Here is a 139,250-nt window from a genome sequence, read left to right as displayed (position 1 = left end):
CCAAATAAGGTGGAAGGTAGTTAACGTATGACAAGATTGATATTTCTCCACCTATTTATTATATCTCATTTCACTTTAATATTTCCTCCCAAATTTTCACTTTCATACTTGACTATTGTGATTGACAATGTTACATTTTTTTTTTTTTTACAGAGCTTCTACTACATAAGACATGGAATGCTTCAAGTACAAAATTGGCTTAAAATTGTCTAGTTTATTCAACTAATTTGAAGATGATGAATACCTTGTTCAGTTGAAGTGAACATAAATTACTGAGAATACAGCATTGTATAATCAACAAAAAGAATCAAGAGTCTAACCTATGTGTGTATATATACAAAGATCCTCCTGAAACCTAGAGTTTGTTAAATTTTTTTTGTCAAAGATAGAAGCAGCATGTTAGTTAGCCTCACCAACCACACCTAAAGTTTCCAACACAAAGGCAATTGAGGTCATCCAATATTGATTTGCAACCGAAAACTTACAAATCTGTCGTTCTTATAACACTTTGTGTAGAGCTTCTTTGGTGGAGTATCGCGTATCAGAAATCTCCTTTTTTGCTGTTTCTCTAATGCGGGGGGGAATTACAGGTGGTCTCGTTGTCATCCTCAAGTACTCTAATCAGCTTCTCTATTCGCCGTCTATAAACTGGCATGAAGTGATCGCTGATCATGGTCTGGGACAGCCTTATTTTGCTATACAATGATCTTGGGGTGAGAAAGATTCCAACTTCTGAATCTTCTAGCCCGCTATGATCCATTTCGTCATCATCAGATGAATTACTCTCGCTTTCACTGCTGTCCTCCTCATCAGACAGAAGCGTGACTATGTGCATAATCCTTCCCGGGGGAAAGAATCTGTGTACCTCCTTTGTGTCTGGAACAGAGTCTTCGTTTGAGTTCTCGCCTACCTCAGCAATGGCTGCTGCTTCTTCTTCCCTTATCTCCTTCGCACTACCTGTTTCATCTCCGTCCCCATCATACAGCTCTTGCTCTAGCTTTTGCCACATCTGAACCTCTGTCATGTGGTCTTGCTGTTCTCGAGGAGACATGGCATCTTCATTTATCTCGAAATCACGATCCAAGCTATTGTGTCGATTACTTCCGGGTGTAGAAGAATGTTCACTTTCTGAATCCCATGGCATTCCCATGGATGATGATACAGGAAGCTCCATTCCCGTGCTAGTTGAGATCTCCTCAGGGGACACCAGAAAAGGTTCAGAAGCTCTTGGAGTTGAGGAAGATTCTGAGTCATCATCTCTTTTATCAGAGTTAAAAGTATTTGATCGTCGACGGGGCCCAACGCATGACCATGATAAACGTAGGGCAGGACGCGAGAATGCTGCCTGTGCCATGCTTTGGGCTCTCCTCATAACAACCTGAAATTAAAAAATATCATTCAACAGAATATAGATTGTGTTAATCAGGAGCTCATCGAAAAAACTAAAGAGTACTTTTTTGGTTAGACCACGAGGTGTCCTGAGCATGTCCTAACTGTAGGAGACACCTTTAAGCCCATACCATACTCAGACTAATCCCCGTTCGCACCGGGCCGGCCCAATTAAGGGGCAAAGTGCTAGCCAGATTGGTTTTTCCATACGAGAGGGGGTTTGAACTCCCGGCCTCTCTTAGGGGATGAAAGTGCACGGCCACTCACGCCAACCAAGCTGGTTAACTACAGAGTACTTTTTGTTCTTCTTTTTGATAAGGCGTGTGGGTTAATATCAAACTGATTAACATTATCACGAGTTCCTTCTCAAAAAAAGCCAAAACATTTTGAGCTTTTGATTATTTGCTATTATGCAGAATAGCGATGGGGAAAATCCTTATATGTTATACAAGATATTTCATAACCAATGGGTAGTAAAAAGGCGAGGAAGTTGCAAGGGAAATGAAGCCACTACAATATGTGTACCTGAGTACCGCTGGAGACTGGACGCAATATAGCACCAGCACCAGCAACCCTGGCTCTGGCACTGGCAATGGATGGAAGACGAGAACCAAGGGCGGATGCAGATCGATAAACAGTGCTAAGAATTCTAGTGCGCTCAATTTGGTTCCTTAGATCATTCAACCAAGCAGATGCTGTTACCTAAACGTTACAATTACGTGTTCCCTTTAGAAACATGCATAAATCAGTTATGAAAACCATCAGCAGAATTTTGAAACAGAACAGAACCTCAGCACGCAAATCGTCTACAGATGCAGCTGAAAAGGTAGGAACCAAATCGGCTCCATTTATAACTGAAGTAATGAATTCAGTTCCAGATTCCGCCAATTCCCATGTCATACAAGCAGCTGCAACAAATATCCACCCAAATGAACAACATCAATGTGCTGATAGTAAATTGATTTGATGCAAAAGGAAAACTAGTTACAAAGCCAATATGTAAGAACACCATATAATCAAGTCAGTTTTATACATAAATAAGAAATCAATAGGAAATAAATAAAGTTCCTGAAGCAATTATAAATCTACCTGGAGCAAATGTTACACAGGTTGCTGTAGATAGTTCCTTTTGTTCACGTAGTACGTAAGTTAGAAGAGCTGCAGTGCCACCACCCAAGGAATGCCCCACAATCTGAGCCAATGAAACAGATTCTATGAATCACTAAAGTAAATATGACATGACTTTTTGAATACATCAGAATTCACGAAGCACTGAAATATCTGACAGCTTAATAGAGGAGACAAATAGCATTATGTTGTAATCTACCAGGCAACCCGCCATAGGGAAAAAAAAATTGCAGAGAATGAAAAGAAAGGGAAAAATGAGTATGGTCTCAAGCAGAAAAGGTTAATCACACTATTGCATGCCCCAAAAAAAGCTGAATGTACCTTAAGTTTGTAATCTGGATAGTTGCCAAGTGCATTTATAAGACTAGGAGTAGAAAGCTTTGCAATCCAACGAGCAGCAGCAACCATTCCACAGTGTGCATAACCTAAAACCAAATTTCTTACCCCTCCCTCATGTACCACAGTATGATGAAATGGAACCACTGCCCCAGTAGCAGCAGTCAAAGTATCCTTCACGCTATGAGTTCCACGAATTAATAGGAGGATAGATTTTGAACTGTGGTCAACCAATATTGTAAAAGCTGGCTTCAGAATCTGCAGAATAGCTTTTTAGTTTAGATTCTAGAATCTAGAAGAGGGTAAATGTTAATCAATTCTTTCAGATTATTTTTCCTGACTGCAAATTTCTATTATGCCATATCAAAGGCATATTCTCTCTTCTTCAACACCCTCTTCCCCCCCTCCCTAACCAAGTCAAAGGTCTGGACCAATAAATAAAGGAAATTTGACAATATCTTTCTAAAATAAATCTTGTAATAACTAGTGATTGGTAACAATACAATACTAACGGAGAAAAGTTCTATGAGATCTTTATAAAGCAGAAACCTAAAAAGAAATAAACACAAAAGAAAAAGCATTTATAAATGATAACGTACCCCAGCTTTCGGTTCTTGCAGAAGAACACTTTCTTCAGAATAACCCGTCTCCTCCAAGAATAATGGAAATGGCTTCTTTGAAAAATGCCAACAAAGTGTCAACAAGGTTAAAAGACGTTTAAGTTCTGAAGCAATTTCAGGTCCTTTAAGCTGTGAACAACCTTCACTGCCAAATATACTGCTAACATGTATATTTCCCTGCAATTTTTATGCACCTGATCAGAAGCCAAGCTCTAAAAACAAGAACTAGACCAGGAATCATAATGGCCAACAAAAGATCATTTTAGTGGCAGCCATATGATTCAGTTTTGATTTCGTAGGAATTTGATTAGTACCACCTGAAGAGTAAAGTACATCTCTATCCTACATTTAACACATCTTTTTCAAGAACAATTTGAATTTATCATGTACAAAATTACCTGTCTCTTTAACAGAAAGCTGATGCCAAACGCCAAGTCCCCAATGGGCCACTTACCCAGCGTCTCAGAGTATGTAAATCTCAGAGTCTCTGACAAGGTTGAAATAGTCTCTAACCATGTAGCTGGGGCTTGTATTAGTCGATGTGAAATTCTGTCATTTCTGTCATCTACTAGTCTATCGCCCCTATGCCCATCATCCCCATTTTCATCATCGTCAACATCTTCAGTTGGTGAGTCAGATTGTAACTTCCTATTTAATGTATAATACAAAAGTGCAGCTGCACCAGCTGCAGTGGCCATTGTTGCTGTGGCCATCAGTTTCCGATCCCTGTATTCACACAGGAAACAGGGCCTCGATTAGAAAACATATAATAAAGATGAATTCTTTTCAACTTACAACCCTTGAAAGATATGTTTGGGTAGTGAATCAGTAAACCGATATCAAAATCCAAATTCCACGTCTTTTTTGGATGCAAGTAAAGGTATTATCATTCAGAAAAAGAAAACAAAATGAAAATTTAAGCAAAACAACATTCTATTGCTTAAGCAAAGAAACACCATTACATTGCACGAAACCCTTTATTGAAAGTCCAAATATGATTTTTGAAGTCATCATTAACGAACAATAAACGAAGACCTAAACATGACCACAAGGTCCACAACCAGGACAAGAAAAAAAAAAAAAAAAAAAAAAAACCCTAAAAAACCCAAACTTGGGAATTCATCCAGACACCGGAAAAGCGAGACAGTATTCCGAAGTGGGCAACAAATTCAAGTGACGAACCTGAAGAAATCGATGGTTGCGAATCGCGATTATTCGACAATTAGCTTCGGGTGTAAGGGAACGCAGAAACCGGAGTATCCAAGTAAAGAATTGGAATTCTCTGGTTAACACGAGGCGATCAACCTGAAAACCCGACGATCACGAAGCTGGCTTTAGGGTTCAGAGAGTTGGATTCGGATTCGCCTATTCGGGTCTCGTTTTTTCGGGATGGTTGGTTTTTCATTTTTGGAAGAAGAAGCTTAACGCGGTCCGCAGCTCCCCCCACCCCCCAAGTCGTCTACAGCAGACACTGAATCTTGTTCCTGCTCAGCATGCCACGTGTCGTATCGCCAGAATCCACGTGGAAATCACATATTTTACCCTCACCATTTTTCGTGGCCATTATTCCATTAACGCTTTACGCTTCGCTGGAATCGATGCTCTCTTTGGGCTAAAAGTGCATATATGTAGCAGTATTGGGCCTGCCTTAATGGGCCTCTCAGCGTCACACCTGTTTTAAAGACAAATTATACTGTGGATCCACAATGCATTATGGTCAAGACATTAAATATGTATTACAGTTTTATTTTAACACAATTATAATATTATTTGGATATAACTATAATTTTGCTAGACAATATATACTCAAATATGTGAAATTGTTATTTAGTTTATTTTTGTATACACTGCAATTTCATTTCAATACATACAGACATACAGTTTCATTTTAATTCAATTGCAGTTTTATTTGATAATATAATAAAATAATATGTGAGACAGTATCAATTTAAATACATTACAGTGTCTGTTGTTTTAGATGATGGTCAACAGTATAATTGTTGTGTTTTAAAACAGCCATACCTCGTACAATTTTACAGCTACTGACATGATCTCGTTTGAATATTTTTGTTTATTATTTTATACATTATATTTCCACTAAACTAATCCTAAACCCCTTTAATCCCTACCCAAGTGTTGCTGGATTCGCCAAACAATCTTCTAGTTAGTCCATGTCATTATTTTTTTATACAATGACAAGAGTCCCTGTTAATTTTTTATACAATAATATTGTTTGTGAACGGTTAACAGAACCAACTCCAACTAAATTAGTCAAATTATTAATTTAGTAATTACAAAAATTTAAGTTCGACTTTTGTTGGTTAGTATCACAATGTCTCTCTTTAATTGACATATACGGAATAGCATTTAGCGATTTGTAAATAGATGTTTATTATTAGATATTTTTAAGGACATGCATATATTTTATAAAAATAATTCAGAGAGGCGAAGGTGTCTTTTTCATCTCCTTCCAACGGCTTCTTCTTCATTTCCTTTCCAACGATTTCTTCCTCATCTCCTTTCCAACGGCTTCTTCTTCATCTCTTCTTCCACCATCTTTCTACCAAGATAATTTTCCTTTAAAAAAAAATATTGTTGAATATTTTTTTTCTCCACTTCGACCACCGGAGACGATTTTAAGATGTGGAGACAAAACCCCACAGCCGAAAACATGCTGGCTGTGTGGAAATCAATTTCTTTTATTTATTTTTATGAATTTATTTATCTGATTATGCTTTCTATAACTTTAATTTGTAAATGAGTATTATGGATTGTTTATAGGTGAGAATATGATGAGCATATTTGTTTTAATTTTACAATTTTACTAATTTTTTGAAAAATAATCAAACAATCTGTTATTCAAAAATAAATATTATACAATATTTTATTCGCGTAATGCTCGAAAAAACTTAATAAAAAGTAGTTAATAAATAAATATCAAACTTTGTAAAATCAGGTCACTGTACGTAAACTTGTTAATTAGCACAAGTTATGTTAAGGTGACGGATTTAACAATATTTCATAGATAGTCAACTTCGATTGTAGGCTATATATTTTATTATTTTATATACTTTTTTAATGTAGAATTATTAATTATATCTTTCGGATAATAATTATTAATTTATGTATTGTCTCTGGTAAAGACAGTGGTAAGTTGATTAGGTCAGTGAGTTTGACTAGTTGACAGTATTTATTAGCTGATTGTAGAAAGATGTTTAGTAAATTAGTTGTTAAATAACGGCTGATAGCTGATTACATGCAAAATGACTTTCGCAAAAAGTTGATAAAAATAACTTTTTAAATTTTAGCGTTTTGGAGTAATAAGTTGTTACAAAGAGTTAACCAATCACACAGATATTGGTTATTTAACCAAGTCAAACAGCTAATAATGATAAAATAAGTTAAAATTGACTGATAAACTAACTATGTTACCAAACAGGGTCAATATGTTTGTTGTGTATGTTTAGCATTGAATAAATAATGTTAACGAGCCAAACACCCCTTGTGTTTAGATGACACATCTGTGGCTTCCTTTGAGGGAGGGTCACATGATCGAACCCTGTGGTGGGATATTGACTCTTTAGACTGCAATAATTTAGAATTTAGAGAAAGTATTGAGCAAATACTATTTTTATTAAGAGTCAATAATATTTTAAAAATAATAATAATAATGTTAACGTAGAAAACACTACAAGGTGGCGAAATGAAAATTGTTTTATGATTCTTTCATTTCCGTAGTAGGACGACGTTGATGCCTTGATGGAAAGTGAAAACGATGCCTGTAGACTTTCGTTTATTAATGTAAAATCACGATGTTATCCGATAATGTGAGATGTGGAAATATTACCTGCTTTTCTTTTTTTAAATTAATTTTAGTAAACTCTGAATTGACTATTCTATACGGCAAAGTAATATAAAATGATAAATTTTGATGATTAAGTGGTTGTTAGGTGGTGTCGTGGTGAGGTGTCCGCTAGGAAAATTTGATGAACTTAATTGGTGAAAGTTTTTTTGTCACTCCACATATTGAAATTAATTTATTTAAATATAAGAGATCGACACACGTTATTTCATCTATATCTTTATTATGGGTAACTTGGTGAAAGTTTGTAAAAGAGAAATGGATTGATAGGAGATTTGGATAGTCTATACCTATCGACAATAAAATAGGCTAGTTTTTTTTTTTTTTTTTTTTCTTTTACGACTTTCTCCTTACAACATGTAAGGATGCAATCGCTTTAGGTGATCCATGTGACGCTCCAATATATTTTTGGCAAAATACCTAACTAGTGTTCCTAGCTTTAGGAAAGTTCGTGGTGCGAGTTGTATTTAGTTTATCTTCTTGGTGGTCCTTGATTGTTTTAAAAATAAATTAATAAAAATGGAATATTGACTTTTGTTTTGGTCTATATAGCATTATTTGTAGATAGATCTTCAATAAACATATTTTATTGGACACTTTGATTGGTTCATAATTTTATATTTAAGGAATTCTCTTAAACTATTTGTATGATATAAATTCAGTCACGTACTATGATTCAAATCATGAGACTCGTGTCATTTCATTCATACATCAGTGTTATAATCTGATAGAGAAAGCTGAGGGTGCCACTAGTTGTGCACCGGCCAGATTCATATGGTATTTCACGTGTTATGTGTGGTGTGGGTTGGACAATATTGATAATCAATACTTAAATTCCATAATCTGTCATTATAATTGTGATTATTATTGTCTCAACCTCTCATATGCGTCCATTGAGGGCAAATTTTACTGTGGACCACAATGCATATAACAGTGTGGTCCATGAAATAAGTATGATTTTAATTACACTTCAATTTTATTTGACAATATTATTATTCTTTTTCAGTTTCATTTTCTACACACACTAGTTTCATTATAGCAATACTAAATTATTATTTTAATTATACTCCAGTTTCATTTGACAATATACATTGTTGAATGAGCTCTGTTTTTTTGTTTCATTTTTTTACACACACTAATTTTATTATAGTAACATTAAAGTATCATTTTAGTTATATTACAATTTCATTTGACGATCATGGTTCACATAGCAATGTGGACTATGATCCATACAATAATGATTGTGCTATGATCCATACAATAATGATTGGTATCACAACTGTCCATTGAGAGCGAGGTCTAAAGGTCAGCAGAATTCATTGTCTGTAGGCCCAATTTGATTTCCCCCAATTATGTTGATTGACGCATACGGGCCGCTTTTTATTTTGTTTTATTTTATTTTATTTATTAATTATTCACTATATATCCCATTTTCCCTTGGCTATTACGATATTTTTTAAAATAATTGATAAACAATTATTGAGAATTTATTAAATTTAATTGTTGTCACCAAATCTATTGAAATATTGATCGATAGTCAAATTCGAGAATAAAACCATACTTTCGTAACATTGATGCATTAAACCTTTGTTATTTACTCTAAATAATTAAAAGTTTATAATTTAAATGTGATAATGTTCACTATTTTAGACTAACTAATAAATGTTTTAAGATTTTAATGTGATAAAAGACGTAGTACATAATCTAGGGTGTGTTTGGTTCGCACATGCATAAGAATCAGAATCAGAATGCCAATCAAATACTTGATAATGATAATGAGTTTTTGTTGAATTATTTTACATGGTTGGTAGTATGGTGGAATTAGAATGATTACCAATATTACAGGGTGTTTGGTTGGAGAGGGGGAAATTACGTGGGAAAGGAATTACATTCCATTGGAGATGAATTACTGGGAATAAAGTGAGAATTTAAATTCCAGTGTTTGGTTTACAGGAGTAGAATTACTGGGAAATTCAATTCCAATGTTTGGTATACATGGGAATTGAAAGGGAATAAGTAATATAAAGTCTAAAATGTCCATTGTTATTGTCGAGCATTAATTTTAGGTTAAAAAAGGGAAGGGGTAATTTTAATTCCATGAAAATGGGGGAATTGCAATTCCTTTCAACCAAACAAGGGAATTTTGTGGCATTTGGAATTAGGTGGGAATTAAGTGGGAAGGGAATTTAAATTCCCTTCAACCAAACATCCTGTTAATGTTTGGTTACATATGACCCTACAATAGGAATAAAAGTTTTAAAAATACAAAAACAAAAAATCAAATAATTTATTCTAATACAATGACATTAAAAGCACTGAAAACACCAACACAACAAAAAATTTAAAAGCGTTAATTCAAACTTAAAAATTATATTACCAATATAAGATGGAATGATACTCATTTACTCATTTTTAATTAGGGAATGGGGTTCTTAATTGAAGGGGTAATCAAATCCAATAATTGTGTTATAAAAAGTTGTCAACCAAACAATAACTATGATTTTGATTCACATTCTTAGTGTATAAACACGTGAACTGAACACACCCCTAACTATTCGGGAGGCTAAGTAAATTTGCAAACCCCATAAATATAGTCTAGCAGCTCGAAATACATATACAAAAATTGCGCAACTATTATTGAATGAGCACTATGAGTAAAATTTGTTTTGCGATTTTAGCCGACAAATGACTACAATGAGGTTAACTAACTATTCATTCACGGGCTCAAATCGACAAAATTATCAAGTAGCTCCAACAAGAAGGAATCAAATTTAAAATATTATAATTGCCAAGCTGATTACTCGATTTAAAGTAACTACTATTATATCTTTATACAAGGCAACTTACTCTCTCAATTATGCATGCACAATACTTCAAAAATATCATGTCATACTCTCTGATATCTAGTTCTACCCTCATAACTCCTCTTGTTCCCTCATTTGGCTTCATGAAGAAAGGCTCCATTAATGGCTTCCAAAACAAGTCCACACACACACACACACACACACACACACACACACACACATATATATATATATATATATATATATATATATATATATGTTTGTGTGTGTGTGTAATATTATTACAACACAAATAGTGAAACCTAGATTTTATGTGTCTCAATTTAACATCAAAAGGTTCATGCATTTTCCGTTGAAAGTTTACTACTTACAAATTTGATGTTCTTATTGTTATCTTACTTTGCATGATTCTGTCAAACTAAATATATTGAGTTGTTACTTATTGGTCAAGTATCTCAATGACTCATTGGGTTTGAACTTCCACCATGTCACTATAAACAAAAGTAAACATTGCAAGGACGATCACTTGACCTACACCAACAAGACACACACTTTTTAAATTTGTACATGATTTGTAAAGTTCAATAATTATATTTTATCAAATACTCTGTAAAAAGATATTATTAAAATCTATTACAAATTTTATTCAATATTTAATATTACGGAGTATTTACAAACGATTTCTTTTAAAAGTAAATATATTTCCCCTCAAATCATTGTTAAATCATGAGTTTTCTAACTAATTGCCATAATAATATATTAATACGTACATCTCCCCAATCAAAGCCTGCTGGGTGTCCTGCCAGTGTAAATGTGATTCAGTGGACAATGGCGATATATGGTCCAGAAATTTCATTATCTTTCGTTTTCCATTTTTCTGGGTTAGTTTGATCAAATTGAATGTGAAAACTGAAAGCCGCTTTAATATAATGTATGTGGTCTACATTTCTTTTTAATGGTTCATATAGTACGTTTATAAATAGTAATGTGACCCACACTCACCAAATATTGTACCCATCTAATTTTAGTAAGAAAAAGCGTAAAATAAACGCTTTTGAACATATCAGTTCGTCTATTTGGTACAATTAATTAATTAATTAAATTAACTAGTCAGTTATCTAAAGGTAACTGGTAAGAAAAACTAAGAATTATTGAAGTGGCAATATTTATTTTTAAAACAACAAACAATTTTAAAACCAAAACTAAAAACAAAACATACAGACATTCTTTTTTTTTTTTTAAACAATATTTTTATCGATTTTAACTGGCGATTTATAAGTTTTAACTCTATGTTTACTGCTAATTAATTTAATTATAATAATTTAACAAGTTATCGATTCAATCGCATCAAATCAACAAGTTGATAAGTTTAGTTACAAATTTTTAAAGTGTATAGTCCTAAATATTTTTATTTTTATTATATTTTTATACAAATTGAGGGTATATTTGACTATTTTTTAATTTTATTATAGGCATGGAGTAAGAGAAATGCAAAGTTTCTTCATAAATGACAACAACAACAAAACAAAAACAAACACAACAACAACAACAAAAAAAAAAAAAAAAAAAAAAACAAGCAAACAAAAACAAAAAAGAAAAAAAAAAATCAATGTTGTTATTAAAGTATAACTTTTTAAGGTGCTTATAAGGATTGTGTTATATGAATGGAGACATGAATAATTCTCATTATTCCATTTTAGCTCCATTTATGGCATCTATCTAAGATACTTACAAGGTGGTGTTTACTTTTATCAATCAAACTATTATTTCAAATATAAGTGTTCAATATTATTACTCAATATTAAAGATATTATCATATTAAACCCAATAGGGTAGCTCAAGTGGCAAATGAGCTCTCTTTGTGGGGAAGAATTTCAGGATAACCCGAGTTTGATTTCCACAAGTGATGATTCCCTTTGGGTCAGTTTCTGTGCCTCCACACCGTGATTCACAAAAAAAAAAAAAAAAGATATTAACATATTAAAACCATTTTAAAAACCTAATATCATATAATTAAAAATTTCATATAATTAAAAATTAAGAAAATTAGTAAACTCCATATTATATCAAACCAATGATCTTGTGATAACTAAGAAATACTATAGGCTGGAACAATGTAACAACAAAAGAAACAATATAATGAGACAAATAAAATAAAATAAAAAGCCATTGGTCATATGCTCTAAGTCCTCTGAGTATGAAGTAAACAAATAAAACAAAAATAAAAAAATACATTGTTATCGGAAGAGACTTGAGTGGCAGACATGAATTCACAAATCAAATTAAAGTCTCCTTAATCACGTCTAAGTAAGTCATTATACATCCGCCACGTCACCCACTGACCTCCTTTATTACTTTACAGCGGCTGGGAATATGCTTAACTTTAATCAACTTTCCTTGACTCCCTTAATTACGGTTTTGCTCCAAGAGTGAAACATGCTTAACTTGGCTTCCCAATTTCGACAATGTGGTACCAATTCCTGTGTCCACGTCAAGTCAAAACGCGATTAGTATATGCTAATTACGTATTATTTTCTGTGCAATTATTACTCTGTCTGCGCCCAGCGCACACAATAAATAAACAAACTCTCTCTTCACCTTCCCCCCCGCACTGCGTTACAAAACGCCAAACCGACTTTTGACGACGATACGCCGGTGAAGTGACATCTCATCTCTTCTGTATTCATACATTTTCGCCGGAGGAAATGGCGGAGGATTTCGCCAGGTCGGTTGACCGCGGCCTCAATCTCTCCAAGCGGATTTACTACGGGAAGGAACCGCCGAAGCTGCTGTCGATGGAGAGGAAGATGCCGGCGGCGGCGGAGAGTAACTTGCCGACGGCGCCTATGATGTACGCCGTGATCACGGAGCCGGTGATAGTGGACAATCCGGATATTCCGAGCTACCAGCCGTACGTGCACGGCCGGTGCGAGCCGCCGGCTTTGATTCCGCTTCAAATGCACGCGGTCGCGATGGAGGTCGACTGTTACCTGGAGACGGTGTTTGTTACGGTTAGTGGAACGTGGCGCGTGCACTGTGTCTCTGCTAGCAAAACCTGCGATTGTCGGGTTGCCATACCAATGGGAGAGCAGGTTGGGCCACTCCGCTACCGCCTTGTTATTTTCGATTTTAGTACATCTCTGATTTCTCCGGATTTATATTGCCATAGTTGCTATCAGAAAAAGCAAGACAAGTGAATATAATTGGACACGTTTTGTTTCTACATACTTTGATCCTTGACCTTATATCCATAAATAATAAATTCGATGTTTACCGCGAAGAAATACAATTTTTTAAAATTATTATTTTAACTAAATTAATGTAGCTCGAATTGGTCGGAACTGCTAAATTATGCTTTCCTATTTATGATTTGTTTTTTCTGTGGCGCTCTTTTTATTTATATACATGAATCTGCAAAACATTCTAGTGTAAATTGTTCTAAATATGTAAGGCATCTACAACTTCTGTAGTAAGTCTTCAAAACTGCGTTGGCCTGTTTGTGTTAGTAATTAATGAATAATAAGCAAAAGGGCAGCAGCTCAGCTAGGAAATAGAGCCAACATTATAAGAAAAATCTTCTTGCTGGATCTCAATGCTTAAAAATTAAAATGGATGTTTATCCAAAGAGCATTAGAACCTTTACGTTTGTCTAATGAAGCAATGGAATGAATGATTCATACTATGCATATTATTTGGACTTTTGGATTATTATTTTAAATTACGTTGTGTGAAGTAGTACAGCATATTGATTGTGATGCTTTAAATCTCAAAATAGAAATGATTTGGCTAACAGGGTTCAGTTCTAGGTGTATCAATTGAAACTCCATCAAGATCATATTGCACTGAATTGATTACTACGGATGAAACTGACGATCCAGTGAAATTAGCCAATGCTAAAGATGGGTTCTTACTGAAACGACAGATATACACATTAAAGGTTCCCAAGGTAAGTACCATCTGTATTGGTGTGTTAATTATCTATCTCTTTTTGCATGCCTCTTTCATTTTTTAAAATATCTTTTAAGTACGATGACATTGGTTTGTTCAAGGTTGTAGGAGGATCTGTTCTGTCTGTTAAAGTTCGTTGGTCCCAGAAAATGTTATACCAAGATGGCCAAGTTTGCCTGAGTATACCTTTCAGTTTTCCACTAAATGTCAACCCTGTTGTGAAGAAATTGAGTAAGAAAGAAAAGATCATTTTGAATGTGAACTCTGGTACCGGAACTGTGGTTTGTTGCCAAAGTGCTAGTCACCCGTTACAGGTATGTCCATTTTCTGATCTGAGATTGGTATTGTGCAAAGAAAACTGTATTTCCTTGTTGATAACCCTGACTTTTATTTCTTTTTCTCTTAGGAATCAAACCGCTCGGGTGGAAATATAGGTTTCATATATGAGAGTGAAGTTTTTATGTGGTCCACAAATGACTTCAGTTTTTCATATACTGTAGGACCTATCATCATTGATGCTTTATTTGAAATTCACTGTGCGATTTAGTCAAATTATTTCTATGGGTTTTGCATTCAAATTCTTTCAAGTTCTGTACATTTGATATACTAGTTTTTTGTAATGCCCTACTTCAGGTTTCTTCAGTTGAAAATTCTTGTGGCCTGCTCCTGAAGTCTCCATCTCGGCATGATTTTGATCAGAGGAATATGTTTTGCTTCTATCTTTACCCTCCACATGACATCCTTGGGAAGGTTAGTCTTGAATTAGTACCAACTCTCTCTGGCCTTAAATTTGTAAGGTTATATTTGTTTAAATCTTTTTTCTGTTCAACTGCATAGACTTTGTTACTTCTATGTTTGGTGTATATCCCAACATTGAAGTGCATGTTTATTTGCTGCATCCTTAATGATTGATTTAAAAACCATATTGGGTGTAAACCCTGAACTGAACAGTTTTACCTACCTCAACAATTTCAGGCATGCAAATGTGTAGACTGCTCAATCAGTTTGATTTCTCTGAGCATGATAGTTTTGAATTTAAGTATTGGCTTTGTCACTTGAAATATCATTATCTTTCATTCTTTTGTTTTTATCTTCTCACAAGTGTTATCCTTTCTTCAGGATGTTATCCTTTTTGTACCTTTGATTTATTATACATAAAACGCCTTTTATGTATAGCATTTGCCCTTGTGCTTGTATCTGTACTCATGAAGAATTACATGCCTTACATCTCATCTTTTGGTTGTAGCTTTTCAGAAAGGAAATGGTATTTGTTGTTGATACAAGCGCAAGCATGCAAGGAAGCCCACTTGAGCATGTTAAAACCTCATTACAGTCCGCTCTCTCTAAGCTTGATCCAGAAGATACCTTTAACATTATTGCTTTCAATGATATGAGCTTATCATTCTCACCAAAAATGGAGCCAGCAACAAAGGAAACAATTGATAATGCAATTCAATGGATAAACCTAAATATTGTAGCTAATGGAAGCACTAATTTTTCACTGCCTCTTGACCAGGTACTTGTGAAATCTCTGCATTAATAGAGTGACTGATAATATCCTCTTGAGCTTGTGGTGGACATAAAATGTAGGCAACAAATATTTACTTCGCGATGCTTAATACTCCATCTTACTTAATAACCTTCTTCGCCTATTCTTTTAACGAATGCTTGGATGATGGAAATTAAGTTTTTGGAACAGAAATCTCCCTTAGAGTTTCAAGAAACCATCATTTAGAAATTAGTAAATTTTCAATTAGATTCATGATTTGAGACATTCTTCTTGGCTAAATACTTTGCATGATAGCAATAAGGCGTCCTTGCTTTACTAATTTCTTGCATCATCAACATGCAAAGGCAGCTTTTGGAAACTGTCTGTTCCACTTAAGAACATTGATCTTCTACTATCAACTTGCTTATGCCAGGCAATGAAGATGATTTCTAAGTCCAAGCATTCAATTCCTCTTCTTTTTCTTATTACTGATGGGACTGTTGAAGATGAACGAGAAATCTGTGAAGTTATAAGATGCCAGCTCACAAAAGGAGGCCTGAATAGTCTTCGGATATGCACGTTTGGCATAGGCAAGTTCACTTGATTTAATCTTCGCAATTTTATAACATCTATATAACAATGCACAAACCCATGTCTCAACCATGCATGCAAGTACTATGCAGCCAAAAAAGCCATCATTTGCTTTGATAAATTTCACCCTATCAATAGCAAGGGCTGTTTTCTAACTTTTTATTTGGGCTAGTTACTGCTTTTTCTATACTGTGCTTATACTGTGTATGTCATTTCACATGTCCATATCTCATGCCATCTTGTATATTTTCTTATCAGTATCTGTTTAAAGGACTTCTCTCAATATCGTTATCTTGACTATTCTTCTCCCTCCAGGTTATTATTGTAACCACTACTTCCTACAGATGCTTGCAAGTATTGGAAGAGGTTATTATGATGCGGCGTTTGATACAGGTGTGACATGACTCTGTACTGTGTATTACCAGTCAGTTTTCCTTTAATGATGCTGATGATTCTTCAAAGCATGATAGGAACATAGCTATCTATGGTTTAGTTTCAATAATTTATTTCTGGAAATTGCCACTTCTTTGAGACTGCACTTCCTTACCAGACTCTCAGTAGGTGAAAATGTTGTTTTCTGAGAATAAACTTCTTAATTTTGTTTTTATTACAGGCTGGGGGTATAGAAGCTTAATTTTTTTTGACATTATTTCAATTATTGGTAATTTAGTCCAGTACTCCAGTACAGTAAACTTCATGTGGGAACTAGTTGACAGAATGACTATGAGATCTTTTTTTTTTTTTTCCTAATGGGTTTTCCAAAATATTGCTTTACTTTTTGAATCATGAACATTTTTATCCATAAGTTGACTTTTTTTTTTTTCTTGTTTTATTTCCAATATCTTACTTTGCCAGAATCAATCAGTTCTCGGCTGGAAAGACTATTTAGCAGTTCATCATCAATCATTCTGGCAGATATAAAAATTGATGCTCTGCAATATCTGGATTCACTTGAGGTGTGCTAAACCTATCCAAGTGTCCTCCAAAATTTCATTTGTCCTTTCTTTCGGTCATATTCCCTTTTTTATTTTTAAATTTGTGTTTTCATTGGAGTATGAGATGTAAGCAAGATCAAGAATCCAATGTGGTTGGGGGTTTATGGTCAAAAACTTGATATTGCTAATCTCCTGAGAGTTTCACTTAATCCTGCTGCATCTGAACACTATTAATCAATGTTCTTTGTTGCAGCTGTACCCAAATAGTCTTCCAGATCTGTTGTCTGGAAATCCATTGATTTTGTATGGCAGATATCACGGTAACTTCCCTGACAATGTTGAAGTTAAGGGCACCTTGGCCGATTTTAGCAATTTTGAGATTGGTGTGAAAGTACACAAAGTGATGGATATGCCTCTTGAAAGGGTAAAGTTCCAAACATTGCATATAGGTGTTGTCAGCTGAAAATTTTGTTTGGTTGATTAATGCTTTAAGATACAGTTAATGGAATAGATCTTTTATTTTTAATTTTATGCTTCATATATGTGGTTCATCAATAATGATTAACCAAATCATGCTTCTAAGATTTCCAGATAATGGCAGCTATATATTTATATATATATTGCTATTCTCCACAGCCTCGTATGTTCATTTGACAAGTAAGAAACTTCAGAATGAATAGGTGGTAAAAATCTCTAAAGTTCTTTCATTCGGCAGGTATTTTCCGGAAGACAAATGAGTATGCTAACAGCTCAGGCATGGTTGACTGGGAAGAAAGAACTTGAGAACAAGGTCTGTTAGTCTGTTACAGTAGACTTGGATTCTAAAAAACTAAATAACTAACTAGGAAATGAATCTATATATCCTGACACCCACATACATTTTGAAGTCGTGACATTTCCTTCTTACTCTAATGGATGGAACTACCATGGATCTTCAGGTCATCAGGCTAAGCTTGCAAACAGGCTTGGCTTCTGAATATACCAGAATGATTCTAGTTGAGTCTGAAAAAGGAAAGCAGATCTCCAAACGGGAGACACTAAAAGAGGTATAACTTCAAACTTCCAAAGTTTATGTTTTATCAACTTCTACTTTTTCTTTTCCAATTCTTCCCAAAGATCGCTGTTGAATTACATTTCCATAAACTGGGATGACAACAGCCACTAACACTATCAAATAGTTATACCATGCGTTACGTTATCAAATCATCACGATATATATGCAACGAAATGGATTTGCAGGTGATGATGACTGATTCGACTGTCAGGAAGATCTTATACCTCCGACAACTAGGCCTAGGCTTTGGCAACTTAAAGGCCACTGCTGATAATCTCCCCCCTGAAGCAGCCGAGCCCAAGCTGCACGAGACTTCAGATGCAATATTCACTGCTGCAGCAAACTGTTGCGGTAAGCTGGTAGACTGCTGTTGTTGCATGTGCTTCATTCAGTTCTGCTCCAAACTCAGCGACCGATGTGCTGTTACGTTCACACAGCTCTGCACAGCGCTTGCATGCTTCGAGTGCATCAATGTCTGCTGTGAAATCTGTGAATGCTGCGACTTTTGTCAGTAACTGTAAAATGTATATCATATCGTCTCTAATGCCGCATGTTACTGACTGGCCCTAATAATATGTTGTACCTACAATATGTGCCCCACTAATGTATGTAAAAATACCTCGGATATTAATTATATTGTATCTTGCCTTTTGCTTAAGAGGTGTATGTATGACAATTTTAAATTTTCTTTTTGAAGTCTCGTCATCCTGTGAATCAGGGACAATTCCAGATTGATCAATCTATTAATCTTTTTGGTTTAAACTGATCAGTTATAGAGGATGAATTTATCTGTTGCACACCCTTAAGTAGTGGTTGTGGGTTTCTACCATCATCGTAAAAGCATCAATGGAAGAGGTAAAGAACCCAAAACTTAGCTCCCCCCACATCGTGCATGTTCCTTTTAACAAATTGTCAGACTTTATAGCTTGGTCAAGCCCAAAAGGTTCTTAATGCATCATCATATATCATTTGGTTTTCCACATAAAGTATGTTTTTTTTACTCCATTTCTCTACAGTAAACCCATGACACTACCATTAATTAGCTCCCAACCTGGCCTACCACCACAAAGGATATTTCCACATACTTCCTTAATCATTACGGATTATTATGACGAAGCAGCATTTGGTTCTTCTCTCCCTGAAGTTTAATGCCTTTAAGCATATCGACAAATGGAGACATGCTATAACACCCTCTGTAGATCTGCAGACACATCAATAATTTATTAATTATTTGGGGTTTTTTTCCCTTTCCCTTTAGACACATCAACAATTATTCCTGGATTATTGTTGGTCATTCTCTGTACAAAAACCCTGCTTTCTCGTTCCTACTTCAACACTTATCTGTGAGCATCAGACTGTATATACACAAAGTGGACAACAGCTTTAATTTCCGTCGACATGCACATATGCATGCCACTTGTTGCAGCACAGAAATAAAGTAGTGAACAAATTAAATCTTGTGTCAAGAAGTTGGAGAGTATGTAGACCCACTAACCAGTAAATGAGTAACCCATCCTAAATTATCTAAACTAAGAAGGTCAATGCTGAAAGTGTAACTTGTAACAATGTAATATTGTAGTTATCAAGTCAAACAACCTACCCAACTTGACTTAGGGTTGTCCCTCAGCCAATCCAATCACGCTATTATTTGAGTGACTAAAGAAACTCACACTCACAATCCGAAAGTGTGCACTTGGTAAATCCTAACTGACAAAAAAAAGGTAAATTAAACCAGCTAATTAGGTTGCCTAAACCAAGAAGGTCAATAGATTGCTCTTGCTGAAAGCCTAAAAGTCTAACTTGTAACCTTGTGATTACCCAGCTAAAAGATTGACTAATTGTCGAATTTGGCTTGAGGTTGTCCCCCACAGGGCCGGATTTTAGGCTGTGCAAGCTGGGCTACCGCACAGGGCCCCCAACTTTAGAGGGGCCCCAAATTTTAAAGGTCCAATATTTAATTTTTACCTAGCTAGTTTATAAATAAAAATTAAAAGTTTTTAATTAAACTTAAAAGGTTCCATGAAGAGATGGTAAGAATGTGTATTTGTTGTATTTTAACTTGGAGGTCAATGGTTCGAAACTTACATGTATTAATTTTAAAAATTGTGATTTTGGTAGGGCCACATTTATTTACTAGAACAGGGCCACCAAAATTTAAAATACGGCCCTGGTCCCCCAACCAGTCATGTTATTGCATGTTATTATTATGATTATCAGTTTACTGCAACTCGTAGGTTGATGCACATGCACATATATTATATACGTCATGGAGTTGCAGACAGCATGTCTGAATCCATATACGCCTCTTCAATTCCAATCTTCATCCTGTTTCGATCTGAACCTAAAGTGCTATACGATTTGTCGTTTCCTTTTGACTTGAACGCAACTTTAATTTTCTTTAATTTAAACAAACATAAATGGAACATATATGCATTCTTGATCCTTCGATCTGTCTTGAGCCCCGTTAGTTTTCAGCTGATCAGACCTAATCCGTGCGCATAGTATATAGAGTAATGGGTTTCTTTTGTTTTTGTTTTTGTGTTTACACGTGTTTGAAGATTTTGCAAATAATATAATATTCCGCCAACTTGCTTCAAGATCTAACATATATGCATGCACTTATATTTTACATTGGCCAAGCACAATGGGCTGAGGATTTCTGTTTGATGACACTGTATTGGAATGCAAGTTGTGATTCAGAATAATAAGGCGGCTAACCTCTATCGAGCAAGTTTATCACTTACTAGATGAGGTGATAATAAAAAATTATTGCGGTGGGTTAAAAGCATTTTTACTGCCGAATATGGCAGCAAAAGCTGCTTTTTTAATATTTTATTGTTGTTATATGTATTTATTTATTGGAAAATATATAAATTTATAATTGTGATGTGGATTTGAGATTGTATTTTTTTTTTTTAAGTGAGAAAGTATTGAAGGATGTAAAGAAAATAGTAAAGTAATTTTAAATTTGATAATGTAGATATGTGACCTAATTTAATTTTAAAAGTGAGATACAGTGGCAGAGATAAGAATAATCTAAATAATCAAAACTGATCGAGCTCAAGAACCAAGGGCTTTTAATTTGACTGAACCGGTAGTATTTTCAATTCCTTGGACAACAAAATAAGTAAAAATAGTTTTGAGAAATGCCTTTTTAGGTCATTTGGACGGTTGGACCCCTTTCTTTCACGTACACATTATTGTAGGGCTAGCTGAATACGAACTTGATGAAGAGGGTATAAAAATCATGCTCCACTTTATCTTTCGAAACAGAATAATTCTTTCTTTATTTAATCCTATAGTCGGTAAATTCTCAAAGCAGGATAATTCTCTACCTCTTTGATTTGATCCTAGTTAGCTGACAAATTTTCAATGAAATTGATAATAGCTAACTAAGTTAAACCAAGAAAGTTAATAACAGAGCTCTCATAGAGAGTTGATCTGGAGATAGCTCTCTTTTTTATCACATAATTTATTCAAACCTGTTAGTTTCACATAATTTAACTGCATATGCTCAAAGAGTTTTTTGCACTTTTGGTCCAACGACTATAGTGGCACTAGCAGAATTGATCCACGACTTTTGAACCTTGCAATTTTAGTCCACGACTATTGATTTTTTTGCAAAAATAGTCCTTCCGGCCACTTTTCCGTCAAAATTACACCGGAATTTTTTTTTTATCCATTTTTAACAGGGCTAAAATTGATATTTTACTTATCTCAAATTGATATTTTACTTATCTCAAAATATAAAGGAAATACATAAAACGGAAAGGTAAAAGTGATTGCATTTGAGAATCTCCGCCGCTTCTCTCGCCGGAAATCTATACAACGAAGCTTTTCCGATGTCTTCGGATGATCCCGCAGGCGTGCTGGCTCCGCCTCCAATGCTGCTGCCGGATAACCCAACTAGCCCGGGGAACGCCACGGCCGCTCCGCCGCTTACTGACAGCCCTACCTGCTCCAGGAACTCCGCCGCCTGGGGCAGTAGTATGTAGCCCAGTAATATTGTATGTAGTCAAATGTCAATTTTTTTCTTTTATTTTTTGAGATAAGTAAAATGTCAATTTTAGCCCTATTAAAAATGGATAAAAAAAAAAAATTTCCGGTGAAATTTTGACAAAAAAGTGGCCGGAAGGACCATTTTTGCAAAAAAATCAATAGTCGTGGACTAAAATTGCAAGGTTCAAAATTCATAGATCAATTCTGCTAGTGCCACTATAGTCGTGGGACCAAAAGTGCAAAAAATTCTATGCTCAAACAACCTAACGTTCCCAAACTAGGCAGAACCAAAGGCATTGGGTAAAAATAGACAAGTTTTGAATTTCATTTCTCAAATTAAATCTACTATTTTGATCCAAACTAACGCATTTGAATTCTGTGTATTTTCGATCAGTCAAAATCTCCATCGGCGATCCAGATTATGGAGGATAGAGGTCCACGTAAGGCGGAGTTGGATTTAGGGTTTAAAAAAAGATGAGAACATTCCACATTCGGAAAGATTGGATTGCCAATGCCACAATGTAAGCTGGTTTTGCTACTCACTAGACATCTAGTAGTTGTACTCACATGCATCTCATCTCATCATTTTCTTTTTCTTCATCGGTGGCAGTGTTCTCTTTTTCTCTTCATATCTTTTGCCTCCATCATCCATCTCGAGGTCGCAAGGGAACAAGTTTCCTTAGCTTTAAGTCCCTCCATGACGACTCGGATGACGACTCCAATTCAACTTTTTAAACATATTCAATTCTGTAGCATTGTACTGGGACACTCTCATTCCTGACTCTATTTCTGCTTTATTATAATACGCACACTGTATTTCTTTAAAATAAAAAATAAAAAAAAATGTGTAGCATTGAGATCCTCTCTCGCACGCAAGGGTGCAGATCAAATCTCAAAATGAATTTTGAAAGCTACCATGCATGGGCAATGTTTTTGTATAGTAGTCAAATCATTGAATTTAAAAGATGTGCAAATAATACATATACAAGTAAAAATATGTGCAATTGATGATGAGATATTAAAAAACACATCATCCTCCTGCCCTAAAGACGGGTGGATGAGGTAAACCGTGGAATGTGTCTTAATTTGTCTACTAGCCATCGATTCTAATTGCTAACAAAGTAAAATTTATGATTTTATTTTAAATTGGTTGATTAATTATACTGTGTCACGAAAGCTATATATAAATTGTATCATTGATGTTGAATTGAATTATAAATTAATTCACTCGTTCTTAGTTAAACTGAACACATAAAATAAGATGAAAATAATATTATTTAAACTATATATATATAACACAACATTGAAGAAAAATTTACAAACAATAATTATAAATGGACAAAAAACACCTGAAGATATCATTATTAAATAAGAAGTTAAGCTGAAGGGTTAACATATGCTTACACGTTAATTGGCGGATAGCATAGCTAATGAGTGGTAGTTAGAACTTAGAAGAAGCCGTTGGTTTTGAAGACTGAGATTAAGTCACTAATTAATTGTTAGGCTTAGACCCATAATTTATGTTAATTACTTAATTAAACAAATAAATTTATTTGTTTTGATAAGTCAACCCGACCTTGATCATCGTGCGATCCGATGAACTCATGTCGCCGCGACACGTAGCATTTCCTACAATTTTTTTACTTTTTAAATTTTTTCCTATCTTTTTCATATATATTCATAATTCATCTGCGTATTAATCTGTTACTCCCCATCCCAATGTTTTGTAAACCATAAAACTTTTGTTAAGGTACTAAAAATATAGGTTAATTAACCTTAAAGAAATGACAAAAAGAAAGAAAAGGAAAACTCGAGGTCAGGCTTCATGATCATACTAGAAACTGCTAGCTCAGTCCAACAATTGAACTAGCTACATGATTAGTTGATTTATGAGCATATATATATATATATATATATATATATATATATATATATATATATATATATATATATATATATATTTTGGTAGAATTAAATGAGAACCAGTATTTATGTACAAATGGGTGAACTACACAATCAAGTATCAGAGGTTGCACAATCAAACATTACAAGTTGTACAATTATAATTTCAATTAACTTACAAAAATGTTATCGCATTTTTGTTAAATAACTTACAAGTGTGTTTCGATAGTAGTTTTTAAAGTGCACAATAAGTCATTACAAGTTGTACAATCAGGTAAAAACAGTTGTTCAATCATGCATTACGAGTTGCATAAAATAGTTCACACATTTGCGTGTGTGTATACACCAAAATTTTCAGCTTCGCCAAGCTTTATTATGGTCCAACAATATGGTAAATCGAGTTAATATAATTTTAAGACGCAACATCAAATGATATACTTATGCTCGTTTTGAGACTTAACACTAAATAATACACTTATGTGTATATAGAGCTCAACCCAAATCCTAACTCTCATGACAGGAATTGAATTTCATCTGCCATTAGCTAGGAATGTATTTCATTTTTTTTATTAAAAAACATATGAAGGGATAATATTAAATTTTATAGATGGTTGGTTTAAGAAATGCATAAAAGTGATTTGGACAGGGTGGTGTGTGTAGCATGCATATATCATCAAAGTATGAAGCATAGAAGCTTGCTAGGTGGATAGGTTCCAAGAAGAGGTGGACAAAAGGTTAGTTCCCGGCTGGAAGTTCCAATTTCGAAAGAATTAATGACTAAAATTAAAGATTCTTTAAAATCCTTCAAAGATATTAATGTCCAACCACTTTTAGACAAACAAATCTACCTCACTTTTGCCTATTTGCATTTTTTATACACTATACGTGTGTCAACATACTTTTACACGTTTCTCTTCCCTCTTTTCTCATTTCTTATTATTATTATTATTATTATTATTATTATTAGCTCATTTAACTTTTTTTTTTTTAGCATAAAGAATCTGAACCAATTCGAATCTTTGACTACCCATTTGAAATATAACTGAGTTATCATCACACTACATAGTAGTTGACATTAACGCATTTCACTTAAACCAATGCCTTTTGATCTTTCTCAATTACTGATTTCATACTTAATACTAGCTTATACTTAATTTAATAGGTTCATATCCATATCTTTCTCAATTACTGATTTCATACTTAATAATAGCTTATACTTAATTTAATAGGTTCATATCCACAAATAATTTGAATAGTACAAGAATACTTCTTAAATTAGTTTTTATAGTGCATATGTTCTTAAATGGTGAGTTAATAAATGACTTTATTAAGGTTTAATTTGGAGATTAGATGTAAATTAATTTTTATAGTGCTACTAACTCTATTACAATGTAATATCTGTTCATAAATTACTTTCTCAACCAACTGAAGCACAAAGAGTCGATGTTGCCTTTACTGAGCCTCGAATCCACTCCACTCTATATGGGAGTGCAACCCAGGTGCCGTTAGACCACAAGGTCTTGGCGAAAGAAGAGTACATTTAAATAAATTTTAGTCATTTGCAAGCGTTTACATCTCAATGTGCTTTCTTCGGAAAATAGGTCATTTTACAAGGGAAAAAAAAGGATCTTTTCAATCAAAACTACTAACATCACCAAATTTTAGATTTTCATCAATTCAACAAATAACAAACCCTATAAATTAGACTATCTAATAATTCAACATTTACCACTTACATTTTAAAATCTTATGGTACCAATAAGCAACATACTTTTATGTGAGATTGGAAACAATTAAAGCTAAATGTTGAATAAATAACAAATGAGAAAATAGTTGCATTACAATGTTGAGTACCCTTCCTTAAAATTATAGTCGTATATATCTGATGGGGATATGGGACCCTAGGGGTCCATTTTATTGGGAAAGTATTGACCCAAGTGGGGGTGGTGAAAGAAGGAGGTTGGACCAAGTCTTGTTGGGCTAGGAAGACAAGCACGCATGGTGGGCCAGGGTGAAGAACATGGACCGGAAGGCGGGAGGAAGTAGGTGCGGGAGGTAGGTACGACGTGAGGGGGGAGAGGTAGGTACGGCGTGAGGGGAGAGGTAGGTACGACATGAGGGGGGTAGGTACGGCGTGAGGGGGTAGGTAGGTACGGCTGAGGGGGGGAGGTAAGTGCGGCGTGCATGGTGGAGGATGCGGGAGTCGCGGGGATAGTGGCGACGTGACATGCATGGCGACAAACAAGCGGAGTGGGGGAGGAGCAACGTGGGACACGCGGACGCCAGAAGAGGAGGGGGGCTTGCTATAAATAGGGGCCCTGGATCTTTGGCTAAGGGGCAACTCAGACACGATAAGCACTACAGTCTAGTGGTTTTGGTCTTGTACTCTCAATCCAGTCACCTGGGTTCGATTCCTACCAGTAGCATAGTTCGCTATAGCCCCCATCTTGTGGGCCTTGTTCTTTGTAATTGGGCTGCCATTCTGGGCCTGTACCTCGGACTTTTGTACGCATTGTTCTGGGCCTAGCGCCCTACCCCCGTCCTATGTTCCTATACCCGGTTTATGGTGGACCCGGTCCCAATAAAACCATCATTGGCACCGTCTGTGGGGACCGCTACGATTAGCCCGTGTTTGTAGTCTCTACCATCCTAGCAAGGTTCCGAGGTACGCCCAAATGGTTGATTCGCAAGAGGAGCTACCCTATAAGGTAACACACTTAGCATATCGAGACGCTACTCTGGTGAGTACACTTGAACACTTAGTTAGGTAAAGATTGTGTTTATTTTCCTCAACTATATGCTCATATGTGCTCTGCATGCTTGGCTCGCGGCCACCTCAACTATATGCTCATATGTGTCTGCATGCTTGGCCCGCGGCCACCTCAACTATGTGCTCTGCATGCTTGGCCCACGGCCACTTCAACCATGTGCTCCTATGTGCTCTGCATGCTTGGCCTACGCCCACCTCAACTATGTGCTCCAATGTGCTCTTACGTGCTATGCATGCTGGCTCTACGGCCATGGCGGATGGGGCATGTGGGTTATCGCAACCCACATGCGCGGACTTGCCCCCGGCAAGCCGCATGGTTTTGGCGGATGGGGCATGTGGGTTATCGCAACCCACATGCGCGGACTTGCCCCCGGCAAGCCGCATGGTTTTGGCGGATGGGGCATGTGGGTTATCGCAACCCACATACGCGGACTTGCCCCCGGTAAGCCGCATGGTTTTTGGTGGATGGGGCGTGTGGGTTATCGCAACCCACATGCGCGGACTTGCCCCCGGCAAGCCGCATGGTTTTGGCGGATGGGGCATGTGGGTTATCGCAACCCACATGTGCGTACTTGCCCCCGGTAAGCCGCATGGTTTTTGGCGGACGGGGCGTGTGGGTTATCGCAACCCACATGCGCGGACTTGCCCCCGGCAAGCCGCATGGTTTTGGCGGATGGGGCATGTGGGTTATCGCAACCCACATGCGCGGACTTGCCCCCGGCAAGCCGCATGGTTTTGGCGGATGGGGCGTGTGGGTTATCGCAACCCACATGCGCGGACTTGCCCCCGGTAAGCCGCATGGTTTTTGGCGGATGGGGCGTGTGGGTTATCGCAACCCACATGCACGGACTTGCCCCCGGCAAGCCGCATGGTTTTGGCGGATAGGGCATGTGGGTTATCGCAACCCACATGCGCGGACTTGCCCTCGGCAAGCCGCATGGTTTTTGGCGAATGGGGCGTGTGGGTTATCGCAACCCACATGCGCGGACTTGCCCCCGGCAAGCCGCATGGCGTTGGCGGATGGGGCGTGTGGGTTATCGCAACCCACATGCGCGGACTTGCCCCCAGCAAGCCGCATGGCGTTGGCGGAGGGGGCGTGTGGGTTATCGCAACCCACACTACCCCATCCTGCAATCTTCAGTTACCTTCATCCTTAAAAAAAAAAAAAAAAAAAAAAGGTTGCATGCAGGTGTAGCATGGAGAAGGAGCAAAGACACCCATTGAATATTTAAAAGAAGCATGCAGGTGCATCATGGAGAAATTGACAAAGCATACTAAATAAATGCAACAAAAGAGATGTACAGTGCAAGAAGCATCCAAGAAGTGACAATAGAGGAGTCACCTTGACCTCTCGACACTAGGTGATGAAGCGAAGGCCAGGGCAACATGCGGTGTGTGTGGCAGAGGTACAGAGTAATGGCGTGACGCACAACAATGGTGATAATGGAAGGTGGCGGCAAGAGGTTGAGAAAGGGAACGAAAGGAGGTGGTGATACCGAATTCTACTTCTTTTAGGCATCAAGATACCTAAAAGAAGTGGGGGACTTGTGATCGGGATATCATGAAAGCTTGGGAACTAGAGGTTGAGTTTGGAAAGAAAGGAGGTAGTTGTACCGAATTCTACTTCCTTTAGGCATCAAGATGCCTAAAAGAAGTGGGGGACTTGTGATGGGGATATGGGACCCTAGGGGTCCATTTTATTGGGAAAGTATTGACCCAAGTGGGGGTGGTGAAAGAAGGAGGTTGGACCAAGTCTTGTTGGGCTAGGAAGACAAGCACGCATGGTGGGCCAGGGTGAAGAACATGGACCGGAAGGCGGGAGGAAGTAGGTGCGGGAGGTAGGTACGACGTGAGGGGGGGAGGTAGGTACGGCGTGAGGGGGGAGGTAGGTACGACATGAGGGGGGTAGGTACGGCGTGAGGGGGTAGGTAGGTACGGCTGAGGGGGGGAGGTAAGTGCGGCGTGCATGGTGGAGGATGCGGGAGTCGCGGGGATAGTGGCGACGTGACATGCATGGCGACAAACAAGCGGAGTGGGGGAGGAGCAACGTGGGACACGCGGACGCCAGAAGAGGAGGGGGGCTTGCTATAAATAGGGGCCCTGGATCTTTGGCTAAGGGGCAACTCAGACACGATAAGCACTACAGTCTAGTGGTTTTGGTCTTGTACTCCCAATCCAGTCACCTGGGTTCGATTCCTACCAGTAGCATAGTTCGCTATAGCCCCCATCTTGTGGGCCTTGTTCTTTGTAATTGGGCTGCCATTCTGGGCCTGTACCTCGGACTTTTGTACGCATTGTTCTGGGCCTAGCGCCCTACCCCCGTCCTATGTTCCTATACCCGGTTTATGGTGGACCCGGTCCCAATAAAACCATCAATATCCATCACAATGAATTTGTATTTCTTGTATTAATTTCCAAAAAAAAACAAAAAAACTTATGAGGATATTTATGAAACTTCTTGCAACAACAACAACAACAACAAAACCAACTTTATAAATGCATTTTATCGATTTCAAAAATGATTTACTAATTGAATTTAAATATTGGGCAGAAATCTTTGCGAAAAACGCGTATAAAATACAAATTATGGAAATAGAAATGAAAATTTTATACACGTACGCGCGCATCCAAACATATATATATATATATGGTTATGTTTCAATAAGAATAGATTTCCAAGTAAAATTCGTGGATTAATCTCGGGTTATGTTTCAATAAGAATAGATTTCCAAGTAAAATTCGTGGATTAATCTCGACCATTTATCTTGGTGAATCAACATTTGAAGGTTGCTTGACAATAAAATGAAAAAAAATAGAGGGGTTAGTTTTATAACTATTGCAACGTTGAAATTTTGTAATATTTATAAAATTGAACCACATTTTTTTCTCTAACTGTCAATCGTTGATAAACACATATGGGCAAGTAAGATTTGTCAACAATTTTTACAGAAGAGTCATGTTCTCATAACCTCGTCCCTATATATACACACAAAATTCTATAATGCTTCTTTTTATTTTTTTTTATTTTTTTAAAGAGCATAGGATGTTTGGTCATATCAATTGTTGGAGGGAAGAAGCAAAAAAGTCCAAGAGCATATGACAAAAATGTCATTCATATTTCTCTTTTTGGCAAACAAAAAAGTGTTAAGCTGATTTTTTTTTAATGAAATTATTAAGTGTGATAGATAATACTGAATACAACTAAATATGTTATATATGATTGTATTAGGTACTATTGACACTACTGATATTAATTGTAATTATTACAATTAGATATTATATACGTTACACTTATGCTGATCAATAATTCAATACAAAGTAAAATTCTTAAACTTTATATTTAAAATAATAAAAGAATTTTTTTTTTTTTACATGTGTATATATATATTGCTACTATAATACTAGTTTAAAAATAAAAATTTGGGAAGAATGACCGGGAATCCAGTTTCAGGATTTTGTCAAGTCGAAATGTGGGGCTCTTGGGGCTAAAGATTTCATCTTTTGTAGACAAAGATGAGGAAGGAGTATGAAATTTAGGGAGTTGAACCAATGAAAAGGTAGCTAGCTGGTTATGAGGTTGGCCATGGTTTTCTAACAAATCCCAACTTTATATATTTATCACACTCCCATAAAGCTCAACTCTCTTTGGCTTCTAGTTAGCTACCATCTATCTCCTTTCCATTTCCTCCACCTAGCTAGCTTGCTTTTATCATCCACCATAGCCACCTAGCTTCCTGCTAAGCTACCTGCTTCATTCTGCTATTACTCTACCTTTGCTTCCATCTTTCAGAATAGAATGAAGGTGAGTGAGTGACAAATGAAAGCTTTACATGCATGTTTGTGTGTATATATGTATGTATATGCTGTATGTAATGTAATAGTGGTGCTTCTGTTTTGGTGCAGTTCTTTAACTGGATGCAAAACAGGTTCAATGGGGGACAAGCAGGAAGCAGAAAGGGATATCCAGTTCCTCCTCCCACCACCAGTAACTCTCTCTTTTCTTTTCTTTTTCTTTAAATCTTTGATGCAAAAATGATAGTAATTCTTGGGTGGGTTTTTTGTTTTTTGTTTTTTGTTTTTTTTTTTTTTTTTTGGGAATTGAAGATCGATCAGTACTCTCTGTCAAAATTTGACAAGAAATGTACTTAGTTGTCGAGTGTGTTCTTCATGTTCTTGTACTGTCTGTAAGTGTAAGGAATGGAGGGCACATATTGAGTTCCAGAAACGTTGGGTTTCTTCTTTTTGCGTTTTCCTTTCATCTCCTTTTTAGGAAAAATCGTGGGAATTCGCGAACTTGGCCATGAGGTTTTCTTAATTTAATCAGATGATCATATCGCATGAATCTGCGTGTTAATTAACAGTTTCTTTTTTTTTTTTTTTAATTAATTTGCCGTGTTATTCTGAATCTTGAAACTTCTGCTAAAAAGTTAAAAACTGTTTCTTGTAGATCACGGAAAACAAGAGCCCAGAAACGAAGAATTCAGCGACTGGCCTGGCAGTTTCCTGGCAATTGGAACACTGGGCAATAATGATCCACCAGAAAGCGCAAGAAAACCAGAGAAAAATGAGATAATTGTTGAAGAAGGAGAAGAAGAAGAGCAATGTTCATCTCCAGATTTAGCAGAGTTCACCCCTGAAGAAGTTGGGAAGCTGCAGAAAGCTCTGACTAAGCTCCTTTCAAGAAAACCGGCCTCGAAAGGCGAAGCACAAACCAATGCTGATCTCCCACTGGATAGGTTCCTCAACTGCCCTTCTAGCCTGGAAGTTGATCGGAGGCTTTCAAACACGTCGGCCGCGAATTCGCTATATGATTGTGATGAGGATGAGATTGACAGGACCATCAGAGCCATCATTGGCAGATGCAAAGATGTGTGTGAAAAGAACAAGCAGCACAAGTCAATTGGGAAGAAATCTGTTTCTTTTCTTGTCAAGAAAATGTTTGTCTGCAGGAGCGGTTTTGCCCCCAGTCCCAGCTTAAGAGACACATTTCAAGAATCAAGAATGGAAAAGGTAACAGTACAGTCTCACTATCAGCTTAGACTTTTAATTTTAATTAAGACAGAACCCATCTTTAATTTCTTCTGTACCTTAAACATGTGCAGCTTCTAAGGACTATCCTCTCCAAAAAAATTTATCCACAAAATCCCTCCCGGGCGGCGTCACTAAAGAGATTCCTGGAAAATAAACGGACATCAGCAGCAACAGCAACAGCAATAGCAGAAGAAGAAGAGGAGAAGAAACGAGAGAGGACTAGTGATTCAGGGAGATGGGACAAGACTGATTCAGAATGTAAGTTTAATCTATTTATAGTATCTGTTCAACAATTATGTCTAACACGCACTTATTGGGATAGGACTCGAACATGAACCCTTTTTTTGTTATGTGGTTTTTGCAGATATTGTTCTAGAGATTTAGATAGCTGTGTCTGTATGGTTCTTGTGCATTCCCAATTTCTGAAGAGTAAGGAAATAAGAAGAGAAGATTGAAGGAATTAAAGGGGATATATATTTCTCCATTTTTTCATGGCTGCATCTTCTGATGGATGGATGCAACTCATGTTATGCAGAGAGTGATATTTGCAGGGGGGGTGGAATTACGTGATTTATATTGTGTTGGGTTTTGGAATCCTTCTTCTTCTTCTTTTATAATTACTAAATTAGAACTCAACAAGAAAATAGAATTCTACAAGTTGTATAAAGCTGCATGTTGTGGAATATTGAAATACCATATTTTTTAAATTAGAATTTTGGTACAATAGTTTTGCATTATTAAGAGTTAATATTGTTGAGCTATTAACTTTCATCCAATATAATGAATGAAATGGATTTTATTGTTACGTCAAAAATGAATTTTAGGTAAGAAAAATAGTATTATTCTAATATTGTTAATGGGGCAACAGATCTTAGAACATGAAGAGGAGAAAAATTCGTGAGCTTAGGGCAATGAAACTTAATCAGGAATGTGATGGCTTGTCAAACGGGAGAATAGATTGATGCATAAGAAAACAAAAGAGAGTTTCAGGTTTTCTTGTTAGTATTTCGGTTTAACATATGAGGGACTTGTATGTGATTTCCAACTTCCTTGCAATTGTTGGAAGGACTTTAGAATATGATAATGATAGACTAAGTATTCTTAGGGTAATAATTTATTATTTTTTTTGAACAAATAAAAGACCTCACGATGAGAGGCGACTGCGTTATAATCCTTTCACGTCAAATTGCATAAAGCATTTAATCAGAGAATATTCATCATATTTTCTTGTGGATGTTTCAACACCCACATGTCATAGTTACCTATTTGCCCTAGGTTACATAAAAGACCTTAGTATGTAAGGAATTCAATTGTTTCCAAATCCAGTTCCACTTCCCCATTGTATCACGCTAAGATGGTTGCTAATTCATGGAATTAGTTTGTTTCTATTTGGATCTCCCTGTCCTAATTATCCAAAAAAAAAAAAAAAACTGTGTGAAAATAGTGTGACATTTATGGTCTATCAAAAAAAAAAAAAAAAAAAAAAAATCAGCTAACAAAACGTCAAAACATAAACCGGCCAGCAAGCAAAACATATATCATTAATAATTTTTTAAACAAAAAAAAAAAAAAATTGATGATTCGTTGAGTCATCTGTCATGTTTTTTAAAAAAAAAAAAAAAAATTTAAACCACAATGTGATCTGAGTCTTTCTCTGTCCATTTAACGGTCCAGATCCACCCGATTAGTTCCGAGAGGCATAGAAGCTGGCCCAGTTAACATATGATTGACTTCATTGGTCCGTTGGTTCATAGTTTTGGGCTGTGAGATTCCACATTGGCCTGGGCTTAGTTCAGCCCGCTTTCAGTGACTAATATGTTCTTATTTGCATGGTCCAAGTGCTTAAAAGTTAAAAAGCTCATCTTATACAGTTATACTAGGTAACTTTTTATTCAAGTCAATATTTGTATGGGATACAATTCCAGTCAATATTTCTACCTGGGTTGCTTTCTCCAGTGAGAAGGCAGCCCCTCGCCCTCTCACCAGAAAAGGTGACGGAAAACTTTTTATTTTTATTTAAAAAAAAAATTTGGGTTGTCTTCTCCGGTGAGAAGGCAGCCCAGTGTGTCACCTTCTCAGGGGGTTCATCTTTTTTTTTTTAAGGGAAAATGGCATTTTTTATCCCTGAATTATATACTTATAGCACTTTTTCCCCCTCAATTATTTAGGTAAGCACATTAGCCCCCTCAATTATTCTAAAAGTGGTGTTTTTTCCCCCCTGATATATTAAATTGACATTTATACCCTTAAAGTAAACATTTTATTTATTTTACTACTCCAACAAATTATTGCGTATACGTAGGGATGACCACGGTTCGATTTGAATTGAACCGGATACTAAAGCAATCGAATTAATAGTTTACGGTTATAATTCAGATCTAGAACCCAATATTTAAATGTCAATTTATTAAAATTATCTATCAAAAAAATTGAATCTTGAACCGTGAAACGGCGGTTCCGGATCTGATTCGCGATTTTGAACCGTCTTTATTTTAAAATTTTATTTTTTTATTTTAAAATAGTCTAAATTCAACAATAAATGTATTTTATTTTTTCAGTTCGGAACATTAACCGTCCGTTCCGGTTCACGATTTTAATAAACTCTAAATATCGAATTTCGATTATAAATTGTAATTGGAATATTTCTGTTTGGTTGCTATAGTGTTTGTTTAGTTTGAACCAAATTATGATCATAATTTGTTGGAGAAAAAAAAAATAAATATTTAGTTTAAGGGTAAATATATCCATTTAACATTTAAGGGGGAAAAACAGCCACTTCAATAATTTAGGGGGAAAAAATGCTATAGGTATATAATTCAGGGGGAAAAAGTGTCATTTTCCCTTTTTTTAATTAATATTTTGATGATTAAAAAATGAATAATAAATATTAATATTTGACCACATTTAATGATGGTGAATTTTTCTATTTGCACTACCTATCAAGTTATTATACTTAATAATAGGTGGTGTAAATAGCAAATTGGGTGGTGCAAATAGAATTACCCTCTTTTTTTTTTTTTTTTTTTTTTTGTAGAGAAGGAAAATTGAAAATCTGTAATTATTGAACGGAGCCTTGAATTTCCGCAAATGGTGGAGCAGGAACGATAGTGCGAGAGTGGTGCCATTTGATGGCGGAGGGAACATCGCTATCATCATTTTTTAATCTTCCATTTCCCTTCCAAGATCACAACTTTTTCTGAAATAAAAGGGAATTCATTAATTACACAACTTCCCCAGAATCTTCCCACTTTTTGTAGTTTTGCAGCCTTGACAAAAAGCTAAGCATACCAAACAAAAAGTCCCAAGAAGGCAAGAACTGATCAACCCTGAAAAGCAGCCTTAGCTTTCTACCAAACACCTGGGAACAATGCAATCTAATCACCACCTTTCTTTTCATTCAATTTTGTTTCACCTGCAACCACATTGTCCCTGTATCCTTAAACAACAACACTACCAAACAAATTAAAACTCACTTCACCCATGCATGAAATCATCTCACATTTTTGCAGAGAGCATCAAAATCTATACTCCATCCTCCTTTACACTATAGATATGCAGGAAAATCACGGGATGTAACTCAACAACCTGTCCCCAAAGTACGTGCTCATATGTTGGTGCCCGTAACAAGACAAATCCACTCTTTCTTCTTGAGTATATAACCATTAATGTACAATACAACTATCAGCTTAGGCTTTTAGTTGAGATGAGCACATACTTCAATTTGGCATCAGAGCTATGCCAAAGGTGGTCATGGGTCACGTGAGGGGACGTGTTGAGCATATAACCATTAATGTGCAATCTAACTATCAGTTTAGACTTTTAGTTGAGATGGAGCACATACACCTTAGTGAGGGCAGACAGACATATGGTTTTAACAAGCTGTAGATGGAGTCAAAAATGCTGTAGTTAGCAAGTCTGTATAATGCCAACCTGTAAGGCAGTTAATGTGGTCTAACCTCATTCTGTAGCAGTCAACCAGCCAATAGCTAAGGAAAACTGGAGCGTGCTCCATCTCAACTAAAAGTCTAAACTGATAGTTGGTCCGCACATTTATGGTTATATATTGACGGACTCCAAGAAACACGTGTTCCATCTCAACTAAAAGGTTAAGCTGATGATTGGAATGCACATTTATGTGTATATATTATATGCTTGACAAGGAAGGCAGACAGTCAATGGTACAACTCAAACTTTACTCGACACAAGACTTCTGACCATTAATAGCTCCTAGGTCTAACAGGTGGAAATGTGAAAATGGAGAATGAGAGATGTTGAATTCACTGATAGAAACACAGACCATAAAGGAGACAACAAATGGGATGAATTTAGGGTCATTGCATAATGAATGAGACAGTTGTTTCTTCTGTACTCTTTTAACTTTTTTACCATATAGAGCATCTGGAAATTTAGAAACTGGCAAATTGTCAAGTCCACAATAATGTCAACACCACACTGCATTAATCAACCAAACCTATCTAGATTCCGAGATGTAATGTGAAATGAGAATCGTGTTAAAAATTTTCCAAAACGTGAACCATTACAACAATTCACATATGAACAAAAAGGAAACAAAATCTAAAAATGTGGAAGAAGTACAATCAAACACAGTGCTTACAGGGAATGAGCATTCAGGCAGGCAGGGGGAGGAGCAATTGCCTATTCTGGAAACTTGATCATTTCTGTGGTTTGCAGCAAACAAACAATGACAATGGCAATGCCCTCAACAATTGGCAAACTTGAGGAGGCCAGAACGATGACCAGACGCCTCATCTCTCGAGTACTACACAAAAGAAAAGAAAAAAGATTCAAAGAATTGTCCTAAGATTCTAACTGGTAGACAGTATATCAACCCTCTTAAGTCTTAACTTCATTGGGATCTTCTTCTCAGGTGTTGAGAAGCCTGGTACCCTTCAAAGAAATCGAGGACATCTGTCTCCAGGTCCTCGACTGAGTACTTAATGTAGTTCTCGGGGTGTTTGCCACTCTCAATATGAGTCCTAAACCGCCCAAGAAACGATCTGTAAGCTGGGATCAGCTTCTCTGATATGGAAATTCTGAGCTCCTCGCGAAGCTGAGTATCAGGGATGAGCCATGTGGATTGAGTCCTGTGAACCTCTTCAAAAATGGCATTGAAGCTCTTAAATCTCTCTCTAAGAGCACTCTTGGACACTCCAGATGAAAAGCTGCCACTAACATGTAACCCTTCATCTCTGAGACAATGCAGAACTCTTACCCAGGTTGATCTCTGGTAATTTGTGGCTGAATGTCTGAACTTCCCAGTTAACTTCCTCAGATAATCATCCCCAATCATCTCTCTCAATTCGGGTGAGCCTTTAATCTTCTGAGCAATATAATGAACATTGTTCATCATGAACAAATGTGCCAAGGAGGTGTCTTTATAGTGCTTAGACTTGCCTTCTAAATTGAACTGCAAAATCACAATGATCCAGATCAAATGGTGGTCCAATGGAGTCTGCCCTTCCAGCTCTGTGAAATCCATATCTGGCGTGTTGGGATCGGTTGAATATCTTGATCCGGCTGAGGGCTTTGAAACAATCAATTCTTCCAAACTCTGCTTGTAATCTGAGATCAAACTTGCGTAATTCATTACGTATCTGGTCAAGGGATGAATGGTCCCTCCGGGGACCGGAATCTTTGACGGCTCCCGGAGAACTGCGTTTTCGAATTCAGACAATATCCCTCTGGCCGCCTCCGTCAACCTAGATAATATCTCAGCCGCCTGAACCCTGATTGACTCTGAGGATTTGGACTCGAAGACTACTTCAATATCCGGGAGTAAATCCGATAAAGCTTCGTGAAGATCCAGTATCTTGAACAACTTCTCCGGCGACCGCCGGCTGATACTGATAGCCTCGGCGAAATTAAAAAGCTGGATAGCCGGACCTTTGATTGTCTCCATAAAGCAAGCATCGTCGGTAGCAGTGCCTAAACCCTCGAAAACTTGCTCGCATAGCTTCTTCTCGCTGGCGAAGAGTACCCTAACGCACAATTTTGCGGCCCGAATCCACCGTCGGATCTTCATTTCCAGAGTCTCCCACTCCAGCCTCTGGATATCTCCGATGCTCAGCTTCTCTATCCCCAGCTTCCGGAAGCTCGCGTCCACGGAGGACTTCCGTACGCTTCCGTACACCTGAATACACTCCCGCAGATATCCGGCGGAAATCATCCGCTCCGCGATGCTCCGGAGGTCGAACACTGCTTCCGGCGGCATGAGGTCGATTTCTTTGATGCTGTATGTAGATCGGTAGGTGCTGCTACTACCGCTATCCTGATGCTCCAGCTGTTTCTTCACGGAACCTCCATCTTTACCGTCCAACTCTTCGTCTCCCAAGTTCATTTCGCCGCTGGTGGTCCTGGAGGCGGCGGAGTAGTTGATCGAGGAAGAAGATGAGTTCAAGTCGGACAGTAACTCGACTTCGATCGGGTTGGTGTGAGCGATGAGGATATTCCGAAACTCGTCCTCCAGCCGAGCCATGGCGATCTGGATCGCGCTGTTGGCTTTGCTCTGGTCGTCGAACACTGTGGTGGACTCCATGGACCGTTGGATTTCATCGACGGCTTGCAAGTACTGATCGATTTCCTCCCGGTCCCCTTCGAAGATCATCTTCTCCCTGGCCTCCTCCGACGTGGTCGAGTCCCACCGGAGCACTATCTTCTCCGCTGACTCGAATGCTACGGCGTCGTTCCCCGGCGGCTCCATGATGGAAAAATCCGGAATCTGGAATCAAAGATGTGAACTTTCGGTGAGATTGATTGCAGAGAAGAGAAATAGCCGAGCTACCAATAATGACGATGATGATGGTGAAGAATAAAAAATCGGAGGCTTTTGCGATTCTTTTCTTATAAATGTTTATATATTACAGAATAATTCTTCTTCCCTGTTCCTTCGTTTTCCTTTTAATGTTTTGTTTATTTCTACATTTACTCACAGTAGAAGATGAGTGGTAAATTATTGCGGCGTGAAAGTTAGGCATGTTCTGTTGTCTCAAACTGAGAAATCAGTGGACTAAGACTTGATTCCGCCGCCGGCGGCAGAACCATTGGAATATTCCGACGGATATATATATTTTTTAACCCTCTGATTTTGTGGCGAACTCGCCATTTTACCCCACGGCCACCAGTCCACCACGTCGCGCTCAAATATTTAAAATATATGTTTGGGAAGAATAGAGTAAATACTCAAAATGGTCCCTCGACTATAGCTAAATTCACAAATTGGTCCTCAACTTTCAATTTCAACCAATTAAGTCTTTAACTTTGTAATTTTAACACAGTTTGGTCCTCTGTCTATTTAACCGTTTGTTGACTGTGATTTTTGAAGATATATATGTAATTTCATGGTCCATCATCGATTTTTTAAGGTTCTGATTACATTTCCAGACCACACTGTTACATTTGAATCCACTGCCGAAAGCAATCTATCAAATCCGGTCGCCTTTCTTCATCCTCCCTTTGGATTCAATGTAGTTGAGTTCGTACCAGAGCGAAGAAGACGACGTGTTTCCGAACCAGTGCAACGTCATCCTGGAGGCCTCCACGTGCTCCGACGAGAGCTGAAGGTTCTTCTGGAGATCGTCGATCACGGTCAACAAACGGTCAAATAGATGGAGGACCAAATCGTGTCAAAATTACAAAGTTAAGGACTTAATTGGTTGAAATTGAAAGTCGAGGACCAATTTGTGAATTTAGCTATAGTTGAGGGACCATTTTGGGTATTTACTCGGAAGAATATTTAGGGTGTGTTTGGTTGGTGGGTTTTGCCCATAAAAATGGGTATGAAAGTGATTGTTGTTGTTTGGTTGATAGATTTTTAGAACACTACTATGGGTATCGAATACCCCATCAATTGAAAAACTCATACTCAAATACAATAAGAGTTTCATTCCCTTATAAATTATGAAAACAACATTATAGGGGAGAGCACTTATCCATGTAAAAAATGTGAACACATTCACACCTTCCATATTGAGAAATTAAATTATGATCTTAGTATTACTAAACTTTCTAAGTTTGTAATAATTATAAAATGAACTCCACTTTTAAAAGTTATCAATAATTATAAAATTGATCTCCTATTTTGTTACTAAAATCATTAACCGTTGATGAATGGCTAAGATCAGTATTTACTGAAATACTTTATTCTCATTTGATCATATGTGTGTGTGTGAAAGATACTTTAGTTTCTTATTATTGCTTTAAGAGAGTTTTGATAGAATATAAAGTGATTTAAAATTATATAATTTTCATCATACTCTTTCTCTACTATTTATAAACTTTCTGATATCTATCACTAAAGTATGAATTTCATATTATCCTCCATCATTCGAGATTAATAAATTCATCTTAGTCAAATGTGACAATATGCAACTAACCACAAGCGTGCAATGAAAGTGATGACGTTTATATAACTATGACAAAATTATTTTTGAGATTAGAATCAATCTCAAAATGTTTGGCCGATATTTTTACTAAATTAATAAGATGAGAATTATAATTATTTTGCAAAATACTTTATATGATATTTTAATATATTGAAAATTTTGTATAACATTACGTTGTTTCAAAAAATAAACTTAACAATGAAGCTATCAAATGGATCAAGGAGACGGACGAGCTCGAGGTCCCTTGGAGAATGTTATAGGATAATGCAAGGGATGACTCGACAGAGAATGCGACATGAAATTCAAGTATGTTTTTAGAGAACAAAATCATGTAATGATGGTCTTGCGAGACGTAGTAGCAATATAATCTAACAGAACTGTGAGTGGGCGGTCAGGACTTCAATATGGCTCCTTAAGTCATCAGTCAAGTACTTATGGATGACAAATTGAGAACTTTCAATCGGATCAGAACATTTTTTTTAATATAATGAACTAAATGAAGCTTTACAAGTTTTAAAAATAACTGATTCATTATCTGACTTAAAGATCGGGAGGCAATAATATAAGGTTCAAATCTAAAATATGTATGAGAAAAATGGCTTAAAAATATCGAAATATCTGAATTAGATCTTTGTATTCAGAGTCTTCTAAACTTAAAATTAATCTTAAAATTCTAAAATCACCTAAGTTAAAAAAAAAAAAAATGAAATATAAATTGATGGCAAATTTAATGAAGTCAACTCTGATCTGCAACAGGATTCCGTATTAAAAAAGCCGACATTCACGTGCATGTATGCTTGCACGTAGTCACAAAACAATTATATATACAACAAATATAAGTTGGATTAATAATTTCACGATATGTCCTGTGAACCCGAGTCTACATACTCCGTGCGTGGATAATTTGAGAGATGCAAAAGTGTGTGGCCTATGTGAATTATGGATTAATGACTATATGTGAATTATGGCTTAATGTGTATTCCAAAACGGGTCTGTTCTTGGTTGAAGTCTTGTTGCTTTAGTAATTTAATTATTGAAATTGATTGCCCTTCGTTTTGTTTTAGTTTTAATTCGTTTTCTTTGAACCTTTCGTATGCGGGTTTAATTGTTAAACAATGTCGTGACATTGAGAATGTGTTTGTTCACCATGTCAAGCGGTCGGTCAGTGAATCATGTGACTAATATTTTGACACGCACAATTAGTTTTTCGTCTGTCCTAGAGTTGTGATGTCTGATCTGTACTACCGGTCTGTATTTCTCTTTTGGTTAATTATTAATGATATTCAGTTTCTACCCTTCAAAATATAATAATTTCATATGATTCTTATTTTATTATAAAATAATTAATAATACACCTCACTGACAAGAGTACGTGTGTGTATACTGTATAGCTACTACATATATCACCTTTTATAATTATTAACACTAATTAGAAAGAGATTTACTAAACAAAAACATCCCTAAGTAAGCTTATATATACAGGTGGTGAAATGGTGAGAGGTAAGTCAACATCAATTTACAAAAATTTATATTATTGTGATATAATATCTTAGTAACAATTTATAACTCAATGTGAATTGACTCAGTCCATGTGAATAAGCTACGGAGTATGCTTCTTCATTGAAATTCATAAAAATTAGAGCGTCCTCAATAGTTTGGTTTTCCCACAAATTTTTGGAGCTAAATAAAAAAGATGAAGGAGGAAAAAAAAAATGAGAAAAAGTAATAAACGAAGGTGGTAGCCCGTGGTCGCGTGTGCACTGGGTGTTGCTGGTGCGTGTTCATTTTTTTAAAAAATCTTTTTAATTATTTAGTGGGGCTACATTAAGAAACAAAAATCTATCCCTCTTGCAATAACTCGATCTTCTCGGCAAATTATGCCCAGGACCCGTGTCCACAGTGAATTGTGGACACGGGCCCAAAACGACGTCGTTTTTCAAAAAAAAAAACGCGTCATTTAGTTTTAAAAAAAAAAAATTGCGCGCGTTTTGTTGTTAACGGCGTTATTTTTTTATTTTTTTTGGATTATGAATGTACAGTTATGCCGTTATGAATGTACAGTTATGCAATTATGAAATTATGAACACAGAGCTCTAACATTATGAACTTACAATTATGAACATATATAGTGATAAAATTATGACCATGGAGCTTTAAAATTGTGAATATAGAGCTTCGAAGATTATGAATGTACAGTTATGGAGTTATGAATCTACAGTTATGGAGTTATGAATCTACAGTTATGAGATTATGAATCTACAGTTATGAAATTATGAATGTACAGTTATTAATCGAATTATGAACATAGAGCTCTAAAATTGTGAACATAGAGCTTCGAAAATTATGAATGTACAATTATAGAGTTATGAATGTACAGTTATGGAGTTATGAATGTACAGTTACAGTTATTAATAATATAGTAATAAAATTATGAACATATACTCCTATGAAGCGGTCTGAAATTAAAAAAAAAAAAAAAAAAAAAAAAAAAAGAAGAAGAAGAAGAAGAAGATAACAGTGCCTAACGGCACTGTTACCCGTGTCCAGCAAGCATGCTGGACACGAGTCCAACGCATAACGATTGATCTTCTCTCTCTCCTCCTCTCACTTCCACATAGGACTCTAAGACTCAAAAACCATCCCAAAACTGGGCTGGCAAAGTGGCAAACAGTCTATGGTGCAATCTTGCAGAGTTGCAGGGGGAAATAATTATATATACGTATATAAGTATACGTGCAAATCAGTGGTTGCACGAGTGTTAACGTAGTAATTGAGGTAATTATCTTTAAAACACGAATTTTTTTACATTGTTTAATGATTATGCGTAATTTATAATAAGACAGTACGTGTTGAGATAGGGGTGATAAAGAAACTTAAGCACTATCATTCTGTTGTCAACGAGGCTGTCAGTGAAATCTTGCGACATTAACGTTGCACATTGCCAGGTTATATATATTATTCTTGATGCCTGAACCTTCTGCATTATAGTTTGTTTAATTATTCAAAACCACATATACAAATACAATGTCATTTGTAAAATGGGCCTCACCCAAAATTAGTGGGCTGAAATAATAGCCCAGTAACGTTACTGGCCCAACGAGCATTGTTAACGGGCGTTGGATCTTTGTACGGCGGCGTGGACGGGAAATGAATTCAATCGTTATGCGTTGGACCCGTGTCCAGCATGCTTGCTGGACACGGGTAACAGTGCCGTTAGGCACTGTTATCTTTTTTTTTTTTTTTTTTTTTTTTTTAAATTTCAGAATACTTTGTTATAGGAGTATATGTTCATAATTTTATTACTATATGTTAATAATTGTACATTCATAACTCCATAACTGTACATTCATAACTCTATAATTGTACATTCATAACTCCATAACTGTACATTCATAATTTTCGAAGTTTTATGTTCACAATTTTAGAGCTCTATGTTCATAATTTTATCACTATATGTTCATAATTGTAAGTTCATAATGTTAGAACTCTTTGTTCATAATTCGATCAATAACTGTACATTCATAATTCCATACTGTAGATTCATAATCTCATAACTGTAGATTCATAACTCCATAACTGTAGATTCATAACTCTATAACTGTACATTCATAACTCCATAACTGTACATTCATAATCTTCGAAGCTCTATATTCACAATTTTAAAGCTCCATGATCATAATTTTATCACTATATATGTTCATAATTGTAAGTTTATAATGTTAGAGCTCTGTGTTCATAATTTCATAATTGCATAACTGTACATTCATAATCCAAAAAAAATTAACGCCGTTAATGGCAAAACACGCGCGATTTTTTTTTTTAAACTAAATGACGCGTTTTTTTTTTGAAAAACGAAGTCGTTTTGTGGACACGGGTCCAGGGCATAATTTGCCAAATGAATTGGCGTGAGCGTAGCAGATGCGGCGCAATAGTTATGCTGTGCAACCGAATGTACCATGCGCATGGTGCATACGGTTCAAAACGACGTCGTTTTGACAAAAACGCGCGTCCCACTTTAAAAAAAAAAAAATCTGGTTCGATTCTCAACAATAGCATTATTGTGGATATATAGTTATGAATTTCTGGATATATAGTTATAAATTTCTGGATATATAGTGATACTGCTAATTCTACGTAAGCAATATAAACAACACAAGACCAATTAAAGCAGGTAAAGTCTTTATTGATCAAGGTAAAGTTCCTAAGCACAATCTACTTGGTTGCTCTGAGTACCGACTGAGTGCGGTCGGGATTCTCTAATAACAACCTATCGATCGTCCAAAAAGTCCTCTACACTGTAGCTACTGTGGGCATTTATAGCCGCTGTGCCGGAGACAAGATCCCAGCTGCTCGGCATGTCTTCCACGTAGCTACCACGTGCCATCCTCCTGGGTGCCCTGCCTGTCGATGTAAGGAGCCGCCACGTGTCTTTAATCAGCTCTCTCGCCGAAGGACTACCGCTCGGGGTTGACACCCTCGCTCGGGTGACTCCCGGTCGGTTCCCGATCGGGTTCTTCTTAAGGAGCCCGACCTGTTACCTGCAAAGACAAGGAGAAAGAGACAAAGACTCCTCGGTCGTGGTGAAGCTATGTCGGTCGGGATATTCCCTACCAAGAGCCCCCCAGCCCGGGCCTTTTTGACCAGTCGGGAAAAAACGGGACGGGATGAAGAAGCCCAACCGTCAGGCATTAGACCGACCGACCAGCTGTCATTCCCCCCTACGCCACGTGTCGGCCTCTGCCGGCCTCGGCGATCCCATCCGTCGCCTCGGATTCAGCGCGGGTCGTGTCAGGCAAGTTGGCCCATTTCCCGCCTAAATGTCCTCCTATAAATAGGCCCTTGAGGCCCTCATTTGAACTTTCCTCACTCTTTCGCATCAGTCGGTAATCCCAGAGAGTCCCGAGCAGAGCAGCTTAGCAAGGCAGTCGAGCAACCAAACTTCAACTTTCAAGCTTCAAACTTCGATCTTCCTTCAATCGGTAAGCTCTCAACCCTCCTCTTTACTTTAGGCTCTCATTTATAGGTAGAACTGCTAGGTCGACTAACTGTCCCGGACGTCTCAAGTCCCTACTAACTCCGACCGACCTTTAGGTAGATCAGTATGACGGACTCAGACAGTCAAAACGCCTCGATTGCTGATTACGACGAGGAGGTCGAGCACATCAGCGACGAGGAGGTGGACATTATGTCCTACACCCCGGACGCCAGTCCCCGAGCGACGCCAGCCCCCGAGCAAGCCGCCGAGCGAGACAATGCATCACGCTCCTCTGGATCGTCAAACTCGAGTTCGAGCGGATCGGGGAGCTCCAGCGAAGAAGAAGAAGAGAGGACCACGTCAAGCGGGCGAGGTTCTCCCACCGAGGGCGTTAGGGAAACGCCTACCCGGGTGGTTGGGAACCACCCGGAGGCTGCTCCTCGAGGGAGTGATCGAGAAAACACCCCCGAGCAGACCGAAGAAGACGCGGCCGGGCCGGCCACACCAGCCGTCGAGCTCGAGTTCTTGAACAGCGAGAGCGTCGAGCAAGAAATGAGCCTGCTGTCCAAAGGCGAGGCGGCTCGGATTGCTGAAATACTCCGGGGTCGGGCAGAATTCGACACGAGCCGGCAGCTGGGAAACGTAATTGACAAGCATCGGGGCAGGTGGATCGGGATGCACTACGACTCCCTGACGGCCCCGATCGCCGTTCCCTTTACCCCCCTCCTGAACGCCTTCTTGGCCTATTACCGAGTCGTCCCGGCCCAGATCTGCCCGAACGCACATCGGATCCTGGCCTGCTTCCCACAGATATGCGCTCGGCACGAGGCCGAGTGCACGATGGAGTTGTTTAACTTCATCTACCAAATCAAGGTTCTCCCGAGCCGCTACGGGGGTGGTTTCCTGATGCTGCAGTCCCGAGCGGATATGTGCTCGATTAGAGGCTTGCCCGGGAACAACAAGGGGTGGAAAAACAGGATTTTCTCCCTTAAGTACGAGCCCTGGGTCTTCCCGGTTGATCGCGTCTGGAGCACACATTTCAGAAAGCAAGTGGTGCCGGCCGAGACGCAAGCGCTGAGGGACGCGGTCAGCCGGATTTCGAGCGAGGTGCACGAATACACAATCTACCGGACGGCTGAAAGTCTCGCAGCTGCCATGCTCCCGCCCCCCACGTACAAGCTGCCGGAGAAGTATCTGCCCGTTCCGATGGGCGTGACGGTCGCCAAGCCGTCAAAACGAAAGAAGAAAGGTTTGTCACGAGCTACTTCTCTCGACCGGGTTTATTACCTCGATCTAACTAACTTTCTTGCGTTGCAGGTATGGCTGAGTTCGGTGATGAAGACACCGCCCTTCCCCCACCCGCCAAGATCTCGCTCGGCGGGAAGAAGAAGGCCAAAACCAAGGCGGCCGGGGAGAAGGAGATCCCATCGGCCCGACCTCTGAGCGCCTCGACCGTGACGACGGGCGAGGGCTTCATCGTGGAGCAGCCGGACGTTTTAGTCACTCGGGTGGAGGTCGCCCGGGGCAAGGAGAAGGTCGCCGATCAGGGCGCGACCGAGGTGGGCGGCCTGAAGCGCCGCCGTGAACAGCACAGCCCGACCCCTTCGGTCGGGCGGGAGAGGGAACCTGCATCCGTGCTGGCACGGATCGGCAATGCCGCGCCAGCCCGAGCGGACCTGGGGAAGATGACCCCGACCCAGGTCGCTGAGCGGATCGGCTACGATCTTGCTGAGGTAAGTCCCCACTTTTAATCTCTCTTTGCCCAAGTATCGTTGATCGGGCTAATCTTGAATATCCTTTTTCGCCTTGCAGATCTCCCGAGCGACCCAACTCCTTCAGGGTCAAGCTATGCTGGCCGAGGAGGCCGATCACCACAAGAAGACGGCCGCTCGCCGTCTGAAGGAGATCAAGGAACTCCAGGCCGAGCTGGAGAAAACGCAGAAGGCCCTGAAGAAGGGTGACGAGGAGCGGGCGCTGGCCGAGAAGGTCGCCAGCCGGGCGATTGGGGAGGCCAGGGAGCTGAAGGCGCAGCTCGAGAACCCGAGCGAGCTGGTGCGGGCAGCCTTCAAGAACAAGGAGCTGGGCACGGCCTTCCTAACAGCAGCCCGAGGAGACGAGGTCGGGAAATGGGCCTTCACGGCCGGGAAGCAGAAAATGCTCGAACGCACCCGCAAGCGGTTGGAGGAGGCCCTCGACGCCGATGATCTCCAACTGGTCTTGTCGGCCTTGCCCCCGGACGTGGCAGATCCCGGTCCCTCACCCTTTACCCCGACCCCGAAAGCCAAGGCAACCGAGCCTGGGGCTTCTTCGGCGGCCGCCTCGAGCGGAAAGGAGGCGCCCACCAGCGCTCAGGAGGCGAAGAAGTAGACTAGGCTGTCTCCCCCTTTTGTAATGATGATCGATCGGGAGCCCGGTCCCGAATTGTACCGGGCACCTTTTGCTAGTTAATAAAGTTTTATTTTTGCTCTATCTCGTGCGGCTCGTCTTTTATTTCCTTGCTTTTCAATTTGCACACACTGATCTTAATCACTCGACCACTTGGCCTTTAGGCCCGGTCTCGCGATACTCGATCCACTCATCGCCCGACCTTACGACCTTATGGCCTGGTCGTGCGCTCGATGTTTCGACTTCAAAACTGGCCAACCGATCGAGTTTATCTGATCTCCAGGCCTTTGCCGAAAAAATTTTCAAGCCTCTACGGTCGGAATGTAACCGAGCGACGGGCCTTGTATACTTCCTTATCCCAGCCCCCACACTATTGTGCGCACGAGGCACGAGTGGGTGCGATAGTGGACAGAAGTTGGACGGATCGGGGAATAATGCTGAGAGCTCCTGGCTTCCCCGATCGGTGGCGTGACTTGAGTGTCCGCCTATGTGGAGCGCGCTTTGACCGGTCGAAAGACTTCGCCCGATCGATTGAATGTTGAACTGGTCTGCTCATAACGGGCCCCACGGTGCCATAACGAGGGTGAAAGAAAATAACCGATCGTGCCGCCGTATACAAACGGTCGAGCAACCATCGATCGTATATACATTAAATTTTCCCGCTCGCAGGCGGTTGAACTAATTTTACAACCATAAAATTTACATAAAAATGACGACCGGGACTAACTCGCAGGTCCAGCCCCCACTTCGCCTAAGAATACAAAAAATAGGCTAATGCCAAAAAAGAACGAGGTGCTCGGCATTCCAAGTCCCCTCTATTAGCCGACCCGTCGTTGTCTCTAGTCGGTATGTTTCCGGCCGGATGACAGCGTTGATGATGTACGGCCCTTCCCAGTTCTGAGCTAGCTTTCCCCCTTCTAAAGGTTGACTGGCCTCCCTTCGTCGTAAGACATAATCTCCGACCTGAAAATAACGAGGGTTGACCCGAACGTCCTTCGAGCTCTTGACGCGCTTCTGGTACTCGGCCATACACCGAGCGGCTAGCTCTCTTTTTTCTTCGACCGCATCGAGATCCACAGCCATGGCGTGTTCATTATCCTCCGCGTTGTAGGTTCTCTCTCGATCGGTCGGGATCCAAGCCTCGATCGGAAGTCGGGCTTCAGCACCGTAAACCAGGGCGAAAGGGGTCTCCAAAGTAGCCTCCCTCGGGGTCGTCCGATAAGTCCATAAGACATATGGCAACTCATCGGCCCAACTACGACCGGCCGAGTGTAACTTCTTTTTTAGACCTTCCAATATCGTCCGGTTAGCATTTTCCACTTGTCCATTTCCCTGCGGGTAAGCGACAGACGACCGGACATGAGTCGTCCCGATCGTGGCCAAGAAATTCTGAAAATATCGGCTCACAAATTGGCGGCCGTTATCGCTGATGAGATGTACGGGTACGCCAAAACGGGAAACGACATTGCGCCACAGGAACCGAGCACACTGCTGAGATGTGATCGTGGCTAAGGGCTCGGCTTCTATCCACTTAGAGAAGTAATCAACGGCGACGATCACGAACCTTCTTCGACCGGACAGCTGAGGAAAGGGGCCCAAAATATCTACCCCCCACCTAGCGAAAGGAACTGCGGTCGTGACAGGCTGGTAGAACGTTGCCGGTCGTCCAGGCATCCGGGCGTACAGTTGGCACGTCTCACATTCCCGAGCTAACTTCTCACAGTCTAGCTGGAGGGACGGCCAATAGTACCCGATCAGCATGATACGACGGGCCAGGGATCGACCTCCCTGGTGTGAGGAGCAGATTCCCGAGTGAAGCTCCTTCATTACTAATTCCGCCTCAAACGCGGTCAGGCATCGCATGAGAGGGCCTCCATACGATCGTCGATACAGACGATCGTTTACGACTTGGAACCTCGGGGCTCTCAGCTTAGCTTTCCGAGCACGTTGCGGGTCGTCTGGGAGTCGACCGTGCTCGAGATATTCCTTCAGATCGGTGATCCAGCTATCTTCCCCCGGTTGGATTGGATTAACCGGCAAGCGATGGATACTGTGTCTGGGGATCACCAAGATCCGAGCTATCTTCGACATGTGTTCCGGGGCATCTTGAGCCAATTTGGACAAGATATCCGCATCGGCGTTATCCAATCGGGGGATATGTCGGACGGTGTACCCCCGGAACTGTGCAAGCTTCTCCATGGCGAGGTCTCGGTATAGCTGTAGACGTTCTCCGTTAACCTCATAATCTCCGAGAACTTGCCCGACCACGAGCGCAGAATCTGTTTGGGCTCGGATGTATTCAGCCCCCAAGTCCCGAGCGCATTGCAAGCCATTTACGAACGCCTCATACTCGGCTTCGTTGTTGGTCGGGTTGAACTGGTACATGAGAGCAAAATAAACTTTGAATCCTTCTGGGCTCGTGACCACTACTCCTCCTCCTGCTCCTTTTTTGCTACTTGACCCATCAGTAGCCAGCGACCACCACTCGGCCTCGGGATCTGCAACCTCGGGGGGTCGAGTATCCCGGGCGGTGCATTCGACCAAGAAGTCAGCAAGGGCTTGACCTTTGATAGCAGGTCTTGGTCGGTATTCGATCGCGTATTGGGTCAGCATTAACGCCCACTTAACTAGGCGGCCTGATGATGAAGCGGTTCGGAAGACTGGTCCGATCGGCTGATCGGTCAAAACGCGGATCGCTCGACCTTGGAAATAGGGAGCTAACTTCTTCGCGGCTATATACAAGGCATGGACGGCCTTCTCCAACCGGGAGTACCGGAACTCGGGACCATGTAGCGCGTGGCTTACATAGTACACCGGTCGCTGGACCCCTTCCGGATCGGTTCGGCACAATACTGCGCTTACTGCACGATCGGAGACGGCGAGGTACACGTCTAGCTCTTCTCCGAGCTCGGGCTTTGAGAGCACAATAGGTGACATGAGGTACTCCTTCAACTCGTCAAAAGCTGCTCGGCACTCTTCGTCCCAGACGAACCCATTAACTTTCCGCAATACCTTGAAGAAAGGTAAAGCGCGCTCGGCTAGCTTGGAGAAGAACCGGCTAAGGGCTGCCAACCGACCGGTCAATTGCTGGACTTCCTGAACGGTAGAAGGTGGCTGCATGTCCAGAATCGCTTTAACTTTGGCCGGGTTGGGCTCAATTCCTCTCTTGGTCATCATGTAGCCGAGGAACTTGCCGGTCTGAACCGCGAATGTACACTTGGTCGGGTTCAGCCGCAACTGGTACTTCCTCATGATCTGGAAGCACTCCCGGAGGTCCCGAGTATGGTCAGACCGGTCCCGACTCTTGACCAGCATATCATCAATATAAGCCTCCATCGTCCGGCCCAATAGATCGGCGAAGAGCATATTGACCATCCTCTGGTAGGTCGCTCCTGCATTCCGGAGGCCGAACGACATCACTCGATAGCAATACAGCCCGTCCGGGGTTACGAAGGCTGTCTTGCTCTCGTCTTCATGGTGCATCATTATTTGGTGATATCCCTTGAAGGCATCCATGAAGCTCATCAACTCGGCCCCGGCCGTCTCGTCGACCATTTGATGAATGCTCGGTAATGGATACGGGTCGAGCGGACAAGCCTTGTTGAGGTCCGTGAAGTCTATGCACATCCTCCAAGCTGGGGGCTTTGGAACTAGAACAATGTTTGCCACCCACTCGGGGTAAATAACCGGGCGGATGTGCTCGATCGCCGCCATTTTCTTGACCTCCTCTCTGACAAACTCGCGGCGATCGGAAGATAGGTGTCGTGTCTTCTGCACGACCGGCTTCGCTGCGGGATCGACGGCTAGCTTATGGCAAATGACCGATCGATCGATCCCGGGCATGTCCTCAGGTCCCCACGCAAAAATATCAGCGTACTCCCTGAGTATGCTCAGAACCGCTGCTCGGAGCTCGGGGGTGAGGGTCCGGCCAATTTTAATCTTCCTATCCGGGCGGTCCTCGGACAGGGGAACTTCTTCTATCTCCTCGGAAGGTTCGGGTTGCTCCTTCCGTACTTTAGCCTCTTCCTTGGCTATAGTATTCACCCGGGAAGACGGACCGGAGTCGCGTCTGTTGACCGCTCAAGTGTAGCACTTCCGGGCGGACTGGACATCGCCACGGACCACACCGACCCCATTGGGGGTGGGAAATTTCATGCAGAGATGGGGCATGGAAATTATCCCCCCGATCTTCATGATGGCGGGTCGGCCCAAGATTATGTTGTGGACACAATGGAGGTTGACCACAACAAACTCCAGCTCCGTCTTGATCGACTTTGGAGGTGTGCCAATCTCTACGGGGAGCATTATCTTTCCCTCGGGGTAGATCAAGGCCCCGGTAAATCCCGACAGTGGTACACCGACCGGAGTCAGCTCCTTCCTGTCGAGGCCCAGCTTCTCGAAGACGTCCAAGTAAAGGACGTTCACACTGCTGCCCGTGTCCACCATAACCCTTTGGACATCCGTCCCCTTGACATCGATCGTGACCACCAGCGCCTCCATGCCGTGGTCGCTACTGCTAGGTTGGTCCTCAAGGGTGAAGGTTATGGGCTCCATTTTTTGTCTTTTCCCGGTCTCTCGGGAATCCACGATCGCAACCGGGCAATTCGTCCTCGATCGAGATGCATCTTCTAGCCCACCAAATATGACATGGATGGTGGGCTTGCCGACTGGGCGACTGCTGGTCGGGGGATCGGGGTCCCGTCGGTCTTCATGACGATCGTCTCTTCGGTCCTGACCCGACCGATCGGAGCGGTGATGAGATCGCCTGTGATCCCTCCGTTCGGTATTCCTCTTGCTTTCCTCCCTCTTCCCCACGCACTTGTCCAATTTTCCCAATTTAAGCAAATCTTCCAGCAACTGGCGCAAGTGGGTACACTCCTCGGTGTCATGCCCGGCGCATCGATGGTAAGCACAATGCTTACTCTTATCAGGGCCGTCTCGATCGGGATGGGGGAGTTTGATGAGGTTGCAAGACTGGGCATATTGCATGGCCTCCGCTGCGGATCGGTTCAGGGCCGTAAACTCGCCATGCCTGGTGCGGGGTCGGGGATTGTCATCCCCCGACCGATGTTCCGCCCGGCCGGCCGGTTTACGGGACGAAGACCCGACCTCTTGTGAACGCTTCACGGCATTCGCCTCACCAGCATTGGCGTAGTCCGTGACCCTTCGGAGGGCCTCCTCGTATGTGGTCGGGGGGTGAAGGATGAAATCCTGATATAGATACCCCGCCCGGAGGGAGATGTGAAACATGTGAATGGCGGTCGCATCATCCATGGGCTCGACCTCCCCGACCGCTGCCTTCCACTTGATGAGGAAGTCGGTCAAGCTTTCCCCTTCGAGCTGCTTGGCCTTTTCGAGGTACATATAAGACTTCCTCACCACTTTGGACGTACAAACTTGATCGCCAGGGTCTCAAATTTGTCGATTGACCCCGGCTGTAGGGTTCGGAACCACTCTGCTGCCCGGCCGGTGAGGGTTGAGTAGAAGGCCCTGCACATCACGGCGTCTGAAACGCCCTTCAACATCATGTTGCTGAAAAAATCATTCACGTGAGCCTCAGGATCTGTCCGACCGTCGTAACTCTTCTCTCTCGAGACCTTTAAGTCGAGCGGGTAAGGCTGAGCCATTACCGCTGCTGTAAAAGGCGTCTGGTGGAGGGTCGATCGGTCGGCCGGGGGTGCTGTAGGATACGCACTCCTGAGCTGCGCAACTTCAGCCTGGAGGTTGTAGAGCAATCCTCGGGTTTCGTTGAGCTCGGCGTTCTGGGCGGCTTGGGCTGTATCCCGAGCGCGTCGACGTCGATGTGATCTCGACCCGCTGTACCCGGACGAAGCCTCGTGGCTAGCTTCCTGCATTTGTACGTCCTCTTGCCTGGGATTCGGGTCCTGGGGTCCCAGACGCTGGCGCATCTCTGGTCGGAGGCGATCGAAGGCTACCGCACGGGCAACCTCCTCGGGATCCTCCGCTTGAACGGCCTGAGTTGGTGCCTCCATCGCATCGGCACCCCCCGACGCCAACCGCGAATGAGCCGAGCGTCGAGCCCGGGAAGTGGACGGACGCTGCGGCTCTACCTGTGCGATCGGTGGTACTGGAGGGGCGGCGGCTGGAGCTGTATAGGCAGGCGTATATGGTGGATAACCGACTGGGGAAGGGTAGCACATCGGTTGGCCTGGCCAGTACCCGTATGGTGGAGGTGGGACCGGGTACGGGTACTGGGCGGGATACATCATCGGCTGCTGCTGGTATGGCAGACCGGGTGGTGGGTATCCCGGTTGGATGTAGTTGACCGGCTGTTGGGCGGCCGGGTAAGCATTTGAAAGGTGCGGTGGTGAAAGGTTGAGGTTGAGGTCCATCGTCTGACCCTGCTGTTGGGTAGCGTAGTGGTCGGAGGAGCTCGCTGCATCCGCCTGGTCGTCGGTGAAGTTGTTGTGTGCCCACGGATACATGATTGGTGAGAAGACCGGGTGCTCGTCGAAACGTTGGTTTCTTGCACGGGTCCCCACAGACGGCGCCAAAATGATACTGCTAATTCTACGTAAGCAATATAAACAACACAAGACCAATTAAAGCAGGTAAAGTCTTTATTGATCAAGGTAAAGTTCCTAAGCACAATCTACTTGGTTGCTCTGAGTACCGACTGAGTGCGGTCGGGATTCTCTAATAACAACCTATCGATCGTCCAAAAAGTCCTCTACACTGTAGCTACTGTGGGCATTTATAGCCGCTGTGCCGGAGACAAGATCCCAGCTGCTCGGCATGTCTTCCACGTAGCTACCACGTGCCATCCTCCTGGGTGCCCTGCCTGTCGATGTAAGGAGCCGCCACGTGTCTTTAATCAGCTCTCTCGCCGAAGGACTACCGCTCGGGGTTGACACCCTCGCTCGGGTGACTCCCGGTCGGTTCCCGATCGGGTTCTTCTTAAGGAGCCCGACCTGTTACCTGCAAAGACAAGGAGAAAGAGACAAAGACTCCTCGGTCGTGGTGAAGCTATGTCGGTCGGGATATTCCCTACCATATAGTTATGAATTTATGGATATTTAGTTCATTCATTTTGGATATTTAGTTCATTCATTGTAGATATATTTACTTCATTCATTCATTGTGGATATATAGTTATGAATTTATGGATATATAGTTATGAATTTCTGGATATATAGTTATAAATTTATGGATATTTAGTTCATTCATTGTGGATATTTAGTTCAATCATATATTGTGGATATTTAGTTCATTCATTGTTGATTTTTACTTCATTCATTCATTAATGTGGATTTTTACTTCATTCATTCATTCATTGTGGATTTTTACTTCATTCATTCACTGTGGATATATAGTTATGAAATTGTGGATATATAGTTATGAATTTCTGGATATATAGTTATGAATTTCTGGATATATAAAAATGCTATTGCCATGAATCGAACCTGATTTCTTCTTTAAGTGGGACGCGCGTTTTTTTAACCAAAATGGCGCCGTTTTGCAACCGAATGCACCTTGCAAGATGCATTCGGTTGCACAGCATAATTTGCGGATGCGGCGGGTGAAGTTTCCAGGTTGAGACCTAACATGCTGGCATTGTAGCAGGATCAGCGAAGAAACGTGCTTCTGGAATGGGCCCCACAGGCCCAACTTGGTACCCGTCGGCACGTTTCTACAATATTATAACCAGTAGTTATAAAATGTTTTTTTTTTTTTTTTTTTGGAAACAAGTAGTTATAAAATGTTAAATAATGCCCTGGGCACGAGCTTGTTGATGGCGTGTGTAAGGAGTTTAAGTATTTTTTTTGGTTTTGTGGTGTTACCAATTTTAGATAACGCGAATGTAAACTTTATTGTAAATCAAAATATTATTTCTGGTAAGTTGTTATCTTCTTATCCTCTAAAAAAAAGTCAAAAGTTAAACTTTTTTTTTTCTTGATTATCGGTTAGGTGTCAACAAAAACTATATATTAGAAATTAAATCATCTTCACTGAGTCTTAAATATATACTAAAAGTCTTATTTATCAATTATTGAGCAGCTACCGGGTTGTAAATAGATCCTCAACACTTGTTGACAAGCATTCTTTGTTACTAAGAGCATCTACATCAGAGGAGAAATGAGAGAGAATTCACTACTTTTGATTAGACCTGACAATTCGTGTATAAGGGTTCGTTAACGGGTCGACATGATAACGACACGAACACGATAAGGCTAAACACGGACACGACACGTTAAGGTTAACGGGTTCAAATTTGTAGCACGAACACGAACACGATTTGTCAACGGGTTAAACGGGTTTACACGATAGACACATTTTGTTAACAGGTTTCAGGTCGTGTCGACACGATATGACACGAAACTCGTTTAAACCCGCTAAAATTATTAATATATTTTTAAAAAAACTAAAATTTAAATTTAAGTTATATAAAAAAGAAATAAAACCTACAATTCAATCTATCAAACAAACTAAACAAAATATTCAATTTATAACACTCATAAAATGATAAAATAACATACAAAAATAATAATTAAAGAAGTCCAGGCTAGTTTTTAGAATAAAATTGAACACAATAAAAATTCAAATTTCATATTGTTGAACATCAATAATTGGTATATGATCTTGGCCTAATGTAGTAAATTCATCATTAGTTATGTTCATGATATCTTTTGTAATCTCATTCATGAAAATGGTTCTTAGCGAGTTATAAACAGGTTTGTGTAAACGGGTTGACACGATAATATTAACGGGTTAAACGGGTTCTTAATAGGTTTAACGGGTTGACCCGTTAAGACACGAAACATAACGGGTCAACCTGTTAACGACCCAGGACACATTAAGGCTAAACACTAACCCGTTATTTTCATGTCCAGTTTCGTGTCGTGTTAACGGGTCGTGTCCATAATTGCCAGGTCTACTTTTGATGTCAAAATGCCATGATGGCAGAGAGAGAATCAAGAGAGAGAAGAGGCGGGAAGCATCTGCAAATGTTGGGATATTACTCTGCCAAAAAAAAAAAAAAGAATTAATGATGGAGGAGAGAGAACCAATAGAGAAATGACATGTTTATTTATTTATTTTTTTTTTTGTAAAATCAGTTTTGATTTTTTTTCCCCTCCCCTCCCACATTATTCTCTTTTCTACTTACTCTTCAATTCTCCCCCTAATATCCCCAAGTGATTAGGATGCTCTAAGGCCTCTCAAAGCTTAAACATAGCTCTGGGATCACCAATAGTCCCTAGTCAACATGTGATCCTAAAAAATTATATTAGGAACCGGACTCCTTAAATATGGAGTCATTTTGATTCCTTATTGAAAGAGTTCGGGTCCTTAATTACTGTTCATCAACGAATGAGCATGCTAATTTCATGGAGCCTTACGGCTTCTTTTATAGAAGCCTCAAGGCTCCAATCCCCACTCTTTCCACCGATGTGGGACAAGTGTAGAAACAAAGGGGAGCCACAACGGCTCCTCTTTGTTACTTTTTTAAAAATGTTATTTTTATTATTAAATATATGTGTATACCCTTTAAGTTATTTTACATGTTAATCGCTAATCTAAACAGTTAAGTTTACCAAATATTTTTCACAAATTATTGGTTAAACCTGCAAACACAATCTGCAATCCACTAACCGCTAACACAATTTAATAGCTGATTACGAAACAAAGCCAAAATGTAATGCCTAACCTCTATTAGGAAGTTTTCAAAAAAAAAAAAAAAAAAAAACCTCTATTAGAAAGTATGGCCTAAAAGTACAAATAATAAACTAATAATTAAATAAGAAGTATTTTATACTTAAAATAACTTTGCAGCACTAGGCAAAATTTAATATCTAACCTCTATAAAAAAAAATATATGGCCTAAAATTAAAAATAATAAACTACTCCGGTAATAATTAAATAAAAAAGTATTTTATACTAAATATAACCCTGCAACACTGGCAAAATTTATTGCCTAACCTCTAAAATAAATATATATATATTTTTCATAATTGCGTCCTGCGCTCGTATTTAAAGACGTGGACTAGAATTTAAAGCACGTGTTCTTAATGCGAAGATTCGGTTTCCAGCCGACAAGACGTGAGAGTGAGCTGCCAGGAATACCATTCCACCAAGGTACTTATCCCTCGCGCGATAATTAAAACGTGCGCAAAATGGTTAACATTAAAATTTTCAAAATAAAAAGCACAAATTTTTGTGCGCAATTCAACCTGTGCAGCCTTTGAATCCAGTCTACCCATATATTCCGGACTCTTCCTCCCTCTGTATCAGATACTCTGAATAGCTTCCGGTGCACTACAGCAACAAGCTCGCCGCTTTTTTCTTAATCTTCGTTCTTCGCCGGAAAATCAAGAAAATCTTGACCATGCAGCTGCCGTTGGACGGTGGAAGGGCCGGCAGGGCGCCGGAGAAGTCGAATTTCTCGCAGACTTGCAGCCTCCTGGGTCAGTTCCTCAAAGGGAAAGGCAGCCGCAGAGATCTGGGTCTTGAAATTCGTGGCAAATTGGAGGCTGCAGGTAAATCACTACCTCCCCTTTGTTTATTTTACTGTTAAAATTATGATTTAGGGCTTTGGGTCGATGAGTTCTATTGATTTCTTGAATGCTTTTAGCAATATTGTGCTTAAATGTTTGATTAGTTTCGAGGGGAATTTTTGAATGCCCAGTTTTTGTTCTTGAAATGTAACTAAATAGATTTGGGGGTTAATGACTTAATGGAATTCATTTGTGGTTCAGGGAAATCTGATATGTCTAATGCTGCAACCACCATAGATTTCCTAGCCAACATGGAGAAATCAAGTCAGATTCCAGAACTGGACTTGAATTCCACAGATCCCCTCACTGAGCAGGATGATGCTATGGGGTCTGTTAGAACAATTGAGGAAAACGCAAATGAAGCTAGTACTAGGTTTGTCCCATGTTTTACACCTTCATTGTTTCATACAAATAATGCTCTCAGTTCATACATTTCTTGCTTGCCTTGTTCTGAGATCATGTTTTATGTTACTCTATTTACAGCAAAGAAGCACCAAGAGAGCCCAAGGCTGCTCCACTGACTATTTTCTACTCCGGCAAGATTATGGTGTTTGATGATTTCCCGGCCGACAAAGCCAGGGCAGTAATGTTGTTGGCAAGCAAAGTAAGCCCTCAGGGCGTTTTCCAGACTGCTGGTGCAGAAATCCAGCCTGTAGCGGCTAACTCAGCCAACCCCCCGCCTAGGAGGACTGCAAGTCCTGCACCATCTTCACCCCAAGTTTCTTCGCCTTCAGGATCTAATGTTTCTGGTAATTTCCCCGCTAATCGTTGAAATACTTCATAGAATGTTATGGTTAGGTAGTCAGTAATAATACTATGTTGCTTTTTTATGTCAAGAACATCAATGGATTTTGTGAAAACTTAAAATGCGTTGTTATGGTGTTGTTTGTTTCAGATCTTCCAATTGCAAGAAGATCATCCCTTCACCGATTCCTTGAGAAGAGGAAGGATAGGTAAGCGTTTTGTGCTAACACGATCTTAACCATTAACACTATTAAACATATTACCATTAATGTGCAATCCAACTATGAGCTTAGGCTTTTAGTTGAGATAGAGTACATGCTTCAATTTGGTATCAGACCCAAACCAAAGTTCCACCGCACACGTGATGGGGCGTGTTGAACATATAACCATTAATGTGCAATCCAACTATGAGCTTAGACTTTTAGTTGAGATGGAGTACATGCTTCAATTCGAGGGCATATAGATTAGTAGTGCCCCATCTATATTTGTGTGTTGTGCTAACTACTTTTTGTTGTTCAGGGCCACGGCTAGAGCGCCATACCAACTACATAATCCAGTCGCTCCATCAGCAAAGAACGAAGGGTCGTCTTCCAAGAACGAGGCTTCTTCTTCCAAGGCCGAGGATGAACTAGACCTCAACTTCAAGCTGTAATCCGTCAATTTCATAGGCCTGACTTTCGGCGTTTAAGCCCTATCGTCTTCCAAGAACGAGGCTTCACTTCATAGCCTCATCTTCCAAGGGCGACAAATCGTCTCCCAAGAACAAGGATGAATTGGATCTCAACTTGAAGTTATAGTCCATATCAGCAGCAGCTGCTTATAGATCTGACCATTTTTGTTTAATCCTTCCTCTCCTATTGCATTCAATAGTCTTCCCTGTCCCTCCCTGCAGGGCACCTAACTAGCCTCCTTTCTCTGACTTTTTTTTAGTGGATTACCCACCAACTTGTCTCAGCTGCGTTTTACACATGATAGATAGATGTAGTTGTCATCACTTATTGCTCTCACTTTGGCTCACCAAACTTGGTCAAGTCAACGAATATTCTTTATATATGTGATGCATATTTGTTTAAAATGTAATGAACACTATGAGGTGTATATTCAATTTAAGACTTTGGCCATGTTTGGTAAAATATTAGCCTATCAGTTAATTTTGGTTTATTTGATCACTATTCATTGTTTGACTTGGTTAAAAAATTAAATTAACTTTAAAATGCTAAAATTCAAAAAGCTTCTCAAAGCAGCTTTTCAATTAGTTTTTTGATAAAAGAAATTATACCAAACATCTTTTGTTATACCTTCTAATTAATTCAATCGGCTAACAACTATCAACTAATAAACATTTACCAAACAGGACCTTTATATATATAATTTATAATTTGTGATAAATAGTCATAAATGTTGCAATGAATAGTCATTTTTGGAATTTTGGGGCTTGGTTAATTTGTATTTCTTAACACTTATAAATTAAGGATAACAAATGTTAGGTATGAATATAATCTAATATAAACTTAATGTAAGTACGAGTAACCTAATCTCATAGTACATGTTCATAATTGTTTGGGTTGGCGTGGAAGGTTAATTTTGTCACATTTGTTATAAAGTGACATATTACTATATTACAAGTACAAGGCTCTTTATGATCTCTATACAATATTTCAAGTGCACATAACCTTATCTATTTTATTTGATTTTATTTATGGAAGTTTTACTTGTAGCATAAGTGTGATAGTTATATAAAAACTTTCCTCCAATTGTTGTCTCTTTATGAAGTGTTTGACTGAGATTTGACTAAATTATTTTTGTACCAGCCTCCAGGAGTTAGGAGAGGTAAATATCAGTAAAAATATGCATGAGAAAAAGAGAGGGAATTGTACATGGTCCACTCGTCAGTAGAGTTGACCGCAATTCGGTTTCACTTCCAAGCTAATTTATAGTTTGATATTTGTTGGAACCATAACCTTATGGGAAATGTTTAGTTCCAATTCCGTGAGTGATGATACGTGTTCAAACTATAGTTTGCAATTCAATTCGAAAATAGTTATTGCGTGAACGGTGTGGATCACGATTAAAAAATAACATTATTTTACGTAAAAGAATTTTCATACAATGCACTGCAATGTATATTTTTATAAATTATAATATATATTATTTTAATATATAAAGTACGTTATTATAACTCATAATGTACATTGTTCTAAGAGTTCTTTTACATGTACTCTCAAATTCTACTCCTTCACTTGTACTCGTTGATATTGCAAACAACAATATGATCTTTTCATTATGTTGGTCTCAGGAAAAATGTCTATATTAAGGATTTTGTGAGAGGGAGTATAAATTGGGAATCCATGTAATATTTTCCTTATTTTAATTCATAAAATTCAATGACGTCGTTTTGGACCGTGGTACAAACAATAATTTGTCTCAATTCGAAGCGAAATGTTGTTGGGCCGAAGGAATCCCATTTCAGTGCGGTGTATTAAATTTGTACAGGCAAAAACAGTTGTGCGGATCACGATCCAAAACGACGTCGTTTTGATGGTAAAAAAAAAATTCCTTGATTCGCTCACGTGTTAGAATACTGAACATTATGGGGTAAGATAATGTATTTTATGAGCTAGAATAATGTATTTTATGAGTTAGAATAATGTACTTTATGTGTTAGAATAATTTACTTTATGTTAGAATAATGAAATTCCCGGGATAAAATAATATATTTTATGAGTTAGAATAATGTACTTTGTGTTAGAATACTGTATTTTATGAGTTATAATAATGTATAATGTGCTTTATATGTTAGAATAATGAAATTTTTAGGGTAAGATAATTTATTTTATGAGTTAGAATAATATATTTTATGTGCTTTTAGAAAGTGGTCCACTCAATAATAATTGCTGTACAGCCCTTTTTCCCTATATATTGGGCCGGAAGGTGAATTTAATTACGTTGTTGTGTCATATTTGGGCCCAGTATGGCTTAAGTAGGCCTAATTGTTTGGGTCACGACAAGCCCATCAACGTTACCGCAATCCGGGCGTATTTGTCGTGTTTTACGTAGTAGGCTGCTATAAATATCCATTGCGACAATAATAATATCTCTCATCGTGTGCTTCTTTTTTATTTTTTATTTTTTATTTTTATTTTTGTTTCCATCTCCTTCTAGACCGTCGGTACTTACCTATATAGGAAAGTCTATCACCGGACGAATTCTCCTCCGATCAATTGATTCATCCAATCGGCGCCGGAGAAAATGCAGCACCAAAGGCTGAAGCAACAGCAACAGCAAGCCTTGATGCAACAAGCTCTTCTTCAACAACAGTCTCTTTATCATCCTGGCTTATTGGCTGCTCCTCCGGTTAGATTTTATGCCTTTTTTGTTGTTTCAATTTTATTAGCTTGATAAATATGGTGTATAATTTCTATTCGAGATTCTAGCGCTTGGATTGTAAGCTGCACAGTCGTTTACCTAATATTGTGTGTATTGAGGTTTGAAGATGCGCGCTTGAGATTGTAGAGATGATGTCTAAGCTGCTATGTTTTTGTTTTGTTTTGTGCTTATGAGGTTTGAGAATTGATTGTTTAAAATAGAATAAATTAGCTTTTGCTCCTGAAAACTTTTCCAAAAATTTTATGCTCTAATTGTGGGGGGTTCATTTTGGTTGTTTTTCTATCTTCATTAAGATAGCTCAAAAAGCATATGCTAGGCGCAGGCTTTCCTTTTTTGGCGGTGTTTCTCACAGTTATGAACCACCTCCATTATGAAAATATGAATAGGTTTTGAATGACTCAAGCTATAGGGATTGACTCCTTGAAAACACATTGAAGTTAGAGTGCTTTTTTTCTCTTTTTCCATTTGATTCGTATTCTGTACTAAGTGTTTAAAAAATAGAAAGAAAGTCTACTGATAGTTTTTATAGAATAACATTCTTCTCAATGCTTCATTTTTAAGGGAGAGTAAGAGTTGGAAGGTCACTGTATGCAATTAAACTTCTTGTCTGATGCATTTCTGCCCCTGAACCTTCAGTTTTAACAAAATTTTCTACTCTCAAGTGAACACATAAAAGAGTAATTTGACTAAAATTACACCATCCTACTTAAAGCTATGTTGCTCTTATCTTTGTCACTACCTTTTCATTTGTGTTAGCATCTTTACTTTCTTTGTGTTAGTTCTTCAACAGCTCACTATCTCTTTCCAGTTCTTTAAACCTATTTCTAAAAAGTATATTTGCATGGATTAAGTTTTCTATTTTTTTTTAAAAAAATTAATTTAATAAATGACAAGATATTTTATCTTGCAGATTGAGCCAATGCCAAGTGGAAATATGCCTCCCGGGTTTGATCCAAGCACGTGCCGCAGTGTGTGAGTGTTGGACATATTTTAGTTTTTCAATTTCTTTCTTTTCTTGTTGCATTTTTCTTTGGCTGTTGTGCATGCAACACATGAGACAGAAGTCTATAGTGATCACCTCTTTGTTCTACTGTTATCTAATTCATGTAACTCATGAATTTATAGCTTTCTATAGTGAATTCATCTGTTTAAGCAAACCAGTTAGATTCATTTTACTTTTCCTTCTGCTAGAAGAAAGGGTTTTACTTATTCCTTTATCTGATCTACCTAATTCATTCTTACTACTACTGTGACTTGAAGAGGCTCTTATGTATCTGTTTATTTTTTTTTTTTGTTTTCTTTTTTCTTTTAAAATTTCTAGTTTTGTTTATTTTCGAGAAAATGCAGGTATGTTGGCAATATTCACCAGCAGGTGACTGAACCACTTCTGCAGGAAGTTTTCTCGAGTACTGGTCCTGTTGAAGGCTGCAAACTTATACGAAAGGAAGATGTACTTTTTATATCTCAAACTTGCTTGTGTATTTGAATTCTTTTCTGCAGATGAATGGATTTCTTTTTGGCAAACTCCAAATATCTCTTTTTTTTGAACAAATTTTATCTCCATGCAGTCATCCTATGGTTTTGTTCATTACTATGACCGTGCATCTGCTACCCTTGCTATATTGTCACTTAATGGAAGGCATCTGTAAGTATAGATTAGATATATCTCTTACATGCTGGCTCTCTTTTTGTTTCTGATTTTGTTTTTGTTTGTTTGTTTGTTTGTTTGTTTTTTTTTTTTTTTTGGTGATGCTTTTTATTCTGTTAATTTCAGATTTGGACAGCCTATAAAAGTTAATTGGGCATATGCCAGTAGCCAGAGGGAGGATACCTCAAGTTTGTATTTAAGTTCTGTAATTATTAAGTATTAGACAATAATCTTTATGGAATTCTGGCTAACTGGGTGATGTTATAATTTGTAGGTCATTACAATATATTTGTGGGTGACCTTAGCCCTGAAGTTACTGATGCTATGTTATTTGCCTGCTTCTCAACTTACCCTAGCTGTTCGTAAGTGCCTACTCATTTCATTCTGCAGTAGTGCAGTTACGATTTCCTTCCATTTCAGCCAAAAGCCCCAAAGCGTGGCTGCAATCAAAATGAGCTGGCTCTCAAGTAGTGAGCTTGGGTTGTCATGTTTTACCCACCTAGGCTTATAGATTGTCACTTATATTTATTTGCTGTAGTGTACATCATTTGTTTTTTGTCTGATCTTGTTGGTTAGATATATAAATGCAACAGGTGCATACATACCAGTGAAATGAATTGCTTTTATTGCATACATACAGCGAGATGAGTTGAGTTTTGACATGTTTTGCTTTAGTGATGCAAGGGTCATGTGGGATCAGAACACTGGGCGTTCCAGAGGTTATGGATTTGTTTCTTTCAGAAATGAGCAGGTAACCTTGTTTGCAAGTTTTTCCCATGCTATGGAGTGCTGTAATTTACTGCTCTGCTTTCTCTTCAGGATGCTCAATGCGCCATTAATGATCAAACAGGTGAGGAAGATGCAAAATGTTTGTTTAGTATGATAGTGTTGTATTTTTAGTACTTGAAATGTTAGAACAGAAATTGAGTGCATATTCATACAGGATGAACTATATGGATCTATGAAATAACCTTATTGTAGAAGCTCATGTCAAATTGCACAAGTTTCTGCCCTGCATTTATGTTTGCCTTTGTTTCAGGAAAATGGCTTGGCAGCAGACAAATTCGTTGTAACTGGGCTACAAAAGGTGCTAATAACAATGATACCAAACAAAGTTCTGAAGCAAAAAGTGTTGTGGAGCTGACAAATGTCTCATCAGGTGTGCAATTATCTATGTGCTGCAAAGAGTTTTTGAGCTTAAAGGCAAATTGATTCTTTGAAAAGCGTTTCTTTCAAACATGCAATTTAAATTCCAGTGATTAGGATCTGAAATTGCCATTGTATATTAATGCCTTTTGTTATCAGTTGACTTGAGTAATCAACATGGATGTTTCTTAAACTGAAGATGCTATGTTTATTGGTTACTCTCTTGCTTTTTCAGAAGATGGTAAAGAGGCAACAAACAATGAAGCTCCTGAAAATAACCCGCAATACACCACTGTGTATGTGGGCAATCTTGCTCCTGAGGCAAGAAATTCATCTCCTTTTTCTAGCATGTGTTCTCTCTGATCTTTTCACCTTTTGTCATTTTTTTCACCCCCTCTTGTCCTTATCACTGTTCTCAAGAATATGGCATTTTATGTTCTGGAACTCTCTGGTTTCTGTTCAAGAATCCTGAAATCCGCTAAATTGTTAGCCATTGAAAAAGATGGAGCAAATTGTGTTTTTTGGTCCAAAAGTTTTAATTAAGTTTCTTTTTGGTTCTTAATGTTTCAGTAATTTCAATATCATCTTGCATTCACGCAATACCAAAATTCTTATTATCTGTTTTTCAAAATATTAATTGGAAATGCCATTGGGATCTAATTGGAACTTTTTTGTTTTTTGTTTTTTTTTGTTTTTTTTTTTGTTTTTTTTGTTTTTTCAAGAAATTGGTATAAGTGACATTTGGATCTAATTGAAACCAATGCCATACATTTAGGAATTAGGATCATATTGAAACTTAATTAAAGTTGTTGGACCAAAAGTGAAATTTATTTGAAGATGGAAATTTTGCCTGATCAAACCCTGCATGTTGTGCTGTAGCTTTCTGCCTTGTGAAAACCATTCTTTGCATAGATGTTGAAGCCAATTTTTTTAAACCACAGGTAACACAGCTTGACCTTCATCGCCATTTCCATGCCCTTGGCGCTGGGGTAATTGAGGAAGTTCGTGTCCAGCGTGATAAAAATTTTGGTTTTGTAAGATATAACACACATGCTGAGGCTGCTCTTGCTATTCAGATGGGAAATGCTCAGTCAATTCTTCGTGGAAGACAGATTAAGGTTTCTCTTCCTGATTAACAGAAAATATTTTGTTTATCAATTGTTTTTGGACAATCTTTTGTTTTATAGAATTAGCTATTTTAACTAGTCTATGCATTTCCCTTGGGAGAAAAGTGTTTCTGGAGAATACTATTTCCAGTCCCCTGTTTTTAGGATGAAAGTGGACATCTATACTGATTTTGTGGTGGAAATAATCCCCAACAACTGCCGCTTTGGAACCTAAATTGCTATTCACACTGACAAAAACTGCTTTTTTCTTTCTTGACACTGACCAAAACTGCTTTCCTTTATGTTCTTTCTTTTTACTCCATACTTTTATTTGCCCACATAGGATCTTTGTGCATTTATACTCGTTCCCGGCATGAACTGACCTACTCCCCCCGCATATACACATTGCAACTAGGGGTTTAATCACTTTCAACAAAAAGAGGACAATCTGGAAACAGATAATCAACAGGAATGAATCTGAAGGGCTCAAGGCATCTACGGCCTTGTATATTACAGTATATACAACATTATGTGCTTTATCTTTTAGGTGCCCTGTCTTAGTGTTAAAAGCTTGACTTTTGTTCCCTTCTCTTTAATAATGCATTTCAGTGCTCATGGGGTAACAAGCCAACACCACCTGGAACTGCTTCAAACCCTCTTCCTCCACCAGCTCCGGCACCCTTGCAGGGTCTGTCTGCCATTGATCTTTTGGCTTATGAGCGCCAGGTAGCATTGGCCAAGATGGGAGGCGTGCATGCCTTTGTGCAACCTCAGGGTCAACTTCCACCGAAGCAAGCATCCATGGGTATGGGCGTGGCAGGAGCAAGCCAGGCCATATATGACGCTGGTTTTCAGAACATGGCTGCTGCACAACAGCTTATGTACTATCAGTGATATTACGGTTTACAAGGAATTGGCATTCCTGTAAGCCTTCTTGAGGTTTTTTTTTTTTTTTTTTTTTTTTTTTTTTTTTTTTTAAACGTTTTAATGTTTGGAGAGTGTGGTGTCTACGATTGATATGCTTGTCATGTGTATCTATACATATTTATGTTCGAGGTCTGTTGTGTCATGTGTGGGAATATATTATTGACAGAAGCGGGTTATGCTATTACTTATCTTACGTTCACGTTATTTATGATATATTTTACAGCGGTGAAATTTGCCATGTTATGTAGTTGCATAAAATGTACAGTTCATACTTCATATAATGATGTTTCTTTCAGTGTCCAACTCTTCTAGAGGCAGCTTTGCACGGACCTGAGAATCTATAACGGGGTTCATGTATGATAAGTTTAATACACGAATACATTCCATTAGAATTTTGACAGGCCAATTCGATAGTGATATGAGATACACACCAACATAATACATGATGTATTTTTTGATATAATGGAGAACATAAATGAAACTACAAAAATCTAGACTAACAAATGTTTGCACCATTAGCGATAAGCAAGAGCCAAGAGGCGCCCTTTTAAATGTTCATCAATTACACGCAACTCCCAAGTGAGGCAATTGTAGGAAGATGCCTTTTAATCTTCACATCTATGGAGTGCTTGCTTAGTAAATCTCTATAGCCTCTAGCAAATGGGAAAACGGCGCTTAGCCACTATCCCCGCTATGTAGCTTTTGAGTTTTGAGTAGCTACCATAAAGCATTTTAGTTAAAGCTTTTCTCTCAACAAATTGCAAGACCATAATAGATTCTCCAAAGTTCTACCATAACATTCATGTATACTTCCACCTCATGATGGAGTGAATTCATATTGCCATATCGCGTAATGACACAATAATGATATGAGATACCTGTCATGCCAGGGTAGTTTCAATGGTTTTCAACGACAGAGTGAAAATTTAAACCCAACTTGAGAGTTGAGACTTAAGTCATTGGGGGACTTTGACCAATCAGTGGTAGTGAAAATTTTTTGTGCATAAAAGCGTATAGGTGGGCAACTCAAGATTGGAGTATAATTTGGTAAAATCGAAAAACTTTAGTTATAAAAGAAAATGATATGAGATCAAAGCAAACATAATATTTAAATGAGGTTAAAAATTATTATGTCTCCGTTGGACAAAGTCAACGAATAGATTTTGGGGCGAAAGCAGCTCATCATAGCGTGGCAATCGTTATGCTGATGCCAAAACGACGTCGTTTTATTAAAAAACGCGCGTCTCCCAGTTAAAAAAAATTCAGGTTCGATTCCCAGCAACATTATATTGTTCATTCATTCTGGAATTTTAGTTCATAGATTATGGAATTATAGTTCATTGATTATGGAATTATAGTTCATCGATTATGGAATTGTAGTTCATCGATTCTGAAATTTTAGTTTATAGATTATGGAATTTTAGTTCATTCATTCTGGAATTTTTAGTTCATAGATTAGATTATGGAATTATAGTTCATCGATTATGGAATTATAGTTCATCGATTATGAAATTTTAGTTCATATGTTGTTGCTAGGAATCGAACCTGATTTTTTTTTTTTAAGGGGAGACGCGCGTTTTATTAAAACGACGTCGTTTTTGCATCCGTATGCACCATGCATGGTGCATACGGATGCACCATGCATGGTGCATACGGATGCACAGCATAATTTGCCATAGCGTGGAGTGTGGGCTTAGCCATATAGATCATCACGTTACAAGTGGGCTACAAACCCAGAAAAGGCCCACTTTCCAAAAGAAAAAAAAAAACTCGTAAATAGAAGCGGACCGGCCGACGTTCGATAACTTTTTCAGTTACACTCTTTCAACATCCATAATCGAACAAATAAAAAGGAAGCTCTGAGCTCGTCTTCCATGCTGAATATCTGGGTCTTACACTGCTAGTTAATGCGGTTACTGCATTAAACCTCTTTAGGGTTCTTCCGTGCATCGAATTTCCGGATTATCTACAACACCACCGGATTTAATCCTATTTAGATCATAATCAGAAGTAGAGGAATAAAGGCAGCGGACAATGGGAATTTCGTTTAAGGTCTCCAAGACCGGTACAAGGTTTCGACCGAGAATACAAATCCACCCCGACACAGACGCCGCTGGTGACGAGGACGACGTCGTCTCCGCCATCCAAAATCAGAAGCAGAGGAATTCAGCTCTACCTCAACATGATTCGAATTCCGCATCTGCTGCTCGGATGGGCACGGTAATTGTGTTATCTATTCTCACAATTTTGCGTATTCCAGCTCATTAATTGTAAATTATTTTCTCTTTGGTGCAATTTCAGCTTATTTGATTTCATTTTGAGTAATTCGAACACTTAAATTGAATCTCTGTGCCGGGAATGAGTTCCGTATGGCTTAATTTTATGAAGTTCTTTTGATGTTAAATATAACCTAAATTTTTTCTTTCAGCTTATTTGGTTTCGTTTTCAGTAATTCGAACACTTAGATTGAATCTCTTTGCCAGGGGAATGAGTTTCGTACGGCTTAATTTCCTTATGTTCTTTTGATGTTAAATATAACCTAAAGTTTTTCTTTCTAAATGTCATTTCTTTCGAGTCTTATTCAGTCAATGATGATGTTATGATGACTCTTTTTTTGCTATCAAGAAATTAAAGGCATCACGAACGAATGTTTGATCTTTTTAGTTTTTGGTCTCAGTACCATGTCTCATCCATGGGATATCCAACGAGAGCATTAGTGTTGTTATTAATAGTGTACAAAGAGGTTTCAGATTTTATCTCACACTAATCAGCAGTGGGCAAAAAGTGTAATTATAACCAAAAGTTTGCTGCCCTATGATGTTTATTTTGTTTGTCACTTGGTCATAGAACCCAGAGAATGGGTGAAAATGTGAAATATTATTTTTGGTATATTTTGTTGACAAATTTTTATGTCATTCATGGCTTACATTATTGTATGAACCACTTTCTTCTTATCTTATTGGTTAATAGATAATGGAATGGACATAGTTTTAACTTTTAATGACATGACAAAGCTGATCTTGCAATGCGACCAGTGGATCACAGTGGAAGCATTGTATTTTGTTGATCATAGTTAAATTAATTAGATCCTTCACAGTAGTCCTTCATTGGGTGAATTGTGAGTTATGTGCTGGAAAATCTGAATCTTTTAATGCTAATAAGTGGTTAGTTTTCAAATTCTCATTGGAGAGCATGCTCCTTTGTTTTGCCTTCAACTAATGTACTACTGCTTTTCTGTATAGACTGAGGCGGCTGATCTTGACAACAACATTGCTGGAGTCTCTGGTGGGTTCACTATTCTAAAGGATTTTCAATTTGCAAATACAAACAACACTCATTCAATTTGCTATGATTACTTTTTCTTTCTTTTATTTGTCCCCTTGATGCATTGATTTTTATTCAATCCTGTGCTTCCTGTTTTTTTACTTTTGCCAGAAAATGAAGTTTCGTTCTCACTGAACCTCTATCTAGATGGATATTCTATTGGGAAACCAGCAGAGGTTTGTAATTTCTTTGTCCTGTTTGTACTGCAAAAATAAAGGAAAAAAAAAATAATCTGGTCAGGTGTTGCATACTGATAGCCAATCCATGTTTAAATTTCAGAGTGATTCTTCTGGAGATGTTCCAAAATTTTTACACCCATATGATAGAGCATCTGAAACTCTCTTCTCAGTAAGTCTACTGCCAACCCTTCTCTTTTGACTGCAAGTGATATAGGAATCTATTTTTATCTTTTCCCATCCATTACCATATATCTTACCAACCTATTTCCCTCTTCTTTTTGTGCTTCTTGAGGCAATTGAGTCCGGCCGGTTACCTGGTGATATTCTGGATGACATACCATGCAAGTACATTGATGGTGCACTTGTTTGTGAGGTGAGACTTCTAGGTCCTTACCGTCAACATTTGTTACGACTGATATACCATTAGGCAATGTAGGATCATCTACATTAAAGTAATTACATTTCCTTGTGAAGCAGGAAAGAAAGAAAGAAATGAATTTTTAACAGGCGGAATATTTGCTTTCTGTATGTAAAGAAATATGAAGCATTATATAGTGGCAGATCCTGCTTATTTAGTGCAATTGGGAATGGGATCCCTTAACTCTAGGCCAAATTGGGGATGTACAGAAAAATGATAGCCACATCACATCTTATTTATAGTTTTTATAAGACATCAGGAAACTATAGATATTTTGTCATTCATGTACAGGATGTGGATTTGGGTTACACAAAACTTCGGCTTATCCTTTTACTTTAAAAAAGAGATTATACTATTATAGGATGAAGTGCAAAATGCCAGCTATTTGGTTTCAGCTTCACCTCTTTTCCTTACTGAACTAAATATAATATAATTATGCCTTCATGTTAGTTTGATTGCTACCTCACTTTAACTAGCTGATAGCTCACTCTGCCTGCTTCCGCACTGATCATTTGACTTATAAAGTTTTTTTAAAAAAAGAGAAAGAGAAGAAGGAATCAAGTCAAAACACTAAAGCGAAAAATTTGATAATGAGATCTTAAAAGGTGGTTTGTTTTTCAGATTTGTCAATTCTGTATACAATTTGTTTCTGCAATTGCTGATATTGGGTGCTACCTATATCACAGGTCCGAGATTACAGGAAATGTTTGTCTGAAGCGGGACAAGGTTCACATCCTGTTAATCTTTCTCCTCTTATCACAAAAGTACGCCTTAAAATGTCATTGGAGAATGTAGTAAAGGATATACCTTTGATTTCGAATAGTGCTTGGACATATGGTGATCTGATGGTAAGCATAATAATCAAACAGTCTTTTCATAGAACTGAATTAGTGCACCATTGTTTGATGTTTTTCATTTTTGGCCAGGAAGTAGAATCTCGGATATTAAAAGCTCTCCAACCTGAGCTTTGCCTGGATCCAAGCCCTAAATTAGACAAGTTTTCCAACAACCCAGTTTCCTCAAAGGTAATGCTTTTGCAAAACTGTTGTTTGTCTTTGTATGGGCTTGAGGAAAGTCTTGGTTTTGGTATTTGACTAATTGACTTGGTGAATTCTCTTGCAGCTAAATTTGGCTATAAGCACAATGCGCAGGAAGAGGCTAAGGCAGACCTCAAGGTCGGGAGATGGTGGAGCCATAATACAGCAGCCTGCTCATGAAAAAGTACATCCTCAAAGTAATGGTCCCAACAATATGTCAGCAGCAAGAACTAATAGTTTTGGGTCTGATGTCTCTATTCCAGTGTCACCTTTGGTAACTAACCAGTCAAAATATCAAATAGGGGTTGGAAGTCCAAGAATTATGCAGGATCAAAGGTCAGCTGTTTTAAATGCATCAACTGCTTCTCCTGCTATGCCAGACGTGATGCTTCCATACCAGGACACGGTCAGCTCTGCTTCCTTACTTGGTAAAAGAGAGAATCAAGAAGGGCAATCTTATCCTCTTGCTAATTTAAGCAAGAGACCAAGATTTACAAATATTGGGCCTGACAGTAATCAACTGCAAAACATAGGACCACAAATAGATAGTTTTAATGGAACTGATTCACACTGGAAGAATACACTATTACAACAACAATCGATTCAGAGGGGAATTCCATATGCTAACACAGGCCTACAAAAGTTTTCACAACAAACATTTGAGGGGGGGCTGAACCAGGAAGCTGGAATGCCATTCACTGTTGGGCAACAGGTAGCAAGATATGGTTTAAAGGAAGAACCAAACGAGTTAGACAAACTGGACAAACCAGTGGTGCCCAGTAGAAGCGAAATGCAGACAGTAGACACAGAGATGAGTCACATGGATTCCCAGCAGTCAAAACTACACCAAAGATCACCACAGCAGTTCTTGAGGTCGGGTTTCCCTCAGGCACACTGGAACAATGCTAGTCAGCCACTTGAGAACAGTGCTAGAAAGGAAGATCCATTCCAGAAGAGGAAACAAGTTCAAAGTCCTCATGTTTCTGGTGGAGGGTTTCCTCAATCTCCTCTATCATCTAAATCTGGAGACTTTTCTAGTGGTTCAGTAGGACACCAATATGGCCCAGCAGTGACAAGTGGACTTGCTGTGTCCCTGAAAGAGAAGTCTGCTGTTACATCTGTTCCTCTAGCGGCAAGTGCATCATCTCTGACTTCCAGTGTGAATGACTCCATGCAGAGACAACATCAGGCTCAGATTGCAGCAGCAAAACGTAGAACCAATTCTCTTCCTAAAACTCCCGTGATAAGTGGAGTTGGTTCTCCTGCTAGTGTAAGTAATATGAGTGTCCCAATAAATGCAAACAGCCCTCCTGTTGGAAATCCACCTTCGGCTGAACAAATCATTCTTGAAAGGTTCTCCAAAATTGAGATGATAACAACAAGGTATAATTTCTATGGAACTCACCATATAAGCTCATATTCATGTTGGCAAACCAACATGACACTTGCATGCCCAACCATCTATAGTTAGGTTGTGTTATCTATGTGATGATATATATGCCAACTGCACCAACGTTTACCAGTCAATCTGCTCAATTGAATAGCCTTTTTCAAAAACCATTGAGCTTAGAGCAGTATTCACTGTGTCCCTTAGTTATTGTGCTTCAATGTTGATTCAATTAAAACAACCTAGTTAGCTCTTATGTTAGATGTTTGGAGGGCTGGATGGCTCTTGATCTAACCTTTATCCTTATGGTGATATTTACAGTCCACTAGGAGGGATTGAGGATGTGCATTCATCTGAATCATATAAAAAGATTTATCAACCAACTTTACTTTCTTTGGTTATTAGGGGGAGCATAACTTATTTGGGAAAGATAAGAATAATAAGAGCCTCTCAATCTAGCATTCTTACATTTTGTTTATCTCAAATAACTCTCTGAGTTTCAGGTATCAACTTAATTCCAAGAAGAATAAGGTGGATGAGTGCCCTGTGCGAAAACCGAATGCATATCCTACTCAACAGCTGCTTGTTCATCTTTCCGGTGACTCAAATAATGAGACCATCATTGACGAAAAGTTTAAATTGTCTAAGTCCCTTATTCAGGGTAGTGTGAATATATGCAAAAGAAGAGTCTTGACTTTTGCACAGGCCGAGCGTGTACTTCAAGGTTTGTTAATTTTGAACTGTTAGAGCTAGATTGATGCTTTTATTTTTCTAATCGTTTTGGTTGGTTTCCTTTATCTACCAGGCAATACTTTCTCAGTTGTTCAGAAATCACAAATTAAAATGATAATGTCAGAGAAGCCTAGTGATGGCACTGTAGCTATGCATATTGGGGATATAGAAGATAATGAATACATTGCTGCAGAGGATTACCTACCTACACTGCCCAATTCTGTGAGTACCAAATGCATTGCAGTCATAACTATGACATTTTCCATTGAAACTTGACTTTGCAAGTAGGGTATTGATTACCCCACTCTAGAAAACTTTTACCTTGCCCTATGCACTCCTTCACTGCCACTGCATTGCCATCCCTATTCTCAAGTGTCCAGTAGAAGTTAACCATTAATTGAGGTTGGAAGAAATTATGGAAATGATACAGCAATAGATATAAAACCTATATCCATCTTTCAGAAACTTCCTTCATTGTGGGTTAGGGTAGATACACTTAAATATTGTTTACTCTTACTTTTGATGTTGCCTTATTCATTTACTTGGATGCCTCATTTTGACTTTGAAGTGGTTTTTAGGTACAATCTCTTCATTTTCAGCATGAAAGGATGTGTAGTTTCAATCTTGGTGAGATGCCCAGTGGGCATCACAATCATAGTATATTACTATCTAGTTAGAATGTTTGATAGTAAAATGAGTTTTTGTTCTTGAAATTGCGGAATAGGAGGGTGATTATGGCTTTTGGGAGAGAGCCTTTCACTATATATTCTTTTAAACATTTAGAAGTAAGAGTTACAAATGCATGTGTGTTTTAACCTTGTTCTGACGCTTTCCACCTGATTTTCTCGTGACAGCATTTTGCAGACTTACTTGCTGCACAGTATTGTAGACTGGTATGTTCTCTGTCAAATTAAAGAGATTTTTTATCAAGTATGCCCATGTACATCCGTATGCAGTAACCTAATTTGCATATACAGATGAACCATGAAGGACTTTTTGTGGAAGATCATGTCCACCCAAAACCAGTACGTGTTAATAATCCCTCAAGCAATCAACCTAATATGCCGGGACTCTCACCAACTACTGCAGGAACCGATATACAACAATTCCCCGAAGGAGTTTCAGGTCTACCTGGTGAAAGTACTAAGGCACCTAACAGTGTTAATGCATCTTTCAACTCAACCCAGAATCTTCAAGGCACGAGATTGCTACCTCCTGGGAATACACAGGCATTACAGCAGCTTTCTCAAGGTGTATTGCCTGGGGTTTCGATGCCTTCTAGGCCACAGCAACCTGATATGCTACCACCTCAGCAACAGCAACTACAACAAAATCAACACTCTTTGATTCAACAACAACATTCACAGTTCCAAAGATCATCCCTGATGATGGCTGCAAACCAAATGTCTCATTTGAATGGTGGAAGTGGCAACCACTTGGCTAATAAAAGTTCCCCTCTCCAACTTCAGATACTACAGCAGCAACAACAACAGCAGCAACAACAACAGCAACAACAACAACAGATGCAGCCACAAATGCAAAGGAAAATGATGATGGGTCTTGGAACTGTAGGTATGGGAAACATCAGCAATAGCATGGTAGGACTTGGAGGGCTGGGCAATGCGATGGGCATGGGCATAAGGGGAGTTGGTGGCTCTGGAATTTCTGCACCAATGGGTTCTATTCCAGCAATGGGCAATTTGGCTCAGAACGCAATGAATGTGAGCCAGGCATCGAATATTAGCAATACAATCAGCCAGCATCTTCGTTCTGGTCAGATTATGGCCTCAAAGTTGAGAATGGTACAGAACAGAATGAACATGCTGGGGGGTCCACAATCAAGTATTGGTATGAGTGGAGGTAGACAAATGCATCCCAGCTCTGCTGGCCTTTCAATGTTAGGACCTGCCCTTAATCGAGCTAATATCAACCCAATGCAAAGAACGGCATTGGGTCCAATGGGTCCCCCCAAGGTGATGGCAGGGATGAACCTTTACATGAACCAACAACAGTTGCAGTTGCAACAACAGATGCAACTTCAACAGCAACAACAGATGCAGCGACAGCTGCAGCAGCCACAACAGCAACAGCCGCAGCAGCCACAACAGCAACAGCTTCAGCAGCAGCCACAACAGCAACAAGAGACAACTTCTCCTTTACAGCCTGTACTTTCACCTCCACAAGTGGGTTCACCATCAAGCATGGGAATTCCACAACAAATGAATCAACCAACCCAGCAACAACAGTCTAGCCCACAGCAAATGAGCCAAAGAACTCCCATGAGCCCACAGCTGAGTTCAGGAGCTATACATCCCATGAGTGCTGGTAATCCAGAAGCTTGCCCAGCAAGCCCTCAGCTTAGTTCTCAAACCATGGGATCTGTTGGTAGTATAACCAATTCTCCAATGGAGCTACAAGGTGTGAATAAGAGTAACTCCACAAGTAATGCATAGTTAGTTACTATACAAGTTCTTGTTGGGAGATTGGTGTTCATATGATGGTGGTGCTTTGGCAAACGTTCTAAGGCTAATAGCTTGGATGAACTAGTTCTGGTTGATAGGTTTTAGAATACCAATAAGAAAGGGACAAAATTGGAGATTTGGCATGCACTTTGGAGCCTCTGGACCTCAAGAATAACAATCATGCACATAACTGGCTTCCTCAGATGTTCAGAGTATATAGGAATTTTTTCAACCAAGGCTAGTGCTCATATTGTTCATGGTAGGCTTTAGCTAGAGATGCTCAATCCAGATTTCTGTGCTCATCTGTGGTGGTTGTATCATTATCATTTATCATAGTCATATGTTTATTAAAGTAGTCAAAACTCTAGTAGACTATGATGCTATTATAATTGAAAAGAACCTTTCTTAGGGCGTGTTTGGTTTCATGTGTTTACACACTAAGAATGAGAATCAAAATTATAGTTAGTGTTTGGTCGACAACTTTTTTAAACACAACTATGATATTTGATTACCTCTTTTAATTAAAAATCATATTCTTTAATTAAAAAAATATTATTTCAACTTATAATATGATTTTTAAGTTTGAATTAATGCTTTTAGATTTTTGTTTTGATGGTGGTGCTTTTGGATGTCATATTAGGATCGTTTTGATTTTTTTTTATTTTAATTTTATACTTTTAAAACCTTTATTCTTATTATACTTATAGGGTTATGCATAACCAAACATTAATATTGGTATCCACCTTACTACCAAACATGCAAAATACTTTCACAAAAACCTATTATCATACTTTCACAAAAACCTATTACCAAATATTTGATTCGCATTTCGTTTCTGATTCTCATGTGTGAACCAAACACATCCTTAGTTTCTTCTCCGAATCCTTTCTTATACTTGTATTTATCAGTAATATCACCGACCCTACTCGCCTCTTGTACTATATTTCGTTGTTGTAGATTGTAGGTTATGGGTGACTAATGAATATTGTTAATGGATGTGTGGTGAATGGATGTGTACAGTAATTTTTTTGGTGAATGGATGTGTACAGTAAATTTTTTCATTCAATCAGTTCAAAAAAAAATGCATTGAGGCAATACTTCTTCTCCTACAAGAAGGTTAAGGTTGGTGTCACTGCACTAGTGCAACCACTTGCAATTGTGCCCATAATAACATCTACCTTGAGCATAATATCGACATGGCTGCTTCACAATAGAAACTTCAATCATGGGATTGCTCCAGCTATTGGGCAGGGAGTTTGGTCTTGTTTGATCACTAGGATGATTTCTGTTTCCTGCATACATTGTTGGATGCACCGGAATATTCGAATTTATGTTTTCACCAGGGAATGCTCCTCCTCCTCCTCCTCCTCGTCTTGGGGCATTGTAACTTGCATATTGTGTATTGTAGGGGGCTGAAGTATTCACATTAGCATCACTCAAAGGTTGCCGCCTCTGATTCATCACATTTGCATCACTCAAAGGTTGCCTCTGATGAATCCTGTCATGAGATGATGGTGGTGGCTCATTATGATTAATAATCTTTCCCTCTATTTCAGTTAACTTGGTATCATTCCTGCACTTCTGATGTTCGTTCCCTGATTTCTCCAAGTCCATCGATGCCATATGCCTTCTAACTGGTGCTTGCTTCTGCCATTCTGCTCTCTTCACCCTGTCATAATAGAAATAATAGAATATGAGCATCAAACAAAGTTGATACTCTTCCATGCAGTTTTTGTTTCATGTAAACTCTCATTTCTAATTACCTATTCAACTTTGGCTTCATTCGCATTTCCTTTTCTGCAATTCGTGCTTCCCTATTTGTTCGGGCAACAGAACCTCTTGCATGTTTTTCTGACAACATTTTCTGCCGTTGCCCTTCGTCTTCCCATCTCTAGTCAAAGAAAAAAAGTAACATCAGCCAAGTGCGATAAAATATGCAGAGATGTAGAAAAGAGGGCTTAACTATTTGCTCAACCAACCTGTCTCATTGTTTTTAACCGATAAAGGTTTCTTCCCTTGATGAGGAGGGGATGCAGTGCAGGAAGTGGTTTCTCCCCTTTGCTCCATAGTACTTCAATCTGAATTAATCAAGAATCAAGAAATTTATTTTAATTTCACAATAAATTGAAGCCACACATTTAATTGAATAGAAGTCCCAATCCAACTTCATACAGATTTCATCTATCATATGTTACATAAAGTTGACATATAAATTAGATTGATTCCGAAGCTCACAGTAAATGTATGTTGTTGTTTTGCCATGCCATAGCTCTCTTTTACAATTCTTCCTGCAACAACCCTTGTACCGCATGAAGGAGCACTAGCGCTCCTGGAAGCAATATTGAACCTGGTAGACCATAAATACCACTGCATTAAGGATTTCTAGTACAGCACAAAACATATGCAACAAACTATATGATACCCAATATGTCAACAAGGTATTTAATTTAAACCTTTAGGCAAATAGGTAACACTTGAAACAAGTTTATCATGCAGTAAAATGCTTACATTTCATATACATTTTGTTCAAACAAAACAACATCTCCAGTGCATGCATCACCTGCATTACATAAATTCAGGAAGTTAAGCTCAGAATAGCAAATTAGAATTAAGTCTCAAACCAACATTGAAATAGCTTTTATCAAGTGATGATAGAATCAGAAGTCATCACCTGCATAAATTCAGGAAGTTAAGCTCAGAATAGCAAAAACTAGAATTAGCTCTCAAACCAACATTGAATTAGGTTTTATCAAGTGATGATAGAATCAAAAGTCTCTTTTAACTTCTTTTTCTTTTTTTTTTTTTGTCAGACCATGAGGTGTCCTGAGTAGGCCCTAACTGTAGGAGACACCTTTAAGGATCAGACTAATCCTCATTCGCACCGGGCTGGCCCAAGGGGCAAAGTGCTGGCCAGATTGGTTTTTCCATACGAAAAGGGGGTTCGAACACATGATGCTATATGAAATGAGAATACCTTTGCAGTTCAATATAAAACTAGATACAGGATACTTCTTCTCTCCACCACCATTGACAACACTGAAGCATAAAGAAAATGTTTTATGTAGTAATTTCCAAGTCCACATTAGCAAACACAGAAAATGGGAGGAAATGAAAGGGAAGTTACTCAATATGCTCCTTGATACGCTCAATAAGCGTAGCTTTGTTGCCCGTCAATCTCAATCCATGCTTTCTTAAATAGACCTTGCACTGATCAATTTTTAGCTTTTCAATCTCACCATCTGTCACCAAATGCAGAAACCGCAATGAGCTGGTAAGATTGAATTTAACACAAAAACACTTGATGGCATAGCTTACAAGGAGTTCCAACTCCTATCTATTTTGAAATGAAGAAATAATCACAACAGGAAAAAGGCCACGTTTGGCAAACCTAGAATCATGTTTTGAACACTCTCATAACTCTTCTGATCACTCCCGTCAACATCAATGGCGTCTGGTTCTTCCCCATCACTCTCATCAATAACATCGGAAACACCACGCCTATAAAAACAACAAACATTCATAATACATTAATATTTAAATATCTCGCAGAAGACGACCGAAGAACCTACAAATTTATCTCTGGAATTTCTTCAAACAGGGAAAGAAATGATACTATGACTACCTGGATTCAGTTTTCTTACTACTGATGGAGAGGCTTGAAATTTTCGATTTTGTCTCTTCAAGAATGCCGAAGGTAGGATCTTCTTGCGAGTCGTCGGAATCATAAGTGTCAGAATACGATTCAACGCAGTGAATCTTCTCAATAAATGCCATTTTTCTTTCTCTTCTTCTTCTTTCTCTCTATTCTGCGAGGGAGAAGTCGACAAAGATTGAGCTTTTAAATGGAATAATAGTATTTGACCGTTGCAAAATGTTGCCAAAATATTTAAGAAATTTCAAATACGGAGTAATAATTTCAGCCCATTTTCCGAAATTTTGGTGTAAAAGGCAATAATTAAGCTACTAACTCCACGTCACAGTATTGTTTCCTTTTTTATTTTCTTTTATTTTGATCACGGAATTGAATTAGTAATTAATTTGAATTCGAGATACAATATTATTCTCATTGTCCCGACCGATAGAGCATATGGAAAGAGGCAAATCAAAGTAACTGATTGACTTAGCATGAGCATAATCCTTACACTATTGTTGCCGAATTTCGAATATTGATCTCTTCTCCCAAATATTGTTTACTAAATTACTGAGTTAAACCCGTACAAACAACTATTCTCATTACTAGTTACGGAGTATATTACTCCAATAACAAAATATTCAGAAGTTGGTTGAACAAACTTGATAATTATAAAATTCTAAATTCGACTCTATGTGAAAATGGTCTATTGACATTTTTAATTTGAGCCGGTTAATTATATAAAAATGATAGACTACAAATTGGGGAGAAGCAGAAGTGCATCGTCGGTATATCTGTTAATTGCACCACTTGTACACATCTTTTAATACTCTGCTAAGTGCTAACCATTAGCGTCCATCTCGTTGCAGTTAGTAATGACTTATATGGCTGCATTTACTTCAATTCTCTAATTTTCTATAATCTAATCTCTGTTTCTAAATTGGAGAAATGTACAAATAAACACTGCTTTCATTTTGCCAAAAATGAAAAATTCCTCCGGTTGCAGAGATTAGTAGAGGGGACCTAAGAAAATAAAGAAATGACAAATGAAGACACATAGGTATATATACTCACTCTTGCAAGACAGGGAGAGAGATGAAGGGGAAGTTGGAAATAAAATGACAATCTAAATCACAGCATTTGTCGAATGAAAAAGACAGGTATAAACGGGAAAATGGAAAATCAAATAGCTAAAATGTGAGATGATTTCTGAAAATGTGAGATGGCTGCTACTCTGTTTACATGTCATATTATGGTATACCTTTGAGTCTTCTTTCCACAGTAAGAGGACAAATCTCTTTGTAATGATATTGTAGAGATGCAAGACTTTCTCAGCATCATATTGTAGTGATGTGCATGGCGTGAATCACAAATGAGCCTGGCTCATGACAATTGGGTATATAATCCAAGTCATGAAGGTTTAGCAAGCGAGATATTCTTAGCAATCTGTTAGACAGACTTGAGGTCGAAGGCAACACCATTTCACCAAAGCTTCTTTCTCACCCAGAAAAGGAGGAAAACAACACCAAGGACTACCGCCACAGGGGCCCATTTTCGAATTAAAGCCTGAAGCGTAAGAGAAAAAAATCAGCAAATATATGGGAGCATCATTAAATTAGAAAATGAATACTAAATTAACACTAAAGTTTAATGTTCCACAATACTCTAGAATGAAAATGAAATTGGACCATACAATTCTAATAGATCACTTGGTAATTCTTGGCTTTCGATTTTTCTTAAATCTTTCAGACTAAAACAAAATTGAAAAATGCATACACAGAGCTATATTAATATATTATGTCACATAATTTCTAGCTACTACAATTCTGGACAGCTTCTGTAATGAATAATAGTTACTAAACTACTATAAAGTGCTTGTTTATCCAAGTTTGTTTGGAGCTTATCTAAATCAAAATGTAGAAGCTGGGACAACTATTTATCAGCATATTGACAAACAACAAATAAAAATAAAGCTTCCAATAAGGAAATAGATACATCATATAGACAAATTGAATAAACTAACCTGACGATTCAAATCCCTTGCTTTATCAGCATAGACGCGAGACTCTGATGTCAAGCGGCTGGACATATGACTGACCTCTGCAAAATTTGATATAGGAACAATCTAATTATTTTTGTGGAGATAATTCCTTTCAAAGGAGAAAGAGCTCAAGGAATGGATAACTTACGGTCCAACTTTTCACCAACCCCAAGAACTTCTTGTACATTGCGTGTCATTATCTGATGAACTTCATAAAGCTCATCATTCAACTTAGAAATATTGCGTTGAGTTCTTGTGTCTTGGTACAGTTTCTTTGTCTTTTGTATGAAAGTATCTTTAAACATATCAAATAATCATACATTTAAAAAAATATAGAAACATCAGTACTTATAGAAAAGATATCAATCCTTAAAATCTCAAGGGGAATTAAGATCTCACCAAACTTAATAAAAGCGTAAGGTCTAGCAGCAGTTTCAATTTGACTACCATTCACACGCTCAAATTCGTTCTTAAGGTCTTCCAGGTATTGAAAGGCAAGTTTCTTGGGATACGAACGGTCACACATTGTTAGATAACAAACACGCCCTTCAATTACATAACTAAGAGACAAGTTAAGAAAGCACTAAATCCACATAACAAGTGTTTCACAGCATAAAGGGAAAGATCTAAACCAGCAGAAACAGTATCATGAAAATAGACAGTAGCATACACATTTAAACCACCTATGTTGGGCTTGAAGTAGTGAATCTGTATGCAACCCATATATAAGTAAACATTTATATATTACAAAATGAAATAGGTCTACATCATTGTGGTCAGTGATCCTCTCATCTGAAGGAAAAAAAATCCTATTCACCTCAACTAGAAATCAGGAATGTTTAACAAAGTAGATATCCTAACTGGAAGGAGCTATTATATGAAGACTTGTGTACTTAAAACATGACAGTAATCAGCCATTTCAACTGAAAAGAGGAAAGTGTCCTTTGAGTTCCCTCAACAGATGGCACCTGATCAAAACACAATACTTCAGAGTAATAATTTTTATGAAACTCTATAGAAAGGATACTGAAACATGTAAGGGCCAGTCTCAATAGACATTCTTGAAGGTTCATTATGGCCCGTTGCTAGGTTCTTGAATAAGCTCTTGACCTGCTGCTTGTAGAAATCTGCATCTGGTATATCACGACCGTCATCCAATCCTTCAGCTAAAGGAAGGCCATCAACAATACGGGCAATCATAGTCAACTTCACCATCTTTCTTTCAAGAGGGAAAAACTGCATAAAAGAAACGATAAAGGAGCTATGAATAGGAATTCTTCACAATCCAACACACAGTATAGATATTTCTACTTTCATAAACAATTCCTAAACATACACCAAGGAGTTATTAACAGAGCATACAAACTCAATTTTCAATCCCTGTGCAGGAAACATCACTCCCATATCTTCCAGAAAAAAATTAGCCTAATTATGTCTAGTTAGACCATGGTGGCAATGCAAAGAAGTTGAGTCCACCTTCCCACAATATTTTCTGGCTCGCCGGCCTAACCAGTGCCAACACCATTCCCCTTCTGTGAGCACCAAAAAGGACACTTAAACTACGTTTAGCTATTGAACAACAGGACATGAGTAAACAGCATTCACATGTTCCTCAATTACGCAAGTACTTACTATTCAACCAAAATAAAATGATAGCAAAATCTAACACCAAAAAACTAGCAAATGTCATGCATTTCAGCTCAGCAAAAAGGAAAACAAGGAAAGTGATCATGCAAATGAGATTTGAATCGACGGCGAATGGATAATCGCGTTTAATCATATACCTTTGTTATTTATACGAGCCTGTAAATCCGTAGATGTGTCCTACTTCTCGATCTCCTCTACGGATGGACAATTCTAGGAGTTGTAACAGCCGCTTCTGATCCTCGTCTTCCTCTGAGCTATATTTCCGACAACGATTGATATTTACGGGATCGGAATCTGTGGAATGCCGGAGGGGGTTTTGCAGGGATCGATATGATAACGGAAAATGCGTTGTAAACTTGTAATTCCAGCTATCAGTGCTTAGACAGTTGGATTCCGGATTAAGGGTAAATTAGAGATTTTCCACTTTTAAATGTTAATTCTCCTTTTTTCACCGTTAAGTCAAATCTCCTGGGATAAGTTATACTCCCTCTAAACATAGTTCAACTCACAGATAAGTAATTCAAAATAAGTCTATAAATTTTACTGATTGTTGAGCATATAACCATTAATGTGCAATTTAACTATCAGCTTAGACTTTTAGTTGTGATAGAGCACATGCTTCAATTTGGTATCAGAGCCAGGGTTCGAATCTCTACGTCATGTAACAAACTCTAACGGACCATATGGCATATTAATGATCCCTTGAAAAGAAAATCACGTCTTAAATTCGAGTTGACTGCACAGACTAACTATTCAGTCGACGACAACCACGGACCCCTCGTCCTAACCACTTTAACTACGCAAAGCGTATTATATGTTCATTTATTTGTATCAAAATAGGAACATTGTTGCCAATCCTTAGGCGGATTGTTGGATTTTGTTTCGGTTTGGTGGGTGGCCAGTCTGTTGGAGTTTGTTTTTTATAGACACTCTTTTTTGGCAGCCTAATTCAACAATTCAACTGTTCCTACCCATTTCAGGTATTGCTTAAAAACCAAAACACCATTGCTTTTGAGTACAAAGATCATCTACCACACCATTTCTGCTCAACAGAAAGTCATAATAACTCCAAGATTTGCACCATATAAGTAGTGTTGTCTCTCATCATCATTATATCAGAAGAAGCATAGTGTCTAATCTGCAGAAAAAATGTGGTTGATTGGATAGCTGGTTAAGCTGGAGAAGCAGGGCACATGCTGAAGCACCTGGATCGATTTCGACATGGGATTTTAGCATGTGCTCTCCTTCTCCACCTTAAAGGCTCATCCTTTTTGTCAGAAACCTGAGAATCCCATGCAACAATGCAGGCAAGTCTTCTTTCTGTTTTCTGCAGCTAATTAGTAATTAATAACAATTGAAGCATGTGCTCCATCTCAACTAAAAGTCTAAGCTGATAGTTAGATTGCACATTAATGGTTATATGCTCAACAATAACAAACATTACTGGCCAAGGCTAGATTTACATCCTTGTGGTTAGGAAAACGCCAAGGCTTCGGTTTCTGCCCGAATCAGACTGGCATAAACACCATCAAGCTGGGAAGCCATGAGTCTATCATGGCTTCCATATTCTGCCACTACACCTTCCTTCACAACAGCAATCATGCTGGCTTCCCGGATTGTGGAGAGGCGATGAGCCACCACGACTACTGTGGTGGCCCGATTGGAAACCTTCTTGATCGAGTCTTGTACGTGTTTCTCTGATTCCAAGTCGAGAGCACTGCTGGCTTCATCCAGTAACAGAACCATTGATTTCTTCAGTATAGCTCTTGCAATTGCGATTCGCTGTTTCTGTCCCCCGGATAACTGTACCCCATTTTCGCCAACCTCGGTTTCATAGCCTTGAGGAAGGCCAGAAATGAATTTGTGAATGTAAGCTTCCTTTGCAGCCTCTTGGGTCTCGGTCCAGGAAGCGTTAGGACACCCGAACGCTATGTTCTCTCGAATGGTTCCTGAGAATAAGACAGGCTCTTGGCTAACTAAAGCTGTTTGCTTTCTCAACCACTTGAGATTAAGCTCCCTCAAATCAACCCCTCCCAGTAGTATACTCCCTTGAATTGGATCATAAAACCTCTGAATCATCCATATCACAGTTGACTTCCCAGAACCACTTGTGCCTACTAAAGCCACCATATTTCCACCCTTGATCTTGAGGGAGAAGTTGCTTAAAACACTCACATCTGGCCTCGATGGATATGCGAATTTCACCATCTTGAACTCGACATCAACTGGCTTTACCATTTGGGCAATTCCCAGTTTTCTGCCTTTCTGTGACTCCCTGCCAATCAAAGGAGCGCGGTTTATGATTGCCAACACAGCAGGAATAGCAGTCGAGGCCATTGAAGTATCTGGCGCGAGGCCAGCTAGTTGTCCCACAGAAAACGAGCTTAGCACGAGGATCAGAAAGATCTTATACACATCTCCAAAGTTGGTGTACCCTTGTTTCACCAAGTAGGCACCGAACCAGAGAGTTAGAGTATAAGCACCATACATTGCACCTTGAGAAATCCCAAGTGCTAAGCCAAGAACCTGTGATCTCTTGACAGATTTTTCTTTTGGCTCAGATAACGCCTTCTCAAACGACTCAACTATGTGCTCCTGAGTTGAGAACGTCGCCACTGTTCTTATATTCGACACTGCACCTGCAGCAATGTTGCTAGCTCGAGCATAAGAGCTGTTATCGAGTTTAGGCCCCACGTTCATTATCAGACTGAAATAGCTAGCTCCTAGCGTGAACGGGGTGAGGGCAGCAGCCAACAAAGTTAACCTCCACTCAAGCGAAAACGAAATGCCAAGTCCCACTGCTGCTGAACTCAAGCCCATTAACAGAACTGAAAACCGGTCACCAAGGACTGATCTGAAGCTAACTGAATCGATAGAGAGCCTAGACACAAGAACACCAGTGGAATTCTCATCAAAGTCGAACCAGCCAGGTTCTTGTTTCAGTATGGATTTAAACAAGAAGTTTCTGATTCTCGACGTGAGCTTTGTACCAGCTAAACCACAGAGCCCTTGCTGGCCTATCATGGTTACTATACATCCAAAGCCAAGGCCAACCAAAATCAAGCTAAGGTACCCAACTTTTGTTTTCAATTCTGAAGTGTCCTTATCGAAATACACTTTAAGAGCTTGGCCTAGAACTAAGGGATAGATAGAGAGAATTGCACCTGCATGCATACCCATTATCATCCCCACTAACAATATGGTAAATTCTGGCCTTTGCAGGCTCCATATTTCAGAAAGCCGATAATTCTTCAACTTTGATTCCTCTTCCTTTTTGTTCCCTTCTTGAACAGATTCAAGAGATTCCTCTCTTGATGTTTCATGCACATTTTTCACTTTTGAAATATAATCCACAGATTTGTCATATGCAGAGAACTCCGAATCTTTTCTCACATCGTTTTCATTTGACAAAGGTTTTGACACTGCAACTGAAGCAAGCTTCACAAGGTCCAAATAGGCTCCAGCCTTTTCCATGAGTTGATTATGGTTACCCGATTCAACAACCGAACCATGATCCAGCACATGAATAGTGTGAGCGTTCTTAACCGTGGCTAACCTATGAGCAATGACGATGGTGGTTCTGCCCATACAAATCTTGTCGATAGCCTGCTGAAGTATGGCCTCAGATGCAGGATCTAAGGCGCTTGTTGGCTCATCTAACAGCAGGATTTTGGGGTCTTTGATCATTGCTCGAGCAAGAGCAATACGCTGCTTTTGACCTCCAGAGAGTTGAGCTCCTTTATTCCCAACCTGCAAGAAATATGACTACTTTATATGCTTCTTGTTATGGAATATATATTTGATATATAGATTAGGCAGTCTTAGGGATTTAGGTAGGTAGACATATGGAAACTTGTTTCCTATTCGTAGTCTTCTAACACCTATTTATAGGGCTTTGTATTCTCTTTTCTATATGACAGTTTGAGATAATATACGACAGCACATTCAGAAACTCTCTGTTTACTTTCGTAACATGGTATCAGAGCACAAGTAGTGAGAGATTCAGAACACAAAAATTTTCACCTGTGTATCATATCCATCTGGAAGGTTTGAGATGAAGCTGTGAGCATTTGCTGCAATGCAAGCAGCAATTGCTTCTTTCTTTTTCGCGTTTTCCTTTCCCATCATCACATTTTCTAGAATCGTCGTACCAAACAGCACAGGTTCTTGCCCAACCATACCTATCTGACTTCTTAGCCACTTGACTTGCAGTGTCCTTATATCATGGCCATCCAAACTGATAACACCTGCAAATTTTCATCTTTTTTAACCCTCAAACTTAATCAAAATGATTTCTTTTTCCAACCATACTATATAGGCTTACCCTGGGCAGGGTCATAGAACCTTTCAACTAGTGCAAATATGGTTGATTTCCCACTTCCACTAGAGCCAACTAGTGCTGAAGTTTTTGAAGCTGGAAAGACTAACTCGAGAGACTGAAGAATCTGGACCATTGGACGCGAGGGGTAGGCAAAGGAAACATATTTGAATTCGATTTTCCCTCTTATACTCGATAAGCTCAGCCCTTCTGTACTGTAGGGATCAATCTCTGGAACTCTATCTATGACTTCAAAAACTCTGCTAGCTGCTACAGTTCCCTGTGCAAACTGAGCAAAATATGACAGTGACAGTGCCAGACCCCTGGAAATTGAAAACCAACATGTTTATTACACTTAATATTATTTCAAAGTTTTTCCAAGAAAGTAAGTTTTACTACTACTTTAGACCATTATAAATTATCCATGATGATATTTGCCTATTTTTGGCTTATGCTGCAATATTTAAACAAGAAGAGTGTTTTACCTGCTTCCAACATTGACACCAAAGAAACAAGCAATGGCTGCACCTCCTGAAATCTCCTTCTTAGCCACTAGAATCGAGCCATACCAAAATGCCAGCGCCCACGTTGCATAAGTGATAAAATAAATGATTCCCAGTCCTGCACCTTTCGCGAAGCCTAACCTTGCTCCAAAATGTACTGATTTTTCAAGTGAATCGGAATACTTTGCAGCTAAATAATCCTCCGCTACAAATGAAGAAACTGTTCTAATTGAACTTATGGCTTGCTCCGCTATAGTCCCAGCCTTTCGATAAGATTCCTTTATAAAAAAAGAAATAAACAAGATTCAGAAGATGATCATGCTGCAACTAACCCAGAAATGTTGGTTTTAGATATAATGGAGACTTAACTTCACCTCTTCTTTCGCGGTTAGGCCAACATATACGGCCTTATAGACAATGCCACATAACATATTTAATGGGATCACTGCAAGCACTACCAGAGATATCTTCCATGATCTCAAAAACCCAACTGTGTAGCCACAGATGAAGGTGAATATGTGATGAACAAAATGTGCCATCTGCCAAAAACACAAGCATTAATTGCAAAGAAGGGTTCAGAATACTAACAAAACTGTCGAGGAAAAGGTCATATGGATATGTTTTACCTTTTCCCCCATTACTTCTTGGATTTGAGCAACATCACTTGAGATTCCATGCATAATATCTCCAGTGTTCATTTCTGTGTCAAAATAACCAATATCCTGTCTCAAGACTGCTCTTAGATACTTGATCCTTATCCTGTAAACTGATCTTTCCCCCACAATTCTCCAACAAGTAATCTCTGGCATGAGATAAATTATAGTTAGTGTCACTGAAAATTTTGAATTTTCTTCCAAATCAAAGTTGAAAATTTCAAGAAAAGAGTATAAATGAAGGAGAAGAAATGTCATGTTGTTACCCAAGTATGCTCCAACCACAACCACTGCTGCCAGTCCAGTCATAAACAGACATGCCTGTGCAGTATATTAAACATCAGAAATTTCTTGAACACAAAAAATTATCAATTAATTATGACTATTTTATACTAGATTGGCCAGAGAGCAAGACATCTTAGGAGTGACTTTGCTTTTTACCTTTCCTATGTCCTTCATCATTTGTTCTTTTTCTGTATCCTGGGCAATCTTATTGACAAAATCTCCAAAAAGATAAGAATACCATGGAAGAGATCCTCCATTTATTAGAGCTCCCAGACAACCTAGCATAATAAGAATCAAATCCGACCTGGTTGAGTACTTGAATAGGCTAAGCAGCCCAACTGGCTTTGGTGGATCTGCCTCTTCTTCATCAGCTTCTTCGTCGGACGATAAGCCTCCATCAACTTCAGTGTACATATCTTCCAGCCCATAGTGATGAATATTTGATTGCCTAGAATGATGATTGAAATGGCCATGATCAACACATTTCACCTCATAATCATCATCTCCACCCTTGATTCCATGCTTCCAATCATCAAAATTTCTGTGATGATGATTGTTACTTGGAATATGATCATTGGAAATTCCTGTATGGTGATGAAATGGATTGATTTCTCTGTGATAATGATCTATACTGAGTTCATCTTTGCCTTTGTCAGCTAAAGATCCAGTAGGCCATTCCTTAATAGTGTCAAGCCTCAAAACTTGTTGTGGCTTAGTATTATGTTGGCCTGCAGAAAAAGAATTCCCATTCTCACCATTACCAAAACTCTGAAGCTCAAGCCTACCGGAAGAAACAGGACCATAGCCTGAGAGAGAGTGTTCATAGTAGGGGTTTAAAAAGCTCTGGAAAACACGGGAAGTGGGAGAAAGATGAACATCATTAGCTGATTTTCTGGCGCCTTCAGTTGGGGTGGCGACTCGAGAGGCTATCCAGGGGCTCAATGCTGTGCCAAGACTGCGACTTTCGTCCCACCCTTTGCTCTGGCACTGCCAAGAAATCTCTCCTTGCCATGACCTGTCATCGTCGGCGGCGAAAGGGCTGGCCGGAGTGGGGTGGCGGGGGCTGGAAAAGTGGTGAGGGCTGGAGACGGAGAATGAGGGGGAGTGGGGTTGGGAATTCGCCGGCGTCGTATGGCGCCGTCGCCGGCGAGGAGAATGCGGCCTGCTGTAGGAGGGAGAAGAGTAGTCTATGCCGAATGGAGAATTCGCCATGGTTACCGTGCTGAGGAGGGAAGAGAAGAATATGAAAATGGAAGTTAAGCTCTGCTCTAATTGCAACTATTTTAGTCATATATTTATCGTTAATCAGCCGTACTTACACAACCTTAATAACGTTATTCTGTAGAATAATATGACATCTCAATCATGACCCAGTACCAAATCAGTTACGAAATCAATTACAAGACACATCATTTACAAACATTTTTTAATATGACACATCATTTACAAAAACATTTACAAGAGTTGAACTTTCAGGCTCATGAAATATTAAAATATTGAATGTACAATTAACAATAGTTTCAACATTTTTAGTGAGAATCCTTTAGAAATGTTTTGTGGACAATTATTTGAATTATTCTAAACAGCTCCTAAGCGTGACATTTGGTAAGCCAGCCTTCATTGTTGGGCAATTGTAAGACCTATTGATTGGAGCTATATTTTTCGGATGACTTAACATTGTGAGCCGGCGAGAGAGTGGAAATATACAACTTTTAATCAAGCCCTTGCTGCCAACAATTGGGTTTAAGATGTTCAAGTCTTCTAATAGAGACATGAGAGAAGTTTCCAATCAACCATCTTGTTTTGATTGGGACAAAAGTGTGTTGGAAAGAAGTGGTCAATGGGGAACTTTTATTAGGATTAAGCCAAGCAGAAGAGAGTGAAGAGAGATTTCAGCTTTGGGTGCAAATTTGGACAATTGGACCTCATGAGTTGAGAGATTTGGCATACAAACCTGACCCAAGAGGTCATACTCGGTATCAACAAAGTGATAAATATAGCTCGCACGGACTTAGCTCAATGGTTCAGTAGGCAGTATTTGAGAGAAAAGACCAAAGTTTAAACATCAACGGCAACAGTATGAGAATTATATCCAAAGTGGACAAATCTTTGACGACATTTGACCCTATCTGCTGAGCCATTGAATCACCGTTCGAGCCGGGGTGTAGGGCCCTTGTAAAACCAACATGATGTTGACATATCCTTCATCCAAGGATTCAATTTTGGATAGCCTAATACATACATACATACATACATACATACATGACAGGATTGACAGCATAAGAAATATGCCTTTTACTACCAAAATTGAATTAATATTCCACCAATCACAAGTGTTTTTACAACACTATACAGCACAATGTTCCAAATCAACTACTAGAAATATAACAAAAGAACAAACATGACTTCACAAAATCAAAGCGATATACAACAGGTATAGATAATATATAGACGATAGTATACTCCCTACCTCTCAACCAATTGCTATCATATCTATTACCTTTATGTGCTATTATTAAGGCAATCCCAAGAATCTGCCCGGGTTTGGAGAAAGAAATTCATCTAATCTTGGAGTCACTTCCCTTGCTACGAAAGGTTGACAATGAAAAAAATGATCTCGGAGCTGTAAAACCAATATAAATGTTAGCATGTCAATATTTAATCGATACAGAATTCCATTAAAATAAGCAGGAATATCATAAAACGACACCTTTTAGTGAGCTCCCGGATAAATGATCCTCTGTCAGCTTGAAGTTAGCTGGAGGTGCTGGAATAGAACTCTGCAAGGATTGAACTGCGAGAAGAAAATATATAAACAAATTAAAACCAATAATAAGAAATAAAAGATATTCTACTTGACCTGAAGAACTCATTTTCACAATTTAGCCTAAGAAAAAAATTATATGTAAAACACATTCATTACCTTGTCCACTGAAGAACTCATTTTCACTGAAATTATCATCAGAAGGATGCCCTAGAGGAAAGCCCATTCTTGACTTCCTCAAATCTTCTGATGACTGATTGGAAGGATCGCGTCCATCTTCTGTATCATCATCACCTTCAGAAGTAGTTGCAGAAATCCTGTCAACGAAGCTTTCCATCCCACGATTTTTCCTTCCAAACTTTAGTAATCTCCGAAACCCTCGGGTAACATCCTTGCGGGACTGATTTTGGGAAGAATTGACAACCAGCATGGGTTTCTGAGCAGCTCCCCATTTCTTCCTCATTCTAGCAGCATCAACTTCTGTTTGGCTTAATGAATGAGAGTTCCAGGAAGTAGGGCTTCCCATTGAGGAGTCCACAGAGGCATCAACATCAGGCATCTCATGAGGATAAGAAAACGGGTGATGAGAGCGAGAGTTCCAGGACACAGGACTTTCTGCTGGTGAATTTTCCATATGTTCAGCAGACTCTAGTTCAGATGGAACAATAGCAGGCAATTCAGCTGCCAAAGAAGGGTCAATATGAGCAAATGATCTCACAAGATCACCATTTTCTGACCCAAAATCTGTTGATTCCTCCGATTCATGACTCAGTCTAGAATCCCCAATTTCTACGTTAGAGTTATGCTCAGTGATCATGTTCTCAAACTCTTCATCTTCGACTGCATTCATTGGGTCCTCCGATTCAAAGATTGCATCTTCATATTCTTCATCACTGTTCATGGTCTCAGGTGCCCTAGAAACTTTCTGCTTTGAAACATCAACTCTAGAACTAAAATCTGTACTCTTATTCCTCTTGTGGAAAGGTTTTGAGTCCACCTTCTTGGTATGTTTATTCTGGATCTCTTCATGAACTTTTAGTGGTGTCAAAACATCATCAGAATTCAAAACAGTTGTCTCTCTGAACTCCCCCACATTCACAGTGCTTTTTCTCAAAGACTGTGGTCGTCGAGATTTATCTTCCTTTATGGATATCTCCTCTCTAGTGCTTTTGCTATGAGAATTGCTTCTAGATTGTAAACGTGTTGTTTTACCAGCTGCAGATGAAGGCTTTGCATTCTCTTTTCTCATATCTGAGAAGTTTGGGACAGACTGTGTGAGAGGATTTTCAGAGTGAAATCTTCTCCTGCCTAGACTGCTATTAGAAGCTTTTACAGCCGACCTTGGAACAGGTACTGCAGAGGTGCGAGGAGTGGACGAAGATGAGCTTTTAGAAGGTAAAAGCTTCTTAACTTGAGCAGTCCTAGAAACATCATCTTCAAAAGATGCATCCCGTGTCACATTGAAGTTACTTCCTTCCACATACTGCTTCCATTCAGGAAATTCTGTTGTTATACCTTCCTTGTCACTTCGCTCAAAATCTAAATGTTGCTGTCAAAGGGAACTATTTTATGGTTGGTTAAACATAGTAAGTAACACAAAATAAACCAATTAAATACACCAATAATAACAATAATAAATAAAAGTGCAAAATCAGGATGGTACCTTCTCTCTCTTCATTAATGACCTGCTATTGTATAACCTGAGTCTCTCTGTGCGTCTGCGAGTACTGGAAATTGAATCATCTTTATCTGCAGATCCTGAAAATTTAGCTTTCATCTCGGTTCTACTCTTTTCAAGCCTGTCCTGCATAGCCTTCAGCCTGGCTTCCTTCTCAGCTCCCCTGGAATTCCATTCTTCCCTTAATTTTGCATCCCTTATTTGCATATACCTCTTGTAGAATTTTCCTCGAGAACTTTCTGATAAACTAAACTCAGAGAAATTCTCATTTAGAGCATCAATATGACCATGATTGTCAGCAATTCTCATCATGGGAGTAGTCTCGGATTTGATCATGTCACTCGAACTTCCAGCAGGTTCAGGGAACAAACTTGCTTGCGGCTGGTTTTGTATCTCTACAGGCCTATTTCTCCGAGAAGGATTCAACTGATCTCCAGGAACGCGTTGTTTATGCTCAGCGAAGAGTTTCTCAAGTTCATTTGCTTTCATCTTCAACTCATCATTGAGTTCCTGGTTCCCTTTTGACTGGCGAGACCTCTGAGCCAGCTCTGCTGGGGGTGTTGAAAATGAACCAAAGCCCTCCTGAGCCTCCCTTACCCTTTTGACAGAGAAAACCGTTTCCTTATTCTCAGAAACAGAAGTAGCCTGTTTCATGAGATCTTGTGGCCTTTTAATCACTTCCGCACCTACTGCTTGATTCTTAAACCTCATTAAACTACCATCCACTTTCTCAGATGAGGCAGCCACCTCGTTCTTCTTGATTCCCTGAATTGAAGAATCACCTTCAATTCCTTTCTTGTGAGGAGCCCAAGTATCTTTACCTCTTGCTACAGAACCACTTTCTGACCACCCATAATTCCCGCTAGTCCTTTGAGTAGCCTTAGACCCAAACTGATCACCTAAATTATCAGATGACCCGAACTGCTCTTGCAAAGAGTTGTCATCCTTCAGTGAAGCAGTCTGCGTCTGATGAACTGTCCTCGCTTTAGTCCCAATAGGTTCATCACTGCTCTGAGTAGTCTTGAACTTTGCCCAGGTAGCCAAAGAAGCTTTATTGGTTTTATCCCAAGACCCTTCTGATTCTGTTTTTTCTTTCAAACTGTTATCCTCTGACTGGGTTGCAATTAAATTAGGCCAAGTCTGACCCTTCAAACCATCAGTTTCAACGGAGCTGGGCAACTTTGAATTAGTGGATTTAGAATTGTTAGAAAGGGTAAACGGATCTGACCCAACTGCCTCTTCCTTAACTCGAGGTGGGACACTCACGAACTCCGGCTTACTTGAACTTGATGCTGTATCAGTGAAACCTGATCGTGAAACCTGGCTTGATGGAGTGCATAGAGGAGTGTCACCATCCCTCTTTTCGAAACTCAAATCAATGCTCATGTCGCTTGCACCACTCCATCTCCTTAACACCGCCGGGGCCGCCGCGGAGACATCGGACGACAGTCTCCGGATCTCAGGTTTTGCGGCGGCTGCCTTGGCCCCACTCCCCACATTCTCCTTCTGCTTGCTCTCGAACATGTTGATGCGGTCCTGAACGCTGAGCCGCCTCATGGGCTGACTCGCCGGAGTTGGCTCGGACTGTGCACTATTCTCCTCCGGGTCGACGCTGGACTCTCTGCTTCGTCGCAGAGAGAGAGCGTCGGATGAAGATGAAGATCTAGGCTGCTGCGGCTGCTGAGAAGTTGAAGTGTTGGATTGGTCCGGTTGGCGAGGACGTTGTTGTTGAGTGGAGTTGGAATCTCGGCGGCTGGGGTGGGACCCGGCGGTTAGTTGGTTTGGTGGCGTAATCGGTTCGTCGTCGATGGACATGTCTGAACCGTATGAGGTTCGTACCACCAGGTCGTCCGCTCCCGCTTGCCATTGCCTCATTATCTCCGGCCGTCTCTCGCACGACGCTATAAACTTTGTGCAAGCTTCGCTGAGAAAATATTACGCATCAAAAAATAAAATAAAAAATTTATCACGTAATGTAATCACTCCTCCTTGAAAAGAAATGATATTACTGCAGTTACATTTCTTTTTAAAAAATAATAATAATTGTTTTGTCTTTTTATACGTTTATTTCCGATAGGGGCACTTTTGTCTCTTCTTAGCATTTTAAAAGTGTCCTAAAACTAGAAAGTGAGCCAGACAAACAAGGTACATGGAAAGCCCAGTTTATTTGTCGGTTGCTTTGAAGTTTGAACTCCTGGCCCTCACCATCTGTGTTATGACGCAAATGCCCTTGCTAATTTTACATAAGCCAATATTCTGCCGTGAGTAAAAAAAAGTTAATGCCATATGGTCCTACGAGTATACGATTTTGCCACATTTAGTCCTAAATTTTCAAATTGACCACACCTGATCCTTTAATTTTTAAATTATTACCATCAGTGGTCCAAGTTAATCACACATGATCCTTTAACTATCAAAATTTAACCAGTCGTTGGTAACACTTTGAAAATCAAAAGACAACAAGTGGTCAATTTGAAAGTTTAAGACTAAACGTGACAAAAACAATTACTCGGAAGAGCTCATATGGTATTAACTCATATAAAAAAATAAAAATGTCCCACTATGCCAGTTGATGGCTGACTGGGGTGACTGCCTCACTGTAACAAGACCTTTTTATTGCATCGTCACCACCCACGGCCATAGAAAATAAATATTGGATACATGCCATTAATAAGGGAACTGAGACAGACAAATAACGGCTGGCAAGTGCTTCAGTTCTTCATTTACTTTCCAGTTAGAGCGCTTGGAAGATACAATTTCATCACAAATTCACAAACACACCACAAGTTTGTGCATGGATGGGGAAAGTGGGGGAGGGAAGAGTTATGAGTTCTTACTTTAATCGGCCTGCACCAAACTGATCTGCAAACATTTTAAGCTCTGAAACTGTGTCTAGGTTGAAACCGGCAGAGGCTGCACGAGAGCAAGCTGTTACTAAGTCTTGTTGAACTGCAGTAAGCCGAACATCGATGGCTCGCAGTAGCTCCTTCCTGTGTAAATACATATTAGTAAATGCCATGTACAAATGACAGAATCATTCTTTTGGACATGAAGGTGAGAATGTGCATTTGGCTTTTTTTAACATCAGAAAGGATGTGTGCACTAATTTAAATTCTTATTCAACTAAGGCACTAGCTCATAAGGTTACTGCATTGATAGGTTGAAAGGTTGTCATCCAGTCAGTAAGTTAAATATTTATGCATTGTGTAGAAAATTAGCTAAGATTATTAACCTTTGTAAACTTTCTTCCAAAAATCTGCATGTTATACCCTTCTTCAAAGTGTTTAGGCATTGTGGGAAAAAATAGCTAATAATATTAATCTTTGTAAATTTTCTTCCAAAAATAGGAATGTTTTACTCCTCTTCAAAATTGTCATTTTAGCATGTCCTTGTAGTACTCTTCAGTATTATTTCTTTTGCTTTTGTTTTGTTTTATTTTTCTTATATTACTTGTCAAAATAAATGAATAAAAGCACAAGAAACACACACACACACACATATAGATAGAGAGAGGAGTCATATACTTTGTTGCATCAGCTGCGGCAGTGACTCCAGACCCACTCTCACCTGGAACAATTTTAGAACCAGAAATACTGTCAGTTAACTTGCAACAAAAAGTAAGAGCCGGTTGCACCTAAATGTTCTTTTTTAAATGTACACTCATCTTACAGATCATTGCCTTCAAAGATTACTTTTAGACACTCATGGTCAGATTAAAGATAAGCCAAAAGGTGAAATTGTGAACTAACCTTCCAATTTAAGTCGAGTTGCAAATACTACATTACTACCCAAAAATGCCAGTCACACTGAACATTTGTATCCTCTAAATTTGATATGTGTCCAATAATTTTAAATATACATTTGAAAATAGACCTAAACCATCCAATATCCACCAGCAATTGTATTTGATGCGCATCTCAAAACGAAGCAAGGTCATTTGTTGTCACTTGAGGGTTCTAATGATCAAAATACTCTCCTAGGAGTTTATTTACTGTGTCATAATAATCCTCAGTTAGGTTATGCTCATCACTTAGTTCTTACATTACTGAAACTTCTCCTCTCTCGATAAGTGTTAGTATGTTATGTAGCATTACAAAGCTGATGTGGCGTAAAGGTATTACTTTGATACATAAAGAGCATTTTTATTTCTGTGGCATTCCAATCAATTCTAGAGGTTCATCTCTCCTTTTTACTCCCAAAGGGGTGTGCATTTGATCGATTAAATCAAAATAACCAAAATACCATACAAAACATGTTCAAGATCAATTATTTCTTAATTTATAACAAAACTAAGTAATTTGAAATATGATTACCTTTTTTGAATAAACATATGAATATGAGTGGAAATAAAATGATGGTAATGGTAGTGATATAGGTATACTAACAAACCGTGTTTCCAATATATAAAATGTTAAAGAACTACACCTTTTCTAGATTTTCAATTCATTATATTCAGACTCTAACCATAATCAGTGAGAGGAGGCAACAAAATAAATTGTATATGCAGATATCTAGGAGAAACATACCCGAACCAGAAAGATCATCACTCATTCCCTGATTACAAAAGGAAAATAAACAGTCAAACTCAATGCAAGCTATTAATACAACTTGAATATATGTTTACACTTTATAGGTGATAGATTATGCTACCTGTGAATATATTTTCCTAGCCGATTCAAGTTGAGACATTTCAACATCGAAGTTATTGACAAGCTCCAAAACCTCTGGTGTACTAACAAACCGTACAAACCTGGAAAAACAAATGCCAATTACAAGAATCTTCATCTCATACCTCTTTCCTAGGCACTTCACAAGAGTCGCAGTGTCCTTACCTTTCAAGTGTCCCCTTCCTGAACCACAAGTGAGCATCTTTACATCCTCCAGCATCAAGCTTAATAGACTGTGCTCCTGAGGCAACTTGTTCTGCAACTTTTAGATGTGTCACAAATGGCTTCAATAATCCTGAAGCCAGTTTCTCAGTCTTTCCATCTGTACTAACAAACAATTCACATCTGCAAATAACCAACAAGTATAGCTTTCATGTGAATTCCCACATGGATGCATCTAAAAGATATACTAAAAATGAGGGAAAGTCCTTACCGTGTGCGCTTCGGTGATAGTTGGAATAATGCATAATCAAGAGGAGTGCCAGGTTCCATTTCCCTCTCCCTTGGCTACCAAGGCAAACACAGTAATTCCTTATTTCCTTAATAGCTTCTTTACACAATCCTCTAACCTATGAATTTTAGAAATCATTAATCTTAAACCAGAACTGCTTTTGGAATCTATGCACTTGACAAATTAATTGAATAAAGCATGAAAAAAAAAATATTAATTAGCTGTATAGCTAAAAGTGAAAGTAACTTCAAACTTAATAAGCATACTGAAAAAGGTTAACATTGGCCCTATAATGGCCGTGAAAGGGGAACAAGTCCTGCAGACCGGTATGGCAGATCCCAATAACTATTCAACAGTTCAAAACAGAATGCACATAGACTAAAGAATTCCAGAGGACTCAAATTCAACTCCGCACAGCTCAGAATCGAAATTCATTCAGATCTGATCATCAAAAGCCAGCATTCAAACACCACATCGAACACACAACAGTGCTATATAAACAAACACTCAAGCATGCAATGCCAAAGAGCAGAGATAAACTAGATTTGCTAAAACAATGAGCTTAAGCGGAGCTCAAACTGCAGCCGAACACAATCAATTGATCAAACATGCAATTCACAGGAAAACTCAACACCAATGCCAAGCAATGAATTAAGTTTCAGCAACTCAAAACCCTAGCAAGCCCAGACAGCAACAAAAACAACAATTACATTGTCATCAAAGCAAAAACGATCGCGGAAATCCAAACTGACCTTGTGAATATCAATGCAGAGATCTCCACTCCCTCGGCTGGATCGTCAGATTCCCGGTCATATCCGAACCCGCATTTCGAGTTTCTTCGGCTACCTACAAGTCATTAGATTAACAGAAAACATCTCAATTTTTTTAAAGAGGAGAGCGTTTGGGTTTTTTTCAGTTTTAAGTAAACCCTACACTCATGCCTGTCCTCAATGGTTTTTGCTTTACTCCTTTCTCAAATGCTTTTCTCTCTCTCTCTCTCTCTCTACATATACAGAAGTAGATAGAGGGTGTGGATACAGAAAGAGGTAGAGAGAGGAAGTGTAGAATGCTTCTGTTGAGTTTAACACAAATAATTTTGATAATTTACGTTTTCAAAAAAAAAAAAAACAAATAATTTTGATAATCTGCAACCTTAACTACAGTGAAAAGACAAAAGAGATGTACCTTTTACTTTGAGTAATAATAGTACACTGTTGAGTGCTTCTGTTGAGTTTAACACAAACTCCGCTCTTATATAGCACAACAAATCACATTCAAAAGATAAATTGCAACAACTTTAATTAAAAAGGTGTTCACAATAATAAAAAATTAACATAATAAATCTAATGAACGTTATATAATTTGATTTGATTTATTTAATGTTTTACTCTCAACTAACGTAATATAATCTGATTGGTTGAGAACTTAACAAATTTCTTAAATTATAATTTTTAAATTAGTATTTTGGCTCCATTTCTTTTTGTGCTTTTACCTTAGTTTATGGAAAAAGGTGTTGACAATAATAAGAAATTAATGTAATAAATATAATGAACGTTATATAATTTGATTTATTTAAATTTTAACTCTCAATTAACGTCTAATTGGTTGAAAATATACCAAATTTCTTAAATTATAAATTTTTAAATTTAGTACTTTGGCTTCATTTCTTTTTGTGCTTTACCTTAATTTATGGAAAAAGGTGTTGACAATAATGAGAAATTAATGTAATAAAAAACAATGAACGTTATATAATATGATTTATTTAAATTTTTACTCTCGATTAACATACTATAACCTAATTTGTTGATAACTTAACAAATTTCCTAAATCATAAATTTTCAAATTTATAGAACTAATGATGTCTTTAGCCCGAATCTATTGGGAATTGATTATCGCAATTAACAATAATTTATATATTTTTTACTTATATTGTTTTTCTTTCTCATAATTTTTTACTCCTTTTATTCTCCAATTTAAAAATAATTAAGTCAAAGCAAAAAATAGTAATAATTTTGATCAGTACACGACTATATGATGACTAAAAATGCACAACATTATAGTCATGCAAGTAATCTCTTAACAAAAGGGTGTTTATTATTTGTATATCTTATATTTATAGTCTAATTGACTTTTTTTTATAATGTTGATAACATAAATTAAATTGGGGTAATAGTTTAGAGATGCACCGTATTGTGAGATATATAATATGGAGTATGATTTTTTATATCACACTGTGAGTACAAGAATCCTATGAATTTGGTGAATTTTGGGTGATTAAACATTTCATATCAATCTATAGTGCTAACGTTAGTACAAGTAGCTAGTTGTGTAGAGTATGAGATGTCAAAGTTATACAAGAGATGTTATACTTATATATACTTCAATCAACTTGTGCATTACACTTGGTGGGTGCAAATAGTTAGTCAAGTAACATTTATGACTAGTTAGACAACACAATATGCTAGATTAATAGCGTGACAAGAGTATGTACGTATGCTACTAAGTGTTAGTAATTAAGCATAATAGTTAGCTTTTCAAACAATCATATCCTTGGTTGGTTGGTTGTTTACTTAATAATATCGTTTTTAAATTTTACTATTCGAATTATTGGATAAACAGTTTGCTCTATAACTCGCATTATGTGTGAATGGCAAGTATATTTATGTTTTATACATAGATAATCGAAATATTACATAATGTTATAATGCAATTATCACATTTCCAACAAGAGCAACAATAGATTCTACTCTTAAAATTACATATTGTTGCAACACTATTTCATATATTTTTCCCTTAATTGTTTTGTTTTTTATTAAGTGATTTTCACCTAAGCATATATATATATATATATATATATATATATATATATATATATATATATATATATATATATATATATATATATATATATATATATATATATATATAGCCAATACCCCCAACAAATTAAGAAATAAATGAATATATAGCCAATACCCCCAACAAATTAAGAAATAAATGAATACAAAGACTTTAATTTAGTAATATATATATATATATATATATATATATATATATATATATATATATATATATATAGCCAATACCCCCAACAAATTAAGAAATAAATGAATACAAAGACTTTAATTTAGTAATATATATATATATATATATATATATATATATATATATATATATGGAATTATAAATATAATAAAAAAAATGTGTTACATTTCCAAAATAGAATAATTCATATTTCATACATTAAAAGTCAAAGTATAGATAGTGGGTTGATTTGAAAGTTTCATAGAAACACCTAAGAAATTTGATTATTTTCTACGTATTCACATTCAAATAAACTTGTTGTGCAAATAACATATTGTTTTAATATGTCCGGATGAGATAATTGAGTAAATAAAATCATATTTCTACATTAAAATATTAAGAATAAAATTTTTATCAATATTATATCGATCTAACAAATCACATGTGATTTATTTATTATGTGTACTTTGTAATCAGATTCATTCATTGTACACCTTCCGTCGGTAATACGGAGTAATTATAAGGTTTTGTTTATCGCTTAAAAAATGTATTTAGTAGTCGGCAGCGGGAAACACATGTACGGCGTTGATTTATAGTGTGAAGACGCATGAAGGGCGTCAAGCTGTGTGGTGGCAGAAAACGCAGAAGAGTTGTTGGTAGTTGGAGGAGCGAAACTGGAAACCGGATATTCCAACTTGCTTTCTTTATTTAATGAAGCAAAATATGTTGGGCTATACGTACATACGATGATGTGTTTTCTACTGTGACCCTCGTTGAATTTTTGCAGTTCGTATCACGTACGCAATGCAACAAAATAGGCTGGCGCCCAAAATATGGAGATGCGGGGGATCGAACCCCGTGCCTCTCGCATGCAAAGCGAGCGCTCTACCATTTGAGCTACATCCCCAGTTGTTTGATTGTTTGGTTAAATTTTAAAGATTGTGTTCTATTATCACTGTGGACAGTTGGGCCCTTTTTGGTTTATGGTATATTTGGGCTATATTGAGATTCACAAATATTCAATATGCAATCCCTGACATCTCCCCCTCACAACAAAGACTGACACCTCTTTTTCGTGCGTGTGGGCCAGAAAGTCATAATGGGCTTGTGGAGTTGAACGCCTTTACCAAAAGGGCGGTTCTTGAATAGTTATGTGATTATGTCATGTACCCGGTCCACCTTGCAATGTGGATTCGAGTCAAAATACACAATTTATATACTGAATATTCACAAATTAAATTATAAACATTCAGTATGTAAATTAATTGTGAACATTTAATATATTTAGTATATAAATTGTGTATTTTTATATCAGGGTCCACATAATAATTTGCCAAATTGTATGATGGACCAGGATCCATAATATAACAATTGTCAAGTTTCGGTGAAGGTTTTGTAAGAGATAAGATATGTTTTTTAACAATTGATAGATTCTTTAACAGCATGCTTGGTTCGCGAAGTAGGTATGAAATGGAGTAGTATTCTTAAAAATATGTCTATTCCTTTGTTTTGGTAATGATTTTTATTCTCAAGAACAATGTTATTGGAAATGAGTTATTCTCCTTGCAAGGGGCATGACTATTACTAGACTCCCCTTGTATTAATATATTTCTAAGTTAGAAAAAGCATGACATATATACTCCTAAAATTATCATTTTTTAAATATATTTTATCTTTAATTTATAAAACGATTGCAATTACTATTCAAAAGTGCACTTTAAGTGAAATTCGCATTGTGACATTATCGACATAGGACATTGTAATCACCACTTACCATGTTAATTGTCTAATCGGCTGAGCTCGATTGGCCCTTCATATATCTTATCCACTTTATTTTCCAGTGTTACCTAGATGACTACAAAATGTGACACACTTGGTTTTATATCTCAACATGGTGGGAGACTACAAGATGAATGAGAAAGTGGAGGGAAAAAAAAACTTGATCTTCTTTACTTTATATGTCAAGTTGTAGTGCTGTAGTGCATACTAATTAAGAAGAGGAATGACTATTATTAACTATTTTTAGACAATCCATCATCACATAAAATTGTCCACTTTCATCACCATTCTCATCTTCCATATTTACAACCCATACAATTATAAGTATATTGAATGGCTATCATTAGTTATTGCTAAAAAAAAAAAAAGGTATTCTCTAATTATTATTCCATCTGTCTCATTTTATTTGTCCTACTTACTATTTATTGGGTCAAACTAACTATTTGTTCTTTGTTTATTTTCTTTAGTATTTTTACTTATTTTTAAATTTGATTTTTTTTGTGGTTAATAGTACTTTTAGTGTAATTTTTAAATATATAAATTTGGTATACAAATATTAAATTTAATATAATAAAAAATTAGATTAAAAATAATTTCAGTCAAGCTCGTTAACCGAATCAAGACACATAAAATGAAACAGATGTAATATATATTTATATGTGAGTGATTTACATATGTAGTTATATGTAGTTTGAAAAGTATATTTGATTTAAAAAAAAAAAAAAAAAAAAAAAAAAAAAAAGTTGCACAAGTAGCAGCCTATAATGGGCCCCACCTTTAGTAGCGATGAAGCTTGGGCAACTTGCATGGGGATTGGTTTTCAACTTGGGGAAGTAATGAAAACCAAAAGCTGAGAATGATTTGGACGGGCCGTTTGGCGGGCCCGTACAAGGATATATTTGTCCTACGTCAGCCATTCCAAAGGTGGATGATATGATTGGTTCGTCTTGGGGTTTGGGTTTGGTCCGGTCGGGCCTTGATTTGTACTATCAAAGTGCAGTGATGTCCCACGCCGGGTCAGAACCCACGTGTTGTGGGGCCCACCCCAAGGCCCGCACCACTCATGCCGTCCGGCGTCTACCGCTCTTGACATGATAGAAATTCGGTGCAAGTTGTTTGACTCCTTCCCTAATTTGTCTCAATTTTATTATTACTTTTTAATCCTCAAGTTTTCATGTTATATATATGTGGCTTAATATTTAGCAAAATTATATATTTACACTTTAGAGTTTTAATCAAATCTAAGACAGAATTGGTCACGAGTACTTAAAAATACGTGAGACAAATTTAGAAAAACCATTTGAGTTGGGTAATTTTGATTAAGTCTCTTAATCATCATCAAACTTAAGCATATGCATAAACATACCAATTTAGGAAAAGAACAACAGAAGAGATGCGTAGTGATCAAATCCCAATCAACACAAAAAGTAGTAGAGGGTGACAATTCATTGAATGTTCATTTGTGGACAACATCAACAAAAAACTTTAGATATTTAGTACCAAAACATTTCAACCACTAATTCTCAAATTTCTCGTATCACACAAAATTGAGGACTTTGATGGGGTCATAATCAGAGTTCAAACTTGTGACCTCTTATTTAAGAAAGTCACAGTTATACCACTTAATCGCAAGTTCTTTGACTAAAGTCTCCTAATTGGTTAATTGATAAAAACATTCAACAATCAAAACATGCCATATTAACTCCAATAGCTATTTTAATTATTTACATCATTCACAGTAAGAACTTTGTTGTTGCTGGTGAATTATTTCACTTTTGGCTGTTTCTTTTACATCAGGACTGACACCATAGACACATGAAAGTACACATTGCAGAAAGGTCCCACCATCAAAATACTGGCCATAAAAACAAATAAAATATCAGACCCATCCCACAATATCAACTAAGGCAACAGAGAAATCAGATTCCAATGAAATGAATTCATAGTTCAGACAAATTCACATGTTACAACCCAAAAAAAAAACAAACAAACATAACATGGCACCATGAAGGATTCCCCATAGATATTACAACCTAAGAAAAGGGCTTTTCTTGCATTCAGCTAAAAATCCAAGTTAGCTTATAAGTCTAGGACAATAGAACTTTTGGTATTCCTCGTATTACTTCTTGTGGTTCCTCCTTGTGTTCTTTCGCCAGCTCCTTTCCCCTTCTTGGCGTGTTGCTGTGCCGCCTGCCTTCACATTTTACGGATTACCAAATCAAGATCAGTTAATAGCGCGAAAAAGAACAACCTTAATGTGAAGTATTGGGTAGAGGAAATGAGGCCTACCCCCATGCAAAATCTGTCGAATTCGCTGCACTCTGACTTGAATCTGCTGGGATTGCTCATTTCATCGGAGCTTCTCTTGGTTGAGATGTTGAAATAGGTCTCGCTGCAGGATGCGGAGGACGAGGAAGAGCACGTTGAAGGTGTGGTAGTTCGAGAAGAAGAAGAGGAAAACGGGTCTATGTCGCTTTGGAACATCTCCTCGAACAGCTCCTGTAGTTCCTCGAAGCTCTCCCCCTGGTTTTCCTGCCAATTAATGGAACTACATTTGAACATAATTCGGCTACTTAGCCACACGTTTTGAATCACGAAACAGATCTCCATACAAAAAGCTAAAATCCAACACCACACGCCTAACAATTCACCGTGGTTAGATAACAACAATTAACTATAGATGGCAATGCCAAGGACCTTGTGGTCTAGTGGCACCAAGTTGCTCTCTAATATGGGAGGTTGTGGGTTTGATCCTCAATGGAGTCAGTATTGACTCTTTGTGCTTCAGTAGGTACTGCATTGTAGCCCCGAATTCGCTATGGTAGACCACAATTTCATTGGCACTCAAAGCGGGCATGCAAGGCCTACTTCTATTGCAAAGTTTTCAAAGTTCAATTACTTATAAGTTATAAACAGTTTTCACATATGTCAACTATTCATAGAAACCCCACTACAACATCCTTTCCATGATACCCCGGGTTGCTATTTGCTTCCCACGCCCAAAACCACCAAAAAGTATAACCCGCGTTACCATAAATACGTATTAGGAGGGCTTTGGAACTTACGTTGGTCTTATTGTCGCTCATCATAGCAGCCATTTCGTTAAGAAAATCACCCATTCCCTGCACAACCCATACTATGCTATATTAGTAACAATCCATATTATTCCTATCGTCTTATGCAAACCAATCAAACCCAAAAATAACTGTTCAGGAAATGCAAATCAGCAGATCTGCAAACGAAAGGAAACTGCATAAAATTACTATACAGAACAACAAAACTAAATTTGACTAGGATGTCCTGTTGCAGTGCATTATAAAGAACATTTTCATCATGATCAGACTACACTATTGGATGCATAACATGCTATGCTTTCGGAAGGATACTTTTAGTCCCGACAACGAACCATTTCACTAACTTACTAGTTTTGCAGAACATCATAACAGATCTTTTGCAGTTAGGTACCAATATAATCGCTTACTCTCTGTTGGATCTCAGCGTTGCACTATGCTTACTTTCCAGTGGGTCACTACTCATGTGACTGTTAGTTCTTTGTCTATCTGGTTGCCATACTCTACTTAAAACCAATTGGTGATAAGTACGTCTCGAATCGAGCATGGTATCCCCGATACAGGATACTACCTAGATTGGCCCGTTCGAGACTTGGCTGGATTAGTCCCGAAAAAGAAAAGTACTCTTGAACTAACATAAACAAAGAATTGAAACATGGTTAAAAATAAAAGCATAGTAGTGGTTACATTTTCATCGTCATCATCATCACAATCGTAGACTCCTACATCGTACAGGAACCTTTTATTTGTGTCCGCAAGCACTGCAAAATGAGCACATCATATCATCTTGACTAAACTATAGAAAAAAGATTAGCATTATTGGTGGGTATAATTACCAGAATAAGCCTGCTGAATGGCCTGGAATTTCTTCTTGGCCTCCTCTACACTCTTTGGGTTTCCCAGAGCTGAACAACGATCCGGGTGCCATTTCTACTTGCAAAAACACAAATGCATTTAGATTCCCACCAAAGAATTCAATGAAAAACACCAACTTTTCCAGTACAGCAAAATCTGATTTGCAGGATGAATATATTCAGCTATGAAATTCCTAAAATTTGAACTCAGAAATCAGAAAATTGAGACCCAAAAGAAAGAACAGTTCTTTCACGTTTAAAGATTTCAACTTTTCTGTCCCAATGGACAAACACTCAACAGAAAAGATTTCAACTTTCCCTAAAGATTGAATGCATAGAAAGAGGAAAATTGATTATCGTAAAGAAACAGAGAAGAAAATGCTGACCAGCGCAAGCTTCTTGTAAGCAGTTCTCAGCTCAGAAGCAGTGCATTCCTTCTTCAACCCCAGAACCGCGTAAAGATCATCCTTTTTATCTTCTTCAGCCGCCATTCCCAGAGCTTCTCAATATTAACCCAAACAACAAAAAACCGATCAATATAATCAATCCCACATAAAAGGGTTGTTTTTCCCTTGTTTTGTCGACAAATTATGGTTCACAGAGGCCTCAAAGATAACCATAAACCACCGTTCCTGTGCAATAAGACACGGAACCTCAGCATTGCAGTCTGGGTAGGGATCAAACAGTTCTGCACTCTACCATGGCCAAGGCTCAAGAAGTCTCCAGATGGGGACTTTAATTTTTATATATAAGCTGCAATTTGATTCTTTTTTTAAAATAAAAATAAAAATTCTTTATTGTTTCATGTTTTTTGTTTATTTACATGACCACGTTGGATAAGGTGGGTCAACGATGGACGGCTCGGATTGAGAGGTGGAGGGAGATATTTTTGGATGTTGTCTCCAGAAAGTTCTATATTAACTGTTTTTGGGGTGTTTTGATGGAGAAAGGCGAGGTTGAGGCTGAGAATAACTTTGTTAAAAGGGAGATGATAAGTGCCTTTGTGGTTTTTAAACACTATAAAATGTTGCAGACTTTTACTATTGGGGGGGGGGGGGGGGGGGGGGTGGTGGTACTTTTGTTCTTGTTTGAAACACTAGAGTAGTGGTCTAGAGAGGCCAATGGTTTGGGACCAGGTTGTACTAAACTTTAATGTTTGGGCTACAATATGGTTGCACCAACTTATGAGTATGCTTTATGCAATTGTATATTAGAGTATTTTACAATTATGCCCCTGGATTTTAAGGCAGGGTAGTCAATTAACCTTTGTAGTTAGAGTTGTCTAAACGGGTCCAATTCGCTGAATTGGAGAATTTCAAACTTGATCCGTATAACCCGTATGTGGTATGAGTTATATGGTGGGTTACACGGGCCAATCCGTGTAAAAACGGACTGGCTCGACTCGGTCCAGTTCGTATGAATCGGACTGGTCCGTTTTGACAGCTTTATTTGTAGTGATTGGATGTTTATATATGGAGCAACCGACAACTCTCAGTCAAGTTAGTCAATTAGTCAATTATGAACAACTAATTGTAGTTATTTGCCTGCTAAGGTCACAACTCGTGAAATTTATCCAAAGTAAACCTTAGAGTAACGATCCTACCTTTACGTTACCGTATATGTTTTTCTAAACTTGTAATTTTTTTTGAATGTAAAAAAAAGAAATTCTATAATGTGTTTTTATTTGTGTCTTTCATAGATAGCAAGTGGTTTTGTTTTTTTTTTTATTATTAAGCGTTAATGGTGGGTTTTCAAGTGGGAGGTAGGATGTTACATTGCTAGAAAGGCAGCAAGTTGCATACTTTTAACACCACTTGCAATAGAATAGGAGACTATGCAGGTCACTTGCCAATTGCTGTTACATTACAAGAAACTTCACTATAATTCACAGCTGTGTGAGTCAAAGTTTTGATATCCCTTTCGGTATGACAACTAGGTCAACTTTGGCATAATATTATACTACTCATGAAATTTGGTATCTCTATTACTAAAAGGCTAATCCTGATTTAGAGCTAACCGGAATAAGTTATGGACCTAAACATGACGCACTTATGAAATAGTCAATTCACTGAACTTATAGTTGCATTAGTAATCTACTTACCGGCTGTAATGAATAACTCAAGCACATAGAATGAATGGAAAGTTGAAACTAATAGAAAGAAATGAAGATAGCATTGTGAAATATGAAAGTGGCCTTTTAGGATTGATTCAAATATTCAATGAACTTTGTTTTAAACGTTTTTTGTATCTTTGTTATTTGGTTCATTTAATTTGCTCTTTGGTGCATATTATAATGTGTTTGCGGCGATTTTCTTGTCCAAAAGGTCAAAACATGACCCACATTCTTTGATCAAGTGTATCCTTCCATTGCGTGTGTCATGGAATATTTTTGTATGGCAGGAAATAGATGATAAACTTTTCGAATTTACACTCTGATAACGTGTAATGGTTCACACTTATGTGAGACCGAAATCCTAATATGTGAGATAGATCGATTCGAGTCAGGTCAAGATAAAAATGTAATACTTACACCCAACCCATCTCACACAAGTTTTTGCCTTTGAAAATTACAAATTCTTATCTAGTAACTCAGTAAGAAAATCGACTTTCATCCTCTCAGACTCTCAATCGAGCTTGTTGCATAAAATTTTTAATTTGCAAGCTATTACATAGAAACCGGTAAAAAATACTGCTTTAATTTTAGAATCTAGGGTGTTCTTATATGGTCCCATCGATCAGCTTCATATGTTGTGAGGGGTTCTCGATGAATACATAAACTTGTAGTGTATAGTGGATAGAAAACAAGCTGGCAATAGAGGGCCGAACCGTAGCCTCTGGAAGGGTAGAGGAGAACTGACAAGAAGCTATAACATACAATCTATGTTTTTGGTTTGTACTGCCTGAAACCCATGTGCACAGGTCTTTTGAAAAATTCAGTTTTTTTAACCAACAAAAAATCTTCTACAAGCAAAAAACACTTTGGGTTGCATTCATAACCTGTAATCTATGAAGTAATCAACACTAAAAGTGGCTAAGAACAGATTCAAAATGGATACATAATATGATTTTTAGAAAGAGAACAGAAAAATGGGAAATGTATGCAAAGAGATGACTCACATTTTAACATTTTCAATATACCTGTTAGTCTTCTGGTGTCTGCAAAATTTCCACTTGGGATGCATGCACCTCATGCTGTCATTGTTTCAATGATTTCTCGCCTTCAAAATGTGGATCTCGTACACGGTGAAGAAGCTTGATGTCTTTGATGTGTTCTTTGATGATACAATAACTGAGTACTCTACACAGCATTTCATGGCCGCACCTTTTATGCATAAGGTTTCATGAGGTAAAAGATGCAAGAAACTTATCTGGATGCCTTCTTCTTCTTCGTCTTCTTCTTTGGTGTAGTTTTGCCTGCAGGACTCTCTTCCTCTAAAATATGTTCATAGTCCTCGAGGTTAGCAAAAGGGGATGCTGCAGTCCGCTTGAGCGACTTCTGTTTACTTTTCCTTTGGACAAAGCTGTCCTCCTGGTCATCTGATTGGGCAATATCACCAGAATCCTCGGCAATGTCAGGCTCCCCATCCTCGGATATGTCTGATGGGATATTTCCTTCATCCTCAGAGAGATTATCAATCAACTCATCATCACTTTCATCAGCAACTTTGTCCAAATCATCATAATCGTAATCACCATCTTCTTCCAAATCAGGATCAGTAGAGTCCAATATGTTCTCAATTTCTTCATTGTCACTCTCGTCTGCAGCAAAGTCTTCTTCCTCGCCTTCATCATCACTGGCATCCCCGGCTAAAAGCTCATCAGCGACATCATCCTCATTTCTTTTCTTTTTCTTCTTCAGCTTCTTTGAAGATTTCATCTTGTTCATATAGAACCTGTGGAAGACAAGATCTTCTGGTGGAACATCTGTTTCAGCTAACGAGAGAATTTGTTCCCCAAACAATTGATCATTCATGTCAAGCTGCAAAATAAGAACAGAAAATGAAGTGAATAAAGATGCTGATGAAAGATTGAACATTTTAGTAGAGACTAACAATGGATTAAGCTTATCAAAATTCATACACACATGCAAAGTATCCAAAAGAACTAACATACTTTGGATTCTAAACACTATTAAACTAACCTTCTTGGCAGGTTCAATCTGGGAGGCACCATGCCAAGTGCTTTGTTTTGGTTTCTTTTCCATGAATTTGTCCAGGAATGCAGTGAGTGAAAGATCATTTAGGGGATTTCCATTGTAAACAATGGTGGCCCCCGAAAGGAGTGTTCTTGCCATGGTAGCCACTGATGGATGCGCATGTGAAGCCAGAACCACTAGCTCCCACCAGCTAACACGATCGGCATTGCTGTTAATGCATAAAATCAATTTCTAGAAAAAGTTAGCACTGAGCACGATCATAAACCAGAGAACCTAAGTACCATTTCCTGAATTTCCAGCTTCATTATAAACCTCATTTCAGTCTGTGCATTACTTTTAGTTAATACAATCAGTTTTTTTTTTTTTTTTTTTTTTGGAAAGTTAGTACAAGTATGGTCTTGAATCAGAGAATTGAAAAACTGTTTCATAAATTTCTAGGATGGTTTTATAGCTTACTTGGAGTAATGAGAGTATAGGATGAAGAAAAATATTCACCAACACTAATGTATAAGTCACAATCTAATCAGCATGAAAGTAAAACAGGAAAATGAGTGTACCAGAACGAAGGTTCTCTGTGCCGAAGATTGTATCCCCCAGGCATTGACAGACTTCCACTTGATATTTGGGGTTCATGTTTGTAGGAGTTGGAGTTTGGTGTAGATTTCTTGGGTTCATGTGAACCATTTTCCACAATCAAATCATCCAGCTCAACATCCTCCTCAGAATCAGAAGACAAATTACCACCTTCATCAAGGGAGGAACTTTCATTATTTAATTCATCATTGGAGTGAGTCACTCCTTCCACATTAACTGTTTTAGTTGTTGCAGGACTTGCTTGATTTTCGTCATCTTCTTTAACATCTTCAAAATGTTCAAGATCGTCATCAACAGATTCACTTTGAAGCATCATGCTCCTAGGATCATTAACATTTTACGTCATGAGAACCTTTTGATTCCGGAATATAACTTATACAAATGAAATATTAACAATCAAAGCAGTCATTACCAAAGAGGAGGTCTTTCCTTCAGGACTTCAGAGAGAAGGAAAAGGCACCCGCATGCATATTGAGGCGGCTGCTGAATGGCAACCTGTTTCAATAATACAATGCAGTTGCAAGTTGAGACAATACCATTATACCAATAATACTTCAAGTCTTATCAAAGACAAGGTATTTACAACTCAGACTAACCTGTAACAAACGCTTAGCAAAAGCAGCAACACGCTTCAAATTAATATCACTCTTCATGGCCCTTAGAAGTAGACCAATAAACATTTCCTCCTGAAACCAGAGCATAATAACAGAATTAGATTGTTATTGGGTAAAGGAAATAGTTCAAAAAGATATTTTATTCAGAGAAAATTTTAAGCCAAAGAGATACATAATACATAAAATATTCTGTTATATTTCTCAATGCAAACTCAGTGATTCACTATTCCTAAGCAAACCAGATGGACAAAAGGCCTATATGTAAGAATTGAATATTCTACCTACCTTTGAAGAATTCATAGCAGCTGGTAGTAGGAGCTTTGAGTACAAGGCGCGGTAAAATCTATCACTAACAATTTGATTTTTCGATGAAATCTTATCGAGCAACATTAATGCTTGAACTCCAACATTGAAGTTCCTAGAATGAACCTGAAAATGTCAGACAAGCTTTTTAATACAAACTCAAATCAAAATTATCCTATCTGAATCAGCACTCCGGCAACAACTAGATGTGACAAGTTGAGAACAAGCATTTATAATTAATCAAACAAACAATGAAGTGGCGCTGGTTTACCAGTTGAAACAACACAGGTGTCTGGACCTGAACAATGTCATCAGCTTCATCACTTGAAACATAAGGAAATGCTCTATTGACACCCTGCAAAAAGGCGCTAAATTATGCATATATTTTGGGGAAGCTGATATTTTCTCACTGGTGAAAAATCATAAAATTTACATTAGATATCTCATAGAGCTAACAAACACCAGTAAAGGTGAAAGGTTGACTGGGTGGTAAAACCTAGATAACAAAAAGATTATAGGAAGACAAAAACAAACTATTTATACTGACTGTCAAAAGTGCTGATAATAACCGTGAATCCATCTCAACATGGGATTCTGATGTATTGTTTAATTCACCATCATTTGAACTGTGCTCCAAATTATGTCCATCATTTTTTTTCTCCTTTCGTCCTCCACCTGCCTCAGAAATCAATACCTGGAATGGGATTTTCATATGAAAATGAGAAATTTTTGCTGCTCTAGAAAGTTTTGATTAGAAGCTGAATTTCAAAATTTTAAAAAGTATTCAGCCACATATGGAAGTCAAGAGACAAAACACACCGATTCTAAAGAGCTTGTGCAATACCTTAAAGAGGGCAAAATATACTTCTATCAAACGTTTTGCTATCTTAGGTCCATCTCCCCTCTGACTCAATCTAATTTGGCTTAAAAAGTTAATCTGTCATATATACAAGATCTGTTAGAGGCAGGAATTCAACAGAAAAGAAATGAATAAAGAAAACAAAGAAACATTTTGACATACAGCATGATACTTGGCTCGCAGTCCCAGATGAGGGCGGAAAAGAAAATTATCTACCTCATCAATCACCACAGCCTGTAGAGTAAGCAAACAAGAGTTATTAAGCTAAACTTATGAATTTGATCATAAATCTTGAGAGACATCATTACAAGATCATCTAATGTTGAACCATTTAGGGTCACAGAGGACCTTTTTCTTTATTACTCATAACAATCTCTCTCCTCAACTTTTTTTTTTTACCATATTATATATTATTTTCATAGAATAGCCTGGATGGAAGGTCCTTTAATATGACCTTTTAAAACTCATTAATTTCACTAAGATATAGGATGTTTCAGCTGAAATTACCTGCCACCACAAAGAGATACATTTCCATGAATGATAAAGTTCATTATATTACTTTATTTGTATTCTAATACATGAAAAAAAAAAAAAATCCATGAATCATTAATACTCCATCTTACCTTCATATTTGGATGTTCTCCCAGTAGCTTTGATAGGTGATAGTCAGCATTAGAGGCAACTTTGTTTTTAGGATCTCCAAGCTGCAGGCAAGCAAGATCTCAAAATAATGTGGAGTAGATCTTCCTATAGGATATTTGAAGTAAGGGAGGAAGGAATACTTTGTTTACTAGAGCAGAGAGTAGTCGGCGTTCTTGTTCTGATTTGCTCCTCAGCAACATATAAACAGTCTTCATGAAAAAGATGCTGGATAAGATTTCATTTTTCTCTTTGAAGTATTAATAATTATATTATTCTAATACAATATCAGCAAATAAAACTAAAATGCTAACTTATTTCAAATTTCCCAAGAATAGGGGTCAGATGCAACATTTTATGTTTATAATATCTCTTGTAATAAATTCAGGAGAAACTAGGCAATAAATTCATTATTGTATCATAGAGAGAGGAAATAAACCAATACACAATTGCCCATGCATGGAATAAAGGGTAAGCAACAAATGAAAATGAAGGGAGAACCTTTAATGCCTTGTCCTTGAGAATATCTAAAACATCTCTTGATGCTTCCTCAAGAGCTGCAACAAACCGTTCATACCTGCATTTGGAGATTTAAGTTTTCAAAGCAATGGTTAGACAGTAGTGATATCCTAACAATATGAACTGCAAGAGCTAACACTATAATAATGGAGTTACAAAACCATCAATTGCTGACATTACTCAAGGAATTTCCTAAGGAATCCCAGAGAAGTCTAAACATAGATGTAGGAGTATAATATTGTTTTATACAAAAGAAGAGAGATAAAGGGGTGTACCTTTGCTTCAAGCATTCCTCCCAATACCATAATAGCAGAAGAGAGTTACCATCCTTTGTATCAGGGACATGATTTAGAGGCCGCTGAAAGAGTGTCTTCAGTTTGCGATCAGGTAACAGACTGAAAGAATTATTCATTGTCAAATTGTGCATAAAGCCACTATGGGTGCAAGCAATAAGTTTGTACAACTTTTAAGTGCAGTGTGCACCACCAAAAAAAAAAATAAGACTGGAAAATTAGATCATTTTGTATTATGATAAAGAGATCATAAGCTGGCAAAAAAATGAGGAATCATAATAATAGTTGAAAGGCATATCTTTTCCATTCCTAACCTGGAAATGAAGAGTTCTCTTAAGGCTTCATAACCTGTCAGGGCATGTCGCTTGCCAACTTTTGCTGTGACCATTCCTGCACTCCATTAATAATGTTGGATTAACCAAAACGGCATTACAGAAAGATTAACCTAAAAGGCATCACCTTTGGTTCTTCTAAGCTGTCTAATACCAAAATAATTGGTGCTGGGTGACTAAAATAACCTCCCCAAACAAAGCAGAAGCAAATACTTTAGTCAACTTAGAATCAATCCACCCTATCTTTAAGTCTTCAACTAATCACAGTTGTATGATATTGAAATTAAGCTAATAGTAGATAGTAGATATTACCATTATCATTTCCCTAGGCATGGAGGGGAACCCAACATGTGTCAGTATTGAAGTGAGGAGCTTTATGTTTGTATTGCATTTATCTTTTGTTGAATTTACTCCAGCATTTGCTTTTGCATACTATTAAAAGCTTTCTAGCAAGTCAAAATCACTGCCTATGTAAATTATTGCAAAACTTACCCAAAAGAGCATCAAGCGATCTCATATTTGCAGCTGGATTGTCTGCAACCATGACCGAAAAGGCTGAGACCTTATCTGCAGCTGTGCCTGACCTCTGTGTGGCAGCTAGCATCTTTATATCTCCACTTTGCCCCCTAGACGACTCATAGTCAGCTGCAAACTGAGCCATTAACCTCTCTCCCAATTCTTTTTTCTTCTGCACCAATGCCTTCCATTCCTCAACACTACCGAACTCAACCTTCTTGTTACCAACCACCTTCTCCTCCAGTTCCGCAGCATCTGTGAACCACACTCCTAAAGCACTAGCTTTTAAAAGCGGAAGCTTTGGAAGACCCTTGTACTTGTCAAATGTCTTGGATGAATTATTATCGTAGTCTAATGGAGTCCTCCGAGGTTGAGGCTTGTCATTTTGCTTGAATTTCTTGCTTTGACTATTACTCTTATCCGTCTCCTTCTGATTGCTCGAATTCTGTTTAGGCGAAGGCTTTTTTAGGGGTTTGGACGAGGGAGGCTTCCGGAAGTCGGAGTCATCGAAGCCGGAAGTGGAGGAAGGGAGGGAGGAGAGGCCGAGAGAGGAAGCGAACGATGCGACGTCGTTATTGAGACTGTCAATGTCGTCTGGTACCTTAGATTTCTTCGACTTTTTGGGATTCGCCATTACAGAGAGCTGAAGGAGGAGTGAGTGTAGGGTTTATGGAGACTTTAATGGCGGATTTTTTGCAGTAGGGTTTATCACTATTCGCGGTAAACTTGTGCGTATATGGGCCAATTAATTTTTTATAAGGCCCATTTACTGATGGCCCGGAATACAATAAATGGGCCGAGCTTAGCCCAAATAATTCTATGCATTTAAGTGGCCTAGGGTTTCGTCTCTTCCTCCTCTCCGTGCTTTTCACTTCTTTGTTCTCGCTAAACCTCTGAGAAGGCAGCTAAGCAAGCGAAAGAGCAAGAGAAAGCAACCATGGCGACGGCGAGAGCATTGACGACTAAGGAGGCCGACATCCAGATGATGTTAGCAGCTGAGGTCCAACTCGGCACGAAGAACTGTGACTTTCAGATGGAGCGTTATGTATTCAAGCGCCGAAATGACGGTCAGCTGTTTCTCTAACTGTATCTATACATGTCTATCTTGAATTCCTGGTTTACGTATATGCCAAAGTATTTGTGTGCTGTACATAGATTTTCTGGCTAGATCTGTCATTATATTACGCATATATGTGTGCTTTTATCATGTTAATGTTTCCTGAACTTGTTCGGATGGAGATTTGCTGTTCTTATTGGTTTTGTGAAGTGACTAGATGAAAATTACAATTCACTGGTTTGAATCTGGTCATTCTAGAGGAAATACAGTGTTAAGCCTAGAAGTTAGTGTGGCATGTTGTTTGATCCATCATTGTCTTCAGTTGTTGACCGAAATTTGTCTATTTCTGGGAAAAAAACACTCTTTTTTTTTTGCTTATGAAGTTTGAGAATGTGTATTGTGCAGTGTGTATCCGGCATGAAATCATTCAAAATATCACTATGATATTGTATCATGTGTGGAGTTGTTCTATTACAAAAAAAAAAAATTGTGTATAGATTTTCCAGTATTTGATTTTGTAATGCTTGTTTTGTATCAGGTATCTATATCATTAACCTTGGGAAGACCTGGGAAAAGCTTCAACTGGCAGCTAGGGTGATTGTTGCCATTGAGAATCCCAAGGACATCATTGTCCAATCTGCCAGGCCTTATGGTCAGAGAGCTGTTTTGAAGTTTGCTCAGTACACTGGAGCTCAAGCTATTGCAGGACGCCATACTCCTGGTACATTTACCAATCAGATGCAAACATCCTACAGTGAGCCCCGTCTTCTCATCCTCACAGATCCCAGGACTGATCATCAGGTATGACCAGTCAGTTCAATATATTGGGTAACTTTCTAATTTATTTATTCAGTTTTATTTACTATTTTATGTGTAATACCTGTTTGCAGCCTATCAAGGAAGCTGCACTTGGGAATATCCCCACCATTGCTTTCTGTGACACTGATTCTCCCATGCACTATGTTGATATTGGCATTCCTGCTAATAACAAGGGAAAACACAGCATTGGTGTTCTATTCTGGCTCTTAGGGAGAATGGTTCTGCAGATGCGTGGTGCTATTGCGCCCGGACACAAGTGGGATATCATGGTAATAGCTTTAGTGATATTGATAGGTCTCCCTTTTTTCTATGTTGTTTTATGCATTATTCAATTTTCATTTCTTCATCTTTTACCTATCTTCTTCATCTTTTACCTATCTTCTTCATCTTTATTGCCAGGTGGATCTCTTCTTCTATAGAGAGCCTGAAGAGGCCAAGGACCAACAGGAAGAAGAAGCTCCTGCCATTCAAGATTACGCAGACTATGGTGCTGCTGCCATTGGTGTTGGTGAATGGACATCAAGCCAAATTCCTGATGTCCAATGGACCGCTGATCCAGTCCCTGCAGCAGCTCCAGTTGCCGGTGGTTGGGCTGGAGAGGAGGGTAAGTGTATTCATTTATGGTTGAACTTTTTCTATTGCAACCCGGTTGTTTAGAAGCAAGTGCTGATTGGGTTATTGAATCTGTTCTGTCAACTCATTTTTGCTCTTTTAATCTTTCCAGTCGCCGCACCAGTTGGAGGATGGGATGCGGCAGCTCCACCACCTGTGGCAGTTCCTGGTGCAGCAGTAGATGTGGCTCCCAGTGGATGGGATGAGAACTGAAAATAGATGGGAATGAGTTTCTTCCATAGATGAAATGTTTGCTCTTTATATATGTTGTATTACAACCTTATCCGTCTCACTAGTTCTAGGGAATTTTGATTAGTTTTGGATGTTCTCAACGTGCTTGCAATGAAACTATTTACCTGGTTTGAATATGTCAACGTTTTTTTGTGGTGTTAGTTCGATACAAGATTATCTAATTATTCTCATTACAAATTTACTCGTGTATTCAAAAAAAAATATTATTATTAGACTAATCACTAATAGAGTATTAAATTTGATATTTTTTCTTAAATATTAAAAATTGTACTAAATTATTAATTTAATTAAAGAGTTAATTGAAAATATTCTTCAATAAGTGGAAGGATAAAAAGATATTTAGAGAAGGGATCGATGTTTGATCTTTGACGGCATTAGCATGAGCCTTTGTTTCTTTGACAGCATTAGGATGAGCCTTTGTTTAGTTATTTGGTCTGTAATTTACCTTCTTTTAAATGTTTTGACTGAAGTGTTAATGAAATGTATTTCTTACCTTGTTCTATTGTCATTCCTTATTATAAATATATTTATTACCATATTCCTATTAGTATGACTGAAATATATTTCTTATATTTCTTACCTTGTTCTATTGACATTCCTTATTATAAATACAATTTACCGAGTCTCTCCCATTATCTAATTATTCTCATTACAAATTTACTCGTGTATTCAAAAATATATTATTATTAGAGTAATAATATTAAATTTGTTATTTTTACTTAAATAATAGAAATTATATTAAAAGTAATAATATTAAATTTGATATTTTTACTTAAATAATAGAAATTATATTAAATTATTAGTTTAATTATAGAGTTAATTGAAAATATTATTCAATAAGTGGAAGGATGAAAAAGATATTTAGTGAAGGGATCAATGTTCGATCTTTGGCGACTTCAGGATAACCCTTATCTGTTTAGCTATTGAGTCACTGTTAGACTGGAGTGTTGGTGAAATATATTTCTTACCTTGTTCTATTGACATTCCATATTATAAATACATTGAACAGAGTCTTTTTTATTGCCATTCTTTATTATAAATCACTGTTGTAAAAATTGACCAGGCAGCGAAATCGGTCAAAATCAACCGAAATCGACATAGTCGGCCGATTTTGTCCGATGCTGTCTGGTCCAGCCGTCCGTAACGGAAATCGGCCTAATCGGCCGATGCTGTCTAGTCCAACCGTCTGTAAACTAGTTTAATACTTTGAATCTTCTTGACTGATTACGTCCGATGTTATCTAGTCCAATCGTCCGTTGACTCATTTGATACTCTAAATCTTTGAATGGATGAAGTATTTAAGTATTTAATATTCGAGTATTTTTATTTTTTAATATTATTTTAATGTTATGAATTATGAATTATTTCATTTATTTGGAGATGTATTATTTGATTAAAGGTTGAAAACAACCTCATTACAATTGTCAAAACTACAAGTCTGCTACTACTTGCAACCATATTATAAATACATTGAACAGAGTCACAATAACAGAGAATATACTTTTCACTCTATCACGTTGTCATTCCTAATTGCAAGTACTTAAACAACGCACTCAGGGAAACATTATGGGCAACAATGAATAAAACTAGCTATTGCATTTGATACTGAATTCTGGAAATTTTTAGAAGTTCCCTGTATCTAACTTCCTTAAAGTTTTAGGACGTTAAAAACTGCAAAACCAAGCTGGGATTTATGACCAAAGATGTTGGATATATACAAAATTGAGTAACGTTTGACAATTGTTAGCAAGCATGGGAACAAGGAGTCCCAGAAAGAATACGCAGGATATTTACTTTTGGGTTCCTATCTAAGGGGACTAGACTATGAATAAATAAAGATGCAGATCCACCATGGCTTTCTTTTGGCATATCTGTCAGTAACCAAAAAATTCAATATTTTCTCAAATCTCTAACCTTGGTAGCCGGTAAATTTATTGTATCAGTAACCCGCATCCTTCGGATGGGTTGATTGAATCGGGGTACGGTCTTAAACGGATTTAGCGCGTCAGGAAGCCCCAACACATCATCAGGGGAAGAGCATGTCTCCAAATGTAACCCAGTGCACAAATTTATCAGAAAATTCACCCGGGCAATGGATTTCTTGAACCATTTCGAAATTCAGATCTCCAGTAGTCTGTTCAATATGTTTAGAGAGTCAAGCGGGAGTAACGGGAGTAGCATAATTGCGACATAAAGGATTAATTCTCACCTTAATACTAAATCCAGAGTCGTAGGCATGAAGGCTCGTTTCTGCTTTAGACGCGCATCCAAGGCCTTCTGACGAAAGACCACTGGATGGGGAACCTACGACTGACGATCTGCAAGAATATAACATTGGTTATGCTTTAATTACAAGTAGATCGGGCGACACTAAAGCAACACCCCCGAGTAATATACCTCTCATATGTCTCTTCTTCACATGAATTTCCAGACGAAGAAAGCCACTCGACATCTACAAAATTCGAGAAGTTGGAATCCCCACGTTCAAGAGTCTGCTCACCTTGGGTTTCGGAGAAGAGCTCCCTACCAGACATAGTGGGGGTATACCTACAAATATACAAAGCAAAATCCTAATACTTTAATATACTCTGCACACTACAATCTAACATTCTCTAAGGTAATCTAACATTCCGTGAACCAAACGCCCCGAAATTCATTTATAATCCAAGGATAGTGTTCATCTGCATGGCAATTTAAGTGGCATCAATAAATAGTAAAGTGACCTGGAATATGACATTTCGCTCTCACATGTTGAGACATCAGGTGTGGACTCAACAGGTAATGGAGGCTGATAAGCTGCTCGCTGTTTGTTACTTGTATCTTCAACAGGTAAGTTACCTGGACAGATAATATTTCCATCTGAGAATGACCTTTTGATTCTCGACCTAAACACATAACAAAGCATATATATTAGAATCCACAGAAATATTATTTAAGAAAAGAAACGCCAATGAAACTATAAAACAAATTAGTTATACCTTAAACTGTCAAGAGCTAAACTGTGCCTTCCACCACGATAATGCTGATCAGAATCCAATTCCCATAGTGCTGGTTTACCATCGTGCGGCTGGAAATGCCCCAGGAACCTAACACAGATTAATAAATACAAATAAGAAATTATGATGATTTAATACATGGGAAACACAGAAAACTTGAAAACTAGTATATTTGACATACACATTAATCGCACTTTGTTTCTCAGCATCCATATAAGCATTACTATAGTACCGCTGAAGTGTCCTAAAAAACTCTTGGGATTGTGTCGCTGCTCTCCATTGACCTCTTCTTTCAGAAAATATCTGTTTACGTTCAAAATAAACATTATTGTAAATTACAAGTTTGGCATTATGAGACATCAATGTTGAAAAAATCGCTAGGCGCCCTCTCTAGGCACCTGGGGACCGCTTAGGGCGCCTAAGCAGCGCCTAGCCGCGATTTTTGCAACACTGTGAGACATTTAAAGAAGCCAAACACTTTGGAAACCAAAAGTCGACACTGGGTAAAATTGATAATCGACCTTGTTGTGTGCAGCTGATCCGCCATATTGTAGTGCAAGAGTGTCGCCCATTTCTTCATATATCTTCATTAAAGTATCCGCCAGTGGAGAACCCAAAGGAACGTTCTCGACGTCTATATACCCTAGAGCATGCAACTGATGGCCTATAGCAACAAGCCCATACGCATATTGAGCAACATTAGTACGGTCCAAACAATCAATGCAGTTTGTTCTTAGGACGCCTCTCTGGTAGGTTGGACACTTGATAGATTGAACTCCATGCAAATCATCTGTACTGCAGTTTGACCCATTTTCCAAGCAGTCAGTGTCCCTCACAGCATTGTGATCATCTTTCTCAGCACCATCTCCATTGCCTTTGTTGCTGCATTGCATTCTTGATAATCAAACGAAATCCATGGATAAATACAAGGAAGTATGCTTTAAGGAAATTATACTAATCCATACTGCGACAATTCATTAAGCACAAGAGTTTCAATTTATAATTCTATATCACTTCAAAATACAAGCAGAACAAGGACTGTATACGTGAATATTCTATTGAAACTAAAATTCCACAAAAGCAGAAAATCTAACTAAAAGAGTTTATTAGGTAATTACCTAACACATGGAAAATTAAGCAATTCTGCTGTCTTTGAAGCTGGAGTTACTTGACAGTAAAAGAAACCAGTTAATTCCAATGCATTAGCAGACACCTTGTTTAAAGCCATCAACACACTTGTAGCTTTACTGAAGAAAAAAAAAAAAAGACAATTTCAAGAATGGATCTTTAAACTTAAAAAAAAAGAAAAAAAAAAAAAAAAACCATTAAATACAGAGAAGGAATGAATCTAACTTTTTTGTAAATTTGTTTAGATCCCAGTGAAGGAACTTCAAATGGTTTTCGTCGGAGAACTTTTTATTGATATTATCAATAGCATTAGCAAATTCTGCACGCAGAATAGATTCTCTAGGCTTCTTCTCAAGGGTCTGTTACATGAGCAATGTGAGGAATACAACATAAATCAATGTCAGAACAGATTAAGAAGATACAAGACAACTCGTCCTTATTTACCTTAATCAGATTCAATATAATAATTGGACTTCCATATCTTTTGATGAGGTTCTCAAAGTGAAGTTTGGTTGCTTCATACCGCGGGTCCTTCCTTGACACTGTAAATGGAGAGGGTTATTGGACTATACTGTGAATAAACAAGATAATGATAACATTTCAAGTATATTTCAAGCCTACATATAATATCAGGCTTAATATTCAGTCTTGAAGTTTCTTGTGACCAAAAAAGAGGTATCGAACCACGGTTCTGCACAATAGAACTAATTTGTACAGGATACCCTTCAGGAACATTTTCAACCACAATTTGTTCAGTCTCAACATCATTAGCTACACGGCCCTTCTCATTTACACCTCTCTTCAAATATCTAGGACAAACAAAAATTGTGAAAGAAGCATTAGAACACAATTTTAGTAACTAAAACCAAGGAAGATTATCATGCAATAATAAATAAAACCAAGGAAGATTATCATGCAATAATAAATGTCTAATGCACCCAAAAGTGTTATATAAACATTGAAAATAAACCAATGACTATAAGTAATGTACCTGGTTCCAGCATAGTGACGAGATCGTCTGGCAATAAGGATCAACTTAAAATCTTTTTCACAAACTGAAAGTGTAACCTGTAAGTATTATTTTTATTAGTCAGGATGAAAAGAAACATAAGACAAAATAATCATACCGGACAAATATACTCCAACTGGATCAAAATACAAAGAAAGAAGGTTAATGGCATGATGAACAACAAAATATGAGACACCAATATGGAACACAATGAAACTAGTGACATCAAAGAAGAGGGAGAAATAAAATAATTGACCTAAAATCTTAAATAATGAATACCTCTTTAAAGAAGCCATAAACTAGTGCTATAGTCCACATAGTATTTTTGAGTTGATTGCGGATCCCACGAGTCAAGAACTCATTCCATACGAACATTGTTTCATAGAGGACAAGTCCTGAATCATGATTGCTTAGGTTTTTCTGAAGACTAAGCATAATAAGATAGGAATAGCTGAAAAAGAAGTCCTTGGTGAGATCCACAGTGCGTAGTAGTTTCTTGTACCTATCACATTAAAGAAAGAATGGAGGAAAAGCAAATGCAAGTAAATACAGTGCAATATGCTGCTAATATGATAATTAAAAGAGGAAAACACTAAAAACAGAAGCTAATATAAATAGGATGAGAAAAGCAAACAAATTCCCCCTGCAACCCTGGTGATACCTTGTCTCATTCAACATGAAAAATTAACATCAGGACACCAGTGTGGTTTGCCCCTGTACATTTGCCAGAAATAAACTTCCAATGGGTTCTATAAAATAATTTAACTACAGAAGATTACACAACTAAAGGCTGTGATGTACTCTGAATATGAGCGTCACATCAATGCATCTCTGTTAGAGCTATAACTATTGTTACACTGAAGGACGTATCCACAAGTATCGAAATTACCTCAACACGTATGATGTCTTTAAAGATGTATTGTCCAATAAGAACGTGAAAATAAAAGAAAGGAAAAATAGACCACTCAATGAAACACATTACTCATTGAGATACAAAAAATAAGCACTGTTAACATAACTATACTGTCTCCTCACATGTACCATGGACATTTTACTTTTACATGTAGAATTGGCAAAAGACCTGTGTTCATTCTTAGAAAAAGCCATATTGGATAGCACAGTAGAACTGGGAATTGGGATCATCTCGCTCTTTGTAATCGAATAGACTGCATGACCACATATAGTGCCAATCTTCCTTCTTTGAGTGATAAGCAACATGTAATAAGGTCCCAAAAATTTTACAAAACCTAAAAGAAAAAAAATGATTAGTTCTAAATCATATAGTTCCTTTTCTGTGCAAAGACAAAGCATTGTTATGAGACAGAGAGGTGAAGATTAACATACCAACAATTCCATAGCAATTCGTTACAAATTTAAGCCCACCAGTGGACTTGTTTCCTTCGTGTATTCTTTTCAGGAGTTCATAGCTTTCAGATTCCGAATATGTTGTAGGGTCTTCATGAATATTTAGCTCCAATGGCTCTGTTCGGTCAATCTTTAGGACTCTCCAATATGTTCTATTCTTGTCCCGTCCAATCATATAAAAGTTCTATAGAACATAAGAATTCATAGTTATTATCTAGGTACTGAAATTAAAATCATTACTCCATGCAAACTATTGAAACCAGAGATTCATTACAATGTAAAAATGGCAAAAAAATCAGAGACACCAGCATTCACGAGGATGAAGATAATGTTATTCAAATAGCTCTTTTCTTGTCAAACTGTTCATGGAATCCCCTAATCAGTATGGAGACCAATTTTAAAAGAAAGTTCCTGCTTTGACTTTTGATGCTTATTAATATACTGCTGTTTTCTTCTTTTCAAAAAAAAAAAAAAAAAAAAAAAAAAAACTAAAATCCAAGCTGCCTTCAAATAAACTTAAATTTATTTGATGACCAAGCACCATAGTTACAAGTTAAGCCATAAGTTAAAGTTTTGACAACTTTGAAATCCTTAACCCTTATTTGATCTGAATCACACATTCCACATAGCACAAAAGCTAACTCCTTTCCGTCAAGAGGATTTGAAAGACGAAACCGCAATAACAAATTAACAATTGTTATCATAATGCTAGGATTCTCCTAGAACAGCTTGGAAAATACGGAAAACAAAACAGTTAAAACTTCTTAACGAAAATCAAATCAAAATCGTATTCAGAGAAACAAATCACAAACACTCACATAATTGCGCATATAGTCTAAACCAAAACAAACGAAATATACACGGAATACGCACCGAGCGAGTCTCGTAGAGCCTGAATTTCTGCAAATAGGGAGCTCCATAGTTGTTGTCTGCTCCTACCATGCTTATCCGGTCCAAGTTAACAACTCAGTCGCATATCAAAAACTTCCAAAACAGATCGTGTAACTCACAAAACCTCTAATACACCATCCAAAAGGACCAAAACTTCAACAGCTCAACGCCTTCAACCTAAAAACGCAAAACGAATACAATCACATACCGCACAAAATATACATATTATCAACACCAAGCGATATATATATAATTATATATAGAGACCGAGAGAGACCTTGACAGAGAGAGAACGGAAGAGAGAGAGAGAGAGAGAGAGGGAGAGAAATAGTGGTGGAGAGATCAAAACAGTTTGAGCACGGATTGAAGACGAAGAAGAAGAAGAAAGACGGATCGAAGGAGAGGTGAGAGACGCGAGCTTCTGTGAGGACATCCACACAAAATGCGGAATTATGGATTTTTTTGTTCTTTTAATTTCCGGTTTTTTCGCGAAATATAACTCCCCCCAACAAAAAAAAGAGGAAATATAATTATGTTTTTACTCTCAAATTTTCTTCCGTTTCGTACAGCTAAGATACAGAGGGCAGAAATTGAATAATATTTTGATTACAATTTACAAATCGAATCGTGGTGTATAAGAATTGGCCTATCGGGAAGAATTGGCCTATCGGGAGGGGAGACATGGAGAATTCATTCCTATTTTAGTAACCATTGCATAATTTACATTTTTTATCCTTATTTTCTTTTAATCAAAAGACGAGAAATACGTAGTAAATATTTCTTTACTCTAAAATACTCAATATATTTGAGATTTCTAATCTAAATAAAAACATAATAAGCGTGGATGAAAGCTATATCCTTTACTTATATCCATTTTTTTCCGTTAAATTTTAAGATACATTATGTTATAAATGTTGTACTGTACAACATTTTGGACAAACATACCCCTACTATTATAACTTTCGTTATTTTTTCCACTATTGCTACCATGCTCATTCATCCACCATATATTTTTTATTTTAAATAATAATAATATACACATTATATATTGGGATTATATGTTAGTTATTTTTTAAAATATAAAAATTAAATTTATAGAAATGTTTTATATTATTATTATTATTATTATTTACAATAATTTAAATATTAAAAATCTAAATAAATTTAAAATTTTAACATAAAATATTAATATTGGGCAACTATTTTTTGCGCATCGAAATACTAGTTTTCGGATAAGCGCGGAGAATAAAAATAAAAATAAATAATAATAATAAATGCCCAAACCATGCATAATTCATTGTAATATATGTTGAATATATGGTGGTAGAGCATAAACAAAAAGAATCGAGTCAAATATCTTATTATTTAATTCGAATTCAACTATATGAAAAACTAGTTATATTCGCATTTGTCAAATATTTGAATATCAAATTTTATTCGTATTCGATTTGACTATATATATATATATATATATATATATATATATATATTCATACTATGATTCGTATTCGTATCCGAACAAAAAAAAATCGAATCGAAATATGTATCCGAATACGGATTCGGATTCAATTTATTCAAATTCAACCCACAATATACGAATTCGAAGCAAGAACTGAATTTAAAATATTTGATTTATTTACACCCCAAATTAAACATCATCGAAACAATTTAAAATAAGCAAACAAATGAGCTATGAGTGTATTGCCAACTTAATAACTAGTCTACGCAATAATTAACTTCTTTAATTTATGTATATTTTTCGTGTGACAATTTTAACTCTTTCTAATAAACTCACAAATCACAATTGCAAAATAAAAAGACGAATCTACCATAATTATTTCCTTTATGTATTTCAAAATTCACTACTTAAATGGAAAAATTAAAAATTATTATTCATCTCAAATTTCGATCTCATTAGAAAAATATTACGGAGTATTTTTATGGTATTTTAAAAATTGTGACGTATGATATTTGACATTAATTAATTAACATTGAATGGTATTTTAAAATTTGTGACTCATACATATTATATTTTTAGTGTGATTTATGTTTTATGCATAATTAACGAGCATTGTACATAATACGATTTATTATTACACACCATATATAATATATAATACTCCGTATATAATAAATAAATATATAATAATAAATGCAAGTTTTTTTGTCCCCAAAAATATATATTATCTTAGTAAAATAGGTTGAGATTATTATCGTTGCGGAAAATGAGGAGTACTTTCCTTAGTTATGCGTATGATTGATTGAGATTGATTCCAATTGAAAGACCTGAAGGAATATGACTCGGTCAAAACTGGGAATTGCGGAGTAATTAGCAAAACACAGAATAATAAACAATCATTAATTTATGAGTTAATCATCATTTTATTCCTCAATTGTTTTTCAATTATCAAGGTAATTTATAGTTTTTTATTTTATTCATCAATTGTTTCTCAACTATCAATGTAGTCTATAGCTTTTAACTCAAAATTGCGTAGTAATTAATGAAATACATAATAATAAACCATCATTAATTTATGAGTTAATCATCATTTTGTTTCTCAATTTTTTCTCAATTATCTATGTAGTTTCTAATTTTTAACTCTAACCATTTTTTTTTTTTTTAAAATAACTCTAACCAATTTAATTCTTGAATTGTTTAAAATTTTCTGAAATTAAATCTTGTAGGGACGAACCATATCATAACCCCCATGGTACAATATGGAACAATATTTGGAAGCTTCAAGTCACCAAAATAGAGAATTTTCCTTTGGAGAGCTCTCTCACACTTTCTGCCTACAACTAATAATTTGATTAGGAAGAGAGTGGAGGTCCCTAATCTATGCTCAGCTTGTGGTATTCTATAAGAGGATGTTATGCACTTGCACATATGCTAGGCGTAAGTGGAATGTTTCACAACTTCAAATCCATAACCTTGATGGTCATGATTTTATGCCGTGGGTGGAAGGTTGGTTGGGCAGCACAACAATGTTTTTTGGTGATTTAAAAGAGCAAATTTGTGGAATACTCTATGAAATCTGGAGGGCTCGAAATATGGCCGTTTGGGAGCAGTCCATGTCGTCTCCGGTTGTCTTATGGCGCAACTTCCAGAATACTTGGACTGCATAGTTAGCAAACAACATGGAATGCCAGTCTACCTCCTCTGCGCACGTCACTATCGATGTCTATCGATGCGAACAAGGATTCATCTGAGTATGATACGGGCTTAAAGGTGTCTTCTACAGTTAAGACATGCTTAAGACACCTCGTGGTCTGACAAAAAAAAGTGCAAGTAATAATTTCATATAGTGCACCTAAGTTCAAATAAATGTATTAAACGTGCAACATATAATGTACACTGAGTATCAATATTAAGTGCGCACAACGTTATCATTATTTGCACCAAACGTTATCATTAAGTGCAACAATGTGAAAGTTGTTATCATTAGGTGCATCAATATTAACAAGGTAAATTACTTGTACTATTTAGTGAAAATTGTTGCACTTGTAAGTGATTTTACTTGCCCCAATTACTTGCACTTTTAATACATTTTACTTGCAACAAAGTTCGAGTTATTTACAAAAATGTCACCGCGTCACTTTTAAAAATTACATATAATTCGTTAAATCTAGACACGTGAACGACTACGATTGGTTCTTAGTTCTTTCCTAGGCACCTGTTCTCACCTGAATGTGCCCATATATATATATATATATATATATATATATATATATATATATATATATATATATATATATATATTACACACACTATTAATTAAATATATTTTAATTTGTAATAATATTATTAAAAAAAAAAATCAAACATCTATTACTTAAATTGTTAGTGTTTTATTATTATTATTTTTCATTTTGAGGTATAACAAAATATTAATATGTAACTAACAAAAAAAAAAAACGTATGTTCAAGCTAAAATGAAATAATTTCGTTCGAATCTATCATGTATGAATTATTAGATGATTGGGCTATTGAGATTCAAAGCATATTGTTCACAATTTTTAAATATTTAAAATAAAATGTTGGTATTACTTGAACTAAATTGATACCACATTCAATTATGCATTTTTAGAGTTTTACACTAAACTTAGCTTGCATTATATAATCCAAACAAATAAAGTATATACAAATATTATTTTAAAAGTATATAGAGAAAACTCTAACCGTATAAGTTTGCGTGGTATATATGAGAAGCATAATTCAATTTAATATTTCATTTTTAAGTACTATAAACTATGATGTTTTAATATGCATGATGATAGAAAAGTAAAGACCATTTGTACATACAATTAAATGCCGCTACTTTTTTGTCTTTTTAAACTAAAACATGTTGCCATATTGAAGTAAGCTTCTTTAATTTGGTAAGCTACAACCAATAAATTATTACTATTTTGATCAAATTTTCAAAGTTCATATCATTTGTAGGACTTGGACGAGTCAACTCAGACACCCTGAGCTGTAGGCAATTATGATGAGGCGAAGGAACTTGGTAACCATAATATTTAGTTTGACTCCATAGGAAAGATATAAGTCTATTGATTTTATTGGGTTGAACTGATAATTTATGGACAATTTAAGTTGGTTTATCTTCTTGCGGTGTTTTACCGGCTTAGATCACATAGTGTGATTCATTCAGAGCACATTCGAGTAGTATCTATAATGAGGTGTAGAAAGGGTGATCAAGTAGGTAAAACATAACTTTTGTACTAAAATATCACAAATTTAATTATTGCTAATACTCTCTTAGTAGAGTCTGATTCACTGATTGAATAAATTAACCCAGTTGGCATGTGGCCCGAGGCCTAGACTGAGGTTGAACAATAGGCTCGGTCTTGGCATGGGTGTTTAGCTATTAGGTTATTAATGTTGCACCACATATCAAATACTGAATATTATCATAACTTATCCTAATGTTATAATAATAATAACGGATAAAACGTTACAATTGTTGGTAGGAGTTAATAAATTTTTACAAATATAAAATAATTATGGAGATGTTAATTGCTATAAATAGAAAATAACGATTATCATTTTTCAGTGGGCATTTGGGGAAAGTATATGCAAAACCATTTCCTTAAATACCACCGGTACAAACACTTAAAAAATGCGAATATGCCCTTCAATTCATTACGGCTGCCACTGTTATTCATTCCAATCATTGAGGATGTTCAATCATTTCATTTCTTTTCATTAAGTTGTATTAAAATAATAATAATAATAAAAAAAAAAAAAGATCCCTACTTGCTCACATTCTTCTCATCATGCACGATAGAGTATTACTTTACCCATTACTTTCATTGGCTGTCGAAATTGAAGATCGCAGCACATAATTATAAAATTGTAGACAAGAGGTGAAAGAATTGTGCAAGGTTCATTTAATTTATGATTAGGTATGTGGTCATAGGTGATATTTTCGTGGACTTTTTATTTATTTATTTTTGAGTAACCAAAAAAAAATCACAGTTATTATTTTGTATATTAAATAAGTTATATTCATTTATAATATCCTACAAATCACATAAGACTGTTTTTCTTAGGGTGTTAAGGCATATATTACACTTATTTTTTTTTTAACTTACAAATAATGTTTACGCTATTTAAGTCCGATTCAATTGAACCAACACATTTTGATATCTCTAAACTCTTCCAAACTCATCAAATTTAATTCAAAATGTTCACAACCATGGACGGAACTAGCCTGGGGGCAGTGGGGGCAGCTGCCCCCACTCCCCCTACGCCACCCCTTTATATATATGTATGTATATATATACATATATAGCATTAAATGTTTATATATTATATTTATGTTTAATGTATTAATTGTTTGAGTAGTATAGTTAGTTGAACTCTAAATTTGATTTTAATAAAAAAAAATATATGGTCATGGGTTCAAAACTCATTAACAACACTTGTTTATTTTATTCTTTAATTCCTTTCCAAGATAAATTCAATATTTTTTTAATCTACTTTTTATGAATCATTTAATTAATGTAATACACAAGTTTATATTATACTTCATATAAATTTATTCGAATGAATTTACTAGTTGATCTACTTCATTAGTCTACTTCATTGTATTCAAATTAATTTAGAAAAACTTAAAGTTGATCTAACTAAAAATAAAAAATAAAATTTAAAAGTATTTATGAATATAGTGTTATTCAAAATTTTTTATTTAATGAATTACGTTTCATATTTTGTCATAAATATTTTCGCATTTTCACCCCACACAAGTATATTTTGGACTCCGACTCTAATTATCGTGTAATCTATAAAAATATTCTATTGTAATTTATAAAATATTTTGTATTTTAATCTTATTATGCCGGTTTGATATTTTGTAATTGACATTTATATCGCCATTTAAATTTTGCCCCACTCAATTAATTTTCTGGCTCCGTCCCTGTTCACAACACACCTCAATTCCAAGTAAGAAGGGTGGAAAGTTTTATTTAGTGAAAGTGGGGTATATCAAATGTTTTGGACCAAATTTAGTTATAAAGTCATGAGATTATAAATTATTAAATTAATAATGAATGATTAAAAGTAACAATTATTGTTGGGAGTCGTTTGGTTCGCTGGAAAGTATTTGAAGGGAAATGAAATTGAAATTCTATGGAAAATAAATTCCAAGAAAATAAATTTCATTGTTTGGTTGGTGGAAAAGAAATTACTGGAATATGAATTCCATTGTTTGGTTGAGTTTGGAATGGTAAGGAATAATGTGTATAATGACAAATATAACCCTACACAACAATAATAATATAATAATAATAAGAGTAATTAATAAAGAATGGTGATAGTAAAATTGTCATATTAGTTTTTCATGGAAAACCTTTTCCATGAAAAACAAAATACCTAACATGAGTTAGGAATTTGTTTTCCTCATTCTCAAGAAAAACTTTTTCTAATGAAAAATGTTTCCATCCAACCAAACAACATAAAACATCATTTTCCTTCAGTTTTAGGACTCCATCCAACCAAATACCCATAGTTTCTTAACAACTCTTGTCCCACATTGCTTTTCAAGGAGAACTTTTTTTCTCCTTTAAATACCAACCTTTTTAGAGCTTTTTAAATATATTATGAAGGGAAAAGAAAGAGGAAACCCCACTTGTGTGCCGCCCGCCCGGCTTACGGGCGAGGTGCGTCTGCCACCTTTTTACGTGATATTTGTGGCTGGAACCGGGGGCAGTTATATTAGTGACTATATATACCCAGGCCATTTCCCATGTGCTCACAAATCACACTTCAATTCATTCTCTTCATCCTCTCTTCTATCTCGTCTGAACATAACAAGTTAGGTTCACCTACGAATTAATCGCGATAGTGTCCAGTACACGACATTTCAAATCATTCTCTTCATCCTCTCTTCTCTCTCGTCTGAGCATAACAAGTCATGTTCAATTCACCTGCGAATTACTTGCGATAGTGTAAGTACACGACATAAATTTCATTTCTTTATGTATCTCGTCCATTCAAACCCACATCAACGTAATTCTACTACGACATTTTTTCTTTAATTTGTTTATTATCAACCGTTAAGACTAGTATTATTATAATAAGAAGTTGTTTAAAAAAATTGATATTACTGTTGATTGGCGTGCGAATCACAGTGTAAATAGATGATGAATCATTATTGATTGTTATGAGTATACAGTAATATGAAAAAGATCCATGGAATATAGATGATTCATGAAAGTAGATATTGCTTTTTTTTTTCTTTTTTTTTTTTAATAATCTTGTGCGCGTCTTCCATTTCATTTCTTATTTCATTATTTTTATATCTACTTTTTAAAATTAATAATACATATATAATTTTTCACTTATTGATGACATCTTTCAGCCTTTCACAATAATTCATTTGTTATTTATTAACTACTCAAAAAGTGTTAGAATAAAAAATCTGTGATAAAAAATAACGGTCTCTTATCACACTTTTGAATTTTGACCACTTTTTAAGTTTAGAAAATTACTTCTCTAAATATCACTGACCACCAATCAAAGTGGTTGATAATACTAATCATTTTTCGGTGATCAGAAAAATCGTCAACATGTTATTCTTTTTTTTTTTTTTTTTTAATATTACTATTAGAAACTTCAAGTGTTTTTTTTTTTAAGTCATGACTTTTAGCAATTATGACGAAGTTTGGTATTGTAAAATTTCAAAAATTAAAAAAATTTATTTTATAGTTAGAAATTTTTTGATTTTCGAGAAAGTTCGCAACTGTTACTTGAATATACACTATTAGTGAAGTCTGTCTTGTAACCCTAACTAGCAAAGAACAACGATGAGGTAAACTAACCTAGGTTGTCTATAGCCTATATATTCAAATTGAAAAAAAAAAAAAAAAAAAAAAAAAAAAAAAACCAACACTGCTCTTACAAAGTGTCAAACTCGAGACTTATGGTTACAAATCCAACTCTTTTACCAACATACTTAAAAGACAAAAATGCTAAAACACTTGTAAAGTCATAATTGTTCTTTAATTACTTCCTTAAACCCTTAGCCCACTGCCCACTTTTTCACGTACTAATTTTGTTTGGACAATATTGGTGTTTCCTAATTATATAAAGAGTAAATACCAAAAATAGTCCCTCGACTATAGCTAAATTCACAAATTGGTCCTCGATTTTTAATTTCAACCAATTAAGTCCTTAACTTTGTAATTTTAGCACAATTTGGTCCTCTGTCTATTTGACCGTTTGTTGACTGTGATTTTTGAGGATATATATGTAATTTCATGGTCCATCGTCGGTTTTTAAGGTTTCGATTGCATTTCCAAACCGCACTGTTACATTTGAATACACTGCTGAAAGCAATCTACTAAATCCGGTCGCCTTTCTTCATCCTCCCTTTGGATTCAATGTAGTTGATGAGTTCGTACCAGAACGAAGAAGACGACGTGTTTCCGAACTAGTGCAACGTCATCCTGGAGGCCTCCACGTGCTTCGACGAGAGCTGAAGGTTCTTCTGAAGATCGTCGATCACGGTCAACAAACGATCAAATAGATGGAGGACCAAATCGTGTCAAAATTACAAAGTTAAGGACTTAATTGGTTGAAATTGAAAGTCGATGACCAATTTGTGAATTTAGCTATAGTCGAGGGACCATTTTGGGTATTTACTCTTATATAAATGTAACTTTTAGGGCTTTAAAGCAAAAAACTGAAAATTGATATTTATTTTTATTCCCCTATTTTATGAAAAAAATAAAAATTAAAGGTAGAACTTTTTAGAAGGCATTTAAGAGTTTAAAGGGAAGTCTCATGAGTGGGTTATGATGGAGTGGGCCAGGTGGGCAAGACGCCACTTGGAGATAAGCTCAACGTGGAAAATGGATGACGTTTCATCCCGGCCATGTGAAACGGCATGGACGCCGAACTTTGCCTCCTCCATCTGTCTTTCATAGCTTCCGCCGACAGCGACGCTCACGTGTCTACGCACCACATATATATATACATGAGACAACCTAAGATCAATTATCACAACACAAACTAACTGCGATTCCGAGCTGAGCTGGAGCTCCGATCAAAATCCGACAATCTGGAAACACGGCGACGTCCGGTGACAATGACGGGGGCAGTACGGACATTTCACTGTCTGCATTTTTTGCACGTGGATCGGAGGAGGAAATAATTAATTAGGCAACGTGGTTTAATGTAGACGTTAGTTACTGGATGGGTGGGCAACCGAAATTGTAGTGTTGTTAGTTAATTTGGTGATGATGAATGCGCGCGCCGGAGTGAATTGTCCGTTTTAGCCTTGAGTGTAGAGTGGGAATGCCGGCCGACCCCAAAATAGATGACGAGAATTGCTTGATGATCAATCACGTAGCTAGTCGTCATTGCTTCCCGTGATGGGCTTACCTTAGCAAGTTGTTTGTTACGTTGCACCGAGATTATCATATTCGAGAAAAAGTCGCATGTTGCATGCACAGAAAGTGCCTAGCGGGTGCGTGCGCTACATGTGTCAATTGAGTGATTGGAGTGATCTCCGCTAGATGGAAGAGCAGTAATTAATACTTGTCTACACCTCTAACGATATACATGTTCACTTATCAATCTTATTGGACATGGACACGAATATATATGTGTACGTCTTTCGTTATAGTAGTTGACCTATGCAATAAGAATAGGGATAATTCAATACATCATATTCTATCACCAAAAGTGCTTAACTGGTAACTGGTGATTAGTGATTTAGCGCTAGCTGTGACAATGATGAGATAGACTATCGTGGTTTCAGTAAACAAAAAATTAAACCACTCAATTAATTATCATTATATTTTGTTAGTCTATTTAAATAAATATAACTATGCATGTTAGTATTGCACGTTAATTTATGCATTTGAACCAACAAATGAATAATTTCGAGACTTCTTAGATAAAATCTCAAACTATATCAGGTGATCATCAAAGAGCATGTCTTTGTTTTAGTTAAAAAGCTGAAAAGGATATTTGTTTGAGAGCTTGGACCACTCTACATGAATGTGGTCTGGTATAGTCTAGACCTATAAGAAGCCCATTCCTTGGAATTCTCGTATTGGACATTTGGACCAGGCTCGTGGCATGCCTCTAATTAGACCGTAAATTATTCTGTGAACTATGGTTCAAAACGGTACCGTTTCTTTTAATGAAAAGAGGCAAATTATACCGTGCACCAGGCGCACAGTGCATTATATGCCCAGACTCAAAACAACGTCGTTTTGATCTTTTCGTGTATTTGCTGTTAAAAAAAAAATAAAATCATGTTCCTAATGTATAGAATTGTATAATAGAAAACACATAATTTTATACCTGAAAACACATACGGAGTAATTTTTATATAACTACAGTTTCATTTTACAATATACATTAAGTTTTTTTTTTATACATAGTGTAGTTTCATTTAAGCAAAACTCAAGTATCATTTCAATTCAACTACAGTTCTATTTGATAATATACATTCAATATGTGAGACATGTTATTTACTTTCATTTCATTAATATTGCAGTTTATTTCAACACAACTAAGGTATCATTTCAATTCAATTACAGATTCATTTAATAATATATGCGAGATAAATTATTCAGTTTCATTTTAGATACACTGTAGTTTCATTTTGTCATAAAGACACGAGAAATACATGTGATAGTACTAATTCCCGGTTGCCGGCTGTACTCGTAAGTGTATAGATGTATGTATGTTGTGAACAAGTAAGACAAGAAGGTATAGGACAAAGCAATCTTCTTTATTAATGTTGTTCTCTTGCATGTATCTATAGAGAGATTAGAGAAGGAGGAGAGTAATTAAGGTGTAGAGAGAGAGAGCCATCGTATAAAGGTAATGCCCCTTTTACCGGCTAAGGGAGGTGGCGGGTTTGGCCCGTCACCTTTGACCCGTGGATCGGGTCCCGGACCGCTTGATTCTGACCTGACTATAATGAGCTCATAGACGTACAGGTGGTTGGTGTCGGGATATATATCCTATCAACATGATTTGTTAAAATTTAATGGCGATCGTTTTTTTAGTTAAAGGAACGACAACGACGCCGTTTTCGGACCATGGTTCACAGTGTAACAACCGTTTTTTTAGTTAAAGGAACGACAACGACGCCGTTTTCGGACCATGGTTCATGGTGTAACAACCGTAATTTGACTACACTAGCCCTATTACAAAGAACCGTAATTTGGCTACACTGGCCCTATTACAAAGAACCAACAACCGTAATTTGACTACACTGGCCCTATTACAAAGAACCAATAACGCCTACACTGAGGCTCGAACTCGTAATCTTCCAAATGGAAATCAACCTACTGAAACACAAAGAACCAATAACGCCTCCACTAAGGCTCGAACTCGTAATCTTCCAAATGGAAGTCCAACCTGGGTACCATTAGACCACATAGTCTTTGGTGTTTTTTTTTTTTTTTTTTAAGAAAGTTTACAATCGGTATACAAATATGCATTATGATTTATGAGTGAAGTCTGTCTTTTGACCTTATTAGCAAACAAACGACCACAAGAAGGTAGGAATTAATTGCACGACAAACTTGACTACGAATTATCCCCCAAATAAACCCTATTATTGTGTAAAAATCAAGAAAGTATTATCAAAAATTAAAATTAAAATCGTGACATTTTGATATAAGAATTATGTACCAAACAACTCAACTACCCTTTCAGAACAATAATATTTATTTTCTTAATTACATAAAATTGAGGCCAATTATAAGTGGGGACAGCTTGTGAATGAATTCACCATGATTGATGTTTGTGTTTTATGTGAGAGCTATGAATT

At 37.6% G+C, this 139,250-nt stretch overlaps 15 protein-coding genes and 1 non-coding gene across 26 annotated transcripts; 6 read left to right on the top strand and 10 right to left on the bottom strand.

Annotated features, from left to right (window-relative positions):
- Positions 1 to 194: 194 nt before the first annotated feature.
- Positions 195 to 4,942, bottom strand: LOC109188369. The gene is made up of 8 exons (XM_019339014.1): positions 4,656 to 4,942; positions 3,872 to 4,199; positions 3,453 to 3,650; positions 2,839 to 3,111; positions 2,479 to 2,581; positions 2,179 to 2,297; positions 1,915 to 2,091; positions 195 to 1,378 (listed from the first exon to the last, which is right to left on the bottom strand). Exons 2-8 carry the CDS (start codon positions 4,184 to 4,186, stop codon positions 569 to 571), a joined length of 1,995 nt encoding a protein of 664 aa, XP_019194559.1. The 5' UTR covers positions 4,187 to 4,199; positions 4,656 to 4,942; the 3' UTR covers positions 195 to 568.
- A 7,717-nt stretch (positions 4,943 to 12,659) lies between these two features.
- Positions 12,660 to 18,832, top strand: LOC109188315. Its single transcript, XM_019338940.1, has 13 exons — positions 12,660 to 13,231; positions 13,933 to 14,085; positions 14,189 to 14,401; positions 14,494 to 14,583; positions 14,721 to 14,837; positions 15,334 to 15,603; positions 16,010 to 16,166; positions 16,483 to 16,560; positions 17,023 to 17,123; positions 17,356 to 17,526; positions 17,818 to 17,892; positions 18,041 to 18,148; positions 18,342 to 18,832. The coding sequence occupies exons 1-13, from the start codon at positions 12,845 to 12,847 to the stop codon at positions 18,669 to 18,671; spliced, it is 2,250 nt and encodes a 749-aa protein (XP_019194485.1). The 5' UTR covers positions 12,660 to 12,844; the 3' UTR covers positions 18,672 to 18,832.
- Positions 18,833 to 30,488: 11,656 nt separating this feature from the next.
- LOC109187586 lies at positions 30,489 to 32,525 on the top strand. Its single transcript, XM_019337816.1, has 5 exons — positions 30,489 to 30,629; positions 30,731 to 30,812; positions 31,275 to 31,837; positions 31,930 to 32,116; positions 32,223 to 32,525. The coding sequence occupies exons 1-5, from the start codon at positions 30,624 to 30,626 to the stop codon at positions 32,240 to 32,242; spliced, it is 858 nt and encodes a 285-aa protein (XP_019193361.1). The 5' UTR covers positions 30,489 to 30,623; the 3' UTR covers positions 32,243 to 32,525.
- Positions 32,526 to 34,865: 2,340 nt separating this feature from the next.
- On the bottom strand, positions 34,866 to 38,720 carry LOC109188362 (exocyst complex component EXO70A1-like). Of its 2 annotated transcripts, XM_019339001.1 has the most exons (3): positions 36,474 to 38,720; positions 35,147 to 35,270; positions 34,866 to 35,054 (listed from the first exon to the last, which is right to left on the bottom strand). In XM_019339001.1, the coding sequence occupies exon 1, from the start codon at positions 38,577 to 38,579 to the stop codon at positions 36,726 to 36,728; it is 1,854 nt and encodes a 617-aa protein (XP_019194546.1). In that variant the 5' UTR covers positions 38,580 to 38,720; the 3' UTR covers positions 34,866 to 35,054; positions 35,147 to 35,270; positions 36,474 to 36,725. The 2 variants fall into 2 exon arrangements, with proteins under 2 accessions (XP_019194546.1, XP_019194547.1); XM_019339002.1 differs by lacking the exon at positions 35,147 to 35,270.
- Positions 38,721 to 57,747: 19,027 nt separating this feature from the next.
- Positions 57,748 to 59,994, top strand: LOC109188184 (protein TIFY 10A-like). The gene is made up of 5 exons (XM_019338747.1): positions 57,748 to 58,116; positions 58,336 to 58,507; positions 58,618 to 58,883; positions 59,030 to 59,087; positions 59,398 to 59,994. The coding sequence occupies exons 1-5, from the start codon at positions 57,966 to 57,968 to the stop codon at positions 59,528 to 59,530; spliced, it is 780 nt and encodes a 259-aa protein (XP_019194292.1). The 5' UTR covers positions 57,748 to 57,965; the 3' UTR covers positions 59,531 to 59,994.
- Positions 59,995 to 61,977: 1,983 nt separating this feature from the next.
- On the top strand, positions 61,978 to 67,300 carry LOC109188183 (oligouridylate-binding protein 1B-like). Of its 3 annotated transcripts, none has more exons than XM_019338745.1 (12): positions 61,978 to 62,232; positions 63,176 to 63,237; positions 63,613 to 63,715; positions 63,834 to 63,910; positions 64,040 to 64,101; positions 64,188 to 64,275; positions 64,589 to 64,664; positions 64,733 to 64,763; positions 64,953 to 65,072; positions 65,298 to 65,380; positions 66,001 to 66,177; positions 66,775 to 67,300. In XM_019338745.1, the coding sequence occupies exons 1-12, from the start codon at positions 62,128 to 62,130 to the stop codon at positions 67,057 to 67,059; spliced, it is 1,269 nt and encodes a 422-aa protein (XP_019194290.1). In that variant the 5' UTR covers positions 61,978 to 62,127; the 3' UTR covers positions 67,060 to 67,300. The 3 variants fall into 3 exon arrangements, with proteins under 3 accessions (XP_019194290.1, XP_019194289.1, XP_019194291.1); XM_019338744.1 differs by having other exon boundaries at positions 65,295 to 65,380; XM_019338746.1 differs by lacking the exons at positions 64,040 to 64,101; positions 64,188 to 64,275 and having other exon boundaries at positions 65,295 to 65,380.
- A 1,592-nt stretch (positions 67,301 to 68,892) lies between these two features.
- On the top strand, positions 68,893 to 77,040 carry LOC109188163 (mediator of RNA polymerase II transcription subunit 15a). Its single transcript, XM_019338716.1, has 12 exons — positions 68,893 to 69,312; positions 70,335 to 70,377; positions 70,528 to 70,592; positions 70,696 to 70,764; positions 70,888 to 70,968; positions 71,700 to 71,861; positions 71,940 to 72,038; positions 72,136 to 73,433; positions 73,941 to 74,161; positions 74,243 to 74,391; positions 75,024 to 75,062; positions 75,147 to 77,040. Exons 1-12 carry the CDS (start codon positions 69,127 to 69,129, stop codon positions 76,620 to 76,622), a joined length of 3,888 nt encoding a protein of 1,295 aa, XP_019194261.1. The 5' UTR covers positions 68,893 to 69,126; the 3' UTR covers positions 76,623 to 77,040.
- A 649-nt stretch (positions 77,041 to 77,689) lies between these two features.
- LOC109187296 (zinc finger CCCH domain-containing protein 62-like) lies at positions 77,690 to 80,538 on the bottom strand. 2 transcript variants are annotated; one of them, XM_019337473.1, is made up of 11 exons: positions 80,254 to 80,538; positions 80,020 to 80,129; positions 79,756 to 79,870; positions 79,606 to 79,667; positions 79,140 to 79,191; positions 78,867 to 78,978; positions 78,611 to 78,709; positions 78,395 to 78,522; positions 78,214 to 78,300; positions 77,875 to 78,159; positions 77,690 to 77,844 (listed from the first exon to the last, which is right to left on the bottom strand). In XM_019337473.1, exons 1-11 carry the CDS (start codon positions 80,403 to 80,405, stop codon positions 77,769 to 77,771), a joined length of 1,278 nt encoding a protein of 425 aa, XP_019193018.1. In that variant the 5' UTR covers positions 80,406 to 80,538; the 3' UTR covers positions 77,690 to 77,768. The 2 variants fall into 2 exon arrangements, with proteins under 2 accessions (XP_019193018.1, XP_019193019.1); XM_019337474.1 differs by having other exon boundaries at positions 77,875 to 78,163; positions 78,218 to 78,300.
- A 764-nt stretch (positions 80,539 to 81,302) lies between these two features.
- Positions 81,303 to 84,334, bottom strand: LOC109187249 (25.3 kDa vesicle transport protein-like). Of its 3 annotated transcripts, XM_019337410.1 has the most exons (7): positions 84,088 to 84,334; positions 83,780 to 83,835; positions 83,331 to 83,539; positions 82,703 to 82,863; positions 82,452 to 82,598; positions 82,286 to 82,362; positions 81,303 to 81,828 (listed from the first exon to the last, which is right to left on the bottom strand). In XM_019337410.1, the coding sequence occupies exons 3-7, from the start codon at positions 83,516 to 83,518 to the stop codon at positions 81,745 to 81,747; spliced, it is 657 nt and encodes a 218-aa protein (XP_019192955.1). In that variant the 5' UTR covers positions 83,519 to 83,539; positions 83,780 to 83,835; positions 84,088 to 84,334; the 3' UTR covers positions 81,303 to 81,744. The 3 variants fall into 3 exon arrangements, with proteins under 3 accessions (XP_019192955.1, XP_019192954.1, XP_019192956.1); XM_019337409.1 differs by lacking the exon at positions 83,780 to 83,835 and having other exon boundaries at positions 84,088 to 84,333; XM_019337411.1 differs by lacking the exons at positions 83,780 to 83,835; positions 84,088 to 84,334 and adding an exon at positions 83,668 to 83,690.
- A 1,033-nt stretch (positions 84,335 to 85,367) lies between these two features.
- Positions 85,368 to 90,921, bottom strand: LOC109187448 (ABC transporter B family member 19-like). The gene is made up of 8 exons (XM_019337635.1): positions 89,866 to 90,921; positions 89,691 to 89,745; positions 89,398 to 89,573; positions 89,146 to 89,310; positions 88,754 to 89,049; positions 88,275 to 88,591; positions 87,974 to 88,197; positions 85,368 to 87,700 (listed from the first exon to the last, which is right to left on the bottom strand). Exons 1-8 carry the CDS (start codon positions 90,919 to 90,921, stop codon positions 85,424 to 85,426), a joined length of 4,566 nt encoding a protein of 1,521 aa, XP_019193180.1. The 3' UTR covers positions 85,368 to 85,423.
- Positions 90,922 to 91,980: 1,059 nt separating this feature from the next.
- LOC109188114 lies at positions 91,981 to 100,349 on the bottom strand. 2 transcript variants are annotated; one of them, XM_019338638.1, is made up of 12 exons: positions 100,203 to 100,349; positions 100,022 to 100,115; positions 99,252 to 99,387; positions 98,984 to 99,163; positions 98,802 to 98,901; positions 98,678 to 98,705; positions 97,676 to 97,718; positions 96,989 to 97,141; positions 94,137 to 96,075; positions 92,633 to 94,022; positions 92,420 to 92,503; positions 91,981 to 92,332 (listed from the first exon to the last, which is right to left on the bottom strand). In XM_019338638.1, exons 3-12 carry the CDS (start codon positions 99,308 to 99,310, stop codon positions 92,268 to 92,270), a joined length of 4,041 nt encoding a protein of 1,346 aa, XP_019194183.1. In that variant the 5' UTR covers positions 99,311 to 99,387; positions 100,022 to 100,115; positions 100,203 to 100,349; the 3' UTR covers positions 91,981 to 92,267. The 2 variants fall into 2 exon arrangements, with proteins under 2 accessions (XP_019194183.1, XP_019194184.1); XM_019338639.1 differs by having other exon boundaries at positions 99,252 to 99,325; positions 100,022 to 100,349.
- Positions 100,350 to 103,127: 2,778 nt separating this feature from the next.
- On the bottom strand, positions 103,128 to 103,200 carry TRNAA-UGC. The gene has a single exon. It is a non-coding gene; the product is annotated as a tRNA-Ala (tRNA).
- A 2,775-nt stretch (positions 103,201 to 105,975) lies between these two features.
- On the bottom strand, positions 105,976 to 108,729 carry LOC109188115 (dnaJ homolog subfamily B member 3). Of its 2 annotated transcripts, none has more exons than XM_019338641.1 (6): positions 108,384 to 108,729; positions 107,980 to 108,073; positions 107,831 to 107,904; positions 107,138 to 107,194; positions 106,362 to 106,604; positions 105,976 to 106,266 (listed from the first exon to the last, which is right to left on the bottom strand). In XM_019338641.1, the coding sequence occupies exons 1-6, from the start codon at positions 108,486 to 108,488 to the stop codon at positions 106,192 to 106,194; spliced, it is 648 nt and encodes a 215-aa protein (XP_019194186.1). In that variant the 5' UTR covers positions 108,489 to 108,729; the 3' UTR covers positions 105,976 to 106,191. The 2 variants fall into 2 exon arrangements, with proteins under 2 accessions (XP_019194186.1, XP_019194185.1); XM_019338640.1 differs by having other exon boundaries at positions 105,976 to 106,262.
- A 2,190-nt stretch (positions 108,730 to 110,919) lies between these two features.
- On the bottom strand, positions 110,920 to 117,520 carry LOC109187916 (CCAAT/enhancer-binding protein zeta). Its single transcript, XM_019338322.1, has 16 exons — positions 116,799 to 117,520; positions 116,289 to 116,364; positions 115,957 to 116,076; positions 115,664 to 115,739; positions 115,306 to 115,374; positions 115,147 to 115,227; positions 114,686 to 114,757; positions 114,509 to 114,601; positions 114,212 to 114,358; positions 113,936 to 114,019; positions 113,647 to 113,790; positions 113,344 to 113,433; positions 113,160 to 113,242; positions 112,711 to 113,067; positions 112,139 to 112,361; positions 110,920 to 111,976 (listed from the first exon to the last, which is right to left on the bottom strand). Exons 1-16 carry the CDS (start codon positions 117,454 to 117,456, stop codon positions 111,362 to 111,364), a joined length of 2,988 nt encoding a protein of 995 aa, XP_019193867.1. The 5' UTR covers positions 117,457 to 117,520; the 3' UTR covers positions 110,920 to 111,361.
- Positions 117,521 to 117,659: 139 nt separating this feature from the next.
- Positions 117,660 to 119,726, top strand: LOC109187918 (40S ribosomal protein SA-like). Its single transcript, XM_019338326.1, has 5 exons — positions 117,660 to 117,889; positions 118,418 to 118,680; positions 118,770 to 118,967; positions 119,098 to 119,302; positions 119,423 to 119,726. Exons 1-5 carry the CDS (start codon positions 117,760 to 117,762, stop codon positions 119,521 to 119,523), a joined length of 897 nt encoding a protein of 298 aa, XP_019193871.1. The 5' UTR covers positions 117,660 to 117,759; the 3' UTR covers positions 119,524 to 119,726.
- Positions 119,727 to 121,234: 1,508 nt separating this feature from the next.
- LOC109187917 (phosphoinositide phosphatase SAC2-like) lies at positions 121,235 to 127,415 on the bottom strand. Of its 3 annotated transcripts, none has more exons than XM_019338323.1 (17): positions 127,229 to 127,415; positions 126,934 to 127,128; positions 126,040 to 126,244; positions 125,777 to 125,942; positions 124,975 to 125,197; positions 124,678 to 124,754; positions 124,308 to 124,495; positions 124,131 to 124,228; positions 123,912 to 124,045; positions 123,677 to 123,805; positions 123,080 to 123,452; positions 122,740 to 122,861; positions 122,541 to 122,648; positions 122,286 to 122,447; positions 121,960 to 122,109; positions 121,772 to 121,880; positions 121,235 to 121,696 (listed from the first exon to the last, which is right to left on the bottom strand). In XM_019338323.1, exons 2-17 carry the CDS (start codon positions 127,000 to 127,002, stop codon positions 121,589 to 121,591), a joined length of 2,421 nt encoding a protein of 806 aa, XP_019193868.1. In that variant the 5' UTR covers positions 127,003 to 127,128; positions 127,229 to 127,415; the 3' UTR covers positions 121,235 to 121,588. The 3 variants fall into 3 exon arrangements, with proteins under 3 accessions (XP_019193868.1, XP_019193869.1, XP_019193870.1); XM_019338324.1 differs by having other exon boundaries at positions 123,080 to 123,440; XM_019338325.1 differs by lacking the exon at positions 127,229 to 127,415 and having other exon boundaries at positions 125,357 to 125,942.
- Positions 127,416 to 139,250: the final 11,835 nt, after the last annotated feature.

Source organism: Ipomoea nil, unplaced genomic scaffold (assembly GCF_001879475.1).
Source record: "Ipomoea nil cultivar Tokyo-kokei standard unplaced genomic scaffold, Asagao_1.1 scaffold1421, whole genome shotgun sequence".
Taxonomy (NCBI): Eukaryota; Viridiplantae; Streptophyta; class Magnoliopsida; order Solanales; family Convolvulaceae; genus Ipomoea; species Ipomoea nil.
This window is presented reverse-complemented; position numbering and strand designations above follow the sequence as displayed.

Bases quoted from the DNA above. Each gene is read 5' to 3' on its own strand.
- LOC109188369 (XM_019339014.1), bottom strand. From the start codon at position 4,186: ATGGCCACAGCAACAATGGCCACTGCAGCTGGTGCAGCTGCACTTTTG. The intron at 2,582-2,838 runs GTACATTCAGCT...TCATTGGCTCAG, and splicing joins ATCCAGATTACAAACTTAAG to ATTGTGGGGCATTCCTTGGG. The intron at 2,092-2,178 runs GTTCTGTTCTGT...TGTAACGTTTAG, and splicing joins TAGACGATTTGCGTGCTGAG to GTAACAGCATCTGCTTGGTT.
- LOC109188315 (XM_019338940.1), top strand. From the start codon at position 12,845: ATGGCGGAGGATTTCGCCAGGTCGGTTGACCGCGGCCTCAATCTCTCC. The intron at 13,232-13,932 runs GTTGGGCCACTC...TTTGGCTAACAG, and splicing joins CCATACCAATGGGAGAGCAG to GGTTCAGTTCTAGGTGTATC. The intron at 16,167-16,482 runs GCAAGTTCACTT...TTCTCCCTCCAG, and splicing joins GATATGCACGTTTGGCATAG to GTTATTATTGTAACCACTAC.
- LOC109187586 (XM_019337816.1), top strand. The intron at 31,838-31,929 runs GTAACAGTACAG...AAACATGTGCAG, and splicing joins AAGAATCAAGAATGGAAAAG to CTTCTAAGGACTATCCTCTC. The intron at 32,117-32,222 runs GTAAGTTTAATC...TGGTTTTTGCAG, and splicing joins GGACAAGACTGATTCAGAAT to ATATTGTTCTAGAGATTTAG.
- LOC109188362 (XM_019339001.1), bottom strand. From the start codon at position 38,579: ATGGAGCCGCCGGGGAACGACGCCGTAGCATTCGAGTCAGCGGAGAAG.
- LOC109188184 (XM_019338747.1), top strand. From the start codon at position 57,966: ATGCAGCTGCCGTTGGACGGTGGAAGGGCCGGCAGGGCGCCGGAGAAG. The intron at 58,117-58,335 runs GTAAATCACTAC...TTTGTGGTTCAG, and splicing joins TGGCAAATTGGAGGCTGCAG to GGAAATCTGATATGTCTAAT. The intron at 59,088-59,397 runs GTAAGCGTTTTG...TTTGTTGTTCAG, and splicing joins CTTGAGAAGAGGAAGGATAG to GGCCACGGCTAGAGCGCCAT.
- LOC109188183 (XM_019338744.1), top strand. From the start codon at position 62,128: ATGCAGCACCAAAGGCTGAAGCAACAGCAACAGCAAGCCTTGATGCAA. The intron at 62,233-63,175 runs GTTAGATTTTAT...TTTATCTTGCAG, and splicing joins GCTTATTGGCTGCTCCTCCG to ATTGAGCCAATGCCAAGTGG. The intron at 64,764-64,952 runs GTGAGGAAGATG...CCTTTGTTTCAG, and splicing joins CGCCATTAATGATCAAACAG to GAAAATGGCTTGGCAGCAGA.
- LOC109188163 (XM_019338716.1), top strand. From the start codon at position 69,127: ATGGGAATTTCGTTTAAGGTCTCCAAGACCGGTACAAGGTTTCGACCG. The intron at 70,378-70,527 runs GTGGGTTCACTA...TACTTTTGCCAG, and splicing joins CAACATTGCTGGAGTCTCTG to AAAATGAAGTTTCGTTCTCA. The intron at 74,392-75,023 runs GTGAGTACCAAA...TTCTCGTGACAG, and splicing joins TACCTACACTGCCCAATTCT to CATTTTGCAGACTTACTTGC.
- LOC109187296 (XM_019337473.1), bottom strand. From the start codon at position 80,405: ATGGCATTTATTGAGAAGATTCACTGCGTTGAATCGTATTCTGACACT. The intron at 79,192-79,605 runs GTATTCTCATTT...TATGTAATGCAG, and splicing joins TTTTATATTGAACTGCAAAG to GTGATGCATGCACTGGAGAT. The intron at 78,979-79,139 runs GTAAGCATTTTA...ATGGTCTACCAG, and splicing joins GAACAAAATGTATATGAAAT to GTTCAATATTGCTTCCAGGA.
- LOC109187249 (XM_019337410.1), bottom strand. From the start codon at position 83,518: ATGGTGAAGTTGACTATGATTGCCCGTATTGTTGATGGCCTTCCTTTA. The intron at 82,864-83,330 runs GTATCCTTTCTA...CTTGTCTCTTAG, and splicing joins ACTGGCCCTTACATGTTTCA to TTATGTAATTGAAGGGCGTG. The intron at 82,599-82,702 runs GTGAGATCTTAA...ATATGTTTAAAG, and splicing joins TTACGCTTTTATTAAGTTTG to ATACTTTCATACAAAAGACA.
- LOC109187448 (XM_019337635.1), bottom strand. From the start codon at position 90,921: ATGGCGAATTCTCCATTCGGCATAGACTACTCTTCTCCCTCCTACAGC. The intron at 89,311-89,397 runs GTAAAACATATC...TGTTTTTGGCAG, and splicing joins AAGAAGTAATGGGGGAAAAG to ATGGCACATTTTGTTCATCA. The intron at 88,592-88,753 runs GTAAAACACTCT...TTCAATTTCCAG, and splicing joins GGTGTCAATGTTGGAAGCAG to GGGTCTGGCACTGTCACTGT.
- LOC109188114 (XM_019338639.1), bottom strand. From the start codon at position 99,310: ATGGAACCTGGCACTCCTCTTGATTATGCATTATTCCAACTATCACCG. The intron at 98,706-98,801 runs GTAGCATAATCT...TTTTGTAATCAG, and splicing joins CTAGGAAAATATATTCACAG to GGAATGAGTGATGATCTTTC. The intron at 94,023-94,136 runs GTACCATCCTGA...TCCCTTTGACAG, and splicing joins CATTAATGAAGAGAGAGAAG to CAACATTTAGATTTTGAGCG.
- LOC109188115 (XM_019338640.1), bottom strand. From the start codon at position 108,488: ATGGCGGCTGAAGAAGATAAAAAGGATGATCTTTACGCGGTTCTGGGG. The intron at 108,074-108,383 runs GTCAGCATTTTC...TTTTGCAAGTAG, and splicing joins CTTACAAGAAGCTTGCGCTG to AAATGGCACCCGGATCGTTG. The intron at 107,195-107,830 runs GTAACCACTACT...TGGGTTGTGCAG, and splicing joins ATGATGATGACGATGAAAAT to GGAATGGGTGATTTTCTTAA.
- LOC109187916 (XM_019338322.1), bottom strand. From the start codon at position 117,456: ATGGCGAATCCCAAAAAGTCGAAGAAATCTAAGGTACCAGACGACATT. The intron at 115,740-115,956 runs GTACACCCCTTT...CTCCAAATGCAG, and splicing joins GAGGAATGCTTGAAGCAAAG to GTATGAACGGTTTGTTGCAG. The intron at 115,375-115,663 runs GTTCTCCCTTCA...TTTTTCATGAAG, and splicing joins TCAAGGACAAGGCATTAAAG to ACTGTTTATATGTTGCTGAG.
- LOC109187918 (XM_019338326.1), top strand. From the start codon at position 117,760: ATGGCGACGGCGAGAGCATTGACGACTAAGGAGGCCGACATCCAGATG. The intron at 118,681-118,769 runs GTATGACCAGTC...ACCTGTTTGCAG, and splicing joins ATCCCAGGACTGATCATCAG to CCTATCAAGGAAGCTGCACT. The intron at 118,968-119,097 runs GTAATAGCTTTA...CTTTATTGCCAG, and splicing joins GACACAAGTGGGATATCATG to GTGGATCTCTTCTTCTATAG.
- LOC109187917 (XM_019338323.1), bottom strand. From the start codon at position 127,002: ATGGTAGGAGCAGACAACAACTATGGAGCTCCCTATTTGCAGAAATTC. The intron at 126,245-126,933 runs GTGCGTATTCCG...TATGTTCTATAG, and splicing joins GGCTCTACGAGACTCGCTCG to AACTTTTATATGATTGGACG. The intron at 121,881-121,959 runs GTATATTACTCG...ATATTCTTGCAG, and splicing joins GAAGAAGAGACATATGAGAG to ATCGTCAGTCGTAGGTTCCC.